At 47.7% G+C, this 112,301-nt stretch overlaps 3 protein-coding genes and 1 long non-coding RNA gene across 9 annotated transcripts; 1 reads left to right on the top strand and 3 right to left on the bottom strand.

Annotated features, from left to right (window-relative positions):
* Window positions 1-2,681: 2,681 nt before the first annotated feature.
* GPI (glucose-6-phosphate isomerase) lies at window positions 2,682-26,710 on the bottom strand. Its single transcript, XM_075992987.1, has 18 exons — window positions 26,495-26,710; window positions 25,418-25,508; window positions 24,673-24,741; window positions 23,135-23,254; window positions 19,876-19,959; window positions 19,562-19,708; window positions 18,041-18,112; window positions 17,529-17,573; window positions 16,187-16,240; window positions 7,206-7,266; window positions 6,776-6,819; window positions 6,490-6,642; window positions 5,411-5,540; window positions 5,184-5,260; window positions 3,566-3,694; window positions 3,366-3,441; window positions 3,214-3,280; window positions 2,682-3,104 (listed from the first exon to the last, which is right to left on the bottom strand). The coding sequence occupies exons 1-18, from the start codon at window positions 26,617-26,619 to the stop codon at window positions 2,972-2,974; spliced, it is 1,677 nt and encodes a 558-aa protein (XP_075849102.1). The 5' UTR covers window positions 26,620-26,710; the 3' UTR covers window positions 2,682-2,971.
* A 6,326-nt stretch (window positions 26,711-33,036) lies between these two features.
* GARRE1 (granule associated Rac and RHOG effector 1) lies at window positions 33,037-97,375 on the bottom strand. 5 transcript variants are annotated; one of them, XM_075992984.1, is made up of 15 exons: window positions 97,299-97,356; window positions 79,879-79,933; window positions 76,255-77,549; window positions 60,586-60,795; window positions 55,037-55,177; window positions 54,725-54,820; window positions 54,440-54,601; window positions 53,000-53,158; window positions 50,960-51,057; window positions 44,278-44,403; window positions 42,984-44,017; window positions 40,089-40,254; window positions 39,149-39,286; window positions 36,063-36,141; window positions 33,037-35,629 (listed from the first exon to the last, which is right to left on the bottom strand). In XM_075992984.1, the coding sequence occupies exons 3-15, from the start codon at window positions 76,747-76,749 to the stop codon at window positions 35,321-35,323; spliced, it is 3,213 nt and encodes a 1,070-aa protein (XP_075849099.1). In that variant the 5' UTR covers window positions 76,750-77,549; window positions 79,879-79,933; window positions 97,299-97,356; the 3' UTR covers window positions 33,037-35,320. The 5 variants fall into 5 exon arrangements, with proteins under 5 accessions (XP_075849099.1, XP_012630580.1, XP_075849100.1 ...); XM_012775126.2 differs by lacking the exon at window positions 97,299-97,356 and adding an exon at window positions 87,459-96,741; XM_075992985.1 differs by lacking the exon at window positions 97,299-97,356 and adding an exon at window positions 85,737-87,452.
* Window positions 69,937-76,248, bottom strand: LOC142861079 (uncharacterized). Its single transcript, XR_012912445.1, has 3 exons — window positions 75,518-76,248; window positions 72,707-75,440; window positions 69,937-72,376 (listed from the first exon to the last, which is right to left on the bottom strand). It is a non-coding gene; the product is annotated as an uncharacterized LOC142861079 (long non-coding RNA).
* Window positions 97,376-97,567: 192 nt separating the features above from the next.
* On the top strand, window positions 97,568-110,896 carry LOC105876971 (Golgi-associated plant pathogenesis-related protein 1-like). Of its 2 annotated transcripts, none has more exons than XM_075992986.1 (2): window positions 97,568-97,722; window positions 109,639-110,896. In XM_075992986.1, exons 1-2 carry the CDS (start codon window positions 97,689-97,691, stop codon window positions 110,142-110,144), a joined length of 540 nt encoding a protein of 179 aa, XP_075849101.1. In that variant the 5' UTR covers window positions 97,568-97,688; the 3' UTR covers window positions 110,145-110,896. The 2 variants fall into 2 exon arrangements, with proteins under 2 accessions (XP_075849101.1, XP_012630587.1); XM_012775133.3 differs by having other exon boundaries at window positions 97,568-97,901.
* Window positions 110,897-112,301: the final 1,405 nt, after the last annotated feature.

Raw genomic sequence — 112,301 nt, 5'->3', positions numbered from 1 at the left:
CAATAGTATTATCCCTCATTAGCAAGAAGAAAAAAATAAGGAAGCTCTTAATTTTTAGAGATACACTCAAATACTTATAGATGAAATGATATCTGGGATTTGCTACAACATAATTGGGAGAAGGGATGTAGAGACAATAAGATTGGCCATGTGTTGATAATTGGTGAAATTTGGAGCAAGGTACATGAAGCTTTGTTATACTATTAAATTTTCATATGTATAAGATTTTTCCACAATAAAGATTTTTAAATGCCTGCAGCACAGTATGGGTGAAATTCTAATGCATTGTGCTAAGAAGCCAGACGCAAAAGGCTATGCTCTGGTAAAGCAAAAACTTTGGAGAAAGAAACCAGATCAGTGGTTGCCAGGGGTTAGGTTCAGAGAGTAAGGGTAATCCACAAAAAGGCGTCACGGACTTTCTAGGGTGAAGAAAATGCTGTATATCTCAATTGTGATGGTTACACACCTGTATACATTTGTTACCACTAAAGACAGGTGAACTTTATTATTTGTAAATTATACCCCAGTAAAATCTGACTTTTTAGATATGCACATTGCAGCTGGTCTCAAGGTAGTGGGTTACCTCGATTGTTCACAATTACAGATCAAACTCTTTGTTTTACTCTTTCACCCCTTCTCACTACTGCATTTGACTAGTCTAACAAAAAGAGCATGTTGTGGCCGGGTGCGGTGGCTCACGCCTGTAATCCTAGCACTCGGGGAGGCCGAGGCAGGTGGATCACTCAAGGTCAGGAGTTCAAAACCAGCCTGAGCAAGAGCGAGACCCCCTCATCTCTACTATAAATAGAAAGAAATTAATTGGCCAACTAAAAATATATAGAAAAAATTAGCTGGGCGTGGTGGTGCATGCCTGTAGTCCCAGCTACTTGGGAGGCTGAGGCAGGAGTATTGCTTGAGCCCAGGAGTTTGAGGTTGCTGTGAGCTAGGCTGATGCCACACCACTCTAGCCAGGGCAACAGAGTGAGACTCTGTCTCAAAAAAAAAAAAAAAAGTTAAAAAAAAAAGCATGTTGTAGGCCAGGTGCAGTGGCTCAGGCCTGTAATCCTAGCACTCTAGGAGGCCGAGATGGGTGGATCATTTGAGCTCAGCCTGAGCAAGAGTGAGACCCCGTCTCTACCAAAAATAGAAAGACATTAATCAACCAACTAAAAATACATAGAAAAAATTAGCTGGGCATGGTGGTGCATGCCTGTAGTCCCAGCTACTCGAGAGGCTGAGGCAGGAGGATCGCTTGAGCCCAGGAGCTGGAGGTTGCTGTGAGCTAGGCTGACACCACGGCACTCACTCTAGCCCGGGCAACAAAGTGAGACTCTCTCTCAAAAAAAAAAAAAAAAATTAAAAAAAAAAAAGTATGTTGCAAAAGCACTATCTTAGGATTACAAAGGGTACAAAGGAAATGTATCTCTCCAAGGACCTACACCTCAAAGGAGGAGGCACCAGCCTTGGAATGTTTGGCTCCAGTTCCAGGGAAAACCTAAGATGAAACCACTTTATTCCTGGTTTATCACTCTGCCAACCCGACTAGCTCTGAAAGGCTCTGTGAAGTCTGACCTTGATGTACATGTCAGGCCTAGCAAAAGACACTGGATGACGTGGCAGATATATGTTATTTTACCTAATGTTCCCCAAGATATTTTTAATTATTGCAAGGAATAGACTCCAAAATTCTTATTCTTGCTGACATAGCAAGACACCCCCAACAGTTGCTCACCTCTCCCCAACATCAACCGTCTGTTTCCCTCATCATACAAGGAGGCTGGTTGTTTAAGGCAAATTTTCAGATGTTAATTATTGTTACCAAAGGGAATCATATACAAACAACTCTGGAATTCCAGAGGCAATTTAATGTCAAACTTGCCACTGATATTAATGTGGAGTCTTGGAACAATGTAACCAAAGACTGATTACAGGTGTGAAGTGTCTGATTTAACTCACTTTGGACTTCCTGACAAACTTGCACGAAGCAGCAAGTTGTGATACAATTTGTATTTAAGAAAGTACGGAAGGAAGATGTTGAAAGCTGCTTTAGTCTCCCACTGAAGACCTACCTGTTCAAGACTTACAACTGGTAGCCATGGGACAAGTGGAAATTGCAATTAATGACAGCGGCAGTGATGAGGGGCAGAACAAGTCAGGGCCAAGGGACACGTGGCAAGGGACATTTGGCAATTGACATGTGCCAGTTCCTTCTGCATCACAAAAGACATGGGACCTGGCAGCTGGCCTTCAAAAGCACAGTAGTCCCACTGCAGATCCTTCACATGAAGCCAAGTTAGCTTGAGAGGGTTTCCTCTTGCTGTAGACGTGTTTTTTTTTTGTGCTGGCTCCTTTGTCATAGAGGAAGTGCTTCCGACAAGATAAGGCTCCACTTTTCATCAGTTGCATTAAGAAAGAGGGTGGGTCAATAGTGGCCTCAGCAGAGCTTGCCAGCCAAAGAACAACTTCCCACTCAAGTCTTGGGATTTGATTCCATAGGTCAAGTCACCCTCCTGACTTTGGGGGCCCCACTCTTTTCTGAAGGGACCGCTCTCCACTCTAGAGCTGCTCACGCACCAGTTGTAGTCAAGAGTCGCCAACTCATAGCATTCCTCCCACTGCACACTCCGACTAGCTACACAAAGCACCATCACAGGAAAAAAACAAGAAGCTGAGCCTACCAGTCTCCTTTATGGCATCTTTATTTTTCCACCCGGGATGTGAACAATGTGAACATGGGTCAGAAAAATCAGCTGCACCGAAACACTTCAGCCAGTTGTAAACCACTGGGAGAACAGATGGACATAGAGGCAGCAAGGGTGACAATTCCAGACCAGCATCCCCGAAAGGGCCTGTGGTCCAAACCCACAACCAGAGCTCTGGGCAGGGAAGGGCAGGACCATGCAGTGCAGGTTCTGGCAAGGAGGGACAGGAAGGACCAGGGACCACAGAGGCTGCAGCTGAGATGAGTTTATTAGATTCTGGCCTCGCGATGCTGCTTGATGAAGCTGATCAGCCCATTGGTGGAAGAATCGTGAGAGGTCACCGGCGCATTGCCATCGAGCTCGGGCTCAATTTTCTTAGCCAGCTGCTTCCCCAGCTCCACTCTGCCATGAAGATGAGGATGAAGGATATGAGGAAGGTTCCAATGGTGCTAGTGAAATCCTTCACCCAACCCAAAGGCTTTCACCACCCGCTCCTGAGCCGGCAACTCACCCCCACTGGTCAAAGCTGTTGATGTCCCAGATGATGCCCTGGACAAAGATCTTGTGCTCGTACATGGCTGCAGAGGGGCAGACAGGGCACATCAGGGCTGCCCCGGCCCAGCACAACCTATGCCATGCCAGCACCTTCCCCTACTCACTCACCAATCAAGGCTCCAAGAATGAAGGGTGTGAGCTTGGTGAACATAATAGAGTTGGTTGGCCGATTTCCTTCAAAGACCTTTAGAAAACACCAAGACCTTTAGAAAACACCAAAACACTGCCCTCAAGTCAGTCCTAATCCCCAAACTCCCAGAAGAGAAGCACATCTTGCCCCAGGGGCCGAGATCAGGAGAAGTGCTGACCTTGTGCGGCAACAGCTTCTCTAACTCCTCTGGACTCTTTCCTGCAACATGGAGCTCCTTCCGGGCCTCCTCCACAGATTTCCCCTTCATCAGGGCTTCTGTCTGGGCCAAGAAGTTGGCCAGGAGGATCTGACAAGAGACACATTATGCTTGAAAACACCATCCAGGGCTTCGGGCAAAGAGTCAAGACCACATGGTACTCCTCAGTTGAGGTTAGTCCCAGCCAGGCTCCGTCACTGCGTAGCTCAGTTGGAGCGAGGATGGACAGCGGGTGGGGGCACAGCGGATGACATCAGAAGGTAACAATGCTAACTATTGTTTTTTCTTTTTTTGAGACAGAGTCTCACTCTGTCACCTCAACTAGAGTGCAGCCGTGTGATTATAACTCACTGCAACCTCAAACTCCTGGGCTCAACTGATCCTCCTGCCTCAGCCTCCCAAGTAGCTGGGACTACAGGCGTGCGCTATCATACTTGGCTAATTTTTTTCTATTTTTAGTAGAGACGGGGTCTCAATCTTACTCAGACTGGTCTCGAACTCATGAGTTTAAACGATCCTCCTGCCTCAGCCTCCCAGAGTGTTAGGATTAGAGGCATGAGCCACAATGCTAACTACTCTTTAAAGACTATGTACTACTTGCAAAGAGTCCTGCTAACAATCTTCCCAACATCTGTCTTTTAAGATCCTGAGGAGAGACGTCACCTCTCTTTTCTAGCTGAGCTTCAGTTTCCTCAGGTCAACCGTGGTGGATCACAGAACCACAGAGGGGAAGAATCAGAATTCAATCCCAGGTCACTGACTCCAAAGCCTGCGTGTGCCACAGTAATCCTGTGCTCTCTTGCACAACCAAGACAAGGCACAATAAATTCTCTCTGAAGACTCTGTTAGGCTGTGAACTGGATGGCTTTCCCGTGTGCTGTGCTGTGACAGGCAAGATCTCGGCTCCGTGATCTCTGCTCCCTGCTGTTCTGCCTGAGTATGTTACACTACACACAAAAAAGGTTTTACAGATGGAATTAAGGTTATGAACTTTGCAAAAGGGGTTGTTTTCCTGGATTGCCCAGTGGGCCCAATCTAATCCCATGAGCCATTAAAAATAGACGGGGAAGGTAGAAGAGGAAGGCAGGCAACTCAGCCAGAGAGATGCCACAGAAGTGGCAGGAGAAATGCAAAGCCTGAGAAAGATTCAATCAGCAATTCATTGCTGGCTCTGTGACAAGGCCACGAGCCAGGGACCTCTAGAGAACTGAAGATGATCTGCCGCCGGCAGCAAGGAAACCAGACCTTGGTCCTACGACCACATGGAAGTGAGTTCTGCCGACAAGAAGACTGGGCAAGGAAAAGGGTTTTCTCCCAGAGTCTCCAGAAGGGGACACAGTCCTGCCAACATCTCGATTTCACCCGTGAGGCTCGATGCAGATGCACGGCAGCCCTGCTGGACTTCTGAGCCACAGACACTCTTAACTGAGTATTATGTGAAGACACTACGTTTGTGGTAATTTGTGAGGGCAGGAATAGAAAACGAACGTAACTGCTGCCCAGCGCGTCAGAGCGGAGGAGGTCTGGGTGCAACGCGAGCCTGAGGAACTGCGAGGCGGGTCTGGATGGGGGCTCTTACCTTGTGATGCAAACCCTTCCGTATTGGGTGCTGGGTCTGGACCGGGATGAGAAAGTCACAGGGGATCATCTTGGTGCCTGTGAAGGACACTGCGGTCACCCACATGACCCTAGCCCAAGGGAGCTGCCCCTGTGGCCCAGAGGAGAGCACTGACTTAAGTGAGAAGACCCTGCTGGCAAGATCCTTCCTCGCCCAGAACCATCCCTGTCCATACCAGACGGCCCTACCTTGGTGGATGAGCTGGTAGAAGGCATGCTGGCCATTGGTCCCTGGCTCCCCCCACACGATGGGGCCCGTCTGGTGGTCCACACGGATGCCGGACTTGGTGATGTACTTCCCATTGGACTCCATGTCGCCCTGGAGTGGGGACAGAAACCCAGCCCTCTACCTGCAAGTCTCGCTCCTTTACACATTGTGCACAAGTCCTGCCTCGGACGCTCCGGGCATGCCTGTCCTGCCCTGGCCCTGTGACAACCTGCACCTGTGCATCCACAGGCATGACCCTCGGCCTCCCTGCACCATAGGGACACAGCCTCCCAAGCTTTCTGGATTGCACCATCTGCAGGAAGGACCCATGACCAAGAAAAGGTGGGTCTGGACGTCAGGTGAGGACCTCCCTGGAAACAAAACTGGTCTTCAGGAAAACAAATCTTCAACTCATATTTCTTAAGGGAGAGACATGCTGGGGTCCCGAGTGTATAGCCACTGAGGGCTGTCACTTCAACTGTACTCGAGGCACTCGGTACCAACCCAGACCCTGGTCATGGCAACCCTCACCCAGGCAGCTGGGACTTGGGGAGCCTCGGCCCCTCCTTCAATCATAGATTCACCTCCAGGGGCTGGTGAAAGTCAGCTATACCTGCCCAAAGGAGCTCAAGGGATGCAGTGCTACAACCCAGGTTTGTTGTAAACAAAAGCGGGGATAGATGTGGACAGGCTTCTGGAAACAGAATCTGACCAGGAGAGGGGCTGCCCAGTCTCCAGGGCCCTGGAGACTCCCAGGGGGCAGAGGGCTGTGTAGCCCATAGAGGCACCACAGACTGGATGCGGACTTGCTTTGCTGAAGGGACTGAGGCAGAGCAGGCTGTAAGGGGACCTGGCTCACAGCCCGACCCTGGGGCAGGCATGCAGAGTGACGCCCAAGGAAGAAGGGACCCAGCTGAGACACATTCCCTGAGTCAAGGCAGGACCCGACCGGCTTGATAACCAGTCACGTTCCACTCCGGAGGAGCTGGCCCTGGGCCCCCTGACCTCCCAGGCCCCCACAGGCCCTGCTGACGCCACAGCAGGGCCGGGCAGCTGGTACCTGCTGGAAGTAAGCAGCGAAGCGGTGCATGTACTGGTCGTAGGGCAGCATGGCATGCGTCTCGCACCCGAAGAAGTTGATGTACCAGATGCCCAGCAGGGCCAGCAGGACAGGGGCATTCTTCTCCAGCGGGGCTGTGCGGAAGTGCTGGTCCTGCAACAGGAGCAGGTGGGTGGGAGCTGAGCGGCTGCCGGGGAGGGAGGGACAGCGGGGAGAAAGGGAGGCGGCAGGACCAACACGCGTCTCTGGCCAGCACTTGGCGGAGAAGAGGAGCCTCTGCACTCACCATCCAGTGAGCCCCCGAGAGCAGCTGCTCGAAGTTGTCAAAACCTGCGACACAAGAGCAGAGTCAGCAGAAACAGCCACGCCCTGCGTTCTCCAGGCAGTGCTTCTTAAGGGCCCGGGGAAGGCCGCACAGAGGGCCAGAAGACATGGCGCGGAGGACTCGCGCCTGCAGACAGCCTCTCTAGGCAGAGCTGGCTCTGAGCACGGGGACCCAGCTTGCCAAGGACGGGAACAGACAGGACCGCAGCTGCGAGGGGCAGGAGGGCCAGTCTGCAAACTCCGCAGAAAACCCAGACCTTCCTTGTGGGCCTGGAAGGGCAGAGGGGCCGGCAGCTGTGGGGCAGACGGTGTTCGGGGACACGGGCTCCCTCCCCAACCGCAGGCCGCCTCCCACGGGGGCTGCAGGACGCAAGGACACACGGCACACTCACCCACGTGCAGGGCGATGGAGAGTCCGATGGCCGACCAGAGGGAGTAGCGTCCTCCTACCCACTAGGAGAGACGGGAGAAGGTGCTGAGGGGAGGCCGGGACACCCGCCCCCCGCCCACCTGCCACCAACTCCTCTTCGGGGAGCACGGCTTTTCCACAGGTGCAGCTCAGAGCGCCGGGGCCCGACCCACGTCGGGGCAGCGAGACAGCAGGCCAGGCGCGGGCAACTCTCTGGGCTGACCACCAGGCAGACAGCACGCGACGGACAGAGCCACAGACTTGCTGAAGACCTTACCATGGCTTCTCTGACAGGCCTGGGCATGGCCCCTCAGACCCAGGGCCTCATACCTGTGCCCTGCCCACCTTCCGACGCTGACAGACCCAGGGCCTCACACCTGTGCCCTGCCTACCTTCCAATGCTGACAGAACCAGGGCCTCGCACCTGTGCCCTGCCTACCTTCCGACGCTGACAGACCCAGGGCCTCACACCTGTGCCCTGTCCACCTTCAGACAATGACAGAACCAGGACCTCGCACCTGTGCCCTGCCCACCTTCCGACGCTGATAGAACCAGGGCCTGACACCTGTGCCCTGCCCACCTTCTGACACTGACAGAACCAGGGCCCCACACCTGTGCCCTGCCCACCTTCCGACGCTGACAGAACCAGGGCCTCACACCTGTGCCCTGCCCACCTTCCGACGCTGATAGAAACCAGGGCCTCACACCTGTGCCCTGCCCACCTTCCGACGCCGACAGACCCAGGGCCCTATACCTGTGCCCTGTCCACCTTCAGACAATGACAGAACCAGGGCCTCGCACCTGTGCCCTGCCCACCTTCTGACGCTGACAGACCCAGGGCCTCACACCTGTGCCCTGCCCACCTTCCGACGCTGAACAGAACCAGGGCCTCGCACCTGTGCCCTGCCCACCTTCTGATGCTGACAGAAACCAGGGTCTCACACCTGTGCCCTGCCCACCTTCCGACGCTGACAGAAACCAGGGCCTTACACCTGTGCCCTGCCCACCTTCCGACGCTGACAGAACCAGGGCCTCACACCTGTGCCCTGCCCACCTTCCGACGCTGACAGAAACCAGGGCCTCACACCTGTGCCCTGCCCACCTTCCGACGCTGATAGAAACCAGGGCCTCACACCTGTGCCCTGCCCACCTTCCGACGCCGACAGACCCAGGGCCCTATACCTGTGCCCTGTCCACCTTCAGACAATGACAGAACCAGGGCCTCACACCTGTGCCCTGCCCACCTTCTGACGCTGACAGACCCAGGGCCTCACACCTGTGCCCTGCCCACCTTCCGACGCTGACAGAAACCAGGGCCCTATACCTGTGCCCTGTCCACCTTCAGACAATGACAGAACCAGGGCCTCACACCTGTGCCCTGCCCACCTTCTGACGCTGACAGAACCAGGGCCTCGCACCTGTGCCCTGCCCACCTTCTGATGCTGACAGAAACCAGGGTCTCACACCTGTGCCCTGCCCACCTTCCGACGCTGACAGAAACCAGGGCCTTACACCTGTGCCCTGCCCACCTTCCGACGCTGACAGAAACCAGGGCCTCACACCTGTGCCCTGCCCACCTTCCGACACTAACAGAACCAGGGTCTCACATCTGTGCTCTTCCCACCTCCTCAGATACCTGTAGACTCAGGGCCTCACACCTGTGCCTTGCCGACCTCCTCAGATACTGGCAGACCCAGAATCTCGTACCTGTGCCCTTCCCACCTTCCGACGCTGACAGAACCAGGGCCTCACACCTGTGCCCTGCCCACTTGCTCAGACACTGGCAGACCTAGCACCTCATACCTGTGCCTTCTCCACCTCCTCAGGTATGGACAGTCCCAGAACCTCATACCTGTGCCTTGCTGACCTCCACAGACACCTGGCAGACCCAAGTCCCATACCTGTGCCTTGCTGACCTCCTCAGACACTGGCAGACCCAAGTCCCATACCTGTGCCTTGCTGACCTCCTCAGACACTGGAAGACCCAAGTCCCATACCTGTGCCTTGCTGACATCCGCAGACACCTGGCAGACCCAAGCCCCATACCTGTGCCTTGCTGACCTCCGCAGACACCTGGCAGACCCAAGCCCCATACCTGTGCCTTGCTGACCTCCACAGACACGGGCAGACCCAGGCCTCATACCTGTGTCCTGCCCACCTCCTCAGACATTGGAAGACCCAGAGCCCCATACCTGTGCCTTGCCCACCTCCTCAGACACTGGAAGACCCAGCCTCATACCTGTGCCTTGCTGACATCCTCAGACACCTGGCAGACCCAGAACCTCATACCTGTGGCCTTGCTGACCTCCTCAGACACCTGGCAGACCCAGAACCTCATACCTGTACCCAGGCACACCTCCTTGGATAATGAAAGACTGAGCACCTCTCACCTGTGCCTGGTCCTGCCTCCTTCAACACAAGACAGCCCTCCACCTCCTACCTGGTCCTGGCTGGGCCTTTTCATACAAAGACCCACAAGTCTGTTCCCCAGCCCACCTCCTTGAACACAGACCCAGGGCCCCATACCTGTGCCAGGCCCACCTCCTCAGACTAAGAGGCCCAGAGCCTCATGCTTGTTCCACGCACTCTTGCTTAGACAATGAAAGACCCAGCAACTCCTACCTGTGCCTAGTCCTGCCTCTTGAGACACTGACAGACCCCAAGCCTCATACCTTAGTGCAGCCACGCCCCCCGTTCTGACGGTGACAGGCCGAGCACCTTACCCCACACGCCCTGGGACACTGACAGTGGCCCATACTTGGGCGTGACCGACCTCAGCCTCACCCCAAGACACGCCTAGGCCTACCGCTCGCACTGCGCCTTCTCGACTGCACGCTGTGCCCCTAACCACCATTTCTGGAGCACCTACCACGGTCCACGCACAGGAAACGAACGCCGCCAAGCGGGGGAGAGCGGTGGAAACGCAGTAATCACGCTGGCACGTGTGACACTGAGAATCAGGTGCTCAGGAGAAGGGGAGCACGGTGCCGAGACCAACTGCAAAAAGAATCTGAGGGGCGCTCAGCCTGGACAGGAACCGTGGGGGGCACCCCAGAGAGCGGGGAGGGAGAGGCATTCCGGCAGCCGCGACGGCACAGGCCGAGGTCCCACGGCAAGAGCAGCCTCTCTTACAAGAAAATGAAGCCCCAGAGGAAATAATTTGAGCAACTTGACTTTTCAATTCAAGCCAAGCATGGCCCAAGACTAGGACCCTTCTAGGTACAAGGAGAGGTGTTAACTTATAACACCTAATAAATGCCTTGCGGTATTGGGGCTTAATTCTCTCCTGGTAGCCTGCTTAGATAGGCTGGGCAGGAAGAAGCATGGCGCATTCTACAAGATACAGGAAGGGGTGAGCATCAGAGAGCCAAAGCCAAGAGCTGAAGGAGGAGCACCAGGAGTCTGTGGGCGAGGTGAGAAGTCCAGGTGGTCACCTGGAGAATGACGCCACTCTGGCCGAGGGAGCAGAGCACTGAATCAGGGAGCCACCAAGCGTGCCCCAGAGCTTTCTGGCTTGGCAACGAGATGAACCGCGGGGCCCCTCACTTGGAAAGGGTCCAGGCTTGGGGAAACCTAAGCTGACAGACACAGTACCATAAAGTAACCACGCCTGGCACAGGCTCTCGGACCTCACCTCACCGACTCAGCCCTAGAAACTGGACCTGAGCAGACGGCCAGCCCTGAGACCGACAGATTCCAGGCTATGACCTTGGCTGAGACCAGGGCCTCGGATATCAAGGGAGAGCCCCGCAAAGCCGAACGGCGTCTGATTTGAGCCTCTGGGATCTCAATCTGCAGACACGAGTCTCTAGACCTCACCTTTACCTGCAGCGGGCCTTGCAGAACATACCTTAAAAAGGCAACTCCTCCATTTGATGTTCTGTGCCTCACTTACCCCAGACCTCAGGCCTCACCCAATCGAACCAGGTATAATCCTACCTTTTTCCTCCCTTGGGCAACTCCACCCTGGACTGGTTGCAGATAGATGCTCAGCCTTCAGCAATGCCCTGAGCTCTGCCTATCACACCTGATCAGGTGCTGAGAACAGGCAGCTGACCTGGCTCAGGGCATTCTATCTGTCCTACCTGATCCTTACAGCTCCCCAAAGATGTCCAGGCAGACCCAGGTGCACACACCTATGACGACTATGGCTTTCCCTTAGTAAGAGCTCACACTACCCACCTACCTGTGCCTGATCCCAACGCCAAGGGGCCCACCTGTGTCTGAGCCACCTTTCCTCAGGCCTAGCCAGCCACAGTGACCATGCATTCCTGAGCTAGACCCTGCCTCACCCTCTTCACCTAACACGCCCAGGAATACTTCTGTGCCTGAACCTGGGTGGCAAGAAGCCACCTAAGACCACGTTTATACACCTCTGCCACACTGAGACGGCCGGATGAACACACCAGCCCTGAGCACGGATGCAATGGCTTCACCTGGGAGACCTAGCTCTGCCCACCTGTGTCCAACTCCAGTGCCCCGCACCGCGGGTTAGACACCTGTCAGAGACACGTTCCAGACATCTCGGCGGAGGGCCCAGGCTTCACATGCCTGTCTATGCCTAACCCCTCACGCCTCAACTGACAGACGCGGGTCTACTTCCCTGAGCCCGGCCGGCTGCTCACACCTTCCTGGGATCTAGCCCTACTTCCCTGAGCCAGACCTCAGCAGTCTATACCCCGTGTCTCGCTCAGCTTTTCCCGACTCAGACAGATCCGATGCCATCAACCTCTGCCCGACTCCAGCACTGACCACCTCAGGGAGGAGCCTCAGACCTCATCGACTGGGGACACCTCTGCACACCTGTGCTCCACACACCTCACCTGAAAGATGTGCTTCCACCAACTTGTGACTAACCCATTCTCCCCGGCCTCGCACCAGGATCAACATACCTGAGCCAGAGCCTCAATGCCTTCACCTGCAAGACCACAGTTATAAATACCTCCAGCTCCAAAGTGCTTGCCTGAGAGAGACACATCTTCCTACCGACGTCTAACTTAGGGCCACAGACCTCCTAGGAAACCCAGCATTCTACCTACCTGTACAGACCCCAGCACTGTGGGCCTGACCCAAGAAGCCGCTCTACTCACCTCAGCTTAACCTGGCTCTTCAGGCTTCACCACAAAGATCCAGAAGTACACACCTTCGCCCAAATCCAGCTCCTGAAAGAGCCCACTCTACCCACCTGTGTGCAGCCCGAACTCCTCAGGCCTACACATGAGACTACACCTGGCAGACCGATTTTGCCTACCTGCCTCGGACCCTGGCTCCCCAGACAACACCAGGCAGGCCAGGCCTACCTACCTGTGCTTCTCCCTGGCTCCTTACGTTGCACCTGGTGGGCCAGCTCTGCCTACCTGTGCTTGACCTTGGCGCCTCAAACCACACCTAGTGAGCCAGGTCTACTTACCGGTGCTTGACCCTGGCTCTTCAGACCATACCTGCAGGCCAGCTTGACCTACCTGTACATGACCCTGGCTCTTCAGACCATACCTGGCGGGCCAGTTCTACCTACCTGAGCCTGACCCAGGGTCCTCACACTGCACCTGGCGGGCCAGCTCTGCCTACCTGCGTTTGATGCTGCTCCTGAGACTGCACCTAATGGGCCAGCATTCCCTACCTGTATCTCACACCTCAGCTTCTCATACCTCCTCCAACACAACTGGTTCCTCTTACCTGGGCTCAACTATGACTTTTCATATCTCACTGGACCATACTCATTTTTGTGAACCTGCCCTGGTCCTGGTTCCACAGACCTTACCTGACAAACCCTGCCCTGCACATCTGTACTTAACTCATGTTCTTCAGCACTGACAGACAGAAAGATACTAACCTGTGCCACATACAGACTCCACAGACCTTACCCAAGAAGCTCCCTTCCATGTCCCTGTGCCAAGGGACTCCAAGCTCACCCAAGAAGTTCCACCTGCCTGTCTTGACCCCACCTGCAAAACCCAGATCTCAGCCTCTCAGAGCTCACCTGAGAGACCTACTCCAGTCACCTGATGGGCCTAACTCGGGTTCCTCAGGCCTCACCTGGCACAGCTGCTCTACGTACCTGTGCCTAACGTCAACTGCAGGACAGAGATTAACAAATCTGACCATTGCTCTTCAGGTCAACTACCTCTTCTTGTCCTTGGTGTCACAGAAGTTACCTGACAAAGTCTACCTGCCGTGCTGGACCCAACTTCTCAGACTTCGGTACAAATAAGGGCCTGAGCTCAGCAGCTCACACCTTACCTGTGAGACCCAAAAGTACCAACCTGTGTCTCACCTGAACCCCTCAAACCTCACCTGCCAGACCTGCCCTATATACCTGTGTCAGACCCAGGCTTCATGAACCTTCCAGATGGATGCAGTTCTCCATCCCTTCGCCTGACTCCACCTTTTCAGCCTTTTCCCAGAGGACCCAGGACCACACTGCTCCTCCTTCACCCCCGCCCCCAAGCCCTGTGCATCATCAGAGCTGCTCAGACGTCACCTGAGGACATAGTTCCAACCCGGACCCAGTCACGGATTTCTGCCCTCATTTGTCGTACCCAACTCTACCTGGCTACCTTCAGCTCCAGTGTCCTCACCTGACCAGTTCTACCTACACGTACAAGAAACCCAGCCGTACGCACCTTGTCTGATGCCAGCTCCCGAGACCCCAGACACACACGCTCCACGGACTGTGCCGGAAAGACGCCACCACACACCTCACCTGAACACACGCTTCCCTCACGCCCGACAGACCCCGGCTGCTTCCCTCGGCCTGAAGCGAGGCTGGTGAGAGTTGTGCTGCCAAACACTGACGGGCTAGGGCCATGGAAACCTCGCCCCGCAGATGGGGGACTCTAGATCGGTACCTGCCACGAGCTGTTGGATCGAGCCTCACGACAGAGCTCCCCAGTCCTCACCGCCTACTGTAACCAGGTACGTCCTACCTCCTCGTCACCTGGGCTCCTAAGACCCCACCCCAGCCAGACCCCGATGCCACAGGCCACGCCTTGGACCTGCTCCGGATTCTCAGAGGCCTCTGTGACACCCTGAGCTCTGCCCATCACACCTGGTCAGGATGCTGAGAACCATGGCTCACCTGAGTTTACCTGAGTCCTGTACACTTAGTCTGAGCAATCGGCCACCCGTTACCTGACTCTCACTTTTCAGAACCGGCCAGAGAGACCCCCGCGTCCCATGCCACAGAGCCTTGAATAGCTGAGCCGGACTTTGGCTGTTCAGCCCTCACTTGATGGAACCATCTCTACATACCTGTGTCTCCTCTAGAATCGCAGACCTCACCTGTATCATATCGTTCCCTGTCCTGGCTCCTCCTCACAACTCACCTGTACCTGTCCTGGCTCCATTTTGGACCCCACCAGCCAAAATGAGCTCTCCAAGGTGGGCTGTCAAGGCTGCCCCATGACTGGCTCTGGCAGACCGAGTTTCACCACCTACACACACCTCCACCAGCCCGGACTCTTCCCCTCCTCTCAGAGCCCTACTGCATCCCTGCGCCTGACCTGATGCCTCTATCTTGCCTGAGGGACCCTAGGTAGGGCCAGAAACCTCACCTGTTCCTGTCCCTGGGTTCTCCAGACACCACCTTCTTGACTCAGCCATATACACTCTAGTGACTCCGGCAGGTGCCTCCTCCAGCCACCGTGGTAATGTCCAGCCTGGCTCAGGAGGCCCCCGCTGTGCCCGCTCCAGCCACTCAGGCCTCACCCCTGCCCCTTGTTCCTGTGCCCACCTGTCATTCCTGGGCCTTACCTGCGAGACCCCTCCTCTCTCCCTAAGCCATACCCCACCGCATCTCTGCTGGCGGGGTGGACGTGGGCAATGACACCCCTGCTCTGCCGGGCTCCTTGCCTAGCGAGGGTGCCCGCATGTCCCTGCCCACCGCCCGCTCAGGCTCCGGGTCCCGGGGAGGAGGTGGACGGTGCCCCCTCCTTAGCAGGCATGCAACATCTGTTAGCAGCTGCACAGTCTCGCTCGACTGGGGCTCCTCATCTGCGCCCCCGGACGCAGCACATGATCTGAGTGACTCTTCTCAGTTCTTCCAAGGATGGTACATAACTAGTCCCATTCTAGAAAGAGGTTAGCTCGTTATACAGAGTGAATGGCTTGGGGCATTATTAGGGCTTCATTCTCTCCCAGACCCCAGGAGAGAAGGGCCTTTAGAACATTCAGAGTGATGAGGTCACATCTGTGGATGCTGCCACCAAGCAAACAGCCTCCAGTCCAAAGGCCTGGAAACAGCCCCAGTGGGAAGGAAAACCCCGACACGGGCACTGCCTGGGTTAGAGCACCACACCAACACGGCAGCCCTGCGGCCGAGCCTTTCCAGCCAGCGCCTGCAAGCTCGCAGCCCTCTCTCGCGGCCGCCAAACTCAGGCAAGCCCGCAAGGAAAGCTGCATTGCTCGGCTCCAGCGCAGGTGAGTCCATGTGCCCACCTGTCGCAGCTCTGCCACTGAAGGCAAGGTTTGCTCTGCGACCTGGCCGGCATGGCTCCACCCAGGCCCCTGCCCGGCCCTCGTCTCCACCCTGCCAGCTGCTCCCTCGGCCCCTTCCAGGCCTTCTCCGTCGCACCTCCCGCCTCACCCTGCCCCTTGGCCTTTAAAGACTGTGGCTGCAGTTCAGAGAAAGGTCATCACTGAGAATAACTCATAACCTGAGCTCCCTGAGGGGGGCGGGGGTGACTCTGGTTACCCCACAGCGGTGCTGCTGGCAGGCACCCAGGGAGTATCAGGGAGGCCTTGCGAGCCGTGCCCTGGGGCAGAAGTGGAACTCTCGTCCTCACTGGGCTGTTCTTGCCCTGCAAGTCTCTGAGGGCCTCTCTGCCTTCCCCAGCGCTAGGTATGTAGCAGGTGCTCGATAAATGCTAACCTGACCTCACGGGCCCCTCATCTGCAGCTGGCTCAGCAGTCAGGACTTGGCAAAGGACACATCATTCACCCAGGGCAGGAGGCGCCTGTACTTACATCCCAGAACTCGAACATGTTCTGAGGGTCAATTCCAAACTCCTTCACTTTGGTCTAAAAAGGGCAAAAGGGAGCATTTGTTAGTAGAACAGGCAGGAGCTTCAGGAGAGGAGTTGTGCAGTGCAGGGTGCACGACCCCCCTCAGCGTCCCCAGAGCCCCAGGCAGGGCTGAAGCTGTGTGGAGGAGTCGAGGGTGGGGTCCGGGATCCGCCCACCCAGCACTGCACCCCAGGCCAGCTCACCCGCAGCACCCCAGTGTACCTGCAGATCCTCCTGCTGAGGGGGGCTCCACACCCCGTGTGAGGACCTGGCCCACACACTGCCCTGCAAGGGCTGTCACCTGGGCTTGTCCAAGATGCCAAGGGATGACCCTTCAGGACCTCTGGGAACCTGAGCCCAGGGCCGGAATCCGAGCACAGGCAGGGGCTACCCTCCAGGCCAGGCCACATACAGCCTGGACAGCTGCCCAGCCCTTCCCATATCTGGGAACACCGTGATTCTGCCCCAGGAGGCCTTAAGGAAAGGACCAGTCCTGCTCTTCAGGTACTCTAGTCCCCTGGGCAGGTGGGGCCAGCAGCCCCTTACCTACTCCCCGCAGGAGGAGAAGCCCCACTGGTGGCCTGAGCTCTGCCTGTGGGAGGCAGGCCACGGTGCTGTGGGTAGCCAGCCTTAAGATATCCTGTGTTGGGCAGGTCAAGGTCGGGGGGGAAAGAAGTGGCTGGGATGACCTTGGTGTGGTCCCTGGCTCTGACACAGCTTAGCACGGTACCTGCCACACAGCAGGCACCAGGCGACATCGACTGCTTCTGTTATTCCTGGAGCACACCCCTGCTCTGTCCTGCTGAGCCTCCCCCCTCCGACCCTGCACAACCTCACAGCCAGGTGACCCGGTTCTAACCCCAGCGTCACTAACTCACACCATCACTAAGGGGGGGTGAGGGGGGGCAAAAAGTCACACCCCCTCACTGGGGCTTCATGTCCCTAGGTGAGAAACAGGATGCATCCCTGACCCCTGCCCAGCATGTCCCAGCTGGGGAGAGGCTGGGGCCAGAGGCCAAGGCAGGTCACATGTACGGAGTGATCCGGGTACCAGTCAGGCTGGGAGACAGACTGGGTTATCACGGTCCCACGGTCTGCAAGCCCCAACTCAGGGCTGCAGAGACAGAAGGGCAGAATGGGGAAAAGGCAAGGATGGCCTGCAGCCCCCAAGCACCCAACCTTCCACCCCTTCGGCCCCGCCGAGAGCCCCAGACCTGCGAACCCCATCTCGGCTCCTGTGTTCTAACAGGCCGAGATCCGATGGGGCCGGTGCCCTCCCACGGGAGGCCATGCCAGCACTTACCGTGTTGGTGGACAGGGCAACAAAGTGCTTCGCGACTGCAGAAGGCTGCGGGAGACAGAGCCGAGTTTCACCAAACCCTCCCCAGAGGGTCACCTAAGGGGAGTGATCCTCCCACGCTAGAGAATCCAGGGTTCTGCGTGGGGGCTGACTATTCTCAATTCTTGATTCTGAGGCTGTTCGAGGAGGCCCACATCAAGGTGAAGAAGGCAGAAGTCACAGGCCAGCGTGCCCATCCCCCCCCACACAAGCATACGAGGCCCAAGGATGTCCCTCCCCTATAAAGTGGGTGTGGCTAGGAGCAGAAAGGATCCCGCAGGGCCACAAAAGGGCTCTCAGCCAGTTAGAGCAGGTGCCATCGTGTCTGGCGTGTCCAGGGCTGGCAAAGCCAGAGATGAACAAAGGCAGGCCTCAGAGGGAGGCCACCTCCTGCCCCCAACTTTGGGAGCAACAGGGCTCTTTCCAGCCCACAAGCTGCCCACCCTGCCCCGAGGGAGGCCCTGCCGCCCACTCACATCCTTGGCCGACAGGAGAAACCACTCCTTCGCCGTCTCTGCGTTCGTGATGGTCTCCTGCGTGGTAAAGGTCTGCAAGCAGAGAGCACAGCGGTTGGCCCCAGAGCGGGGTGGGCGGTGGCCTCCAGCCAGCGCTCAGCAGCACAAGCCACACTGGTGCGCAGGTGTCAAAATGAGCAGCGTTTGGGGTCAGTGACAGCTATTCCCCAGAACCTCTGGCCCACATGTACACTCGGCCACGGGGAAGTTGCAGCATTGTCTTCAGATTCCACACCTCGTAACCAAAGAAACGGGGACCAGGGTAAAAGCCACACCCATCCCCCCAATCCTGCAGGTCTGGCAGACGCCAGGGCATCTCCCTGCAGCTTTCTGCAGCCCAGGCTGGGCTGGGTCTCAGAATCCAGATGGAATTCTTTTCTTTTCTTTTCTTTTTTTTTTTTTTTTTGAGACAGAATCTCACTTTGTTGCCCGGGCTAGAGTGAGTGCCGTGGCGTCAGCCTAGCTCACAGCAACTTCAAACTCATGGGCTCAAGCGATCCTCCTGCCTCAGCCTCCTGAGTAGCTGGGACTACAGGCATGTAACACCATACCCGGCTAAGTTTTTCTATATATTTTTAGTTGGCCAATTAATTTCTTTCTATTTTTAGTAGAAACGGGGTCTCGCTCTTGCTCAGGCTGGTTTTGAACTCCTGACCTTGAGCGATCCTCCTGCCTCGGCCTCCCAGAGTGCTAGGATTACAGGTGTGAGCCACCTCGCCCGGCCCAGATGGAATTCTTAATATTTTATGTGATTACTGTGAGTAAATGGAGCATAGATGACAACAAACAAAGACCCCATATTGTCAAGGCATGGCTCTGGGAAAGAGCAAACGTAAAGAGCTGTGAGAGGCCAGGCGTGGTGGCTCATACCTGTAATCCTAGCACTCTGGAAGGCCGAGGCGGGCAGATTGCTCAAGGTCAGGAGTTCAAAACCAGCCTGAGCAAAAGCGAGACCCTGTCTCTACTATAAATATAAAGAAATTCATTGGCCAACTAATATATATAGAAAAAATTAGCGGGGCATGGTGGCGCATGCCTGTAGTCCCAGCTACTCGGGAGGCTGAGGCAGGAGAATTGCGTGAGCCCAGGAGTTTGGGGTTGCTGTGAGCTAGGCTGATGCCACGGCACTCACTCTAGCCTGAGCAACAAAGAGAGACTCTGTCTCAAAAAAAAAGAAAGAAAGAAAGAAAGACAAAAAGAGAGCTGTGAGAACGCAGAGAACAGTCTGAGCTGAGCAGAGCCCCCACAGAATGAGTAGGTGTGGCATGAAGACAAAGGTGGACTCATTCGGGCTTTCCTCTGGCCAACAGCATTTGCTGTCAGAGAAGGGGACGGTGTGAGCGCAGCTGCGCTGACCCGATCCACAAAGCACGTTCCCCCAGAGCTGGTCAAGAGGGCCCGGTGCCCAGGGCAAGGGCAAAGCATCCGCCCTGCCTGCCCCGACATGCACCGGCTGGGACCGTCCGCACCCAGGGCCCGTACCTTGGAGGCGATGATGAACAAGGAGGACTCAGGGTTCAGGTTGGTCAGGGTTTTGGCAATGTGGGTCCCATCGATGTTGGAGACAAACCAGACCCGGGGACCTCCTGAGGAGTACGGCTTCAGGGCTTCGGTCACCATGAGGGGTCCCTGCGGGGAGGGGGAGGGGGGGACGCAGCATCAGAGACCAGGACTCCAGGGCGCACGAGAGGTGTAGACAGCCAGGTCCCCTCACTGGGACACACCCACAGCCCCGGGGAGGACCGACGGCTCCCGGCCCCTCAGCCCACCCCAAGGCAGTCCCCTCCCCTCCTCACCAGGTCAGAGCCACCGATGCCGATGTTGATGACGTCCGTGATGGCCTTGCCAGTGTATCCCTTCCAGTCACCGCTCCGCACACGCTGGCACAGGGCACAGAGATGCAATCAGCCCGAACACACGTCATCACTTCTGCGTCCTTACGCCTCAGTCCCAACTTTCAGGCCCTTGCAGGGGTCTCTCCAGACCACAGTGGTAGATCCCTGCCACCCTCACCACCAACTGGTCTCTACTTCCTCATTATAAAAGCGCAGTGGCTCACGCCTGTAATCCTTGCACTCTGGGAGGCCGAGGCGGGAGGATCGCTCAAGGTCAGGAGTTTGCAACCAGCCTGAGCAAGAGCGAGACCCCATCTCTACTATGAATAGAAAGAAATTAATTGGCCAACTAAAAGTATATAGACAAAATTAGCCGGGCGTGGTGGCGCATGCCTGTAGTCCCAGCTACTCGGGAGGCTGAGGCAGGAGGATCGCTTGAGCCCAGGAGTTGGAGGTTGCTGTGAGCTAGGCTGAAGCCACAGCACTCACTCTAGCCTGGGCAACAAAGCGAGACTGTCTAAAAAAAAAAGGACATGTCGGGGTGAAGACAAGAGCCTGGAAGGCTCATTCCTGGGCCTTGAGTCCTAACCAAGCAATTGCCAATGTGCGTCCTGCTGAATTTCAGAACTACTACTGCCTGCCTTTCATTCCCACCCCCCCTTTTTGTTTTTTTGTTGTTTTTTTTTTCTAAAAACCATGTCTGCTGGGAACCCCCCCTTTTTGAAAAGTAATTATCTTGGCTGGGTGCCGTAGCTCATGCCTGTAATCCTAGCACTCTGGGAGGCTGAAGTGGGAGGACTGCTTGAGGCCAGGAGTTTAAGATCAGCCTGAGCAAGAGCGACACCCCATCTCTACAAAAAATAGAAAAAATTAGCCGGGCATGGTGGCGCATGCCTATAGTCCCAGCGACTCGGGAGGCTGAGGCAGGAGGATCGCTCGAGCCCAGGAGTTTGTGGTGGCAGTGAGCTATATGCCCTTCCCCAAACCAACAAGACCCAGTAACTTTTATTGTTAATTTAAACAATAAAGTAACCAACTGTCATGAGAAAATTTCCGTCAATACAGACAGAAATAAAATAAGCTGCTCATTCAGTCTCAATTATCTCCTTGTGATTAAAAAAATAATAATATAAGATTATAAATTTAAGTAAAAAAAAAATAAGCTGCTCAGCTTCTCAACCCTTAATCTCACCAATCAAGGGTTATAATAAAGCATTCCAGAGGGGAAAATGTGTTTATTTTTATTATAACTACACATACCCTTTGCTTGACCAGGTGAGGTTTTACAATGCCCACCAAGTCTGTAACTTCTGTTTTTAACTTCCAGGTATATCCTGAACAGCAGAGCAGGGCAATCCAACCGTAGCTCCCTAATCCCTCAGTGTGCCCAAGGACTACAATATATGAATATACTGTTTTTGCTAGCAAGTCCTCTGACCAACGAGTACAGGTTGGTTTCAGGTGTTGCCACTTACAATCAAGTCCCAGTGACCATCTTCACCCAATCTTGGCAAACCTGCCTGAGCACAGCCATGGGGAATGCTCCTCACCACGGAGTTGCTGCTGTTCAGCAACTTGTTTGGAACTACAAACACCCCATCTGTCTGAGTCAGGTACTGCAGTGGCCAGCTTTTGGGGGGGGCCTTCCTGGAAACAGGACCCCAGATGGTCATTGTCCACGTGGCACGCCTGAGCACACACAGACTGATCAAACAGAGCACCAAGCTGCTGGTATCAGTTGTGCCACTCGCAGGACATGGCAGGAAATGCCCTTTCCCCCCACCTAAAGCCCCTCTCAAGGACCGACCACCTTGAGGGACATTCTGGAATCCAGGCTCCCAGCAGGATCCCAAGCCTTCCTTGCCCAGGGAAGTCACACTTAGGTGGCTGCCAGGCCTTTAGGATTGATGCCAAGATCACCTCCTATTGCCAGCATCATCTTCAGGTCTAAAGGTGGCTCTTGGCCAAAGCAACCAGACTTTGACCAGCCACGCACGGGGCCACTACTCTTACAGACAAGCAGCGAACGTTCACAGCAGAGGAGCTCGGATGATCACCCACAGAGCACGCATAGCCCATACGGACAGACATGCACACGCTCACAAAGACACACAAGCCCCTTGTACTCTAGGCCTGCGGATGTCTCCTGACCCTTGCAGAATCACCCCTGCATAGCAACTGAGGCAACAGGGGTTGACATGGGGAAACTGGGCTAGTTTCTGAGGCAACCCCGACCCCTGCCTGACACACACACAGGAAAAAGAGGAAGCACGGTTACATGCATGACGCTGACACATGGACATTTCTCACACATTTCTAAGTAGAAGTGAACTGCAAAAGAGTAGGCAGAAAACAACCTGTGGGTGCATGCATGTACATATATGTGTTTCAAACAGGAGACAACAGATGTGTGCATTATTACATGCAAAAGAACATTTTTGAAAGATTTCATGGGAAACTTTTTATTTATTCATTCATTCATTCTGAGACAGGGTCTTGCTCTGTGGCCCAGGCTGGAGTACAGTGGCACGATCAATCATGCCTCACAGCAACCTCGAACTCCTGGGTTCAAGTGACACTCCTGCCTCAGCCTTCTGAATAGCTGCGACTACAGGCATGCGCCACCATGCCCAGCTAACTTTTTTTTTTTTCTTTAGAGACGGGGTCTCACTGTGTGGTCCAGCCTGGGGTCACATTCCTGACCTCAAGCCATCTTCCCGCCTCAGCCTGCCAATGCACTGAGATTACAGGCGTGAGCCCAGCACGGGAAGCTTTGCAAAGGCTGCCTCTGGAGACAGAGCTGGGAGTGGGGTTGAGGCGTTTTTACAACATGGACTTTGAGTCTAGACTAGGCAGTGAGTGCATGTGACTAAAGAGGTTAGAAAATGCGAGTCTCCCCCACTATCCTGTCTCTCGGGGGCCTTCACTTCTCATTTCAGGCTTCTGCCCCTGGCCAGCTTGTCACCGTGAGCCCACCGGTGCCTGCAGTTCGGGAAAGAGACTACACCCACTGCTGCCAGCCACGGAGCAGGGCCAGGGGAAGTCGGGCCTCAGCAGGGGTCCCAGGGTGAGCAATCACACAGGCCACCCCTACCCGAGGCTGCAGGGAGGGCCCGAGTCCTGCCTCCAAGGGGAGCGGAGGAGCCGCCCATTAGGGCTCCCAGATTCCCAGATACGTGCACACACAGCCAGGGGCCAGCCCAGCCCAGCAGACGCTTACCTGGCAGAAAGTTTTCATCTTGTCCAGAACCCTGTTCACCTCCGGCATCACATCCTTGCCATCCACCACGATGGGTGTGTTCGACCGGTTCCGCAGGGCCACGTGCAGCACTGCCCGGTTCTGGGGGCAAGGGACAGTGCGTGAAGACCACCCCCTCACCCCGGGGCAGCCACGCTCCCAGCTGGGAATGGTGCCACGTGGTCCCGAGAGCCGGCTCAGCCCTCTGCCCACTAGCCAGGCAAGCCCTGAGGCCTCTGTGAGTGCCACGGTCTGGTACCAGGAACCCACCATATGCTTATGGAAGTAGGAGCCACCCCAGGACTCTGGGGAAAGCAAAGCATGTGCCACCCCACTATGTGCTGCAGACAGAAGGGGACTGGGGGGGGGGGAGGGACCTGAACATGCCTCGGATAAGCCCCGAGGGGCCACCATAGGTGCTCAAGGCACCAACAGTCAGAGGCAAGAACAATGAGCAAAGGCAGAGAATGGTGGCAACACATGTCAAAAAAGTGCCTCCAGGGGACCAGAGCTCATTAAGCCCGAAGTAACCTCATCCTCCTCAGGAGAGTACATGGTGTCTGCCGGCGTGTCCTTAGCCCCTTGGACGTGGAGCAAGGCAGGCAACTCAAGCTCCTCTCACCAAACAGCTGCATCGCTACCAACTGCTGGAAAGCAAACCTGAAGTCTGTGACAGGTACCAGGCAGCCGGCCTGGTCTCATGCGTCAAATGGCCCCAACCCAGCTGCAACCAGCAGAGATGGTGAGGGAAGGTCAAAAGACCCCAGGTGGGCAGGAGGCCAGTCCTGGGATTCCAGCCTGGTGAGAGGCCAAGGTGGAGGGCTTTGTGCCACCCTGCCCGACCCCACTCCTGCCCTGCATTCCACAGGCAGATGCACCCCTCCAAGAAGCAATCCCCGACGCCAGCCTCTCTCGGCCTAGCCCAGCAGCGCACGACAGGCTGCCTGTGCCTCTGACACCTGTCACGTCTGGGATAAGTGACTTGACCTCTGAGTCTCAGATTCCTCACACGTAAAAGGAGCAAAATGCCATCATGAGGACAGAGACTCTGAGTGCTCAGCACAGCAAGTCAGGAACAGGCCCACAGGCCTGGCCTTCCCACTGCGTCCCTCCAACTCCTCCGGCTGAGCAGGTTGAGATCTTCTGTGACATTAAGATTCTCCTTGTCACTAATATAATTTGCAGCAAGGATATATCGGAGTTAAGTTCTCCAAGAAAATGTCTGAGCAAGCCTTAAGAAACCCTCTTCCTTCGGGTTTGAGACGTGCTCCTCCCTGGCCAGACACTGGGAGCCATTCCAGGGAGCTCTCCAAGCCCAGACTGCCAGTCTTGGGGAAGACACGCCCCCAGCCCTGCAACCAGCCCGAGGAAAAAGGCATCCGGCCCCCATTAAGCAAAAGCATTGCCTAAGAGAAGGGGTGAAGACACAGGGTGATGCCGCTAACAGTCAAATAAACCCCAAAGGGAAGGAAGAGGCCCCAGCGTGTATGCGGAACCCTGTGTCCACCAAGCCTGCTTACCTCCGTGTGGTTGATCTTCTCGCCATTGAACATGTTCTCCCGGGCGGCCTCCACACCCCTGGACTTGGCCTAGGAAGAAAAGACACTGAGGCCTGGTCTCACCCACATTAGCCACCACCAGTCTAAGTCCCCAAGCACAAGGCTTGGTGCTGCCCCCAGCTGACAGGTGGCTGCAGCCTGGCTCCTTCTCCCACTATCTGGGAAGAGTCTTGCTCAGACATCAGGAACTGGGGTTGTTAGGATGCTGCTTAGAACCTGAGCCAGGGACAGGTGCTCAAAGCCCTCCATTAGCACAGAGGTGGTCCAATGAGAGAAGGAATTTTTTTTTTTTTGAGACAGAGTCTTGCTTTGTTGCCCCGGCCAGAGTGAGTGCCGTGGGTCAGCCTAGCTCACAGCAACCTCAAACTCCTGGGCTCAAGCGATCCTTCTGCCTCAGCCTCCCGAGTAGCTGGGACTACAGGCATGCGCCACCATGCCCAGCTAATTTTTTGTTTCATTTTTAGTTGACTGGCTAATTTTTTCCATTTTTAGTAGAGACGGGTCTCACTCTTGCTCAGGCTGTTCTCAAATTCCTAAGCTTGAGCAATCCTCCCACCTCGGCCTCCCAGAGGTAGGATTACAGGCATGAGCCACCGCATCCAGCCCCGAGAGAAGGAATTTAAGATGCTCAAGGCCCTGAGCCAGGAGCCCAGCTCGCTGGCCACACTGTGGGTCACAGGTCAAGCCTCCAGAAGCAGAACATTACCAGGTCCACCAGCATCTTCATCACATCCTCCGTCACAAGGTTCTTGGAGTAATCCACCAGGATATGCCCATGGTTGGTGTCGAGGGTCAAGCTGCAGAAAGATGCAGAAGCTGCCGACCACACCCATGTCCGCGTAGCCTGCCCCCTGACCAGAGCAGCAGCAGCAGTGGGAGCTGCTTCTAGAAGAAACACCATCCCTGTGCCACACCCTAAAAGGGCAGCACAGCGGTGGTGTCTGTCCCACCAGGCTGAGCTGCAGCAGCACAGTTAAAGAGGCCGTTCTCAAAGAACCCAGACGCAGCAGAAATGATGCATCCTTATCTCAGATGAGGAGCTGGGGTGCAGCTGCCCCCACGAGCCCAGGGAGTGACCATCTCCTCCTAGAGCTTCCACTCTCTGCTCCAACTTACTGAGGCATCCATCCGGATGGCACGACTGGCCAACGAAGGCTTCTGGGCCACAGACCCTCCTCCCGCCACCCCTAGCATCAGAGACCCGAGCGTGCTTGGACGCATCTCCGCCCAAGATTTCCTCCACGCTCCTTCTTCTCATTTCCTGGTGGGTCACAGGTCCGTGGCCCTAGCCTCTTCGGCGGGAACCACGCCCCAACATCTCCACCTTTCCACCGCGGCCCCCAGCAAGTCTCCGGGCCTGCCCCCACCCCCACCCCGGGCAGTCGGTCCAAGCCCGTCTGGTCAGAAGCGGGAGGAAGGGGCAGACCTCTGCGTCGGCGGAGCCTCTCCTCACAGCTGCGGGCGGAGAGCTCGCTCCAAGGGCCGGCTGCGGCGGGGGCGAGGGAGGGGACCCCCACGCAGGGGCCGCCGCTCCTCGTGACTAAGCAACCCGGCCCCGAGACCCGCGGCGAGCCGCGCGCCCCCGGAACCTGCCCCAAGGAGACTTCAAGGACGAAGTGCGGCCTCGGCCTGGGCCCCCGTCAGTGGCCCCGGCTCCCCGGAACCGCCGCCCTGGGACCCCGGCCCAGCCTCCGGGCCTCGCGGCCTCCCAGCCGCCCGGCCTCCCGGCCCCGCGGGCCCGGCCCCGCCCGCACGGCGCGCCCCCGCCGCCCGCCGCGCGCACCTGAAGCGCTGGAAGCGCTCCCTGTTGGCCTCAAACAGGCCGCGCAGGTTGATGTCGGGGCCGCGCTCGCGGTACCACTGCTGCAGCTTCTGGAACTGCGCGTCCCGGGAGAACGCGGTGGCCATGGCGGGACTGCAACGGCGGAGCGGCCGCGGAGAGCGCGGGGCAGGAAGGAGGAGCGGGCGCGGGCGCCCGCGGAGGCGCGCGGCGGCCTTTATGGCGCAGGCCCCGGCCCCGCCTCTTCCCACGCCACGCCCCTTCCCGCGCGCCCCGCCCCGCCAAGCCACGCCACGCCCCTCGCCACGCCCCTCGCTACCCAGTGCCCGCTGGGCGACCTTGCCCGCGGCCCCTGCTCTGGGGCCTCGGCTTGTCAGTCAGGGCGGCCTGAGGGGCCGGGGCGAGCTCCCCCGCGCCCTGGTCCGCTTCAGTCATTCATTCATTCGACAAAACTCCACCCACACCTTCCGTGTTCACCGGTAGCGTTCCAGGGGCTGTGGACACTAAGTGCCAAATATCAAGTAAAATTTATGATACCTCACATGCTGGTAGTGCCACCGAGGAAGAGCAAGCAGAAAAGGATGCTGACAGTAAGGGTTGCAATTTTACATACAATGGTCAAAAAAAAAAAAAAAACACCTCACTGGCAAAGTGACATCTGAGCAAAAGCCTGACCGTGAGGGAGAGAGCCAACTGGCCATCTGAGAGGAGGAAAAGTGTTCGGGCACAGGGAACAGCAGCTGCAAAGTGCCTGCGACAACAGCATACTCAGAATGTTCCAGAAACAGAAGGAGGCAAGTGTGGCTGGGGTGGAGTGGATGAGGGGAAAAAGAAAGAAGATGAGGTCAGAGAGGGAAGGGAAGGCAACAGGATCACATAGGACCTGTTAAGTCGTCGTAAGAACCTTGGTGTTTGTTCTGATAGAGATGGGGAGCCACTGAAGGGCTCTAAGCAGAAGACGGACATTATGTCACATGTCACATGTTTTACAGAGGATCAGACTGACACGGCAGGAATAGAAGGAAGGACATCAGAAAGGCAGCTACTGCAATAACGCAGGCCAGGGAGGTCGAGGTAGGGGGAGTGCATGGGGGCATGGTAGTAGTCCAAATATATTACGATGAGTGAAGAATTAACACTTTCCTGGTGAGAGAAAGGTCAGGATGACATCTAACATTTGACCTGAGTTCCTAGAAAAATGGAATTGTCATCAACTGAAGTGAGGAAGACTAGGAAAGGTGCAAGTTTTGGGGGAAAGACCATGATCTGCTTTGTAAACATGCTAAGTTTTCAAATCCTGTTGGACATCTAAGTGGAGGTGTTGACTGGGTATTCATGTCTGGAGTACAGGGGAAGAGAAGGTCCGAGCTGCAGGAGAAACTTGGGAGTATCAGTGAACAGATGGCATTGGAAGTCGTGAGCCTGGATGAGGGGTTACAAATGCAATCAGAGACAACAAGTCCAGCTCTTATATTGAGCTTCTCCATCACACGGTTCCCCAGAAAGGCCAGCCAACCACGGAGTGTGTCCTGTCCCCCCGAAGGCCCAGGTCTAGGTCTTCCTCCCACCCACCTCCCAACTCCATGCAGTGGCTGCCACCTCTGGCCTCCACAAATGGCTTTCTCCTCTTCCTGTCCAGGATGATTTGGGGTCCTAAAGATGAAAAAGGAAACTAGGAAGGGACTGGAAACTGAAGAAACGAGAAGTCGCAGTACTTTCCAGAGAATAGTCCTGTCCACAAGGCCCTTCTCTAAGAACCGGCAACTCTTAAGATTTAACGGAGCTTCCACTGAAGGGCGTGGTGGCCTGTACCCGTAGTCCCCGCCTCTCGGGAGGCTGATCCAGGAGGATTGCTTAAGCCCCGGAGTTCGAGGTTTCAGTGAGCTGTGGTATTGCCAGTGTACTCCAGCCTGGGTGACAGAGCAAGACCCTGTCTCTAAAACCAAAACAACATGACTGAGCTTCCACACCCAGCATTGCCCTGACATTGCAGAGCAGTATCTGCTGTACTGGAGTTCTGAGAAAGACTCCAGCCAGAGTTTCCCATCCAAGCCATTTACTTATCTGCACAGAACAGCGCTGGCACCCAAAATCCTGTGTTTCAGAACAGAACCTCACCCAGGAGGAAAGCCAGTCTCAGTAGCTACTGACTCCATTTTTCTAGTAGGTTATTTTGGGTGACTGTGGTGGATAACTGTTGTCTTTGTCCTAAACCATGACCTCCTGCCCTGTGTTTCTTCCAGGGCCTGACTGCTTTGGTGATGAGCACATGACCTAAGCCAGCCAGATAGGGTCCTTTCCTAGGACCCTACGCCCAGCAGGAGAGAGTCTCTGCCTTTTGTGGCATTAAGCAAGCGGCATGTCTGAATCTACAGGCCTGATGAGGTTCAGCCCCTGTGGTCTCAAGGAAGACAATGGAGAGAATGACCCCTAGAGAGATAACAAGAGTGAACCTCACAGTGTCCAGATTCCTGGGGCCAGGCTACCCCTGCTTGCTGCTGGAATGGAAATCAATGCTTCCCCCTAGTGTTTACGTTGTCACTTACAACTCCAAGTCTTTCCAAGGATTTTATGGGTGTTCACCTGCCCACAGCCACACTGCCTTCTGCAAAGTCCTCTCCCAGCCACCTAAACCCCACAGGAGCAGCTCTGGGTATTAGAGAAGAGGCAGGAGGTAAAGTTTTTTCAATTCTATTCTAAGCAAAGAGATGTGCTTTTTAAAAAAATGTTTTATTTGAGACAGAGTCTCTCTCTGTTGCCTGGGCTAGAGTGCAATGCCATCATAACAGCTCACTGCAACCTCAATCTCCTGGGCTCAAGCGATCCTCCTGCCTCAGCCTCTCGAGTAGCTGGGACCACAGGCGCTGGGACAACAGGCGCGCACCACCACGCCTGGCTAATTTTTCTATTTTATTTTATTATTATTTTTTTTAACCTTCCTCTTCTACTGGAAGAATTTTTCTATTTTTAAAGACGAGGTCTCGCTCTTGCTCAGGCTGGTCTCGAACTCCTGAGCTCAAACGATCCTCCCGCCTCCCGGTTCTCAGAGTGCTAGAATTACAGGCGTGAGCCATCGCGCCCCGCCACGCCAACAGACTTTCCAGAACTGTTACGGGGAGGCGCGCCCAGCGGGGACGCTGAGTCACGGTGACCCGGCGAAGGTGAGAAGACCGCGCGTCCCGGGCTCGGTGCAGCTCCAAGCGCGGGCGCCCTCCGGAGGGCTCGTGCACACGCGTGCACACGCGGGAAAGGCAGGGCCGAGCGCAGGCACTCCTGGGGGAAGGGTGCGCACGCATCTGCGTGTGGGTTAGCACGTCCGGGATGGGCGGCGGCGCGCGTGTGCGCATGTCCCCGTGCAGGCTCTGGAGCTGGGTTGCAGGGAGGGAAACGTGCAAACCCCTGTGTCCGCACGTCTCGGATGGAGGTGGCGCGCGCATGTGCGCATGCGCTGCATTGGTGGGGGCGGACTGCGCATGCGCAGGCTAGGAGCGCTGCGTGGTTTAGGGGAAGCTACTTTCCACACCCGGGGAGGCTAGGAGCTTGTCCCTTGTCGCGTCGTAACTTGATCTCCAGATTTTCCCTGTGAACCCATGGCTCGGTCTTTAAAAAAAATGTCTCCCACCATATATAGGTGTGGTTTCCATGAGAACAGGAAGCTATGTTTTTATTAAAGGTCTACATAGTCCTGTCCATAGCGCCTAATGTTGATCCCGGTACAAACTCTGGTGATTATGTATTTTTCTTTTAGTCTAATGTGAGAGCCTTTTTTGTCCTGTTCTTTTTTTTTTTTTTTTTTGAGACAAAGTCTCGCTTTGTTGCCCAGGCTAGAGTGAGTGCCCTGGCGTCAGCCTAGCTCACAGCAACCTCAAACTCCTGGGCTCAAGCAATCCTTCTGCCTCAGCCTCCCGAGTAGCTGGGACTACAGGCATGCGCCACCACGCCCGGCTAATTTTGTCTATATACTTTTAGTTGGCCAATTAATTTCTTTCCATTTATAGTAGAGACAGGGTCTTGCTCTTGCTCAGGCTGGTTTCGAACTCATAACCTCGAGCAATCCGCCCGCCTCAACCTCCCAGAGTGCTAGGATTACAGGCGTGAGCCACGGCGCCCGGCCTATTTTTTTTGTTTTTTAAGAGACATGTCGCTGTGTCACCCAGACCAGAGTGCAATGGCACAATCATAAATCGCCGTAGCCTCTTAACTCCTTGGCTCAAGCGATCCTTCTGTTTCAGCCTCCAGAGTTGCTGTGACTACCAGTAGCTAGGACTACCAGTAGCTAGGACTACCACGCATGCGACTGCACCTGGCTAATTTTATCTTTTGTAGAGGGGGTCTGTCTAGCTAAATTGCCCAAGCCAACTCCAACTCCTGGCCTTATGCAATCCTGATCCTCCCGTCTTGGCCTCCCAAAATGTTGGAATTACAGATGTGAGATGCCCAGTTTCTAGTTCTATTTTTGCTCTGTATTAGAAAGTTCGGGCCCCAAAACACCTCTTGTCATCTGTCTCAATTTGCTTTGTGGTGGTCCCAGGCGCTGCCTTGCACCTTGGGGACATGTGACCATGATCAAGACTTGCTCCTTGCTCCCAGGGGACCTTGGTTATAGTGAGGGACAAATGCAAACACACAAGATCCCAGGGGAGTGCTAAGTACTATAATGTGAAACAAAGCCAAGTTGGAGTATGGGCTCTGGCCCTAGAGCAGCCTCAGGTTGGAGGGCACAGGGAAGGCCACATGGAAGTGTGGGGTCTGTGCATGGGAAACTCTTAGGCTGTAGAGGGAAAGGCAGGAGCCTCAGGTGGATGGCAGAGATGTAAGAATATAGTGGCATTTGAGTGTGCGTGGAAATATAGGACTTGAATGAGGAGAGTGAAGGAAAGAAGAACCAAGAGTATCTTACAGGACAGCAGACAGAGCAACTGGGTGGATAGATGGTGGCATTCTTACCAAAGATGGGGGTGTCTCCCTTAAAAGAATTTCAAGGGCAGGGACTGCATCATCTTCGCACTCCTGGCTCTTAGCAAGGGCCTGGCCTCTAGGTGATGTTAGTAAATGTTGAAATGAGGTGACACACCTGAAACAATTCTTCTCCCCCACCTAGGCCTACATACCCAACTCAGCCTCCCAACACAACTCACATCCAGTCCCCTCACAGAGATGCAGAGGCCTGGGCCCGGCCAGACTACCCCTGCAATATAAGGCTCGGTGTATGTGTTCCTTTCAGGAGCCCGCCCTGGAGGTTACATATCGCTAGGAGGCAGCCAGCCATGCTGTCCACGTATGTGGCTATTTAGCAGCTGAGGAGCTGACCGCTGGGAAAGGTTTATTTCCTTTGTCTCCAGATCAGGATGGTCACAGCAGTGGCCACACAATGCGCAGAAGGCCACCAGCGCATGGTTGGCATGCAGCATTTCAGCTACACCCCATCTCCATGCTGGCAGCCCCACTCTCAAGGAGTCCCCAGGTAGGAAAGTCAAGTCTCAAGCCTGCCGACTGCCTGTGTGTCCTCCATTTGTCAGATGGGGCCTAGGCCTCCAAGGACCCTCTAGGAGCACAAATCTAACATCTGTTCTGCTTCCACCCCACCCATCCGGTTTCACAGCCAGGGAGACAGGACTCCACTTCTGTCTGCACCACTGCTGTGAATCAAAGCCAGGGACGAGCACTGGGTGCTTGTGTTAAATGGGAACACACTTGAATAAAATACGTACTGTTTCCTGCTAGCATCTTAATATAAACTTGCAGTGTATTCCTTAGCACATTCATGCAACATGGCTGTTACTAAGCAACCTTGTCCTGAGGTACATTTGGAAGGTTCTGGAACTTGGTCCCCATGCTCACCCTCAAGGCATCTCAGCAGAAAGAAGCTGTAAGTAGTACTTATACTCTCAGGCTATATATTAATGCTCACATGACTCCATTTTCCTAAGTTCATGAAAAAAAGTTCCAATGAAGTGCTTTCTTTCTGTCAATGAGTTGAAATTCCCGTGTAACCCACCCTCCCTTTGTGGTTCTCATGATATGGTCCTCCTCCTGCTAAGCAGGCTGGCATCATCCAGTGAGACAGGTCCTTCTTATGCCTGTGAGGCAGGGTCTTTCTGCCAGATTGGGTCCCTGGTGTGGGGAGAGGGTGAAACAAGTTCTCATTCCTGGGTCTGCTTCTTGGACAGGCTGGCTGGGCAGGCCACAGCACCCAGGGTTGGTGGGTGTGGGTGTTGGCAGACCCCAACCAAAGAGAGAGCTTGCATCCTTCCAGGAGACAGTCCCTTTTCCACTGTATTGGCTCCACTTGTGCAGAGGCTGACACCATCTGTGTCCTTCGGGAAGCCAAGAGGGCAGGTGTGGCTGGTGGCTCTGCTTCCTGCCCATTCCATTCCATTCCATTCTAGCTCACCTTAATATTCCAAGTGACCTTCCCTCTTGCTCAGTCTCAGAATCAGGGAACAAGCTGACCTAAAAACCAACTCGTGCAGCTTTTCAAAGTAATGGGTCAGGACACTCTGACACAATGTCTGCTGCAGTTCATTTTAAACAAAGATACAAAGTATTATTAAATGTATATTTTTAATAAAGCCAATAGTTATTTTACTTATAGGAGCTTTAAAAGATACAAAATGTAGAGTTCCAGTTTGGAAGCATTGTAACTATTCACACGATGTCCTGCTGATGCCCGAGCAAGGCAGCCACGCCCGGCCATGCGAAGGACACACATATTCACACACGCACACACATGCGCTTTGGCGAGACCCCTCTGCCGAGCGCAGCACCTGGAATTACCAGTGTTCAGAGCAAGGTGGTGCTGGGAACGCAGCACCTACATAGAGACCACACAGACAGCTTCACACAGTCTCACTGCCATGGAGATGCAATTAAAAAATGTCTTCCTTAATAGAGAAGAACAAACTGGAAAGTGACAATTAACAATGTCAACTGCGCTGGGGGCATCAAGGACCGACCTCTGTCCAAGGTGAGGTCTTTGGGGAGGCACTATTAAAACAAGAGTACGTCAGTATAATAGAACTCGAAATACAGGGTACTGTGGACACGTTACCGAAGGAAATAGAAAACTATCTTACAAGGAAAACAGCCACAAACAACTTTAACAGAGATTAGTGTGCACACTGTGACAGCTAACACAGACGAGAGCCACACGGGGTTGGTGCAAAGCACGTGCCTGAAAAGGTCTATATACAAAATAGTTCTCTGTAAACATGGTGAGGTGAATGTCAGAACCACGGTGAAGATCATAAATACAGGCAGCAATGGCATCCCCACACAGCACAAAAGACAACACCCAAGGCCTGGAAACAGCCCGACGACACAGTACTAAAAATTCAGGTGGCTGGGCTCAGACACCCTCAGGGTCCTCTATAATTAGTGTGTATGTGTGTGTGTGCGCGTGTGTGTGTACATACATATATATATATATTTATTCTTTTTGGTATTTTTAAATATAAATTTACTTATATCTGTAGAAAAATGAGAACATAAATGTGTTATTACAATCTTTGCTGGAAAAGCTTATATGGAGCTAGAAAGAATAAACCATTTATTAGTAGTTAACATATATTAAAATGGTTTAATGACTTAAGAAAATATAAAAAAAAATATTAATACTGTCAAACTTTCATACCAGAAAATATTATGGATTTTTCTCAATTAGAATTTTTCAAAGATGAAATATGAAAAATTTAAATAAGTTTTATATAAAGAACTTTCTGTAACCTCAATTAATATACAGTGGGATATGTCTACTCTATATAGAGATATTTATTATTATTTCTCAATTTAAGCACCATTCAATTCTTCTGGATCCATTCTGGCTGGAAAATACTCCTAAATCCACAGGATGTTATCTATTTTAATGGCACATGTTAACTGAAAATGAGGTGGATTGTTTTTTTTTTAAGAAAAGACTTTAAATTAATTTCTATCTACATCTTAATTGGTTTGTCTTCTGAGCCAGCTCACAATGTTACTGCAGTTTCGAGTGCAGGCATCTCTGTGCAGCCCCTGACCACACTTTATGCTCTGAGGACGTAGCCTGCGCTCTATCCTGCGCAGACGGCAGCAGCCGGCTCACCTCCACGCGCCTGCGGCAGTACGCCTCCTACATTAGTTTTACAACCCTGCTGTTGCGAATCTGGTAAAGGCTGCACTCCCCCGGGTGCTGCTGGGGCAGCAAGGGGCTGCCCACCCACAGTAAACCCCGGTGGCTGCTTCTGCTCACAAATACTCTACACTCTGCCCATTTTATATAAGCTTAAATAAAGATAGTGTTGAACAAACCTCCAGCCAGTATATCTGTTACCTTAAAATATTCAATGCGTGTTAGGCAGGAGATGTTTTAACTAAAAACCTACGTGAAAAAATAGCTATAAAATACAGTGATTGGTGTGGTCATCACTCAAGGTGTGAAGGGAGGAGGAGGAGGTGAGGGTTTCAGAAGAATGGTCAGTTTTGCTCTAAGCCTTCAGGCCTGATGCCTTCCCAACACACAGCAGGACTAAAAACCCACGAGCTGTGTTTCTCAAAGTGTGGCCGCTGGCTGCCTGCATCAGAACCCTGTGAGGTGCTTACTAAGCATGCAGACTCCCCAGCATCCTGAGGGAGAAACCTCTGTCTACAGCTGGCTCTCCAGGGGTCTGATGCCTCCAAATTTGGAACCCAGGCTTCAAAGGCTTGGAGCTGCCAACCACCCTGTCCCCAAGGAATTCTCCCTGGGACAGGGGTACACTGGTCCTCTAGGGGGCTGGTGTCAGCTAGTTGGCCCTAGGGCGGGGACACTCACCCCAGCAGCTCTGGGCACGCAAGCAGGCTGGCCCTGGATCAGTACTGGGGCAGGTAAGCTGGCCTGCGCTCGGCCTTCCCGGGGAAAGCCTTGAAGCCCTTGGGCACTGCCTTGTGCGCAGGTGGGGGTGGGGGCTGTGGTGGGGGCTGCACGTAGGAGAAGGAGGCGGCACTGCACTCGCTGGCCGCAGCCCACACTGGAGACTGCAGCATCTGCATGGTGTCGTTCCACTGGCTGCCGGGGCTGGCGACGGCATAGAGTGGCGTGCTTGGGCTGGGCAGTGTGCTGGGCATCGGGGACGGGTGTTGCCAGGGTGCTTTGGGTGGCCACGTTTTGGTTTTGTTATCCTGAGAAACAGAAAAGAGTCCTTAGTGGCATTCCTGGTGATATATCTTTTCCCACCTCCCCAGACCTCTGGCCCTTAGTCCCACCTAGAAGACAAGGCGAGAGCATCACCCCCCCCCAGGCCTGTCCGACAGACTTCCTGCAGTGACAGCAATGTTCTCTGCCTGCACTGTCCAATACTAAAGTTTTATTTGTATTTCATTTAAATTTATTTAGCCACAGGTGGTAAATGGCTATCATAGTGGACAGCACAGCCCTCGAGCTTCCTCCACATGTGGTTCTGAGTCAGCTGAGCTAGCTAGTCATTTAGAAAAAAATCATGAGAAAAACAAGTTATTCACCACAAAGTGGACCCCTCATTACTCCGAGGCCCCCTTAAAGCTGGAGCTGTGGAAACTGGCCCGTGGTCTGCGCCCACAAGCCAGCCTGCAGTACCTGGTTCACGTCCTCTATCGTAGTAAGGAGAGGCGGCGAGGGCAGCGTACCAGTCTCCTGCTCTCCGCTGCTGTGTTTCCTGAAAGAACCGAGGGCTCAGAGCAGTGACCACCCAGCTTCCTGCCCAGCCCACCTGCAGGGGACACCCTCGCTGCTTGGCTCTGGTGTCTCTGGGCCCTGGTTCTAGGCGGGGAGACCCTGGGTCCAGGGGAGTCGGCATTGAACGGTGCACTCCCAAAAAGCCAGCACAGGCAGGTGTGGCAGGGGTGGGCGGCACGCATAAAGACAGACTTTTCTCAGTTGCTCTGAGTCCACCACCCTTAGCCTTCTGTTAATTTATTCAACAAACACTGGCTGTTCAGCATGTACTGGCAATATGTGACTTAAAAACAAAAGCCCAGGCCAGCTGCGGTGGCTCACACCTGTAATCCTAGCACTCTGGGAGGCTGAGGCAGGAGGATCACTTGAGGTCAGGAGTTTGAGACCAGCCTGAGTGAAAACAAGATGTTGTCTCCACTAAAAACAGAAAAAATTACCCGGCCAACTGAAAATAGAAAAAATTAGCCAGGTGTGGTGGCAAGTGTCTGTAGTCTCAGTTACTCAGGAGGCTGAGGAAAAAGTATCACTTAAGCCTAGGAGTTTGAGGTTGCTGTGAGCTAGAAGCTGATGCCACGGCACTCTAGCCCAAGTGACAGAGTGAGACTCTAAAAAAAAAAAAAGAAAAGAAAAGAAAAAAGGGAAAACAACCCCAGAAGCCCATTAGTTTTACTACTATAACAACATGAACATTGAATAAAAAAGGCAGGGTGTAGCGGGATCAGAGCCAGCATTCCTGTGGGCAGATGGCGGTCTCTGCGCAAGTGGGGCTAGAGGCGACTTCTCAGATGTCTAATCAACCGCGTGTCTAAACCAGAAGTCTTAAACTCTATCCCGACTCAAACGTGCTCCTCCTGCGGTCCCCCATCTCAGTTCCCAGCACCCCTACACCCAGCAGCTCAGGCTGAACACCTGCGTGTCATCCTCTCGCACCTCCCCCCCCCACACCACTCTTCGGCCAGTCGCTCCTCACTGTGCTCAGCTCTCTGCTCATCGGGCGCCTCCTTGGCTACCCTTCTGAAACCAGAAAATCCACCTGTTCCCTACGTTTTCCTCCCTCACACCTTACTGTATTTTTTGTCATAGCACCCAACCCAACCTATTTAATGTTTGTTTTTGTTTTTGTTTTTAATCTGCCTTCTCTCACTAGAATATGAATTCCAAGAAGGAGACTTTGTTTTGTTTGTGCCTATACCACCAGCGCCTGGTACATGACAGGTGCTACTCAATGAAAGAATGAATGAATTTAACTTCTCTGAGCCTCAGTTTCCTCACCTATTAATTGGGGATAAAGTAGGACTTACAAGGTGGTTGTTATGGGTTGAATAGTGTACTCCCAAAATTCATATGTTGAAGTCCTAACCCTCTGTACTCCAGAATGTGACTGTATTTGAAGACTGGGCCTTTAAAGAGGAAACTAAGTTAAAATGAGGTCCTTAGGCAAGGCCCTAATCCAGTATGATTTATAAGAACACTAGGACGCAGCGATGCTGAGGGAAGGCCATGTTCAGACACAGGGAGAAGTGGCCATGACAAGTCAAGGAGACAGACCTCAGAAGAAACCAACCCTGCCAACATCTTGATCTTACACTTTTAGCTTCCATAACTGTGAGAAAATAAATACCTACTGTTTAAGCCACCCAGTCTGTGTAATGTTATGCAGATGTAGCAAGTAAATAGAGTGGTTGTGAGAATTAAGTGGAAAAAATGTATGTAGGCCGGGCGCGGTGGCTCACGCCTGTAATCCTAGCACTCTGGGAGGCCGAGGCGGGCGGATTGCTCAAGGTCAGGAGTTCAAAACCAGCCTGAGCGAGACCTCGTCTCTACCATAAAAATAGAAAGAAATTAATTGGCCAACTAATATATATAATATAAAAATCAGCCGGGCATGGTGGCTCGTGCCTGTAGTCCCAGCTACTCGGGAGGCTGAGGCAGGAGGATTGCTTGAGCCCAGGAGTTTGAGGTTGCTGTGAGCCAGGCTGACGCCACGGCACTCACTCTAGCCTAGGCAAGAAAGCGAGACTCTGTCTCAAAAAAAAAAAAAAAAAAAAAATGTATGTAAAGTGCCTAGGCCAGGGCCTGGCCTACAGAGAGCACCCTAACTCGGGCCAGTGGTCAATTGCAGTCATCACTCCTTTATTACTCTGTGTACCTCAACTCAGGGACCCTTCCATCTGTATGCACCTGCGCCCTACTGCCCATCCAGTGAAGATTGACCCTGGCACACGCAGCTGTGCACTGCGCTTCCCTTCCCACTCCACGGCATGACTTCTGCTGCCTGGGGAGCCCGGTGTGCTCTCCATGCCTGCCTGTGTCCCTTACTCTGCCACCTCTGGACTTGGCTTCCTCACATTCACAGCAGTCTGTCTGCTTCTTTCTAGCCAAACTCTTCTCTTAGTTCAGAGCTCATTTTAACTTTTGTGACTACTTTTGAAACCTTCTTAGATCTGAATATGCTATATTACTCCTTTTTTCAACTTCAGAATACCATTCAGAGGTCATTTTATCCAGTACCACCTATGACAAAAAATCTGAGGGTCAGAGAGGGCCAGGCTCTAGTCTGGGGTTCCAGAGCCTACTGGTGAGTCCAAGTGAGAACTTGGTTGTCCTGGCCCTGCTCCTCCCAAGAAAGGGCTGCCTCCTGCAAGGCACAGGCCAGCACCGGCAGACCCTGTCTCCTGAACCCTCCCTCACCCATCATGCTGGTGTTTTGGGCTACGGTAAGGCTGTTATGCCAGCAAAAACTCAACCCAATGTTGAGTCATCTGGGCTGCAAGCCTTCGTGGTGGCCCCACAGAGGCCTCAGAAAATGAGGCCAGCTCTTCCTCGTGGACAACCCTTCGGCCAGGTAGTACGGAAGAGCTCCTCTTACCTCTAGGACACGAGGCAGACTGGGAGCGACTGGGTTCCTGACTTTCCCAGAGGAGTAAACAATAGGTCACATTCACACTCCCTTCTGTCCTCCCCTTGGTTTAGAAATCTCTTCTTACCTTCTCTGCTTGACAGCAGCAACGAGATCAGGCCCTGAAAACATGGAGAACAAGCTGTCTCCATTGGCCGAGGACGTCTCATCGCTCGAGCTGGCGGAGTCTCCCTGAGCACCTGACCAGCCGCCGTGCAGGCCATCCCTGAAAGGCAAAGAGAGAAGCTGGTCCAGGGCCTCCCACAGCCAGCCTGGCCACTGGCTGGACAGACGCGAGGCCAGCCCCAACCCTCCACCCCAGCCCTAAAAGAGCAGTCCTTACCTTGTCCTCATCTCATACCCAAACAGTGGTCTGTCTCTCCCTTCTAAAAACTTAAGGTTTTCTTCCTTTCCCTTATTTCAAAAGCAATACATATTCATCACTTCCCTTTATTCCTCTAAGAAGCCTGTAGTTTGTATATAAAATTTACTTTAGAGAAAACAAAAAGTTGAGATGGTCTTTAAGTTATCCAGATTTATTAACCAGGTAGCAATATAAGATGTGAAAAATTCCCAGTTTTGTTTATGATAAAAATCCATAATTCTCCCAATATACTGGAATCTGAACCATAAACCTTTGCTTTTTGTAGGGTACCCTGATAGCATCCCATAAATCACATGGGTTTCACAGCCACACTCATTTCAATATAAAGACTATGTTAAACATACAATTACTTTACAAACACCATCAAATAATATCCTTGTCTAGCGCTGAAGAATCTGTCTTGGAAATTACGAATTTATACCAATGGTGTGTCCACAGGGACACATCACGCCACCTGGCATCTTACAGTCAGTCACAGAACTCTGATCCCCTGCAGACTTACGTGTCACTCTCTCACGTGGGGGCTTGAAACTGAACTGCCTAACAAGAATGCACAAACGCCAAGGAGCCTCTCTGCTCGTAAGGCCCCATGGGGGACACCCAAGTCCCACTCTCGGCCTCCCTGCTGGACCCCAGCACTCACCCTTCTGTAAAGAACTCCGGGAAAGGCCAGGTCCGGTGGGCGTCGTCCATGGGTGGCCAGTTGCCCCGGGGGTTGCCTGGACGGCGACCGGTTTGGGTCTGCCGCTTCTGCTGCATTGCCTGGCTCACTCCTGCCACGTAGCGTGCGAACTCCGGGTCTGAACCCACTGCGTTGAGACAAAGGAACAAACAGGGTTTGGGGCCAAATTGGCCTCTTGGTTCCTTCCCTACCCGCCGAGAAAGTGCTGGTCACACATAGAGTGGAAGTGGGAAGGAGCGGCCAGGCCTGCGGCCCACAGAGGTGGTGCAGGCTTTGCCCAGCACCCTGCTACAGTGAGATAGGGCTTTCAGCAGCACAGCGGTCTGAAGCTGGGGCGTGGTATGTGCTCCTGACAGGGCTGTCAGGAAACGTTATGCCCAGGACAGAGGCAGGCTGAGTATGAAAGACAGAAAAATGATTTGATTTATCCATGACCAGATTTTAAAGACAAATGCTAGTTACTTTAAAATTATCCAGTGTCTTGGTGCTATGCACCTAGAGTTATTAGGTAACAACTCAGAAGATTAGATGATGACTTTGGCTAACTGACAACTGAAAGCTATCAAAGCATCAGCACCAGCCGGATAGCGGATATATACTGTTCCTACTTGAGCCAAGCTGCTTTTTTTTTTTTAATTGAGACTGAGTCTCGTTCTATCACCCTGGTTAGAGTGCAGCAGCATGATCATAGCTCACTGCAACCTCAAACTCTTGGGCTCAAATGATCCTCCTGCCTCTCAGAGTTTTAGGATTATAAGCATGAGCCATCATGCCCAGCCCTGAGCCAAGCTTTGATCGAGTATTTTCCTTGATATTGGACAGGAGACTTGCTCATTCTGTCTGAAGATAGTAAGACCAGCAAAGAATGAGATGAGATTTCAGAATGCTTTAAGAGGTGGCTGGACATATACTGGACAGAGCTGAGTAAGGATGTGCAGGGCAGTACAAGGGGGAGAAAAGGAGCACAGGTGGCATTTAGAGAAAATGTCAAACAAAAAGATATGGGAGGAAAGCATCTATGGATCACCAATCAAATAGGACTCAGTAGTGCCTACTTTTTAGCTTCAAATTGGGAAGGATACTAGGGCGCAATCCCATTATCATCTTGTTCTTAGGGCACTGTCACAGGACCATGGCTATGTCCTTTGTGCACTGCACAAAGATGCCCAGACCAGGGGAGAGCACATGGGCTGAAGTCAAGGGCTTGATACCAGTTAGTCAGGCCACGCCCCCAGTCTGCCTGCTCAGAGGGGGCACTAGAGGGCGCCTTCGCTAATTCACCTGCCCAGAGGAGCACAAAGGACTGTGCAGGTCTTGTGCTCTTGTGAGGGGCGGGGGGCAGGAGTCTATATTAGGCTACATCAAGGACTTGGGGGTCAGAAAAAGGATTTGTAGGCTAAAGACATAAGAGTTGTCAGGGTCTCGACAGAGGTCAAGTATGGTGAAATTCTGCCAAACACTGTTTATACTCTGGATTTAGTAACATGATTATCCAAAAATGTACACACCATTTATCACCAATTGAGAAAACGTGCCATGCCTCCCCCAGTTGGTGGCAGCCAGGGGGGCTTGCTCTTTCGTAGCAGGGCAGAACTGTTTACCCTTCTTGTGGCCCAGGGGTCCAGGTACAAGGTTTTCTACACCCACCCACCCAAGGTGAGCAAGAACTGGAAAGTAGGAGCAGCAGCATGAGGAATTTTTAGAAGACATAATTTTTAGAAGACATATCCTTCCTTTAAAAGTTAATGCTGGGGTGTTTTAGCAAGGAATTTCCTCTTCTGGTGGGATTAGCTTATAAAAATATTTGTTATACTTATTTACAATATTTCACTGTATTCTCCCATAAATGGAATATATTTTCGACTTCTGCATGCCTTCTGCTAAATTAGATAAAAGAGTTTGCGTCTACCTACCTTATCAGATTCTCTTACTAATTCTGGAAGTTTTTTCAATTCTATTATAAGCAAAGAGATGAGCCTTTTTTTTTTTTTTTTTTTGAGACAGAGTCTTACTCTGTTGCCCAGGCTAGAGTGCCATGGTGTCAGCCTAGTTCACAGCAACCTCAAACTCCTGACCTCAAACGATCCTCCTGCCTAAGCCTCCCAAATTGCTAGGATTATAGACATGAGCCACCATGCACTCTCTTAAATTGCTTTTAATTCCTATATTTGTAGTTATTTCTCCTATTTCCTAATTTGCTTTCTCTTAATCATGCTCATAATAAACTGATTTATCTATATCACTGGTCTTTCAAAGACCTTCCTTTTAGACTATTAATTTCTACTGTATTTTTCTTTTTAATTTATTTAACTTGGGCTTTTTCCCCTAATTCCTCTTCCTAGTTTATTGTTTTGTTTCTAAATTCTTTCTCTGATTTCTTAAGATGACCCTGGTGGTATCTTGACACTGTCTAAGCCAGGAGAAGGTATATTTCATGAGGCAGGAGGGTCTCTACCACCTTTCACAGGTCCTACAGTTTAGGCAAAAATAAAAATAAATAAATAAAAGAATCAAGAGAACAGATTATTTCGTCAGGGAAAAAGTGCCCCACAGCTCCCAAGAATAGGAGGGCCCAGAGGGGAGCCCACTTGAACTATGGGACGTTGAGCCATTCCGGAACTTCTGTTCTCTAAAACATGGGAAAAACAGTAGCACTTACATTCTCAGGCTCTTTCTCCTCACTGCTTCCCACTCTTGCTAGACCTGCCCACATTTGTCTCACAGTGCGAAAGGGTCTTAAAGAGGGGTTAGTTATTTAACCTTCTCAGGTAAGACTGTGGCAGACAGGCCCTACAAAGTCCTGAGCAATTATAATTCGTGGTGAAGTGGTTAAAGGGGCGAGGAGGCCTCACATACCTGCAGGATCAAAAGGCAGGATCTCTCCCAACATTCCAAAGACTCCGTCGCTTTGGTCACGGTTTGGCCAGGTATTATTTCTAGGTCCCTGCGGCTTCTGTCCCAAAACCTCCGACATCACGTTGTCCATATAGCTGCTCACCAGACCCAAGCTGTACAAGTCAGAACTGAGATCCGATATGCCAGGCCACTGACCAAGATGAGACAGACCTGCCCCAACGGTCTGTGCCGGCTGCTGGGATGAGCCATGTCCCCACTTCCCGGGTGCCCGAGGCTGGGGTGGGGGCTGCTGCGATCCAATGGGTTGGAGTAGGTGTTGGTAGTATTGGACCTGGGGTTGCTGTTGCTTTGGGGACTGCTGCTGAGGTGCCAGGCCCGGCTGGGGTGTCAGAGGTGTGTGTGCCCCCGCCTGGGGTGGCCGTGGTGGTGGGGGCACTGACAGCGGCGGCTGCTGCGGCTGCATGGCTCCTGCCTTCTGCTCAGTCCCCATGGCTGTGGCAGCAGAATTACGCCTTGTCACCAACGGAGAGCCCTGATGTGACTGGCCCATGTTAAAGCCTGAGAGAAAATCTATTACCTCTTGCATTTCCTGATCTGTTGGTAAGTTCATACCCTTCTCGTCCTTGCCATCGTCCCCGTGCAGGAAGGTCTCACGTCTCTCCATGAGAAAACCATTGGCCATTGGATTACTGGAATTCTGAGCTGACTGGGAAAGGTCTGTAGTCCTAGGGAAATTACCAATATTCAAAATGTTTTGTAACCTTGCGTCAATGTTACCGGGCATTTTGGCCTTCTCTTCTGAACACCCAGCTATGAAGATGCTTTTGGAAGGGGTACTTTGGATGGAATAATTGGTGCTGCTGCTAGAGCTGGTACACGAAGCTTTCTTGGTGAACCGGGAGGTCAGTTTGGAGAATGTCTTCTGCAGGCCACCCGAAGATTTGTTTCCATTTCCAGAAGGCAGGTCAGCCTGATTCCCAAAGTCACAGATCTCCCTTTGAAGCTGGATCTGTATGCAGGGTAAAGCTTGTTCCCTATTTAAATAGAAATTTTATTTATTTTAAAAAAAGGACAAACATACAAATTGGAGAATAAAATGGACATCTTTCTATTTAAGAAAGACTTTGAAAACGAGACAGACCTCTCTAGTTGGTATCAGGTTCTCTTACTTTATAGATAAATAAACGAATACCCAAGGGTTTGAGAACGTGCACTCTGTACCATCGTCCCTGGGTATGGACCTAAGTGCAAACCGCTCACACGACCCACGCAAGGGACCGGCACAGACACCGACCTCCCTGCTCTCCAGCGGCTGAGGTCCAGCACAGCAGTGTAGAGCACATCCACCAGGCCCAGGGTCTTCTCAGGATCAAGGCTTCTCTGCAGGAGCGACATGGTAGCAGGATCTTCTTTCAGGCACCTAGGCACAAACCAGGCTGCGTTTGTTTTGGCTGCACTTCTCTGCAAAGGTGTTTCAAGCAGGCCTCACAGAGAAGGCTGCAACTTTTATGTACTTTTGGCACCCAATAAAAATTCAATAATTATAAGAACATCTAGAGATTAACAGGGCTAACGTTGGAACTCATTGTTCTGCAAGAGGAGGAGGAAGCAATAGGGCCTAGGATAGGGCAATAGGGCCTTTCTTGTGACATAAGAAATATCTATTTGGTCTCTGTGTCCAGTTCCTGTCACAGAGCTCCTAAAACCTTTGGATTTCTGGGGTGACAGGAATGTTTTGTTCCCTAATGCAATGACTTTTGATGGGCTCCTGGGTAGCTTAAGGATGGGAGCTGGTCACCAGAAACACCAAGCCATCATGAGAAGCTTTGGATTTTCAGCCTCATCCTCCCCATCCTCCAGGGAGGGGAGAGGGGAGAGCCCGAGATTGAGTTAATTATCAATCACGCCTACATGATGAAGCCTCCATAAGAATCCTTAAACTACAGGGTCCTCAGAACTTCCAGACTGGTGAACAAATCAAGCTGCTGGGAGTGTGACACACCAGGAGGGGGCACATGAGCTCTGTGCCCTTTCCACATACTCTACCTTATGCACCTCTTCATCTGGCTATTCATTTGTATCTGCTGTAATGTCCTTCGTATTACAATAAACCAGTAAATGTAAGTAAATGTTACCCTGAGTTCGGGGGGCCTTTATAGCAAACTATCAAACCTGAGCAGGCGGTTACGGGAACCCCCCAATTTATAGATGGTTGGTCAGAAATCAGGTGACAACCTAAGACTTGTTATTGGCATCTAAAGTGGGAAGCAGTCTTCTAAGACTGGCCCTTAACCTGTGGGGTCTGTACTAACTCTGGGTAGTTAGTATCAGAATTAGATTGTAGGATACCCAGTGTCCACAGAAAATTGGAGAACTGCTTGGTGTGGAAAACCCACATTTGGTGTCAGAAGTATCATGTGAGTGCAGGAAAATGGTTTTGGTTTCCATCTAGAGTCTAGTAGGGAGAGAAAGACTCAGTGAAGGGGCTGCCTTCCGGGGGCCCTAGTGCCCTGTCCCTGTCCAACACCAGAACTCCGCCCTGCTGTGATTCCATGGTCTGGGGCATCTACTCCTTCCCTCCTTTCCTCTACAGCACTTCACACCTACACCTAAGAAACTGCGAGTCAGTAGAGGGAAAAAAAACTCTCATGGTCTGCGATCTGGACTCACCAAAACTTTCAGGCAAGCAACGAACATGGGCTTCCCATAAACTGATTTTACTCCTTTCCAAGATGAAGATTTCACCTCTCATCCTCAAGGGTCTGATATCCCTGTCACATCTTCGATTCTTTCCTATCTCAACTCTCACTGAACTCAGAAAATGCACGCGAGCAGATGACAGCTATTTCATCTCCCCTCACCACTAATTCCACCGGTTCACCTGCATCTGTGTCTGCATATCCTGCTGCACTCCCGTCCTAACGCAAGACGTGCCCCGTTCTTGCCGCAGGCTGGCACCTGAGCCCTGGGCGCTATGTGCCCTCTGCCCTCCCAAGCATCTGGGATCACCCATCTCTCCCGTTATCCCTCTGGCAAACGAACCAGGCTGACAATCACCCTCTCTTAGCCCCACATCCCCCTCCAGATGCTGCCCCACTTCTCTACTCCCCACTTTAGCCAGACACGCTGTCTCCTCCTTCTCCTCCCCCCACTCTGATCAGGCTTTCATCCCCTAACGCCGCTAAAATAGCTTTTATCCACCTTAGATCTTACCAAAATCACAGGTCAGTTACCTCTGTCCACCTTACTCAACCTGTCAGCAACAGTCTACAATGTTTCTTTCTTCCTGGAAACACCGTCTTCTTTAGATCTGATGGCCCCACACCTGCTCAATTTCCTCCCACCTCCCTGGCACCTCCCTTTTGGTCCCCTCTGCCAAGGCCTCTGTTCTCTCTCCCTGGAGTACTGCTGCTCTACAGACCTCCCTACACTACTGAATTCCTTCGCCAGCCGAGACCTTACCCTGAGCTCCAGTCTCCATCAAGAGGCCTTTCCCGAGCCACAGAACTGTCTGAACAGCACAGGCCCACCAGGAAGATGTTTGCCACTTCCTGGGCACTCTGGGCATTAAATGGCGGAATCAACGCTTGTGAAGTCACCCTGAAGAGGCAGCAGTACTACCCAACGTGACTCTGGTTGAGAGGAAATATGTCTGAGGATGAGATGAGAGCTGGCCAGTCTCAGAAGCACAGGATAAGGTGAGCGACAAGACAAGCTCTGTCAGTGCCCAATCAGACCCTGGACACCTAGGAGGGGCTCTTGGCCGCCGAACCTAGCTCAGGCTCAGCGCCCACAGTTCTCTCAGCCTGAATCCCTGATTATAGGACACAGTTGTTCTGTGCTCACAAGCCGACTTCTGGTTGTAAGATGGCTTGTCACGTGTTTGCCCACTAGAAAAGCATTGCTGGTCATGCAGAAAGCAGTAGTATACTATCTGATGACAGATTCCCTTTCTGGAAAACCAATTTATTGGCATTTTTATTTTGTTCATCAGTCTCGAGAGCTGATCAATAAAATGCCCTTGAAGAGACTACACCCATTCTGTTGACAAATCACCAAGACTAGCTTTAAACTCTCTACCTCTTCTTAAGATAAAAACCCAGTTCCCTCAAGGCCCTGCATGTTTTGACTTCTCCGACTCCCCGCGTTCTCAGCACCCACCACACCTACAGCCAGCCAGCCCCTCCCCAGGCCTGGCGCCTGCTGCTCCTTCTGCCTGGAACACTTTCCCCGCCTTCCCTCTGCACGGCAAGCTCCTCTCAGATCAGAGGGCTCCTCCTGACTGGCCTCCCCATCTCAGCCCTAATTGTTCTCTGTCACATACTGTCACTCTGTTCTTATTTCCTTCACAGGCTTGCCGGCGTCTGGACTCATCTCTTACACTCATCAGCTGCCCCGCCCCCCTCTCCATTGTGGAGACAGCCCTGCCAGGGGCAGGGACCCTTTCCTGTTGTGCTCATGATTAACTTCCCAGAGTCCAGAACAGCGTCCGGCCCACTGTGGGTATTCAGCAAATAGTTGTTGAAGGAAAGAATGGATAAATAGCTTAAATACAAAAAATATGACAGTTTAAACAAGTAAGGTATTACTGTTTGGGGAAAAAAACATATCTGGCAGCTAGACACTAAAAGCAAAGCACATAATAAATTCTTGACTTGCTTTGCTAACTATCATTTTTCTGAAGGTGGAGTAAAGCAATCACTTCTGTTTGAGTTCTTCCCAATAAGCACATACAGTATTCTGTAATTTGTTTTTTGTGTTTTTTTTTTTGAGACAGAGTCTCACTTTGTTGCCCAGGCTAAAGTGAGTGCCGGTGGCATCAGCCTAGCTCACAGCAACCTCAAACTCCTGGGCTCAAGCGATCCTATTGCCTCAGCCTCCTGAGTAGCTGGGACTACAGGCATGCACCACCATGCCCGGCTAATTTTTCCATATATATTAGTTGGCCAATTAATTTCTTTCTAATTTTAGTACAGACGGGATCTCACTCTTGCTCATGCTGGTCTTGAACTCCTGACCTCGAGCAATCCGCCCGCCTGGGCCTCCCAGAGTGCTAGGATTACAGGCGTGAGCCACCGCGCCCGGCCTGTAATGTGTTTTGTTTTGTTTTTCTTTACTTGGCAGCGTATCCCAAGTGTTTTGTAATTTGAAAGAAACAAAAAACTAAACTTTTGCAGGCCAGTCACGGTGGCTCACGCCTGTAATCCTAGCACTTGGAGAGGCTGAGGCTGGAGGATCACTTTTAGGCAGGAGTTCAAGACCAGCCTGGACAACAGCAAGACCCTGTCCTTACAAAAAATAAAAAGAAATTGCCCGGCACAGTGGTGTGCGCCTACAGTTCCACCTTCTCAGGAGACTGAGGCAGGAGAATCACTTGAGCCCAGGACTTTGAGGTTGTAAGTGAGCTATGATCTCATCACTATACTCTAGCCCAGATGACAGAGTGAGACCCTGTCTCACAAACACACACACACCCACAAAAACAAAACAAGACACTAAAATTTTACATTGTTACCAAAAGCAGCCAGCAGAGGGAGCCTCTGCAAGGAATGAGTCTACAAGGTCTTTTTCTCAGAGGTGCAATGAATTACTAAGGAAATCACCACAGGGTGAGTTTTGGAAGTAAACTGAAATGTTAACCGTTTTAGTACTAGCTGTTTATATTTATTCAGCTAGCCAAAAGTTCAAACTGCTTGCTTCAAAATGAGAATCCTAAGTAAGTTTAATATTTTTCAATGAAAACTTGAATTGGAAAAACAACTTAAGAATTTAGGAACACAAAAATCTTACAGAAAAGTGAGCTTTTGTTTAACTATTTGACAGAAATGAATACTTATAAATTACCATTAATTTCGGGACACAATATACCATCCCAACAATAAATTAAAATCTTGGTTGGGTAGCCGGGCATGGTGGCGAATGCCTGTAGTCCCAGCTACTTGGGAGGCTGAGGCAGGAGGATCGCTTGAGCCCAGGAGATTGAGGTTGCTGTGAGCTAGGCTGACGCCACGGCACTCACTCTAGCCTGGGCAACAAAGCGAGACTCTGTCTCCAAAAAAAAAAAAAAAAAAAAAAAAATCTTGGTTGGGGAGTACTCACAGAAGGCAGGCTTGGGAACACAAAGTGAACTGCCATTCTTACTTAATACATCAACAGGGTCTAAACACCTTCAGCAGAATTGTATTCTCATGTTTAAAGAATAAGTGGTTTAAATACAGCCTGTTACTCACCCACTATTTTAGTCCCTGTAGGTACCAAGTGTCTCTCTTTCTTACATCTCTACCTATTCTTCATGATTTAAATATTTTCTCTATAATAACTTACCTAGATTACAATTTTAATAGGAAATGTCTTCCAATGTATGTTTACTATTTCCCATTTATTTTATTTTTTAGAGACAGGCTTTCACTCTGTTGCCTGGGCTTGAGTGCAATGTCCCAATCATAGCTCAATGCACCCTCAAACTCCTGGGCTCAAGCGATCCTCCTGCCTCAGCCTCCCAAGTAGCTGGGACTACAGGTGTGTGCCACTACAGCCCACTGACTTTTTTTTTTTTTTTTTTTGAGACAGAGTCTCACTTTGTTGCCCAGGCTAGAGTGAGTGCCATGGCGTCAGCCTAGCTCACAGCAACCTCAAACTCCTGGGCTCGAGTGATCCTTCTGCCTCAGCCTCCCGGGTAGCTGGGACTACAGGCATGCGCCACCATGCCCGGCTAATTTTTTATATATATATCAGTTGGCCAATTAATTTCTTTCTATTTATAGTAGAGACGGGGTCTCGCTCTTGCTCAGGCTGGTTTTGAACTCCTGACCTTGAGCAATCCGCCCGCCTCGGCCTCCCAAGAGCTAGGATTACAGGCGTGAGCCACAGCGCCCGGCCTTCTTTTTGAATTTTTTTGTAGAGTGAGGTCTCGCTGTGTTCCCCAAGCTGGTTTCAAACTCCTGTTCTCAAGCGATACTCCTGTCTCAGCTTCCCAAAGTGCTGGGATTACAGGCTTGAGCCACCATGCCCAGCCATTTACTGCTTATTAATAAAGCTATGGTGCTGATCCTTATAGCTGAATCTGTAACATCATAAGGACAAAGCCTTAGAGGTGAAATTATGCAATTGCTGAGGTTATATCCCTTATTTTAGGCTTCTGATATAATAAACTATCCTCCAGAAAGGCTGTATTTATTCTCTATTCAATAACCTATTTGCCTGTTTTTACAGTCTGACCCAAACCAGTATTGTCATAGTATATAGTATTCTTATTCTAAAACAATTTAACACTATTTTGGGCTATGGTATCATATAGTTCCTTTAGTTTGTTTTTCTTTAATTATTAGGTGAAGTTACACATTTTCTTCATGTATTTGTTGATCATATGTCTTCTTTTCTGACTTACCTGTTCATGTCCCTTGCCCATTTTCTTACTGATTTATAGGAGCTTCTTAAAAAAATATAAATGAAAAATAATCCTTTCTCTAATACAAGTGTTACAAATATAAATAACTAAAAATGGCTCAGTTCATCCCAAATTCGCAGACCCTGGTGCGACACATGAGCTCAAGATCATCAAGGCTGTAGTTGGAACAGAGGAGGAGAAGGAATTCTACGTTCTATACACACCTTTAAAGAAACACTGGGTAACTTAGAAAAATGATACACTATGTTTAAAAGCTGTAGACCTTAGCTTATAAAAACAAACAGGAAAAAAAAAAAGAGCTGTAGACTTAGTAATAAAGATAATGCTGCTTGTAATGATCCAAGAGTATGTAATATTTTTAGTTGCATCATGGTTAAAAAGACTGTTTTTCAGACATCTCAGCTTCCTCATCGTGGACCAATAATCATGACACATGCCAGTAACATACACTGCTGCCTATAAACCTGCACGTGTAGCATGTGGTTTGTTTTTTCAAAAAGCAATCATTTCAAAGATGTGAAAACTTCAACCAGAGCTTAAGCTTCTGTTAAAGTAAGAGTCACGTTACCATGTGGACGGGACTTGAACCACGATTCTGGAGCCTTCTAAACTGATCTGGGGGGCGTAGGCTTCTTTATTTTCAATCTGTGCTGTGTCGACTACCACCTAACAGAAAAACAACAACCAGCATTCAGAGAAGAAAATGGATCACAAACAAACCCAATACCTAACTAAGCCTATCAATGCTGAGGACTTAAGCAAGAATGATTCCCCTGGCAGAACAGTTATGGTAAGCAGGGCCAGTCAGGGGCCCCAAAAGATAACAGCAATTAATAAAGATGACTGGATACAATAATGCTTCAGAGCTAGATCCCATCTTAAAAAATAAAACAAAACAAAACAAACAAGGCCGGGCGCTGTGGCTCACGCCTATAATCCTAGCTCTTGGGAGGCCGAGGCGGGCAGATTGCTCAAGGTCAGGAGTTCAAAACCAGCCTGAGCAAGAGCGAGACCCCGTCTCTACTATAAATAGAAAGAAATTAATTGGCCAACTGATATATATATAAAAAAAAAAATTAGCCGGGCATGGTGGCACATGCCTGTAGTCCCAGCTACTCGGGAGGCTGAGGCAGGAGGATCGCTTGAGCCCAGGAGTTTGAGGTTGCTGTGAGCTAGGCTGACGCCACGGCACTCACTCTAGCCTGGACAACAAAAGTGAGACTCTGTCTCAAAAAAAAAACAAACAAACAAACAAAAAAACCCAAAAACACTTCAGTCAAGAGAAACCAAACTCTGGGTATGAGATTTACTGAACTTTGCAATGTAGCACTTTTCCAAAACTATAAATATTATTTAGGAATTACTTTGCTTCCTTTGTTTTAGTATTTTTCACTCTATGCACTTAAAAGAAGTAAAAATGTCATTAAAAGTCAAACCAATGCTTCAGAAAAACCTCTTGTAATGTATAAGCCAGTAGTAGATGAAACTTTTTTAAAGATTTTTTTATCCTCAACCATCAATGAAAACTGAACTACTTCAGGACAGAGGAAGAACCAATTCTTCTTTCAATGATTTCCTCTTATTTTCAGGAAAAGTCCTTAATACTACACAGATGACATAGTATGCTAGGTAATCTAAAAAGTCTGACAAAGTGATAAATATATTTTCAAATAACTAAGAGAATTTCAAAAAAATTATAAAATACTTTAAAACTAAATCTTTAATATTTCAGAAGGGGTAAAGCCATGCAGAGTCATTTATCATGATTCCAAATTCAGACTCTGATGGAGCTGATCTCTACTCCTGTAAACAAGAGTTCCCACAGCTGGTCTGCCATGACCTTCAGAGAAATCTTCCTGTCCAAGGAATAGCCATTGTTGGACCAGACAGGTGTTTCCTCTCTCTTCCTAGCCCCAGAACCATAACCTCTAATGATTCTTTGTCAGTCACACACAAAGGTGCCCTGCAATCAACAAGTAGGGAACTAGGAAGAAGTTTTTGTTCTCAGAATAACATGGAACTTTTTTTAAACCTACAGTGTTTCCTCAAAACAGCCTAGGTGTCCATCTGCCTTATTTTGCAAACTCCTTTCTGGAGAACTCACTGGCACGGTTCTTCTAAGTTCCCGCTAAATGGTGTTAGGGAATAGGGATCAATCTCCTAAAGGCAGTGGGCTTTTCATAGGTTCTAAGGATTAAGAAAAAAAAAAAGGGTTGTGGGCTCATCCACATTTTAGCAGGGCATCTGTGGTTTATCACTTCTCTTGGAAGTTCCTACACTGAGGAACAAATCCTAAAGGAAATGTAACGTACCACTGTGGGCAGGCCTTCATCCAACCCTGTCAAATCATTACTAATGTAAATGTTCCTTAAAATGAAAAAGGCCTACAATACCACTTTGCAACTAAGTTCCCTGGAAATACGTATTATCAACCTGTAAAAGAAAACAAAAAGATTTTTAAAATGCTGCTCTTCTTTTACCTTTCCTATCTGGTCTGAATTCTGTAGCACTGAAAATCTTTTAAAATTATTCAGAATTTTCACACAGGTGCCTGCACCACACCCTCGCCTGCTTGGAACGTGTCTATTCTCCACACATGCTCACTCACCAGTCCGGCCTGGCCAAACAGCAGCTGCACAGCGGTCTTGCAGGCCCCCCGCCACGTGGATGGGCACACCTGGTTCAGGACTTCAGTCACTGGAAAATCGTCCCTGGATGTGATTCCATTACAGCAGCCGGCTTCCTTCATCAGCTGTAACATCGTATGCTACAGATTGACAAGAAGAGAGCTCACACCTCAAGACAAAGCCACACGCAAGGTTCTAAAATTTGTAGAAATGCATTGACACAATAATCCTCAAGAGAAAACCTTTTGACACCCTAATCATGTCCTTTTTTTTTTTTTGAGACAAGGTCTCACTCTGTCACCTAGGCTGGAGTCACAACGCAACCTCGAACTCTGGGGTTCAAGGGATCCTCCTACCTCAGACTCTAAAGTAGCTGTGACTACAGGCATGTGCTACCACACCTGGCTAATTTTTTATTTATTATTTTATTTTTCATAGAGACATGGTCTTGCTATGTTGCCCAGGCTGGTCTTGGAACTCCTGGCCTTAAAGAGCTTGCCTCAGCCCTGCAAAGTGCAGGACTCAACAGGCGTGAGCCACTGTGCTAGACCTGAATTTATTTAGTAATTATCATGAGTCACCCTCAGAGATTTCCTCAACCCAGTGAAGTAAATGGCCAGATACAGACACACATGCAAGATAATATGCACATGTGATTTCTGTACTAGCACACAATACAGAATATTTAGCATTCTAATGGTGCCAGTCAGTTGAGAAATTTTGAAATTCCAAATCACTCCAAGTAAGGAAACAAAATCATCTGGTAAAAGTAAATACCAATCAAAACCTCAACTTTATTTTGCACAACCAAGTGGTCAGGTATGCGGGCTCTAGAAACAGACAGCAAAAGCTCAAATTCCAGCTTTACTAGTTTCTAGTTGTATGACCTTAGGCCTTAGTTCCCCTATTTGTCAAATGCCAAAAGGGGGCTATAGTTGCACACCACTGTGCCCAGCTTCTGTTTTTTGGGTTTTTTTTTTTTTTTGGTTGTCAAGGGCTACTTTACTTGGATTTTTAGTAATGTTTTTTGGGTTTTTTGAGATAGGGTCTCACTCTGTCACCTGGGCAAGAATGCAATGGCATCATCACAGCTCACTGCAACCTCAAACTCCTGGACTCAAGTAATTCTCCTGCCTCAGCCTCCTGAGTAGCTGAGAGTACAGACATGTGCCACCACACCCCACTAATTTTTCTACTTTCTGTAGAGATGGGGTCTCCATCTTGCTCAGGCTGGTCTCGAACTCCTGGCCTCAAGCAATCCTTCCGTCTCAGCCTCCCAAAATACTAGGATTATAGGCATGAGGCACTGCACCTGGCCCTGTTTTGTTTTTTAATCAACATTCCTTATAAGCCCTTAAGTTTCCCTTAACAACTTTATTTTCAAGTTCATGCTTGGCTGCTGGAACCCCATGGAAAGCTACCGTCTTTAGTTTCAGATTGTCGGCGGCCGACTCATTAAAGGAGACACCCTTCAGGAAGTGCGATCCTATCTGCACGGGGACGGTGGGAAGCTCACACTGCATGGGCTGCGGGGGTGTCTGCCTTCGCCCCGTCTGCTGGGCTTCCGCCTCGCTGCAGCAGCCCTGGAAAAGGTTTGGATGGGAGAGGAAAGGTGACCCACGGCTCATCTGTCAAAACACTTCATTAATGCTAACTGTGCAACTGGCTCCCACAGGTCCCAAGAGCTACCAGAAAGAAAAGCGTACCTGCAAACTTGCTTCAATTGCCTTTGGATTCAGGTGGAAGCCAGCTTTCATTGCATATTCACAGTGGCCTAAGCTTTCCAGAGCTATTTTATATGCCTGTAAATGAATTATTTCCAAGAATTAAGACTGTATAGCAGATTGTAACATGACAAAGTCCAATGGAACCAGAAATTTAAAATTTCTATAGTTATTAAAAGATTTGAGACCAATGACTATTTTATTATCTTTTCTAATTGGTTCAACATCACAATTTTAACTCTTCCTCTTGTTTCTATTCCTTGGATATCAGTATGTCAGTTCTGAAAAACTTACCTGCAAAGCACTATCAATTTTTATGTTCAGTTCTTTTAGCTGGTGCTCAGGAATTGCTGCACTTTGAGAACAAAAAAGCTGCTGAACTTCAATTCCTGCCAGGCGACCATCGCAGCCTCTTTCTCTTAGTCTAGATGTTGCCTGCAACAAAAACAGTGACCGGTAGGTAAAAAGAGGACGCTAGAGTTGCCAGCAAAATTTAAACAGCAGCAGCAAAAAGCCCCATACCTAGAGGAGTCCCATCTGGGGAAAAAAAAACCCACACCTAAAATATAGCAAGAAACCATTTAAGCATTAGATATAAACCACAGGTCCTGGACTGTTTGTATTACAAGGTGAGCAGCCCAAAATTTTGAACACCTAAATTAACTGTCTTGAAGAGAATGCACAACCTGATATAGTACTATTTTATTTTAGGAATTCTGGAAAAAAGACTTACCTGCTTGTTATTTGTTTTCTAATAGATAAAACGTTTACACATTTTTAATTTCTCTGCTTTAAAAAGACAGATAATCTAGAATATTGGCACTTGGAGTTTCCAGAATAAAAAGGAAGAACCATACATGGTTGAGTGTTCCCCTACACCAAAGTAAAGAGCCACACTAATATAGAACACAAAAAACATACATAGGAACACTAATGAAAAACAGAGTTTTTGAAATCTGTACAGAAAAATTAAATCTTTATTGTTCAGTCAATAAATAATGTTTATGAAGAATACATAAGATAGAAAAATAAGGCAAAACTAATCTGGATCATGTTATAGTAAAATGCAAAAGACATATACATGGGTCGAGACTAGAAAAGAATACAAAAAAACATATTTCATTTATTAAATAGGTGGAGGAATTCAGGATGAACTATCTTTCAATTTCTACTTTTGTTGCAATAATATTCATGAAACAAATAATATTTTTTAACAGTTAATTTTTTTCTTCTAGGCCAGTATAAGAGCTGTAATATTTATAACATTTACAGACTACAGGAAAATAACTAGCATCTAAAATACTGTAAATTTCCAAAGCTCTGATTTCACAAATTATATATAAATCCCATTCCAACCATTCCCTGAACCCTGACAGTCTCACAATTTATAGTAGTTTGATTCTTTCTAACAATTTTTCCATCAAATATTTAGTCCACAAGGTGCTGTTAGGTACTGCCAGATACCTACTAGAACACAAAACCTGGTCCTTGCCCTCCTGGAGCTGACAGCTTCATGAAGAAAAAGGAAGGTAGACAAATAAGCCGAATTAAAAACAGAGAAAAACACGCTGAAGGAAACAAGTACTCTAACAGGGAGTGCCCTAGATGCTGAGAAAACAGCGTTTAGGCTGAGATTAAAGGAGGAGAAGGTGGTGGATGGAAGAGAGAGAGAGAGAGAGAGAGAAAGAGAGAGAGAGAGAGAGAGAGAGAGAGAGAGTGAGAGTGTGTGTATGTGTGTGTGAAGTGCCACGACGGCCCTTGACACAGGCTGAGGGCCCACAGCAGCAAAGAGCGAGGAGAAAGCAGCCACAGATAAGGCTAGTGGTCAAGGCAGAAGCCAGACTAGGCAGGACTAGGCAGGTCACGTGAAGGGTCCACACATCACCCTAAAGAAATGAGCAGCAACATCACCCGATTTTAAAATGAAGGACAGCAGGACAGGGAGGGGAGAACAGAATCTAGGCGAGAAGTAACGATCCTCTGAACGAGGGTAGTGACAAAGGACGTGGAAAGAAGTGGACAGATTTGGGATAGTATCTGAGAGGTGGGGCCTGCAGGGTTTGTTTTCTGAAGGACTGGAACAGATGTAGACATGATAGAAACACTAAAGGAAAAACCCCAGGTTTCTCAAATGAACAACCCGTGATGTAGGATGGCAGCACTTGCTAGCTAGGGCAAGACCTGGAGAGGAACAGGTGAGTGGGGAGAAGCTAGGCCTGCGCTACCTGGGAGGCCTGAGGCAGGCGGCAGCAGAATTCAGGGGCCTGGAGCTCACAGGGAGTGGGTTGGCACACATATTTGAGGACCCCACCCCCAGGACACAGGTGGTGTTTTAGGTCCCAAGACTGGATGGAGACTCCCAAGGGAGAAGGGCACTTGCAACTGAGCCCGGAGAAACTCACATTTAGAAGTTGTGTTGAGGAAGAGAAGCTAGTAGAGGAAGAAAGCACGGCCCAAGAGGAAAGCAAGCCTGGTTATTTATTATTTTATTTTATTTTAATTTTATTTTGAGACAGAGTCTCGCTTTGTTGCGTGGCATCAGCCTACCTCACAGCAACCTCACATTCCTGGGCTCAAGCAATCCTTCTGCCTCAGCCTTCCCGGTAGCTGAGACTACAGGTATGCGCCACCATGCTGGGCTAATTTTTTCTATATATATATTAGTTGGCCAATGAATTTCTTTCTATTTATAGTAGAGATGGGGTCTTGCTCTTGCTCAGGCTGGTTTCGAACTCCTGACCTCGAGTAATCTGCCTGCCTCGGCCTCCCAGAGTGCTAGGATGACAGGCGTGAGCCACCGCACCCGGCCCAAGCCTGGTTCTTGGACGCCACAAGAAGAGAGTATTTCTCTCTTCTTGTGGGGAAAACACTCTGTTGCTCTGAGCTGATGAATGGAGTCAAAAAGGTTCTCTGGATTTGACAGCGCAGAAGGCAGTCGTCAATGACACTGACAAGAGAAGGCATGTTCTTGTGTAGTAGCGGAAGCCAGATTTCAGTGAGCTGAATGATGCTATTTATACAAAGTTTCAAACTGTGTAAAATCATACCTTATATTATGTATGTATGACACATGCATATATAGTAAAAATATTAAAATATACACAGGAGTCAGAAACTCCAAATTTGAAAGAGGCTATCTCTAGAGAGGAAGGGATGTGAATGACAGTGCAGAGGTATAAAAGGGATTCAACTTCATTTGTAATATATTCCTGTTAAAAATATGTAAAAAGCATGAAGCAAATTGTGGCAAAAAGATTTGACAAAGCTAAAAGGAAGATACACAGATGTGTGTGATAGTTTCTATATGCTTGAAATGCTTCATAATAATAATTTTCTAGAATGAATGAAAGCTGAGAAAAAGGTAGACTACTCTAAGAAGCTGGCTCTGAAAAGAGCAGAGAAACAGGGCAGGGCAGAGTGGCTTTTTCTGTTGGCAGCATCTTTGTGTACTGATGGGAACAGGCTGAGGACAAGGGAAAGAAAACACAGGGTGCCACCACAGAAGCTGGGCCTTTGAGGATGGGGCGGGATGGGGACAGGGCAACCCTGGACAGGAGAAGAGGGCACCTCCTCTGCCGTCATGAGAGGGAAGAAAAGACGGGCGTGAAGTGGGGCACGGGGCGTGCGGCGGTGTTTCAGTGATGTGAGGAAGACGGCTGATGTCAGGGGGTTCTGTTTTCTGCGCAGTGTGTTTCTGTGTTTTCTGTGCAGTGTGAGGTGGTGTCACTGGCCAGAAGCGAAGGGAGTGTAAGGAGGGCAGAAAGGCCTGGACAGACTGGAGTGGGCAGAGGAAAAGGTGAAGGTGAAGAGGTCAAGGGGGCACCAGGAGGCCTCTTGCTGGTGGGTTCTCAGCATGAGTGATGCAAGCTGGCCAAGTGGAGAAGCCTGAGCCAGGCGTCAGAGTTTGTAAGCGTGAGCTGAAGCATCGGGAGACTGGGAGCCCAGCAGCCAGAGGGCTGCAAAGCCAGATGACCAGACACGAGTCTGGGGCCCATGGCCCAGCCACCAACAATGAAGCAAATAGGTTCAACTCCGATATACAACTTCCAATTAGCATTTCAGGGAGTTTAACATGAAAGAGAAACCAAAACAAATAAACAAGCAGGAAAAAAAAAAAAAACTGAACAGAAATGACAACAATGCAGCAGAACAGCATCAAATTGAAATAATAAGAAAATTAGAGATACAATATTAAAACATGATTAAAGGAGGTTACTAAATAATAAAATGAAATACTGTGCCAAATTAAATATGGAATGATTCAAAGTAGACATTATATAATGAATCAATATACTATTCATAAACTATAAACACTCTTTTATTCTGTAAAATGGAGCAGTAAGTACTAGTTAAAGTCTCAACTTTGAAGGTTTATTTTTTTACTTCTTCTTACTGGAAACAGAGGAGTATTAAAATGCCTACAATAAATGTGTTGCCATTGATTACAGGAGAAGTCTCCTTAAGAGAGGCTTTTTTAGAGCTGTTCTTGACTGGCTTATGTTTACGTTTAAATTCTTCTGGTCATGGCAAAGGAATAGCAAGGGCCACACCAGCGACTGGAAAAGGAATCCCATGCTCGGCTGGAATTTCCCAGTGGAGAGGCTCAGGGAGTGCCTTCGGCTCACCACTGCGGCAGGTCCCTGTCACCACAAGAGAAGAATCTTCACGACTCTCCCCATGGCTGCTCCCCCAGCTCCGATCGTGACGCCGTACCATCCCACACCAATGCCACCTCTACCCGCCAGGGAGCCAACCTCTTGGTCCGGCTCTTGCTGATGGTGGCTGGATTTTATAAACATATCTGCTGTGCTGGGAAATAGCCAATCTTCCAAAATATGAAAGACTTCACGAAGTCAAAGTAATAGTGGAGAACTGCTCAAATCAAATGCAGAGCAACTGAAAAAATGAGGATCTAGACAGAGTCTGACCAGTTAAAAATCTTAAAGAATTTAAAAAGCTACAAAGATGCCAAGCATTTCTAAAGTGAATGATCTGGCTATCAAAAAACAGACAAAATTCCCAGTGTTCACTGAGTTTCACTCTGGTGTGGTTGTGGCTCTGGAGCCTGCCGTTCCTTCCATGTGCCAAGCACTGCTGCCTGCCTGCTGAGCTGCCTGGCTGCCCACCTACCCTCCCAGACAGCTCCACCCTGTCCTTCCTGACTTGGGCGCCAGCCTTTCCCCCTGGTCCTTCTTCCTGGAAGCTTTCTTGCATTCAGAGACACGCCTGTCCTCTGGCTCCTGCCCTTCTCCATCACAGCCCCGTACCGTGTTTTGTAAGCCCACTCACCCAGTAGGCTGTGAGTGGAGGCTGTCATCCTAATGCCTGGCACGTGCCTGGAACACAGTGGCCATTCACAGAGATATTCACCTTTGAATGAACAACCTAATGGTAACAGTTTAAAACTTAAATTCCTATCCTAGCACTCTGGGAGGTCCAGGTGGGCGGATTGCTCGAGGTCAGGAGTTCAAAACCAGCCTGAGCAAGAGTGAGACCCCATCTCTACTAAAAAGAGAAAGAAATTGATTGGCCAACTAAAATATATATGGAAAAAATTAGCCGGGCATGGTGGCACATGCCTGTAGTCCCAGCTACTCGGGAGGCTGAGGCAGCAGGATCGCTTGAGCCCAGGAGTTAGAGGTTGCTGTGAGCTAGGCTGACGCCACGGCACTCGCTCTAGCCTGGGCAACAAAAGTGAGACTCTGTCTCAAAAAAAAAACAAAAAAAAAAACAAAACTTAAATTCCTAAATAAAAAGGCTCTTTTGAGAACCCACAGGCAAAGGCCCTCGGGATCCTCTTCTATTTGAACACAAGGCACTAACTTCCCCAAAGCCAGGGTTACCTCGGCAGCACCCCGCCAGGATCGCACAGCTTCCTCCAGTTCAGGTGTGTGTCCCGTGCCAGATAAGCTGCCTCCACTGCTGCTGCTCTTTTTTTCTGGCATAACCACTTCGGCAAAGCAATAGTGAGCCACTGGCTGGACCTTCTGTAATGCGTGAGTCAAGAACTGGAAATGGACCTGCACCACTGTCAAGAAGCATCGCCCCAACACCTGTGGAAACAAGAGAGCCAGGGAGTTTTAGGTTGTCTGTTGCTGCTGGATTAGCACAATACATTTTCAACTATCAACTTCAATAGAAGGCAACCACTGGCTGGGCGCGGTGGCTCATGCCTGTAGTTCTAGCACTCTGGGAGGCCAAGATGGGAGGATCACTTGAGGTCGGGAGTTCGAGACTAGCCTGAGCAGGAGGGAGACCCCGTCTCTACTAAAAATAGAAAAAATTAGCCAGGAGTGGTGGCACATGCCTGTAGTCCCAGCTACTCTCAGGAGGCTGAGGCAGGAGGACTACTTGAGCCTAGGAGTTTGCGGTTGCTGCAAGCTAGGCTGACACCACAGCACTCTAGTCCAGGTGACAGAGTGAGACTCTGTCAAAAAAAGAAAAAGGAGGCAACAATTCACTAGAAATCTGAAATCATACAAAGTTAAAAGGTCACCATGCTTTAGAAGGATCTACCTTTGTTTTCATGTCTGGACCTTATTGCATAATGCCTAGAAAGTCAAAACATTTCCATCAAATAGTGAGACCCAAGGTCTTCCAAATTCCCATCCACTCTTCCCCAATCCCGTTCTCCACTCCCTCATGTGGACTCTAGCTCATACCAATTCTCGTTGTCTTTGAGCTCCCTCTGAACCAGAGCAATCTACCAGTCCAGTTATGTCCACAGAGTACTCAGAAGGCAAAGTAAAACCATGTGATTAAAAATCTGAAAGATCAGGCCGGGCGTGGTGGCTCACGCCTGTAATCCTAGCACTCTAGGAGGCCGAGGTGGGCGGATTGCTCGAGGCCAGGAGTTCAAAACCAGCATGAGCAAGAGTGAGACCCCATCTCTACTATACGTAGAAAGAAACTGGCCAACCAATAATATATATAGAAAAAATCAGCCAGGCATGGTGGCGCGTGCCGGTGGTCCCAGCTACTCGGGAGGCTGAGGCAGCAGGATTGCTTGAACCCAGGAGTTTGAGGTTGCTGTGAGCTAGGCTGATGCCACAGCACTCACTCTAGCCTGGGCAACAAAGCGAGACTCTGTCTCAAAAAAAAAAAAAAAAAAAGAAAATGGAATCTGAAGATACTGGTTATTTCAGTAATAGTGTTAACACAGTTATTAACATAGTTGTATGTTACATTTCCAATCTTACAAAACAAAGCTGACAGACCAGTCTTGTAGGAGTCAACAAAACATAATGAATAACTTCATTCATTGGTACAGCATAAACCCACTAACAAGATACAATTAATAGTTGATTGGTTAATAGTTCAAGTTGGAAATTCATCTTCAAAATATTATATACATAATACTATATTATCATGTAGTATCAACATGTAATGATAATAATATGTATGCTAAAAATACTATGTACCACAAACCTTTTGAGATACAGATATGCATTTATCTGGCAACCTTTTGGCTCCAGCTAAAGCTCTTCTGACAGCTTGTTTGCTGCTCCCTCTTTCGTTTCTTGCATAAACCACAGCTACAATGTGTTTTCTATGATTTCCTATTTCTTGTAAAGAACTTGTCACTTACAAAGTAACTTGATCACAAACCTTCCAGATCACTGACATTTTTTCCAAATCTCTTACAGTTGTTTTACCCACATCGAATTTGGCAATAGTATCAACAAAAAACTTTTGCAATTCTTTTATTACGTTCCATAATGCTCAAATCTTTGGGGGGAAGGTATTCTATATTTCATTGGCTTGCACAGTAGATCACTTACAAAAGAATTACTCTGTGTTTGCAATTCATCCAACTGAGTAGGAGCAGACCTGAGAGGACCCACTCGCTTCCAGTGATCAGTGCACTGTCTTCGGGAAGTGTTGAGGGCTGGGAAACTGTTTCCACTGCCATTTATAAGAAATCAAAATCCAACACAGTGCCCATGTTCCAGCCCAGTCCTGTCCCTTGGAGCAGCACAAAATAAGACTCAACCTTGGACCCCTCTCCTCCCAGCACACATGTCAGGGTTTGCCCTTTACCATACCCCTTCTAAATCTCCACTGGTCAGAGCTGTTTCCTGGAGAAACAGGGACAGGCCAGATCCCAGCATGACACTAATTCCCTCTGAATATTTTTCCGTGGTGGAAATCACTGGGACCAAACTAAAGCAAACAAGTAAGCCAACAAACAAGAAAAACCTCACACAAATCTCACATCAAAGTTTCCTCCCTCCGTAGTGAACAATCAAAATTACAGGCTGAAGCCCCAGCCCAAACCTCTTGGGTTTCCACTCACACCTCCCTCAAAGCTCCTCCGCATCGATGATCTGTGCTAGCTTGGGCAGGGTGAGGGACACAGAGGTAGCAGGACTACGAACCCAGTAGGAGATATGTGACATCAACAGGCAGCATTTATTTAGTACTGTACGTAATAACAGCCAGCCTTAATCAAGCATGTGTTTGATCTAATTTTCTCATTTCCATGGAGGAGGTTTCCTGGACTATGGCGTTCAGTACAGTTGCAGAACAGATGTGATAAGCTGGAGGACTGAAGAATGGTCAAAGATAGATATTTAAGTTTAAAATGCCAGTGAAGCTCTATCCATAGCTACCATCTATTGAGTATTTATCCCATACCAAGTACTTTACAGGCAGTGTACAAGACCCTGTGGAGTCTGAGCAATTCACCCACTTTACAGATGACAACACTGAGGCTTAGAGAGGTAAAGAAACTTGCTTAATGTCCAGCAAGTAGTAAGTGGAGATCTGATACCAGGCGTGTTTGACTCTAAGAGCTGTGTTCCCAACTAGTAATTCTAGGCTACTGTGTCTGCCTGTGACAAGATCCAGGATGCAGCCACTGCAGTGGATGGCTACTAAGGACAGAAGGAACTATGGGTTACAAACAACCACCAGGGATCTGCTGAAAGAGAAGCCTGTTTTCTGGGAAGCCCTGATGATACCAGGGAAGTGTACATCTTCACCTTCACTTTCCCTTCTATATGCAGCACATCTGCTGCTAAGATGCTGTGTTCATGGATAAAACTAGAATATCTTTTCTTCTTGATGCTTTTTATATTTTGTTCAGATTATAAAAGATTTTAATTTAAGATCATCCTATTTTGAGCATCAAAAGACCCCCATGCCTGAGTGCAGTAGCTCACGCCTATAATCCCAGCACTTTGGAAGGCTGAGGCAGGAGGATCACTGGAGTCCAGGAGTTTGAGACGAACCTGGGCTACAAAGCAACACCCCATCTCTACAAAAGTAAGAAAAATTAACCAGGCCTGCTGGCATGCCCCTGATAGATACTTGTGAGGCTGAGGTGGGAGGATCGCTTGAGCCCAGGAGTTTGAGGTTGCAGTGAGCTATGATCGTGCCACTGCACTTCAGCCTGGGTGACAGAGTGAGATCCCATCTCTTAAAAAAAAGAAAAAAAAAAAAAGAAAGAAAGAAAAAAGACCACCCTTTCTACACCAGCATAGTTGCTACAGATTAACCTACATGCAAACTCTACCTTCCCAGAATATTGCAAAATTTAGTTTTAGTTATTCCTCTTCTGATTCAGCCCTGAATACCTGCGTGTGATTGAAATGATGGCGTGCCCACATCCACACCCCATTTCCTGAAACACCTTGTGATTTTTTTTTAAATTTTTTAAATTTTTTTCTTTTTGAGATAAGGTCTCCCATGTTGTCCAGGATGCTCTCAAACTCCTGGGCTCAAGCGATCCTCCTGCCTCAGCCTCCTGAGGACCTGAGACTCCAGGTGTAAACCACTGTGCCTGGCTTTCTTTTTAAATTTTTCACCTTATGATTTTCGCATCAAGGCAAATAATTTCTCACTAAATTCACTGTTCTGCTCAACTACACTCAACAGTTCATCTTTTTCATATCCCTGCAGAGTGAATAACAGGTAAAACTGACATGCATACATTTATTTCTGATGAGTTTAAAAGTCTAGAGTGAGTGACACACTTGAAGCTCTGACTGGGTGGGTCAAAGGCAATATGTAACCTAAACATTTGTATACCTGTAATATGCTGAAATAAAAAAATCTAAAAATAAAAAAGTCGAGAGTGAGTGAAATGATGTCAATACATATAGTCTGCTTATGTTAGAAATTCCAAAACCATTCAATCAGTTTTCTCTTCAATACTTACTTACACCTTAAATACTACACTTGGTTCCAAGTGTCCATAACCTTGTTCTTAATGAGGCGTCTTTTGTTCTTATGGTAATTCCAAAGTCATTACATAACAACCTAACCAACAGACCAGAATGTGATACAAAGACCTAAATGTGTCCCCCGAGAAATAGAGAATGCAGTAAGACAGACCTTCCCTGGACTCTGGAAAGTACTTATGAAGAGTATACTACAGCATAAAAATGTAAAAAACAGGCTCACTGAAATGAACAAGTAAAAAACTAACAAAATAACAACCAAACCTTTTTGCAATCAGCATTAACCTAGAACACAGGCAAGCTGTCACGCTACGTATAATAGAAAGAACAAGAGAAGGAAAGAAAACTAGCACACGCTCAAGGGGGCAGAGCCAACACCAAATGCTAATATTTCAGGTAAGATTATATTCTCAGCTCGTAATTCATGAAGGAAGCACTGTGGCACCCAAAACCTTTTATTTATTTATTTATTTTTTATTCTAAGAGAAAACAGAACACCAAAACCTTTTTTATCAGTGATACATACTCATTGTCAATAAATTGGGGCAGGAGATCAACTAAATAAACAAACAGTACTAAATATTCCTAAATAACCATAACCACTGAATTTACATTTCCTATACAGTCCAGATTCTACCTATAGATTTTTTTGTTTTGTTTTGTTGTTGTTGTTGTTGAAAAAGAGTCTCGCTTTGTTGCCCAGGCTAGAGTGAGTGCCGTAGCATCAGCCTAGCTCACAGCAACCTCAAATTCCTGGGCTCAAGCAATCCTTCTGCCTCAGTCTCCTGAGTAGCTGGGACTACAGGCATGCGCTACCATGCCTGGCTAATTTTTTCTATATATATTAGTTGGTCAATTAATTTCTTTCTATGTATAGTAGAGACGAGGTCTCGATCTTGCTCAGGCTGGTTTCAAACTCCTGACCTCGAGCAATCCTCCCGCCTTGGCCTCGCCTTGGCCTCCCAGAGTGCTAGGATTACAGGTGTAAGCCACTGCACCCGGCCGATTTTTTTTTTTTTTTTGCAAAAACTACATATTATGTTGTTTTATAGTTTGCTTTCCAAAATAAAATATATCAAAAATTTATTGCCATGTCAACACACATAGGAAGTTTCATATTTCAACTACATTGATATAAATCTTAACTAATAAGAATTATATTATCTGGGGAATAAGTGAAAGGCCACTCAAGGTAACTAAGTCCAACCAACAGACCACTATAAATTATAGCAGACAAAGATCTGTGTTCTCGGCCGGGCGCTGTGGCTCACGCCTGTAATCCTAGCTCTTGGGAGGCCGAGGCGGGCGGATTGCTCAAGGTCAGAAGTTCAAAACCAGCCTGAGCAAGAGCGAGACCCCGTCTCTACTATAAACAGAAAGAAATTAATTGGCCAACTGATATATATATATAAAATTAGCCGGGCATGGTGGCGCATGCCTGTAGTCCCAGCTACTCGGGAGGCTGAGGCAGAAGGATCACTCAAGCCCAGGAGTTTGAGGTTGCTGTGAGCTAGGCTGACGCCACGGCACTCACTCTAGCCTGGACAACAAAGTGAGACTCTGTCTCAAAAAAAAAAAAAAACAAAACAAACAAACAAAAAAAAGATCTGTGTTCTTGAGTTATTTTTCCCATTCAAAATACAAGGTTTCCCAATAAACAAACAGATTTATATTGTGGGTTTATATAAGGCAAAAACTCCATATGGCCTAGAAGCCCATCAGAGTGCAGGAAATTCTGTTGATGTGAGTGTATTTTTTATTAAACAATTGTCACTTCTATCAAGAATACTAAAATATCTTAACTGATAAACTGATTACAAAGATAAATAGGGAATTCACAAGTAGAAACTGGTCCCCATAAACATTATCCTGATTATGACACACTGTACCAGATGCCTCACATGTTACCTGAGACACGGATCACCATCCCCATGTGACAGGGACACTCCCAGCCAGTTTTATCCACACAGCGTCCCGGACAATCAGTGATAACCATGGCAAGTCTTGCAATGAGGTAGGGAGGCCTCACCTCCTCTCAGCAGCATCTCCCTCCTCCTTTTTAAATTTATTTTTAAAATTGATTTTATTTTTTTTTTCTCTCTCTCTTTCTTCCAAAATCTCTTCTGGAATCCCTCCTCCTTGAAACCCTGCTTTGCTTGGTGTCCAGGACATATATTTGCTTCGCTTTCGTCCTAGCTCTCCAGCTGCTCCCATCTCAGACTCCCTGACCACTTCGCATCTATCTCCTGACCTCTACATGCTGGAGTGCCCAGGGCTCACTCGTTCTCCAACACACTACTTCCTTGATGACCTGTCCAGCTGTCTGGCTTTAAATACCATCCACTGATTGATGGTCTCCAAGCTCTGGACTTCAACCCTGAATTTCAAATTTGTGTATCCAGCTATCTACTCAAAATCACCCCTTGGATATCTAACAGGCATCACAGACCTGTTATCCTAGCTTACTTTCCCCCACTGCTCCCCATCGCAGTAAATAGAGCTACCAGTGGGTGACCCGGGTGCTCATGTCATAAGTCCTGGAATCATCTTTAACACTCCTCTCTCTCACACACACGCACAGTGCAAAATACAACTACATGCAAAACACAACTGCTGAAATCTTAATCAGCCTCAAAAAAGAAGCAAATTCTCATATATGCTACAATATGGATGGGCCTTAAAGACATTATGCTAAGTGAAATAAGCCCATCACCAAAGGGCAAATATTCTATGATTCCATTTGTCTGCAGTTCCTAGAGTAATCCAATTCAGAAAAGGAGATAGAATGGTGGTTGCCAGGGGCTGGCAGGAGAAGGGAACTGAGTGTTATTGTTTAACAGGTGCAAAGTTTCAGTTTGGGAAGATGAAAAAGTTCTAGAGATGGATGATTATGATGGATACATGACAACGTGAGTGCACTTAATGCTACTGAACCATATACTTAATAATGGTTAAAATGGTGAATTTTAAGTTATGCATATTTTACCACAATAAAAAATATATAAAACTGCTTCTAGGCCGGGCGCTGTGGCTCACGCCTGTAATCCTAGCTCTTGGGAGGCCGAGGCGGGCGGATTGCTCAAGGTCAGGAGTTCAAAACCAGCCTGAGCAAGAGCGAGACCCCGTCTCTACTATAAAAATAGAAAGAAATTAATTGGCCAACTGATATATATATAAAAAATTAGCCGGGCATGGTGGCGCATGCCTGTAGTCCCAGCTACCCGGGAGGCTGAGGCAGAAGGATCACTCGAGCCCAGGAGTTTGAGGTTGCTGTGAGCTAGGCTGACGCCACGGCACTCACTCTAGCCTGGGCAACAAAGCGAGACTCTGTCTCAAAAAAAAAAAAAAAAAAAAAACTGCTTCTAGTCACCTATTCTGCCGCCATGCCATTCTAAACTATTATCATCTCTTGCTGGGTTTACTCCAGTAGCCTCTTAACTGGTCTTCCTGCTTCTACTTAATTAGGATCAGGTTTACCTACACATAATAAAACAAAAACAAACAACAAAAATGATGTTTATTATTTTCTAAGATAAACCCAGGGACAGGCAGTGCAGAGCTGGAGTGGAGATGCCAAGGCATGACAAGGAACCGAGTGCTCATCTTTCTGTTCTGCATTCTCAAGCAAGGCTTCCATTATGTTACTTCAGAGTTCTGAATGGCTAAATGACCTTCAGCCCTTCTGCCTGCATTCTAGACAGTATAAAATTGGGGAAAAAAGGAGCACCCCTTTCACTTTAAGGAGACTTCCCAGTAGTCTCAACCAGTACTTCTAGTTACATCTTCATGGACCAGATGTTATTCAAGTGATGACTGGTAGCTATAAGGGAGAATGGGAAGTGTAATCCCTATTCCAGGCACATTATGCCTGAAAAACAAAATCAGAGCTTGTTACTAAGAAAAAAGGGGAGACTGGCCAATGGGAGGTAACTGCCAGTGTCTCCCCACTCTTCCCAGGACCTACAAGGCCTGTGCCCTGCCCCACTCCAATCTTCTTCCAGGTTAGGTAGGAGGCTCTGGTATGGGGCTGGCCCTGTCACAGTGAGCTAGGGGGCGGTGGGGAGGAGCAGCTGAAAGCCACACAGAATCCACAGTCAGGCTGGAGGCTATTTTCCATCTGCATCGCAGCCTCATCACACCTAGTGCCACCGTCTATTTATTTATCTGTCTGGCCTACCAGACCTGGAGCGGTTTTTATTGTCCTCATCATCTTTGCCACGCTTGCAGCCAGCTCATGTGTATTTCATCAAGGAGGTTGGTGGCACAGCGCATGAAGAGGGAAGCAGGCCAGGGAGCCGGGCCTACTCAGGAATGGTCCTGGAGCAAGCAAGGGCTCACAGGGGTTCCGCCACATCAGGATATTTCTGCATTCCTGCCTCTGGACATCTCAGCCTTAGTGAAGGGGGCAGAAAGCCTGGTCCCACGGCGGGATGGACTCTGCCTACAAGCCCCCTGCAGACTGCACTGGCCTGGGGCAGCAGAGAGGTACTAGACACACGGGACACAAACCTCTGTGTGTGCGGGTCCCAGAATGATTTTAGGCAAATGCCATTTTACAGACACTCAGATTCCTGATTTGTGAAGATGAGGGAAGCTCCAGAACAGGCTGTTTTCCAAGCCTGTGAAATCTCACAGGCTGACCAGCAACCGCAAAAATCAACCCAGGAAAGGCCGGGCGCGGTGGCTCACACCTGTAATCCTAGCTCTCTGGGAGGCCGAGGCGGGCGGATTGCTCGAGGTCGGGAGTTCAAAACCAGCCTGAGCAAGAGCGAGACCCCGTCTCTACTATAAATAGAAAGAAACTAATTGGCCAACTAATATATATAGAAAAAATTAGCCGGGCATGGTGGCGCATGCCTGTAGTCCCAGCTACTTGGGAGGCTGAGACAGAAGGATCACTTGAGCCCAGGAGTCTGAGGTTGCTGTGAACTAGGCTGACGCCACGGCACTCACTCTAGCCTAGGCAACAAAGTGAGACTCTGTCTCAAAAAAAAAAAAAAAAAAAAAAAAAAAAAAAAATCAACCCAGGAAAGGCAGTTCTACCTAAAATTACACTCCACAAACTCTTCTATTTCTGTTTCCTTCTGATTTGCCCACCAAACCTAATTTTTCCCTTATATTCACTAAGCCTTTTTAGCAAGTCTGAAATTTTAAGTTGTATTCTCCTAAAAGAAACCCACATTGCCATTCAATCACGGGTCACCAAAATTCGGAACGTCTTTTTTTCCTTGACTGCTACCTGCTGTTGGGGTCCTGCCTTCAGAAAGTGCTTTCTCTCTCTTCCCATTTTCTCCTTTGATTCACTTTTATTCTCTTCATGTTTCTGAAGAGCCACCTGCTTTTCTCTTCACCCCTACACCTTGGGAGTTCTAAATACTCAATACACCCTTTTCTGTTAGACCACTGCATCTGCAAACACAATGGACTCATTCATTGCATACTCTGATACATTCCTCCTATTAGCCAGTCATAAGTTTCTCTCTCCCTTTTTATAAATTTGGGAAATATCCAAACATATACAAAAGCACAGCATAACAAACCCCACACACCCCACCAAAAAGCTTCAATCTCATTAATATTTGCCATGTTTTTTCCATCTGTCCTTCGCCCCTTCCCCATTTTTTTTTGTTTGTTTCTCAAGTAAATCCCAATGAACCAAGACCCAGTTCATGTTGAAAGTTCAAAAATAATCTTTTTACATTTGGTTTGAATTTCAACCCCCAAAAGGCAATTTGGCTGTTTATTTGGTAAGATTACCAAAAAGGTATTTTATTTGGCTGTTAAACTCTCTTTTAATCGAGAACCTAATTTTCTTTCATGCTACTAACTTATTGAACAAATCAGGTCAACTGACTAGAATATGCCACATTCTGAATTTGTCCTATCACTTTTTTGTGATGTTGCATAATTTGTTTCACCATACTCAGTATCTCCTGTAGACTGGAAACTCATTCTAGAAGCTTGATTAGATTATTTAAGGGTTTTTGTTTTCCCTGAGACTGATCAATGGGATTGGGTGGGGATGGCCTGGTCTCTTTCACATGCAGTTCCCCAGCACCTTTCATCACATGGTTTTCATCTTCCATGGCTAACCACTGAGTCACTGGCTTCATCATGGTCTACAAAATGGTGACTTTCCTAATTATATCATCCCTTCTATGCAGAAGAATTTTGAGATTCTTCTACATAGACGTTTCTCTCATCCATTAGGGCTATTTGGTTACCATGAATGGCAGTCTATATTGGAGAAGCAGGAAATTTGCTTAATTCTTTACTTTTCTCCTATTGGTTAATAATTTTCAGTATAACAACTTGGTCGCACACACGTCTTGACAAAATCAAAAGGTCCAGCCCTGGCCAGGCACGGTGGCTCAAACTCCTGTCCATAAGCAATCTTCCTGTCTCTACCTCCCAAAATGCTAGAATCACAGACATGAGCCACCATGCCTGGCTATCTGTACTTTCTCAATATGAAGTACATGTTTTAACTGCAAATGATCCTTAATTAGGGGAAGAGATTTCCAGAACAAATGAAACTAAGGTAGATAAAATCAAAGAAAAATTAGCTAACTCAATTCAGTCAGCTTGGCATGTTAATTCCAGAAACACTAGAATAAACACAATCACAAAACCACCAGTGAAGAACGGGCATGATGGCTCACATCTACAATCTCAGCACTTTGGGAGGCCAAAGCAGGAGGACTGGTTAAGGCCAAGAGCTTGAGACCAGCTTAGGAAACACTATGAGACTCCCCATCTCTACAAAAAATTTTTAAAAAATTAGCTGGGGTGGCGGCACACACCCGCAGTCCTGACTACTCAGGAGGCTGAGGCCAGAAGATCTTTTGAGCCCAGGAGTTCAAAGCTGCACCACGCTATGACTGGGCCACTATACTCCAGCCTGGTGACAGAGTGCGATCCTATTTCTAAAAAAACAAAAAACAAACAAAAAAACCACCAGCAGAGACACTCCTAGACTCAAAAAGAAAAGATACAAGCTTGGTACAGAGAATAATTTCAATATGGGGAACCATATTTTTCCTGAATTCACATTTTGGCTGGACTGACAGTTTGAGACATATACAAAGGAATTCCATGAAGCACCTGCTGAGAATGTTTTTCATTTTAGACAAAATTCTAGTTCATATTCAATATAAACTATAAATTTTCTATAAATCTAGAGGAGAAAAATCCTACCTAAACTGTCAATTGGCTTACCCATGGTTCCTTGCTACTACTGCAAGTGCACTCAATGGACACCCTTCCTGTCCACTTTCTTCCCCATGTCCCATTCTCAGTGCAAGGCAGTTAACTATTGGTGGAAGATGTTCTCTTAGGCTTTTATGATGAAAAGGTCCTGGCAGTTCTGTCATCAGGCAGGTAATACTGCTGCTGCCTTAGGACACCCAAGAGAACACGAATGGGAAAGGAAAGTACCTACCTCAAGAACCTGGTAAGACTGTAATCCTAGCTCTCTGGGAGGCCGAGGCGGGAGGATTGCTCGAGGTCAGGAGTTCAAAACCAGCCTGAGCAAGAGCGAGACCCCGTCTCTACTATAAATAGAAAGAAATTAATTGGCCAACTGATATGTATATAAAAAATTAGCCGGGCATGGTGGCGCATGCCTGTAGTCCCAGCTACTCGGGAGGCTGAGGCAGAAGGATCGCTCAAGCCCAGGAGTTTGAGGTTGCTGTGAGCTAGCCTGACGCCACGGCACTCACTCTAGCCTGGACAACAAAGCGAGACTCTGTCTCAAAAAAAAAAAAAAAAAAAAAAGAACCTGGTAAGAAAGGGCAGGGACAAGTATTCTGGGACTGTCCCAGTGACCCTGTTTCCACCTAAAAGTGTTCCAATCAGAGGAATAACTTGCTGCATATTTCTCTCTGATGTCAGCTTCATACATTATTGTCCTCTGCACTTCAGAGAAGAGCTAATAGTACCTTTCAAGCCACGATGGAAACAATAATAGTGATGATGATGACAACAACTACCTGAGGCACAGTGCTAATCACACACACACTAATAATCACTTCTGATCTTCATAAGAACTCTGGAAGGTGGGTGGAAAGTCCATTTTATAGATGGGCAAATTGAGGCTCAGAAATGTTAAAAGATTTGCTCAGGGCCATACAGGCAGTAAGTAGGGTCACCTTCTAAACCTACATCTTCTAACTCTGTGCCCCATAATTTACTTCCGGGCTGACATACAAGACAAACACTATGGCAGGCACTAGTCAACTAGTGAAACATCATAGCTACAACTCATTACCCTAACAGCAGACTGTGAGGGGATGCACCCCGGCTAAGGGGCAAAGTCACTGATGAGTACAGACTGGACAGACTCCTGCCTGTTCCAGAGCAGAGTGGCAGAGCACACAGTTGGCAACCACAGCTCCCGGGCATCAGTATCTGCCAATTAATAAGTAAACCCCAAACCTGGCTGTAAATCAGAATCACCTGGGGAGCAATAGACGCATGCACTGGCCACCTTCGGGGGTAGGAGGGGGATCCATACGTTGTCCTAGGTTTGCAATGGTCAAGCATTTGAATACTCCCGAATTCAGGGCTTTCTTCACCCACAGTCCTGGGCTGAGCTCCTGAGTAGAGGCCTTGCCTAGCCAGTCAAGTTCAGCAACATAAGGCCACAGATTCCATTCCCCAGGAATGAATGTTAAAGAGCCTTTTGGGGGCCTTACTTATAAAACCCTAAAAAAATAACAACAGGAAAAAAATCCAAATGCCTGGCCATTTCATCTGAGTTAGTGAACATTCTAAGAGAAACCCTCACTGGCCTACAGCTAAATCCCCTGGCAGCACATATCTGGGGAAAAAGGAAAATGTTAAGTCTGTGGGCTGACAACTGGCAATCGCATGTTGAAATTCATTTGTAAGTCAGCTGTTTGAAACTTAGAATAGATACAATAGATTCTAAAACCCACCAAGAGCACTTAGTTTCCAGATTAGTCTTAGAAAATTTGGGCGATTATGTACAAAAAACATGGTAGTATTCCAGCTATCCTAATCAGCATTTCAATAGTGAGAGCCAAGTCAAATTCCAAACTACAACAAATTTTCCCCCATTCCTGGCTTCAGCGGTCCATGCTGGTCCCAGGAAATCTGAAAAAACAAAGTACTGCCGTACCCCAGTAGCTTACTAGGAACCTACTCCTTTCTCAGGGTTGGTTATCTTCTCTAATTGTCCTGACCTGAGGCACAAAGGGCCATGCAGGTCTAGCGCTGTCTCCTCCAATACCTGGAACATGGCGTGAAGAAGAGCTCAATAATGTTCAGGTTAAAATAATAGCCTTTGACCTTATTTTTCAAACCACTCTTGCCTGAAGTCCTAAATAAAGCTAAAAGTGCTTATGTCATCATGGCGTAGACAGTCAGGGTCTGACATTGTTCAACACTTTCCAAAAGAGGGCAAAGTGTCCCTAGCTGTTCTCTTGCCACATCTCGGTCAAGCACTGACCGGGCACACCGGTGGCTGGACAACGTGGTTCTTTATGTAAAACAAACAGAAGCCACAAAAGCTACTTTTGTGTGTGCACAAATATGTACCTGTGCATGTACAGACAATAGTCTGGAATGGCATACACCAACCAGTCAACAGTGGTCATGTCAAGGGAAAGGAATGGGATGGGAGAGGAAAGAAGTTTTATGTTTCGTTGCACGAATTTCTTTTGAGAAGTACAGACCTGCTTTATCTATATAACTTTAAAAATACTTTACACTATGACAAGCCATTCTATAAACACTTTCAAAATAATAATTTCTCTCAATATAAAATGACCCAAGAAGGTTACTACATGTTTATACCAACAGGTGCAGCAAACTATAGTCCATAGGCCAAATACAGTTAATGGAATAGACAGGGCCACAAGGTAAAATTGATATTTACCTTTTTTTTTTTTTTTTAATTGAGTCAGGGTCTCACTATGTTGCTGAGGCTGGCCTAAATAAATCCTCCTGCTTTGACCTCCCAAAGTGCTGGGATTATAGGCATCAACCACCAGGCCCAGCATTTTTTTTTTTTTAAAGAGACAGGGTCTCCTTAAATTGCCCAAGCTGGCCTTGAACTCCTGGGTTCTGGTGATCCTCCCACCTCAGCAGCGACTACAGGTGCACACCACCACATCTAACTTTACTTTTATAATTTTAAAGGGTTGTTTAAAAAAATAGTGTCAGAGACCACATGTGGCCCATGAAGCCTAAAATTTCCTATCTGCCCTTTACAAAAAAAGTTTGATAATCTCTGATTTACACCAATGATGCTATTTCTTAAAAAATAATTCTAAGTCCCTCTTACAAATCTCTTCAAAATCACTTTTAAATAGAATAAAAATTAGTCATATTACTTAATAGTCTACCTCTTTTTTTTACAAAACCCAAAGCAGTGTTAGCTCATTCAGCCACCTTAATTATCAGATTTGACTTAAAAGCCTGGTGATTTCAGCCCAAGGATAAGGAAAGGGACATTCTCCCTCCTAGCACTTCATATCCAAGAACTTCACCTCTCACAGCTTAAACTACCTTCCAAAAAAGAAAAAAAAAAAAAAAAAAAAAAAAAAAAAAAAAAAAAGAACTTCACCTAGACATGTAAGGACACATGGAAAAATCAATCTCAAATTAACACTCTGAACAACTAAAAATAATTTTTTAAATCTACTGAACTAACATAAGCAATCAAAGTTTAATAAAACATTTCCTAAACAAGGTCAATGAAAAAGGTCATCTTTATTCTGAATGAAACTTATATTCTAATCTTACATTTTAATCTAGAGCCCTGAAAAACAAGAATATTTCATTGTAAGTATCAATGACCTCAAGATAGACTGTGAGTTCTGCACGGGAAAAAAATAAAAGACCCCAATAAATGTGTTGACTAAGACTCAAATGCATCTGAATGTGAACAGCTGTGAGTTTAGAACTGAAAAAACAATTTATCCTATAAACATATGTAACTTTCTACAAATCAATCCCACATAATGAAAATCCACAAATAAAGCTCTTAATCATATTTAGAATTCCCAATACCCACTAAGAACTTTTTAACAATGTGTTACTTGGAAATCAGGATCCAATTTGAAAATTTAAAGGACAACAACATAAAATATAGGCTCGTTTGTTTAACAGTCTTTTAACCTACTTAATTTGAAATGAAAGCAATTCAGAACGTGGCACACACAAATTTTTTACAAGGAGAGAGTACCAACAGAAAGAGGGCAACGGCTACCATTCCAATGATTTGGAAAAAACTAAGACCATATCTTCACTTACCTCTGGAATATATTTTGCTACCTAAGTATGACACAGAAGATACTCTACCTCAATGTCCTGCAGACTGAATTCCTTCTGATCGGTAAAGTTTGCAGCCCCAGCACTGAGTTCCATCAGCATTTTGGCGATCTCAGGCTTTATGGCCGAGGTCAGCCGACTGGCTGCTTCCATGACGTGCTCCTGCACGTCTTTGAGCTGCATGGCCGCCTTTGAGTAGTGAGAGTTCCTGAACACAGTGCTGAAAAGATCTGTGAGGAAAGTACTGGCACGGCAGAAGACGTTGAGGGCATCCAGGTACTTAGAGATGCCCTGCTGGATGTCGGCGATGGGAGTGGAGTGGGGCATGGCGTGGTGGCAGCTGCCTGCAGCGGTCAGACTGCCCAGGGGGGCAGTGGTGGCTGTAGATGCCAGGGGAGCACTCAGTGCTCGGCCCAGCTCGGGCATCGGGTACTGCTGGTGCTGCTGCACCTTCTGCTTGGACCCGCCAAGCAAGAAGCGCCGCTTGTAGTCCATTTTACTGTCCTGGGCACTGCAGCAATACATACGGGAGAGAGACTGTCCCAGTGACCCTGAGTAGGTCAGGGTTCTGATTCTTTTTTTTTCCCAAAGTGGTAGCTAGGTATAAAAATAGTGGAGTTCTGCAAATCTAAGTTTTAAAAAAGGCATTTCCATGAGGCAGGTGACGTGATCCAATGTAGATGTGAGAAGGACAACAGGTTTATATAACTAATATTTTCAGTGTAGGCAGGACCTCTGACAAAAAATAAAAGTGTGTCCAAAATGCTACATAAGAACTGTTTAGCATTCCACTCTCTCAATAAAAAGATATGCTTGCTGAGAAAAATGTTTACTTATAATTGCTTTGCAAGAATATTTCCATATTTGTATTTACAATGGCAGAAAAATAACTTAACCTTTAAAAATGTAATATAATGTAATACAATGTATCTTCAACATACCAAAAAGTTAGAACCCAAAAACCCACAAGCTGATCAACAGCAATTTAAAAAGCAGTACGGAATTACTTTAAACAAAGTCCTTAGGAAGGAAGATCAAACCTCTGCAGAATTTTGACAGAGCCTGCCTGTCAAATCCATTTACCTGTAAAGCTTTGTCTCTGCAATGCAAAAAATTTCCAAATTTCCTCTAATGTTTTCTGAAAACAAACTTTTTTTAAAAATGGCATTTGTTATTATAAGTCTTCTCCTCCTTTCCTTTTGTTTGCTGAGGTAGCGGTTTCCTTGTAACATTAATAAGAGGTGCTTCCAGACTGGACTGGCCCTCAATTGTGAAGTCTGAAGCAAGAATGCACAGATGTATTTGTAAGGCCTCTAAGTCATTTCCTGTAAGGGGAAAAATAAAATAAAGTTAGGAAGGCTATAAGACAAGGAGTAATTCTGGAACATTAACTTCTGCAATGCTATTATTCACAAAGGTGGGCTACAAATTAATAAGAAATCATATGATAACCTTACAGAAGCAGAGCTGAACTATGAGATGATTGTTAGAAAATCCCTGAAGATACAGCATAAAAATAATGCTACAAAAGTATGATTCCACAGCAAACGTGGCCTGGATCTGTATTCAGCACTCCCTTATTTCCCCCTGGAAGGCGTCACAGTCTGCAAGAGGACAGGATGAGGACTCATGTCATAGTGAGGGCTGCTGACAAGTCTGGGAGATCAGACTTTATTGGGGGATCAGCAAAGGGAGGGATGATCAAAGAACAAGAGAAATCAGGAAGTTGTTTGAAAAAAAAATCATTCTGAGGTAGGCCTGGATCGTAGGATAGGTTTTCAACAAGTACAAAAGGGACAGGCGGGGCTCACCAAGTGAAAGGACTTCCACAGCAGAGGTCCTCAAGCAGGACCGCACAGGTCTGCTCAGGATACCTGGCTGGCCTAAAGCACAGGCTACATGAGTCGGGTTCCTATCAGCCTCTGGTCACAACATTTTCATACAGCAATCAATACGTAAACTTGTTTTATGTGTGTTCTGTTTAAAGATACCTTATCTAACATATACTGTTGATTCATTCATCCATTGATACTGAACTCACAGCCAACAGAGCTGTAACTCATGCCTAAATGAGGCTCATCTAACACACAGTTTCTCCATAAGGCACATCACAGCCCTCTGGAGCTTAGGAACACTAGACAGCACTTCAGCATTATGTTTAGGGGCCATTTGAAATAATGAAATTGCCAACAAAAAGCAGAAAAATGCAGAAAGTATGACATCAAATAGATGATGAAGAGGACACTGTTTACAGTCTGAGAGCTAAAACACGAAGGCAGAGCATGCCTTATTTGATTTCAGCTGGGGATGTGCGTGTTGGGAGACTCAAATTTTTCGCACTCTGTGCATGTTCTGAAAATGATTACAAAAGCCCTAAGTACTGATCTTGGGTTACAAATAAAGTTTACCAAGTAGGCAAATACTTGTAAATACAGAATCCACAAAAAAATGAGGATCAACTATATATCTAACACTAATACCACTTGAAATATTTATATTCCCAACATAATGGGTTACTCCTTAAAAGTCTAAAATACAAAAATATCAACCTATGAAACAAATAATCAGAGGGTTCCTGAACATCTTAAAAAATACCCAGAAGACCCTTTAGGTAGTGAATCTTGCGTATATTTAGTATAGTACTGTGACAATTCCACTTCACACAGCCTTTCAGGATTTCATACAATTTTTTGTCTATTGGTTTGAAACAGTCTTGCTCTGTTGCCCTAGCTTGAGTGCAACAGCATCATCATGGCTCACTGCAACCTCAAACTCCTGGCCTCAAGTGATCCTCCTGCCTCAGCCTCCCAAGTAGCTGGGACTAAGGTGTGCGCGACACCCCACTAACATACCGTTGGAAGTCAAGTGATGGGTGCATGAGGTTCATCATATCATTTGCTCTAATAGTATATATTACTGGACATTTCTGAAACAAAATGTTTAAAATGCACACAAACATGTACATACACATGCACATAAGCACCTGGATTTTATTTTTATTTTTTAAAAGTTAAATTCTTCCAAATGCTGTCTCAATGTTTTTCAAATGCTTTCCTACCATATTATGCTGCCTGAAAGGCTAAAATATGTTCAATCCATTTAAGGGCATTTCTTTTCCTTATTTTCTTAAAAAGAATTTTCACTGGAAAAACATTCTCCATTTATGAATCCACTATTCATGCTGCATGGAAATAAATACGAATTAGGAAAGACCTCAGAAGTTAGTGTAGCCAAGACTTGTAAGATTTAAGTAATGTATTCAAAAGTTTTAATGCTACTTAAAATTCTCAAACACATAGCAAAAAAAGCATTTTTAGTAGTTAAGTCACATCTTTTCCACACAATAATTTGCAAAGGTTCTCAATAAATTAAAATGCAACTCGGACATGATTACATCATTTAAAACATTCATTTCTGCAATCAGAGTCATCAGCAATTTCTATTTCAAACAGTAAAGAACATGCCTAAAACCAGATCAAGATTTAGTATAAGAGGGTTTTCTTATACCCATAATTGGCAAGATACGAAAAGTGGTCAGTCGTCCTGGGAAAATCTCCTGAAGCACTTCCCTTCAGAGAGGCAGATACCGAAGTGAATACAAGAGGTGTCTTGGGAGCCTGCCTAACTCTGTGAGATCCTGGCTCTGCCACTTACCAGCTATGTGACCTTGAGCAAGTTCCTTAACCTCTCTCTGCCTCAGTTTCATTGTCTGTAAAATAGGGATAATAACAGTAATTACTTCCCATATAGTCTAGCAGTTAGGAAAATAGAAAGAAAACTTTAGAAAAAGAAAACAAAACAAAAAACGCAGTAATTACTGTTATTGAGTTAAATGCGTTCATTCACATAAAGCACTTAGAATAATATCTGGCATATATTAGGTACTAAATGCTTGATGTTGTTATCATCATCCCCACAAAACAAGCAAAAGTAAACAGGCCTTGTTATTTCTGTTTGTCTGGAAAAAAGTTAGAGAAAGAAGAAAGATGCTGTAAAGTTAGGCAACCCCTGAACCCAACACAAACCTATCTATCCCAGGGTAGGAAGCATCAAGTGCTTCAGTGATGTCTAACTTCTTCTTAAAATGGACCTAGTAGCTACAAGGAGAAATTTAATCCCTGAATTAACTAAAATTTTCCTATTTGACTAAAGATTGACAGCTAGGATTTGTGAATACAGACAACAATTGTAAACCCATTCAGTCATTAAGCCAACAGAGAAAAGGGAGTAGCAAGCAGTCCTCGTGTCAGCAATGGTATGGCATGAAGGAGCTTCCTTTCAAGATGACAGGCTAAAAATAGGCATATGCACTTACCTCCCCATCCTCCCCAAATCCCAGTGATATAACAGTACAGACATTCATTCATGAGGGAATCACAGCATAATAGTAATGAAAAGGTCTGAGGGCCACAGTCTATTTAAATACTGGCCATTTTCTAGACGGCAGAGAGAAAGCGGAGGAAATTGTATTACAAGACAGACCAGAGCAAAGCTGGCCACTTCCTAGGACATGCAAGGCCAAAGGAGTGCAGAGAGGCAGAGCCCTTTTCCCTGCAGGCACTGGAGAAATGCCCAGCTTTGAGTCAGCAGGTAAAAAAATCAGGAGTGGGAAACAGAGTAATCAACCTGATCTCATTTGTACTTTCCACTCCCAATCACTCAATCAGCCAACTCCTAGCAAGAGGACTGCTGGAACAACAGAAGGACCTCATGCCAATTACCAACATAAAGAGGATACCAGGCCAGGCCTGGTGGCTCACGCATGTAATCCTAGCACTCTGGGAGGCCTGAGGTCAGAAGTTTGAAACCAGCCTGAGCAAGAGCGAGACCCCGTCTCTACTATACATAGAAAGAAATTAATTGGCCAACTGATATATATAGAAAAAAGTAGCCGGGCATGGTGTCGTGTGCCTGTAGTCCCAGCTACTTGGGAGGCTGAGGCAGCAGGATTGCTTGAGCCCAGGAGTTTGAGGTTGCTGTGAGCTAGGCTGATGCCACAGCACTCACTCTAGCTTAGGCAACAAAGTGACACTCTGTCTCAAAAAAAAAAAAAAGAGGATACCAGACAGTGAAGGAAAACCAAGAGCACAAAAAAGGACAACTAAGAAGAAAAGCTGACCAAACCAAAGAAAAAAGATATATTTTAGGTCCCAGAAAAACACCTGGAAAGAATTCTGACTGGTATCCTCAGAGGGATTTGAAAAGATAGTGCATCCTTTATATTTTCTTTTTTTTTTAAATGGTCTTGCTCTGTCTCCTGGGCTGGAGTGCAGTGGTGTCATAATAGCTCACTCCAACCTCAAACTCCTGGGCTCAAGCCATCCTTCTGCCTCAGCCTTCCAAGTAGCTGGGACTACAGGTGTGCACAACCACACCTGGCAAAGATAGTGTATCCTTAAAACAAAGGCAAGTAAATCATTATGGAAGCCAAAATCCAGAAAATTCTTGGAAGTAAGAAATATAATTGCCAAGATGAAAAACAAAGGAAGAAATAAAATAGGAATGGAGTAAGGTATAGTGGACAAAAACATACACACTTTTATTTTTTAAAACAAGCAATGGAAGAATAAACCAAAAACCAATAAAAATGTTTACCTATTAGGTACAGAGAACACCAGAAAGGAGGAAAGCCAGACTTCTTTCAATTTATCTGACTTTATAGTATCTTTAAACCTTGTAAATATTTTATATAATTACAAAACAAATATAAATAAAAAAGAAAAATATCCCTAAAAATTAAAAAAAGACAGATAGACCTAAATTATCAAATTAGTGGCATAACCACACAGAGAAGAATTACTTCAAGTTTAAAGCCCTGTTTTGATTGTACCTCTCTGGTGTTACTGTCAGCAAATGAGAAGAGACAAATATAAAATCAAAGATATAAAAATTTTTAAATCCTTTATCTGAATTGGAAATATCAGTCTGAAATCATAGTTTATCCTTTTCTTTCTAAAAAGCATGTATTCCCTAACTTTACTGAAAAAAAAAAAAAAAACAACTAAAAGACTTCACATCCCAGTTGCAATGAATGACCCTAATATCACTTCCTACTAAAAAGAATCAGAGCTCTTTAAGGAAATGGCTTTAAGGAAATTTCTGGGGTCAGAAACCAAAAAGATAAGTCCCAGACTTCTTGTTGGGCCAGAAAACAGGGGACTCATGTCAAAAGGACCCAGAGTTAACCTGAAGAATAATAAGCTCTATTAATGGCCAATAATGGGACAATTTAAGTATCAAAAGAAAAAATAACCATGTGAGAGTAAAAATCATTAAATACATAAAAATTAATGAGTTCAGACTGGGCAATTATTTCTTGGATATAACACCAACAGCACAGGCAACAAAAGAAAAAAAACAAATAAACCTGGCTTCTTCAAAATCAAAACTTTTGTATATCAAAAGACATTATGAATAGAGCAAAAAGGCAATGCACAGAAAAAGAGAAAATATTTGTAAATCATATATCTGAAAAGTAATTAATATCCAGAATATATAAAGAACTCTCACAACTCAATAAAAAAATCCAATTTATTTTTAATCATCCTGCTCAAAATGTCACAAACAATCCAATTTTTAAAATGTGTAAAGGACCTGAATAGATTTTTATCCCAAGATATCTACAAATGGCAGTAAGCATATGAAATGCTCAACAAAACTAATCATTAGGTAAATGCAGATCAAAAGCACTATGAGACACCACTTCATAACCATTAGGATGGGTATAATTAAAAAAAAAAGAAAACAGAAAATAAGTGTTGGCAAGGACATGGAGAAACTGGAACTCCGCATATTGCTGGCAGAAATATAAAATGGTACAGCCACTATGGAAAACAGTATAGTGGCTCCTTAAAATATTAAACATATGGCCAGGCACAGTGGCTCATGCCTGTAATTCCAGCACTTTGGGAAGCAGAGGGGGGAAGATCACTTGAGGCCAGGAGTTCGAGACCCGCCTGGGTAAAATGGCAAGACCTCATCTCCACAAAAAATACAAAATAGGTGGAGGTGGGGGAGGATGGCATCTGCCTGTAGTCCTAGCTACTCGGGAGGCTGAGCCAGGAGAATCACTTGAGCCCAGGAGCTGGAGGCTGCAATGAGCTATTATGCTACTGCACTCTAGCCTGGATGACAGAGCAAGACCCTGTGTTAAAAAAACAAACAAAAAAGGGTAATTATATGGTATGTGAATTATATTTCAATAAAGCTGTTACACAAAATAAAAAGATGAATCACTCCATAAACAAGTCCCTCTTCAGAGAAAAAAAAAAAAAACACAGAAAATGTTCTATCCTTTCCAATCCACAAAAATGTAAACCCAAATATTTACCCTTGATAAAGTGGAGACACTACAGGAAATTCTTTAGGCAGATTAGTGAAGTTATTGTCTATGAAGTTCAAAGCCCAACCATTTCCATGTTTTGAGTCAGTTCAGACTGACACAAACCATATTTAGAAATGCACACCAGAAAAATGCTTTGAAGAATTTTATTCTCAACATCCATAAATTTAAAATATCTACCCAGGCAAGAGAAAATGCCTCAAAGATTCAGTCCTCTGTTCTTCCCTCCTTAGAACTCTACTTTTTTGCCTCCCTTTATCAGTTACCACATTAAAAAGTGAAGCAACTCTATAGGTTGCTACTATGAAAAGATGCTAGTCCTCCTAGCTCTCCTACTTCTGACCATTCTTAGTTGCTCCTTTGAGCCACTCCTCCTCTGACAGACCATAAGTGCCGTGGTTCCTCAGAGTTCTATGCTGTGCCCTCTGTTTCCAAGAGCAACATATTTTCCCTGGGAGGATTCCCAAACCCATCTTTCTAGCTAGACCAGATCTTTCTCCTGTGCTCCAGAACCCAACAACTGCCTTATTGGAAAGGTCCCCAAATCAAGTGTCCAAAGCCAAGTCTCAAGTCTTTCAGTGTTCCTTCCCTAAGAGAAAAGTATCACCATCTGCCTACTTGAACAATGCAGGAACCTAAGAGCTACCCTTCACTCCTCACTCTCCTTCACATCCAATCCATCATTAAGTCTTATCCTTCCTGCCTTCTTAGTATCTCTCAAGTCCTTTCCCTTCTACCTTCGCTGCCATACCAAAGCTCAGACCATCTTTACCTCTTGCCTGAATTACAGAGGCACATCCTGAGTGATCTTCCAAATGCCTGCACTGCTCCCCTCTGGTTGGCGTGTGACCATTCTAGAGCCAACGTGATCACGCCACTCTCCTGCTTAAAATCCACTATGGTGGTTCACTACCCTTCCCAACTTTCTCACACCATCCCCCCCACCCACTTCTTACCTGTGCCATGTTCCCTCTTACCACCTGTCTATATGTTCCATTCTCTCTGTCTAGAAAGTTCTCTTGATTTACCCTCATTCTCCCTGGATATCTAACTTGGACGTCACTTCTTCCTTTTTTTTTTTCATCTTCAAAAGTACCGGGAAGAGACGTCACTTTTCTGAGAAGCCATTTTGACAAAGACTTTGACAAGAACCTAGGGTCCTTCTGTGTGCCACTGTAACACCATTTTTAGGCCCATCTTTTCTTTTTAGAGGCAGGTCTCCCTCTGTCACCAAGGCTGGAGAGATCAAAGCTCACTGCAGCCTTGACCTCCTGTTTAGCCCCATCTTAACATTAGCTTCGCTGTACTGTAACATACTGCATCACAACTGCCAGTTTCCTCTGCATTTCCCTCCTACCACCAAGCCCCAGGGTCACTGAGCTCATTCAAGATAATCAAGAGCGCTAAGCACACTGCAAACATTCAATAGATAATGTTGAATGACTAGCTCATCCTCTGTATTTATTTAGTGGTATCTCTGCACAGCATAAGCAGTCACCCTTACAATCCACAGAGGTAGTAATTAAGTGTTAGAAATAAGGTTCTGCTTAAAAAAATAAATAAATAAGCTACTGAAGATATGCCACATTCACACAAGTACTCAAAACAGGGCACACCTGTCATCCTAGCACTCTGGGAGGCCGAGTCGGGCAGATTGCTCAAGGTCAGGAGTTCGACACCAGCCTGAGCAAGAGCAAGACCCTGTCTCTACTATAAATAGAAATAAATTAATTGGCCAACTAATATATATAGGAAAACATTAGCCGGGCATGGTGGCGCATGCCTGTAGTCCCAGCTACTCGGGAGGCTGAGGCAGTAGGATCGCTTGAGCCCAGGAGTTTGAGGTTGCTGTGAGCTAGGCTGACGCCATGGCACTCTCTCTAGCCTGGGCAACAAAGCGAGACTCTGTCTCAAAATTAAAAAAAAAAAAAACAGACCACTCACCAAGTGGCTACATGTCAAGCATTATACTTGGAGCTTTAGATATATAATCTCATTTAAGCCTCTCTAGAACTCTAAAACAAAAAGAGCTGACATTAACTGAATGTGTACTAATTTCCAGGCACTGCAAATTAGGTAACTTTACACATTATCTGATTTAATTCTCACAATGACCCTGTGAGGTAGGTGAGGCATATAAAGAGGTTAAGTGAGTTCTTCAGGTTCTTACCACGTGGGTAAGGCAGTAGTCATCCACAGAGCTGGATGTGGGCCTGGCAGTCTTCTGCCAGAGGCTGAGCCATCACGGCACCTGTCAAATACCTAGAATATGACATTCAGTTTCACTCTTAGGAGACAATTTAAAGCTCTAGGGTTCCTGGAATTGACAGAAAGTTGAATCAAAACAAGGAAAAGTAAAATGATCTCTCTTCAGAAGATCATCCGCCATACCCATTGCTAATGATTTCCAAATTCAACTCTCCAATCTAGACCCTCCTCAGACTAGACCCATGAGACATCTCCTCAAGCTCTTCAAATTTTACCTTGTCACCCTTCTATTCCCTGCTCCCCCTGCTGTATTTACTGCCTTGCTTGGTTTAAGACATTGCCGACCTTTAGCCTAAACCTAAGGTGTTACCCTAGATGGTCCCTGTCCTGTTCCCTCACCTTTCCACCCTGTACTTTTGATCCTGCCTATCTTGTTCACCACCATGTCTGTTCTGCAGCGACTGCTCCATAAGTATTAGCTACAGTTACCACTACATCCTGAACCTCTCATTCCCTCCTTTATACCCTCTCTGTCCAGCTTCCAAGATACTAGCCTTCCAGAGCATGCAAGATCAAGGCACAGAGCTGAGAGAAAGGCCTTCTGAGGACTAGAAGCCAGCCTGCCAGGTGCTCAGGCCCTACCTCTCTCAATGCAAGCACACAGAAGATGCACCTGAACATCAACTGAAAGGGCACAGCATAACCTAAGCAGCAAACTAAGAACATATGAGAATGTCAGATACTGAAACAGTAACAAAGGTCTCCAATCCCAGGGAACCAAACATTCTATTTTATTCCATTTTACAAAATTAGCAATTCAGCAGTCAATCCTTTAACACAGTGGTTTTCAATAAGTGGGGAAGAGGATGGCTTTGCCCCCTACCCTCTACCCCATACCCCTGACATTTGGCATTTGGAGACATTCTGGCTGTCAGGACTGGGAAGTGCTAGTGGCATCTAGTGAGTAGAGTTCAGAAATGCTGCTACACATCCCACGACGCACAGGACAGCCCCTAGAACAAAGACTCACCCACCCTAACATGTCAACACTGCCACATTCAAGTTATCTAGTGTATAAAAAGCTACCTCTCTCTGGGGAGATAAAGTCCCCCTACAAATTAAGCTATAACAGGTCCAAATACAGTAAAAGGTCACTGGAAAAGAGATGGGTAAATGCTAAATAAGATGTTTAAAAAGCAAATGCCAGGCCTCACGCCTGTAATCCTAGCTCTCTGGGAGGCCGAGGCAGGCGGATCGCTCGAGGTCAGGAGTTGGAAACCAGCCTGAGCAAGAGTGAGACCCCGTCTCTACTATAAATAGAAAGAAATTAATTGGCCAAATAATATATAGAGAAAAAATTAGCCGGGCATGGTGGCGCATGCCTGTAGTCCCAGCCACTTGGGAGGCTGAGGCAGAAGGATTGCTTGAGCCCAGGAGTTTGAGGTTGCTGTGAGCTAGGCTGATGCCACGGCACTCACTCGAGCCTAGGCAACAAAGCGAGACTCTGTCTCAAAAAAAAAAAAAAAAAAAAAAAGCAAATGCCATAAGTTCAGAGGAGAGGGAGTGCCACAGAGGCTGAGGCCCTGGTTAAGGATTTGAGAGAGCAGACTGGGCTCCCGAGACCACTGCAAGCTTCAGTCAAGGCCCTCTAGAAAGTAGCCAGAATCCACCTCCCCAGCCTTACCTGCAACAGGTCCCACACCTTCAACCTAGTCTCTGCTCCTGCCACGCTGTTCACCCAGGACAACAGCTGGGCCACAGGGCCGGGACATCCCACCCTACAGTTACAGCTGCCCTCACCTACTTCACAAAAATGCTGCCCTCCAGCTGAGCTGCAACCCCTACCCCATCCCCTAGGCTGAAGAGGATATGACATCATCTCAACCCAATCACAAAATTGTTTTCCTATGACTCCTAGAGGAAAAGGTAGTAAAAAGACAAAGGTGGAGAATGTTTTAAGTGGCTCAGACCCTAAAGCCTTGTCCTCTGCCACCTAGTATCATAGCTTAGCAGCAGCCAGCCAGGAACCACCTCATTTCCTGTGCAACTGTGGTAAAAATAGGAAGTGGGGGAGGAAGTTCACAAAGCAGAAACAAAAGTAATCACTGCCTTGCTTCCTTTACACAAATCCCTGCGTAGGGAGGGTATCATTAAAACATCAAAACGGAAAGGCAGGCACTGGGAGCCAAGGCCAGGGGAAAGGAAGCAACACTTGTGGGCCCACCAAGCCCGGACTGTTTCTGTGTCTGGGAGACCGCTCTGAAAGAGAAACTGGACACAGCCTACTACACAGAAATGGCTTCCAAGGAATTCATACAAAAGTATCTTCATTTGAAGATTCATGTAAAAACTCCTGAAATGTTAACGCTATATCAGAGAAAAAAGTATCAATGAAGGCCGGGCACAGTGGCTCACAACTGTAGTCCCAGCTAGTCGGGAGGTAGAGGCAGGAGGATCACTTTAGCCCAGGAGTTGGAGGTTGCTGTGAGCTAGGCTGAGGCCATGGCACTCTAGCCCAGGCAACAGAGTGAAACTCTGTCTCAAAAAAAAGAAAAGAAAAAGAAATCAATTAAAAAGTTTTAAGGAGGCCAAGATTAAACTATCTGTCAAGAAGTGGCTACTAGAAACAAAACAAAGAGCTACTATATATATTGATTGGTTGACAAAACCCAAAGTGCAGGTTTTCCTACATTGAGCTATGAAAACTCAGGTAGGTAAGAAAAAAACTTAATAACTCTTACCTACTCAGGTAGGTAAGAAAAAAACAAAATAAAAACTCCAATCAGTGCTAGATTCTATCATAGTTAAAATATAGATGCTTCTAAATCCATCCCCAACCAACATGGGTAAAGCCAGTGAGTTGCGCCTGAGCTCCAGGCACCCGGGACGCTGGAAAGTGAGACAGACCCAACCCTGCTCTCAAGGAGCTCCTGGTCTCATCGGAGAACCACCTGCCTCCATGCGGTGATCCTGAACTGCCTCTGGTGCTGACATTTGTCCCATAACAACTTATCACCGCAAACTACAGCATTCCTCTACACAACCAGAGCAAGTTATCATTTGTGGTTCTGAACAGCTTTTATATTTGGTAATCTACAAACAACTGATAATTTCATTTAAGCAGAAGAAAAACTTTTCTAACCACAAGGTCAACAGAGCTGAAATTCACTTTCAAAATAACACAGGTTTAAAAAAAAAAAATAGGCCAAACATGTTAAATAGTCATATAGACGAAGGACAGGCTTAATTTTGTTTAAACTGAAGGGTTTGGGGTTTTTTTTGGTGGAGGAAGAATGGGAAAAAACTAGGAATAAAGCCTAGCTTATTTTTAAAATAGTCACCACATTAATCAGTAGAAAAGTAAATGAAATAAATCTAATCACCACATATTCAATTTCATACAAAGAAAATTAGTAAACATTTAATGAAAAAAAAATCCCGTATCACTTGGTCCTGTTGAGCACAGACCTCACTATCTGCCTGATCAGAAAATCATAATAAATAAACTGAAGATTGGTGCTTTAGTCCTCTTTCAAAAGGCTAATTCTCAAAACCTGCTGCTGCGGTAACAAAACAAAACTAGTATTAGAACTTCTGAAAGAATTTTACTGGAGGAACACTGAGCCAAAAAAATCTTTGTTAAACAGACTTTCAAAAAAAAAAAAAAAAAAAAAAAAAAAGCAAATCCTTGCCAAGAAAAGTTTTGTCTACAATCACACACAAACTATCACACATCACCAAAAGATGAACAAAGTTGGCTCTTAAACTTCTAAAAAAAAACTTGTTCAGGGAAAACAAAGGTTTTATGTACAAACTAAAATGGTCCTGCCAGGTTCAGTGGCTTGTGCCTGTCATCCCAGCACTCAGGGGGGGGGCAAAGCAGGAGGATGGCTTGAGCTCAGGAGTTCAAGACCAGCCTGAACAAGAGTGAGACCCCATCTCTAAAAAAATAAATAAAATAAAATGGTCCTGGACCATTAAAAATTTTCACAACAAATGTACTCAAGAACTAGGAAAACATTTGTGAAAACAAATTGTGCTGCTGATGGAAATTCAAGTGTAAATCAGGGAATGAGAATAACTTACTTTTAAAATAAATCATTTGTTAAAAATCACAAAGCACTGATGTAATTTCTTCAAACCCAATTTGTTGAAAAAAATTCAATCTGTATCTATTAAAAACTAGCAGTTTTATTTTTGTTACAGGTGGTATGGTATGAGAAAAAAAGTTACCCAAAAATGGTTTTCAAACTTGTAAAAGAAAGTTGAACTTGTGAAAACTAATTGTATCTATTAGAAAGTTATTTAAGAAAACTTAAACTTCTATACTGCTATTTATTCTTAGTAACTTTACAGTATGAAACCTATCCAAATTTAACCTTGAATGGTGAAAAACAAGTATTTGTCCGGAAGCTTCTATACAAATAGGTAAATTAAGCTATAATTAAAAAATTATTTTTCACTGTGGAGAGGGATGATATAAATTTTAGATAAACTTCAGATTCAGTACCATTTCTGGAAATGTAAGGTACCCATAATAAATTTCATCATTAGGTAATTGCAGTAGCTCTCTCCTCTAAGTGGGGTACATCAACTCCAATTTCGAGGACCCAGCAAGCCCTCTCATCCTTCAAACAGACCAGCAAGCCAGAGTCATGGGTAGGGAACACACTCTTCCCCATAAATGTTTCAGCAGGTTAAACACTGAGAAACGAGGCAATTCTAGGTGCCTCCTCATCACCCACTCCATGGCAGGGAAGGCAGGCCAGAGAGCAGGCCTGCAGCAATCCACCTCCAGACCGGTCTCCAGCTCCACCACTTATCTGTGCCTTGAGCCTTCACGTACCCAAACATTCAGTGAGGTCCTACTATGCACACTGCACTGCTTCAGGCACTGGGGGTGCAGCGAAGAGACAGATACAAAATACCTACTCTCAAGGAGCTTACCATCTAATAGGAAAAAAACCCTTACTTTTATGTGGATGCTCCAATACAAAGAAACATCATGGAAACCAGGCACTGCCAAAATAGTCATTGGTAAGGGTAAGGAAATCAGACCGACCTAGAGGTGAATGCCTGCTCTTAGTAAATATCAGCTGAATGAATGGCACTTACTGACTCTATGACCTTAAGCAAGGCACCTGAACTCTTGCGCGTCAGTTTCTTCAGTACTATGGTGAAGATTAAATCCATAAAGCACAGCTTGAGCCTCAATAAATGGAAGCCACTGCTCTAAAAGAGGCCACGGACTAGTCAGAGGGTAGCATTTTATCTTAAGAATGCAATTCCTCATTCTGGTCTACTACTGGCCAGAAACAAACTCCCCCCTCCAGCCCTCAAAATACTGCATAGTTTTAACAACTTTCAGAAATATCACTGACCTGTCTGTAGCTCTGGCCCCAACTCCCAAAGTCCAAGCAACAACTAAAAGAAGTGATGTCCCGTGTACTCAAGGGGAAGGAGGTCATGGCTGCTCCCATTTCCCTGCCCACCATTCCCTTCCCTTTTAGCCCCAAGCCAGAGGGAAGAACAGAATGGACATAGCTGAGGAAGTGATCACCTCAAATTACAAAGTACATGGCAGAGTGATCTAAGCACAGGATGTAGTACATTCTTTCCCCCTTTGAGACCCAGGGGCTGCATAGGCCCTTGTAAGCGGGTGAGAGGATCCACTTTTGCCTCTCCCTGCTTAGGCACCCAAGTCTGGGAACCAAGCCAGCTTTCCTCTGCTTCTGTTCCCATGTGCATACATCCACTTCTGGGACCTGGGTGTGGGTCTGGGAAGACTCAGGTGTTCCCAGGTTCCCAGGCCATAATTACCATCTCACTAGTACCTAATGCCTAAATCATTGTTAATAAGAATATTAGACTTTTTCAGGTAGTAGGCAGCTCCAATCCCACATTCGAAAACCTTCTCATTATGCCAAGCACAGTGGCACATGCCTGTAATCCCAGCTACTCAGGAGGCTGAAGCAGGAGGACTGCTTGAGCCCAGGAGTTAAGACCAGCCTGGGCAATGTAGCGAGACTCACATCTCAAAAAGGGAAGAAAAAACACCTTTCCATTATAATTCTTTGCAACTGCCAATTTGAAAAAGCACTTATCTGACAGTGACCCAAACACAAGGAACATAGTCAAAATGGTTAAAAAAAAAAAAAAGTAATATTGTATGTAGAAATGAATCCTAGAAATAGACTCACAGTAAACGTAGAGGCCTACATCAAGAACACTCACAGGCAGCACTGTCTACAAGCAACAACATGGATGGAAGCCACATGTCCTACATTAAGGGGTTTATTAAATAAATTACACAGGAACACCTCACAGTCATTTCAAAGATCAAGGTAAAGCCACCACATTTCAATGAGTCTAAGATGTCATCATTTATAAATCATATTATTATCTTATATATGCTAAGGAAAACTCTGCCATACAATGACATGCCATCACACGACACAGCCCAATTTTAGGCCCTCTGAAAGCTCTTTCCTGTTTCTGATTCCTCTGTCCAACGTTGTCAGGACACACCCCCTTGGAACAAGTCCTTTTATGCTCATATCGCTTTTCCTAGAAGTTACCCATATTTAATACCCACTGTTTCAATGTAACCACCTCCAGCCATTTCAGTTCCCATGGAGCCTTTCCTGAGCTTCAGCCTCTGCTGCCTCTGGCTGTTAGCTTAGTTTGCCTTCCCTTCCCAAATAAACAGCAAGCACCGGAGACAGGCCGCACACAGCTTCACACCTGCTGTAGCGCGCCGTACAGGGCCACAGCAACATGGACAACAAAAACACAGGAATTGTTCTAAGGACTTTACAAATATAAACTCATTAGAGCCCTACTATAACCCCAGAGGTATTACCCTCCCTGATTTCAGATGACACAAACTTGAACTCAAGCAGTCTAGATAGTCCTTGCTCTTTAACCACTATGCTATGTTCACCTCTACATGACTGCCATGTACACATTTAAGATTCATTAATTGTTAAATTGAAAACATTATATACACAGTGAAGAAAATTCACACCATACAAAATGGTATGCAAGAAAAAGCTAAGTCAGTCTAACAGCCTGGTTTTCTGCAGCCTCATTCCAAAGGCAACCATTGTTCCTTTTCTATCCTTCCAGAAATTTCTTCTGCACTTATAAACCTATTTCATTTATACCTTTTTTTTTTTTTTTTTTTTTTTTGAGTCAGAGTCTCACTCTGTTGCCCGGCCTACAGTGCCGTGGCGTCAGACTAGCTCACAGCAACCTCAAACTCCTGGGCTCAAGCGATCCTTCTGCCTCAGCCTCTCAAGTTGCTGGGACTACAGGCATGTACCACCATGCCCGGCTAATATTTTATATATATATATAATTTTTTTTTTTTTTTTTAGTTGACCAATCAGGAAGTCTTCCCTGAGAACTACACAGTCGATTCCCTGGATGAGCAGTTTGGGAAAAGCTTATCTGTCATAATTTCCCACCCTCCGGTTATCAGCTTTGTCAGTTCACTCAAGAGCAGGCAGGTTCAAGGGGAATGATCCAGGCTATCCAAGCTCAAAGATGACCGATGTATTAACCAGAAGGCCAGTTACTAGTTTATAAATACCAAGGAGAGCTAACACCATGTACCAGGTCCCAGGTGGCGTGCTCAGAGCCCTCACTGCAACACTAAGAGAAACGTGCTACTCTTATCCCCATTCTACGTATGGAAAAACCGAAATATTAGCCAGCATCCCAAGACCAGGATCTCATCCAAGCAGTCTAGATGTGAGCTCTCAACCACTCACATTCTCTCCTTGGCAAAAAATCTCCATGGAAAGCCATGTTCTAATCAGAGCGTAGTAGGATGAGGAAAGCTGAGAAAGGGAAAGACCCTCACAGCGAGAGGTGTCAATAGGGACATACCCATCGGCTTGGTGGTACATGAGCCTTGTGGAGGACTGCACACAGCTCCCCTGGTCACGGCCCCCAGACGGTGCCACCAAATTCCTCTCTTGGACCTACCACCCCATTTCCACAGACACCAGCCTGATCCTCTCCTAGAAATACTAGTCTTTGCTCTGAGGATACAAACTTAAATTCCAGTTTTCTGGCTACAAACACATTCCAATCATGCCTTCCTGGGGTTACAGCTGGGTCAATTTGGTTGAATTTAAAGTTTTCCCTAAAATTCTTCATATTACATTTACAAAACATCTCTTGGCTTATATCTTTTCTATAGATAGCTGATTTGTGTACCATTTATTCTGATTTCATTTTCAGATGATCATTCATTCATTCAACAAATACTTAAATCATTTCTGGAACACTGCGTTCCAGACCCTGGAGCCCAAAGCAGTTAATAAGACAGGCAAGATCCCTGAAAGCTGGCAGAGCTCCTTTGGTGTCTCCCCTCCTAGGCACTTATGATACTTTATGGCAATGGCTTAAATGGTGCTTATTTGGCTTTCTTCCCAGGCGGTGCCATTCAGAAATTCTGTATTCTGGCCTGTACTGTAAGGACACCACAAATGTGAGCTCAATTCATGACTAAATTCACTGGGTCTCCTCTTTCTCATCGAGAGTAGGACCAGATTAAGTCTGAAGTCCCTTAACAACAACAACAAAAAAGGTACAAAGTCTAAATCAACACGTAGGATGGAAAGCAAATGGCGAATATAATCCAAATCAAGAAAAAAGATGAGACGTATCAGCTGGTAAGAACCTTAAAAGTCATGACAGACCACCTTGAGAAGCGATGAAGGGTTTCATCACCGGGAGAAAGTATGGCCTCAGGAACATGTCCAGGGGTCAGTCAGAGGGAGATAAAGAAATGATTTGCAGAAGTCTGAATTGGAGGTCACTAAATGAAGGCAGGAGTGAGGGATTGAGGTGGTTCTCTACCCAGGACTCACATACTAGAGTGAGAAGGAGCGAGCATGTTTTGGGGGAGAGGGTAAGAGGCATGAAGCTAGGGTTTAGAAAATCCCCTCAGGCAGATGTAGGAGGAATGGCAATGACAAACGAAAAAGTAAAGTCTCTTACTAAAAGTACAGTCATTTAATAAAGTGACCACAATAGTTCCAAGTCAAGAAGACCAAGTAAGGGCTGGACACTGTGGCTCACGCCTGTAATCCTAGCATTCTGGAAGGCTGAGGTGGGAGGATCATTTGACCTCAGGAGTTCGAGACCAGCCTGAGCAAGAGTGAGACCCCGTCTCTACTAAAAATAGAAAGAAATTAGCTGGACAATTAATTTTAAAATAAAAAACAAAGAAGGCCAACTAAGGAGATTCATGCAGGTAAGAAAGAATAGCTCACCACAGCAAATATCTACACTTTAAGTCAAAGGACATTTGCAATGGCCACTGCATCTATCAATTAGGCGACCCTCAAGAGCTCAGTTAAAAGTTGTTTGAAACACAACCCCTGACACACTCAGGTTCTCTGTGAACTTATACTAAGAGAACATGGCAACCTGGTTTCAATAGCTCCAAAACAAATCAATTCCTTATTCAAACCAACATTCTTGTCCATGTAAGAAAGTTGTCATTTTTCACTAAGGACAAAGTCACTGGAGGGAAAAGGAGAGAGGAAACACCCAGCCCATGATGCCCCAGCCTGCTAGCTCTCAGAGACAATTATTTTCCTATGGATTTGGAAGACCCACTTTATACATAGCTCCTGGTATGTTAGGCCTCAGGTTTTCAACAACATAAATGTTTAGTAAAATTTTCACAGAATCACGTGCAACTTGTTCTTAAAAAAAAAAAAAAAAGATGCTTAAAACATGGTGTCTTCCAAAAATCCAGAGATAATTTTAGATTGAAAAAATCTAGGCTTGCCAAGGGAATCTGAGAGCTTTTCTATCTTGGTCTCCAATGCTAACCTACGTATTTGTGTGCAAAAATAGAGGAAGATTAGAATCTCAAATGCCAGACTGAAAAGTTGCCACAACAAACCTGAACTCTTCATATGGAGTTTGTTATCTTGTCAGCAAGAAGGCAAATGAGACAGCAATAAACTAAACTTTTTGCTTTAAAAGATGAAAAGAAAAAATGTCAAATATGAAATATTCCCTGGACTTGTAAATGGAAAGGATTTTCAAAAAAACCAGAGACTATTGTGAAGATACTGTGAAAAGAAAATACTGTGATATTTTCATGAAACTTGAAAACACCTAAACATACACAAAATCCAAATATGAAATTTGTTAAGTAGCCGTTACAGGACATAATTAGAACTTTAGGTCTAAGATATGATAAAATGATAAAGTTATAGCTTATTCAATAAATTGGAACAGTGACTAGCCATTTGGAAGATAGTTCATATCTTAAACCAAAAATGAATTTTAAGTGGATTAAATACCTAAAAGCAAAAAAAGAAAAAAAACTATGAAATGATGAGAAGCAAACATGGATGGAATTTTTTTGTAACACTGGGACACAGAAAAATTTTCTAAACATGTCAACAAAGGGAAAAAATACCATGCATTTTTAAAAATGAATGTTATCTTTGACCCCATTTGTAAATTTATCCTAAAAAAAAAAAAAAAAAAAAAAAACCAGACGAATCCTCTTGGTAGAACTGTTTATCTTGTGACAAACTGGAACTAATCTAAACGTTCATCAGTAGAGCTTGGTTAAATTATATAAAGTCCATAAAAGTGACAACACATAGCTGCATTTATTATCACCAAAATGTTCACAGCGGTTGTCACTAAGTTGTAAACTGACAGACGACTGTCATTTTCTTGCTTACACTTTTTATGTTGTCTTGAGTGTTTTAGAAGCAGAGGAGAGAGAACTGCTTTTGTAATGGGGATGGGAGGCTATTTTCAAGAGGGGGCCCCCCCTGAGACGGAGTCTTTATCTGGCAAATTTTGTAAAAAGTATGAACCAAATTCTTATCACGCCAACCAGGCACGCTCCCTTCCTCGCGCGGCGCGGAGCAGAGAGACTCACACCTGACCCTGCGCTCGCCCCATGGGCGCCGGTTCTTCCCCGCGGCCCGGCCCTCCCCGGTCCCCGCGGACCCTCCTCGGCCCCACGGCGCCAGCGGGCTCGGCAGGGCTGGGAACCGCGTCCCCGGCAGCCCGGCTCCGCGGGGAAGGTGAGGGCCGCCGCCCCGCCAGCCCCGGCGGACCCCGCCGCCAACCGCCCACAGGCCGCCGTCCCCCGCGGGCTTCCGGGAGCGGGTCCCGGCGCCGGCGCGACCCCGGGGCCCCTGCGGTCCGAGGGAGCGCCCCCGCCCCGCGCCCCACCGGTGCCGACCCGCCCCTCTCGCCCTGCGTCCGCGGGGCCCCCGCCGCCGCCGCGCCCCCCAGTCCCCGGCACGCGCCAGAAGGCCCCTCCGGGCTTCCGTCCGCCCGGCCAGCGCCCGCGGAGCCCGGCGTCCTCCACAGCGGGCGGGCAAGGGGCGGGAGCCCGGGGCCCCGCACCCGGCGGGCGGTCCCCGAGCCGAGCGGCGCCGCGCCAGCCCGCCCCGCCGCCAACCCCGGCCGCGCCCCGCCGCCCCCCGCCCGCCTCCGGCCGCCCGCGCCCGCGCCCGCTCCTCACCTGCGATGCGCCCCGGCCGCCAGCGCACCGCCCTGGACCGGCTGTGTACACCGGAAGTGACGTCTCGCGGCCGGCCCCGCCCCCGCCCCGGGCGGACGCCGGGCGGCTGCGGGTCCCGTGGTCTGAGTGGGCCCTCCCCTCGCCGAAGCGGGGCTGGGGCGCCCCAAGGCGTCTTCCTCTGGGGACCCAGGACCTCCACGCGAGGTGGCCGGAGCCCGCGGGACCACGGGGCCTCCACTAGGACTTGGCTGCGTCCTCACGGATTCGTTATTGAGGTTGCTTACTGAGATACTGGGCGCCGGTGGATGCCAGGCCCTGACGGGCGCTGCAGTTGCCGGCCCGCTCACAGGTTTATTCTCCGGCGGTTGAAACACAGTACAGTTGTCACCAATGCGTGACACCGCCGTGCCCATTGTGACAAGTGGTAGGAGGGGAAAGGGTAAACAGGGAGGGAGGGAGCCCCCTGGCCTAGTGAAGGAGGGTGAGCAGGGAACTCCTTCCCCCAGGAAAAGAGCAGGAGCTGAGGGGCTGAGGTCCCCAAGAGGAGAAGGGAAACAAAACTGGAGAAGGAAGGGAAAGGAATGGCAGCGGAAGGAACGGCAGGTATTTTCAACTGTCTTGGGTTCAACAAATCAGGCTGGTGAGAAGTTAGATCCGACCTGAGAGTGTTGCAAAACTATTTTAAGCAAGAGGTGATTTGACCATACTCCTGGCTTTAAAGGGATTATCCTGGCTGCAATTGTGGGTAAGGACTGGGGAGGACAGGCAAGAGTGGGTTTATACACCCACGTTCACAGCTGCATTATTCGTGATAGTCAAAAGGTGGAAGCAACCGATGTCCACCCCGCAGATGAACGGGTAAACACAATGTTGTATGTCCATACAATGGAATATTATTCAGCCTTAAACAGGAAGGAAATTTCTGACACATGCTACAAATGAATGAGCCTTGAAGACCTTATGCCAAATGAAAAAAAAAAAAAAAGCTGGTCAGAAAGACAAGTGTTCTGTGGATTACACTTACAGAAAGTGGAAAGTACCCAAAGTGGTCAAAAACACAGAGACAGAAAGTAGAATGGTAGTTGCCAGGGACTAGAAGAAGGGAAGAATAGATAATTAGTGTTTATTGGGTACAGTTTCACTTGGGGAAGATGAAAGGTTCTGGTGATGGTTGTGTAACAATGTGAATATACTTAAGGCCACCTTTAGAAATGTTAAAGTGGGTTGGGTGTGGTGGCTCACACCTGTAATCCCAGCACTTGGGAAGGCCAAGGCAGGAGAATCACTGGAGCCCAGGAGTTCAACACCTGCCTGGGTGACAGAATGAGACCCAAGAAAGAGACTAAAATACAGGAGAGAGAGGATCTGGTTCATCGTGTGAGGTTCTGAAGAGGCTGGAGGGATGAGACCTAAAATGCTTGATGGTGGGTTTACCTCTGACTGCAGCAAAGAGTGAAGGGAGTTTGGGGATGGAAGTATGAGGAGAGTGGGAGAAGTCTGAAAGCAAAAAGGTGAGTGGGCAGGAGAAATGTGGTAGAATTTCCCAGCAGTCCTGAGGATTCATTGCAGGTTGACAACCATCAAATCAGAGCAGACCCCTCTCTACTATTAAGTGACTTGCCCCTGTAGCTTCTAGGTAAAAGTGAAGAAGGTGGAGCAAAGATTCATGGGGTGGGGCAGGGCACAGTGGCCCACACCTTGGGCTCACACCAAGGTGGGAGGACCCCTTGAGGTCAGGAGTTTGAGACCAGCCTGGACAACATAGCAAGATCCCATCTCTAAAAAAAAAACAAAAAACTAAAACTAGCTGGGTGTGGTGGCATGCACCTGTAGTCCCAGCTACTCAGGATTGCACGAGCCCAGGAGTTTGAGGCTGCAGAGAGCTATGATGATACCACTGCACTCTAACCTTGGCAACGGAACAAGATTCTGTCTCAAAAAAAAAAGGGACTCATCAGGATAGAATAAGAGAGAGAGGGGCAAGAGTGTCACTGATACCATCGGCTGTGGATCCCAAGCTATAGAAGAAAGGATGCGAAGTAGAGGACGACAGCTGGCTTGGAGGAAGTGTCCCTGGGTGGGCTGGTGTCATCTTGCCTATGTAGGCTGGAAAGGCGGCCAGCGATAATGGTGACAGGCTTTTGAGTGGGCCAACTGTGGCTCCTACAGTCTCAGAACAAGCCCATCTCTTACTCAGAGGCCCTCTTAGCTCTTGCTAAAGGCCACAGAATCCTCCAGTGACCACACCCGGAGGCACCTGGTAAATACCAGATGGGACTTCGATGTGGCCTTTTTCCCATGTGACAGCCTCCAACCCACCTACCTAACCAGTGCTGTTCACTTCACTCCAAACCTCATGGTCCCAGAGTAATACACTGGGCACTGCTTGTGCCCACACCATTTGGGCCCCTTCTGTTTGCTTCAGGCCAGGGCCGGGAGATCCTGGAGACCCGCTCAGCCATCCACACCGTCCTGAGCTCAGTGTGAACATTATCAAACTTGGGGTCCCTTTGGTAGCCTCCGTGGCATTCTGGGCACCAGACTGTGTTGCATCTCTCAGGCTTACCTGAGAACATTTTGTATTGTGGACATATCAAGTCTTGTTTTGAGTCCATCTGCAGGTATTACACTCAAGCCCCATAGGTGCAAATTATTAATGTTTCTTTTCATTCATCAAACACATACATATATGGAGAAGGAGGGAAAAAGCACCCATGTACCCATCACGTAGGTTTGAGACATTTGTCACTTCATGTTACCTCTTTATTCTAAGCTCTTTGCATCATAGTGCTAAGAAAAATCGATGGAGCCTGCAGGGCTAGAGATGGGGGCCAGGCCCGGCGGAGTCTCATCTTCAGGGACAGAAGCTTCAATCTCCCAGCTCTGCAGAGAGGTCTGTGAATTGGAGCCTCAGCGTGCACACAGGGATGGGACGGTGCCTCAGAGGCCACCACACCTCGATTTGCTATTTAAGAGGCCACGAAGGTCAAGGCCAGGGAACAGGGTCTCTCCCTGAATCCACTGGGCCCCTGCGTATCTGCTTAGAGGCAGATCCCGTGGAAGGGGTGGAAGCCTCCAAGGTTGCTGCCTGTGACGAATAAGGATAAAGAAAAGGAAGCTTCGGGAGCAGCTCAGTGACTGAAGAGCCCGAGTGAACAAGTCCTGCACCAGCGAGCTGTGCCACAGCGATGCACCTTGACCTTGGCGAGCAGAAAAGCAGATTTGCCGTGGCTGGCTTTTCTGACGGCTTCGCGTTCCTGACGTCAGCAAAGCTGCAGGATCAGAACATCCACCCCTTAGAGGGGCTCCCAAGAGATTGCAGAACTGATTTTCTTAAGCAGCCAGAGTTATTACCGTTGGCTCGTGCGCTCTCACGGCAGCAAAAGCCGGGGCTTCCAGCCTGGGCTTCTACGTGTTAGTTTCAGTGGAATGTGTGAAAGAAGAGCCTTCAGGGAAGGGGCTTCCACAGCCCAGAGTTCTCCGAGATGGGGTTGAGCCTGGACAGAGTCACCTTGCTACTTGACCTTATTGGTCTGCTTTGGGCGGGAGGTGAAGGCTGCAAGACGCACTGTGACCCCCCGGGGAAGGGCAGCTGCGTTCCTGAGTCCACAGGACGTGGGAGCCGGTCTGGAGAGGGCTGCTCAGACACTCCTGGGTCTATTTGCAACTGGTTGCATCTGCTGGGTATGGAGAGGCTGGGGCCAGGCCAGTGGCTTAGGGGCCATAGCCCAGGCAGGAACGGGGCTGAGGGCAGTGTGGATTATGTACAGAAGGGGAATCTACTCCCTCAATCTCCAGATTGCTTCCCTGAGGAAGAAGCCACCCCCTTCCCCTCCTTTCCCTTGTGCGTAACTATCTGAGTGTCCCGTTGTCATCTCCACCCCACCCCCCATTGGCTGGAAACAGCTGTGCTGTAGCCAAGAGGCCCTTGTGAGGCAGAGTCATCTGCTTTTGTCTCACCCCCACCTCTAGGATCCCAGGTCACCTTGCACTGTTCTGAGGGTCTGTAGCTGTCCAGGAGCCTGGGAGATGCACGATGGGTGGGCTGGACCCCAGGAGTCCTTCCCCTGCAGCCAGGACAAGAGCCCTGGTACTACTCTGTTGATTTCTCTGTCTATGAGGTCCAGAGTAACAGAGTTTAGGGGTAGCATTGGAAAAACCTAAGATACAAGCAGGAGGAGCTACTGTGGGGCTCCCAGAAGGCTCTCAAGAGCTTGGTGAAGCAAAGGTATGTGGGTGTATGTGTGTGTGAAGGGTGACCAGCCGGAAGGACTAGGGACCACCCCGAGGCTGTGCCCACCACACTCATCATTGGGCTTTGGTCCGGCAAGATGTGTCTCCCAAGCATCGTTAGAGGATAGTTTGCAGAGTTGATTCCATGGCCTTGTAAAGAATTCAGGATTGAACACTTTTTGGAGTTCTGAGCAATTAAACTTATGAGCATCCCTTTAGATTCACAAACCCACCAGGAGCCAATGCTAAGAGGCATGAGAATTCTTCTTGGGTCTCTTTGCCTGAAGAAATTAGAACTCTGTCCCTTTTGCTGGGTGTGGTTGGACTGTCCTTTTGGTTATCAAAATGTAATAACCCCAACTCCTTGTCACTGAAACAAGAGGGGGTTTATTAGCCCTAACAAAAAGGGCACTGTGGCCACCAGAATGGCTGTCCTTGGCAGCGGTCCTGATGCTCGGGAGTAGCTCGCAGACTGTCCCCCTGCAGCTCATCTGTCCCCTCTGAGCACGGTGGGAGGAGGACCTGCAGGGTTGAGTCTCATTCCTTCTACACGCAGTGCGGCTTCCTCCTAACTGACTCTGAAGCTGCCACATGGCTCCACTCGGAGATTTGTTTTGCACGTGCTACTCTTAGCACAGGCTAGTCTTGGCATCTCCGTTCAATCTTCAGTTGCGAGCAAGCTGAGATAACAAAGCTGCCACTGGCTGAGTTTCCGGTGGCGATGTGACCAGCCATGTGTGCAACCTAGGGAACGGGTCACAGCCTGGACTCCCTTCCAAGCGGCCTGGGGACACCTAGCTCCTGTTTGATGCAGGTACCAGATGGCAGGACCACACACGACAGACTCCCCTTCCCCAGACAGCTGGCTGCCTCTGTGTGGAACCCAGGTGTCCCAGCCAGGCCAGAGAGCAGTGTGTGAGTGGTGCGCAGTGACAGGAGTGTCTGCTCCCTGCTCACTCCACGGGGAAAGAGCAAGCCAAGGCCCAAACCCCCAGCCCTCTGACACTGCCTGACACTGCTGTGTCCAACCTTAACCCTAACCCAAGCAGCTGCCAAGTACTCGTGCCTTCCATGTAGGGACAAAGCCGAGCTGAACCAAATAACATTTTTAAGCTAAGTGACCAGAAATATTTTGGGAAAGGCTAAGTTTGTAAACTAAAAAAATGTGGCTTTTTTTTTTTTTTGAGACAGAGTCTCTCTCTGTTGCCCAGGCTAGAGTGAGTGCCGTGGCATCAGCCTAGCTCACAGCAACCTCAAACTCCTGGGCTCAGGCAATCCTTCTGCCTCAGCCTCCCAAGTAGCTGGGACTACAGGCATGCGCCACCATGCCCGGCTAATTTTTTTTCTATGTATATTTTTAGTTGGCCAATTAATTTCTTTCTATTTTTAGTAGAGACGGGGTCTCGCTCTTGCTCAGGAAGGTTTCGAAGTCCCGACCTGGAGCGATTCACCTGCCTCAAGCCTCCCAGAGTGCTAGGATTACAGGTCCTCTAAAAAGGTTAACTATTTTAATCTCTCTCACCAAAGATTAGTTTTGCCTGTTTTGAGTTTCACATGAATGGAATCCTACGGCATACGCCCTTTGTGTGTCTGGCTTCTTTGAATCCTCATGATGTCTGTGATTCATTTATGTTGTGCAAAGCAAGTTTTTACTTGTTTTTATTGTATTCCATTGATAAATATACCACTATCGATTCTACCGTTGTTGGGCATTTGAGTTATTTCCAGGTTTTGGCCATTATGATTTACAACTATAAACATTTTTGTAGATGTCTTTTGGTGGACATATGGCAATCATTCTATTCGGTATATACCCACGAGCGGGACTGCTGGTTTATAGGGCGTATGTGTGTTTAGCTTTGGTAGAGCTGGCCAATTAGTTTTCCCAACTGCTTGTACCCATTTACACTCCCACCATTAAAAGGTAGAAGTTCCAGTTCTTCCACTTCCTCACCAACACTTGACCTCATGGTCTTTCCAGTTTCAGTCATTTTTGTGGGGGTGGAGTGATATCCCACTGTGGTTTTTTAAATTTGCATTTCTCTAATGACAAAAAGTATCAAGAACCTTTTACATGCTTGTTAAGGTATCTGAATGTCCTCACTTATTGTCTACTCAAGATTTAAAAAACTGAGTCATTGGTCCTTTTTTCATTTTGTTTTTCCTTCCTGGCAGTATCAACCAGGTACCGTTCTTTGTGTATTCTAGATACAAAACCTTCCTTTGATGGCTAATACTAGATATGGTAATTATCTTTGCCCAATCTGTGGCCTCCACTTTTACTATCTTGATGTCTTTTGATAAACAAATTATTAGTTTTAATGAAGTGCAGTCTATCAATATTTTCTCCTTTCTTTTATGAAGTTACCACCTTTTGCATCCTCTGTGCCCACGCCAAGGTCTTAAAGATATGCTCTTTTCTCAGCGATATTTTATATTTTTCAGCGTTGAGGTCTGTACATCTTCCATTAGATTGCTAGGGATTTGGGTTTTTAGTGGGGTATTATTGTAATGGTAATGTTTTAACTTTTCATTTTCCTTTCTCTTTTTTTTTTTTTTTTGAGACAGAGTCTCACTATGTTGCCCGGGCTAGAGTGCCATGGCATCAGCCTAGCTCATAGCAACCTCAAACTTCTGGGCTCAAGTAATCCTTCTGCCTCAGCAGCCTCCCAAGTAGCTGGGACTATAGGCATGCGCCACCATGCCCGGCTAATTTTTTCTATATATTTTTAGTTGGCCAATTAATTTCTATTTTTTTAGTAGAGACAGGAGTCTTGCTCTTGCTCAGGCTGGTTTTGAACTCCTGACCTTGAACAATCTGCCCACCTTGGCCTCCCAGAGTGCTAGGATTACAGGTGTGAGCCATCTTGCCTGGCCATTTTTCTTTTTTTTTCACGAAACAGGGTCTAGCTCTGTCGCTTAGACTGGAATGCAGTGGCGTGATCACAGCTCATTGCAGTCTCTAATGTTGGGTCTCAAGTGATCCTCCTGCCTCAGCCTCTAAAGTAGTTGGGATTACAGGTACGCACCACCACACCTGGCTGGGTTTTTTTGTTTTTTAATTTTTTTGTTGAGATGGGGTCTCATTATGTTGCCTCATTAGGCTGGTCTTGAACTCCTGGCCTCAAGCAATCCTCCTGCTTTGGCCTCCCAAAGTGCTAGGTTTACAGGTGTGAGTCATCTGCCAGGCCTTAACTTTTCATTTTCTAATTACTTGTTTTTATATATAGAAACAATTGATTTGTGTATATTTTGATAATGCACTTAATTGGGTAGTAGTTTGAAGATAGGTTTGGATTTTATACATACCTAATCATGTTATCTATTAAAAACGGGTTTTCTTTTTTCCCAATCTTTATTTCCTGTTTATGCCTTTTTGTCCTAGCTGGGACCACAAAGACAGTACTGAGTACAAGTGGTGATCGTTGATACGCTTTTCTTGTTCTCAATCTCAAGGGGAAAGAGTTCTGTATCTCATTATTACATGCAATGTTAGCTCTAAGTGTCCTGTAAATATCCTTTATGAGATTAAGAAAGTTATCATCTATTTCTAGTTTGCTGAGAGTTTTTTTTTGTTTGTTTTTTTTTTTGAGGCAGAGTCTCGCTTTGTTGTCCAGGCTAGAGTGAGTGCCGTGGCGTCAGCCTAGCTCACAGCAACCTCAAACTCCTGGGCTCGAGTGATCCTTCTGCCTCAGCCTCCCGAGTAGCTGGGACTACAGGCATGCGCCACCATGCCCGGCTAATTTTTTATATATATATATATCAGTTGGCCAATTAATTTCTTTCTATTTATAGTAGAGACGGGGTCTCGCTCTTGCTCAGGCTGGTTTTGAACTCCTGACCTTGAGCAATCCGCCCGCCTCGGCCTCCCAAGAGCTAGGATTACAGTGTGAGCCACAGCGCCTGGCCTTGCTGAGAGTTTTTACCTTTCTTTCTGAAAGGCTAAAAGAACCATACACACCCAGTTTGTACATGGGACACTGAGGTGGGGATCAAATGCGAAGGATGTTAGCCTGGTCCAGGAGGCCCCTGAGGCCGATGTTAGCAATTGTTCAGTTATTGTCAACCTTCCCACCAACAGTCCCTATGGGCCCATCATTGCCAGGTTATCTGTAGCAAGCTGTCTTTTTCTGGTAGGTGACTGTAACAGACATTATACTTGTGCTCACTAATATTTGGTTCTAAATGTCCCTGCCTCCTTAAGTTAGGTGGGAACAGGGCAAGTTCAAATTGAGACAAAAAGCACCTCCTTCCGGCTGTGCTAGAGAGAGACACTGGGACAGTGGCCTATCTCGGCTCAGTGGAGGTCTGAAGACTGCAGGGTTTCCAGATTTAAACAAAGTAGCAGCTGGGGCCAGGTGCAGTGGTGACTCACATCTCTGTGATCCTAGCACTGTGGGAGACCGAGGTGTGAGGATCACTTGAGGCCAGGAGTTGAAGACCAGCCTGGGCCAGATGCTAGGTGTGTTTTAAGTACAAGTTGTGACCTGGGTTGATGAAAGCTGCAGAGGAAGCCTGTTGACAGTTGGAAGGCCTCTGATTCAGAGACACATTCAGGAAGAGGTTATAGTGTGGGCGAGCCTGGGCTTGCTTGGTCTGTCAAGAAGGCCGTTAGAAGGAGCAGTAGCTGTGCTGGACATTGGGACTCCCTGCTGCTGACCACTGGCTCGCCACAGAGCAGAGGTGTAGAGCCTGCTGCTAGCTTACAGCCCCGTGACCTATTTTTAAATGGGTGACTCAGAGGCCTATACAAGTACCGAGACCTTGGGGAGAGAAGTCTTTGCTCGGGCTGGCTTCTGTGGCATGGGTCTGTTTGACTCTGTGATCACATTTATTTATTTTTTTTGAGACAGAGTCTCACTCTGTTGCCTGGGCTACAGTGCTGTGGCATCAGCCTAGCTCACAGCAACCTCAAACTCCTGGGCTCAGGCGATCCTCCTCCCTCAGCCTCCCGAGTAGCTGGGACTACAGGCATGCACCACCATGGCTGGCTAATTTTTTATATATATATTTCAGTTGGCCAATTAATTTCTTTCTATTTTTAGTAGAGACGGAGGTCTCGATCTTGCTCAGGTTGGTTTTGAACTCCTGAGCTTGAGCGATCCACCCACCTCGGCCTCCCAGAGTGCTAGGATTACAGGCATGAGCCTGTACAGGCATGAGCCCAGCCTGTGATCACATTTATATCAGACCACAATTACAGTGATACGATTTCCAGGAGTGCACAGTTTATTGAGGCCTCCATATTATTAAAAGAAGCAGTCTCTAAGACATGTGATATAATTTGACAATCAGATCTGTGTTCCCAGAAGTTCATGTTGGCTGCTGCATAGAAAATAAAGTGGAAAAATGCGGTATGGATGGAGAATGACCAGTGAGGAGGTTATCGAAGTAGTCCGGGCAAGAGTTGAAGGTGCTTTTGAACCAGAGTAGAGGCAGACAGATTTTCTGCTTCAAGGTGGTAAACCAAGCAAACATCTACCTTCTTTTCCTTTAAGACTGCATTAACATGTCAATAAATGAATAACATGACGTTTATAAATAGAATTCTGAAGTAGGGTGACTGAGGGCAGAGCACAGGGTGCTGCCGTGCAGCCCATGATCAGGGGGTGCCGATGTCCAGGAGGGACCGCTTGCCTGGACCTGTGAAAGCCTTCAGCCTCGGAGCTGGCAGGTGCCGCTGGCAGGTGCCACCGGCAGCAGGGGTCAGAAGGAGGCTTGAAGACAGGAAAACTAATCTAGGATCTGCACAAGAATCCTGTTTCTCACTGCTGTGGTCAGAATGACTTAAAATAATCAGGTAACATACTCCTAGGAAAATCAAACAAGGTAAAGGAGGATTCCTCTCTGTAGATATCTGTGGGATCTGGAGATACCACTGGTACCCTCAAACAAAGGCCCCTGGAATTCAGAGATCGCAAGGATAAAGATCACCGCCTTGAAGCAAGCACTGCAAGTTGACAAATCCTGGTCACACAAAGAGCTCCAGGGCAACGTTTCTGCCTCTTTCTAATGACAGACAACCAAGAATCCTCAGGTATTTTAATAAAGTGTACTGCAGGAAAGAGGCCCGGGCGGTGGCTCACGCCTGTAATCCTAGCACTCTGGGAGGACGAGGCGGGAGGATCGCTCAAGGTCAGGAGTTCAAAACCAGCCTGAGCAAGAGTGAGACCCCGTCTCTACTAAAAAAAAAAAAACAGAAAGAAATTAATTGGCCAACTAAAAATATATATAGAAAAAATTAGCCGGGCATGGTGGCGCATGCCTGTAGTCCCAGCTACTTGGGAGGCTGAGGCAGGAGGATTGCTTGAGCCCAGGAGTCTGAGGTTGCTGTGAGCTAGGCTGACGCCACGGCACTCACTCTAGCCTGGGTAACAAAGAGAGACTCTGTCTCAAAAAAAATAAAGTGTACTGCAGGGAAGAGATCAAGATAAATAATAAGATAAGGAAGAAAATACAGGAAAAAAAACCTAAGAGACACAGAGGACTGAATCAACCTCTTATACCTGAGTAAGAAGGAGTTCTAGTAAAAGAATGGGAGGATGGCATTAAATAAATTATCTGGGCCTGGTGCAGTGGCTCATGCCTATAATCCTAACATGCTGGGAGGCTGAGGTGGGAGGCTTGCTTCATGTCAGGAGTTCGAGACCAGCCTGAGCAAGAGCAAGACCCCATCTCTACAAAAAATAAAAAAAAATTTGCTGGGCATGGTGGCATACACCTGTAATCCCAGCTACTTGGGAGGCTCAGGTGAGAGGTTCGACCGCTTGAGCCCAGGAGTGAGCTATGATGGTGCTACTACACTCCAGCCTGGGTGACACAGACCCCATCTCAAAAAAAAAAAAAGGCCGGGCGCTGTGGCTCACGCCTGTAATCCTAGCTCTTGGGAGGCCGAGGCGGGCGGATTGCTCAAGGTCAGGAGTTCAAAACCAGCCTGAGCAAGAGCGAGACCCCGTCTCTACTATAAATAGAAAGAAATTAATTGGCCAACTGATATATATATAAAAAATTAGCTGGGCATGGTGGCGCATGCCTGTAGTCCCAGCTACTCGGGAAGCTGAGGCAGAAGGATCACTCAAGCCCAGGAGTTTGAGGTTGCTGTGAGCTAGGCTGACGCCACGGCACTCACTCTAGCCTGGACAACAAAGTGAGACTCTGTCTCAAAAAAACAAAAAAAAAAAAGGAAGTATTAATACTAATAACTTATACATGAAAAAACATTCAATCTCACTCAAAGAGAAACGCATGGGGTAGTGAGAATCCTTTTTTTTTTTTTTTTGAGACTGAGTCTCGCTTTGTTGCCCAGGCTAGAGTGAGTGCCATGGCATCAGCCTAGCTCACAGCAACCTCAAACTCCTGGGCTCAAGCGATCCTCCTGCCTCAGCCTCCCGAGTAGCTGGGACTACAGGCATGCGCCACCATGCCCGGCTAATTTTTTCTATATATATTAGTTGGCCAATTAATTTCTTTCTATTTATAGTAGAGACGGGGGCTGGGCACAGTGGCTCACGCCAGTAATCCTAGCACTCTGGGAGGCGGAGGCAAGCGGATTGCTCGAGGTCACGAGTTCGAAACCAGCCTGAGCAAGAGCCAGACCCCGTCTCTACTATAAATAGAAAGAAATTAATCGTTTTTTTTAATTTGTTGTTTTTTTTTTTTTTTTTTTTTTTTGAGACAGAGTCTCTCTTTGTTGCCCAGGCTAGAGTGAGTGCCATGGCATTAGCCTAGCTCACAGCAACCTCAAACTCCTGGGCTCAAGCGATCCTCCTGCCTCAGCCTCCCGAGTAGCTGGGACTACAGGCACGCGCCACCATGCCCGGCTAATTTTTTCTATATATATATTAGTTGGCCAATTACTTTCTTTCTATTTATAGTAGAGACGGGGTCTCGCTCTTGCTCAGGCTGGTTTCAAACTCCTGACCTCAAGCGACCTTCCTGCCTTGGCCTCCCAGAGTGCTAGGATTACAGGTGTGAGCCACCGCGCCCGGCCTTATAGTGTCTTTTTTAACATACGGCATATTTGACTTATTCAGTCTCCTCCCAGCAAAATATAAGCCCCAATGAGCACTGGGTTTGTCTTGTTCACTGCCGCTTCCTCTGCAATTAGAACTGATGCCCATGGGGAGCGAGCAGCGCGCGCAGCCGGCCAGGGGCAAGTCAGCTTCCAGACAGTTTCAGAACGAGGTCCTGAAGGCCCACAATGAGTACCGGCGGCAGCACGGCGTGCCCCCACTGAAGCTGTCCAAGCAGCTCAACCGGGAGGCTCAGCAGTATTCCGAGGCCCTGGCCAGCACGAGGGTCCTCGAGCACAGCCGGCAGTCCAGCCGCGGCCGGTGTGGGGAGAACCTCGCGTGGGCATCCTACGATCAGACAGGGAAGGAGGTGGCTGCTAGATGGTACGGCGAGATCAAGAACTACAACTTCCAGCAGCCCGGCTTCACCTCGGGGACCGGACACTTCACGGCCATGGTGTGGAAGAACACAAAGAAGATGGGCGTGGGGAAAGCGGCCGCGAGTGACGGCTCCTCCTTCGTGGTGGCCAGGTACTACCCAGCGGGGAATGTCGTCAACCAGGGCTTCTTTGAAGAAAACGTCCTGCCTCCGAAGAAGTAACTTGTCCAAAGCAATGGGAAGGTGGCAGACTTAAGAATGTGGGTACAAAGTGCCTAGAACAACCAAAACCCAGCTGTGTGTCCGTCCCTGTGGATGCATGTGCTTGTGTGTATGATGTGCGTGGGCGTCTCTTGTACACACGCTTGCACATACGGTGCGGCGGGAGCGCGTGCGTATTAAAGGGACGAGCGTAGGAAGCATTTGCTCTGGTGGTTACCTACACCGCAATTGTTTGGATTTGGGGGAGAAGTCAATTTTTTTGCTAAATTTGGTGTTTCTAAGCAAACTTCTTTTGTACCTTTTCTTACTTCTAATAGCCATCCCTGGACTTTCTGTATTCAAAATATTTGTTATCTGTGATGCTGAGAAGTGAAGTTCATTTTATGTTGATCTTCATGCACTGTAATCTACTTTTGGTAGATATTTAAGAGTGTTAAACCCTCATTTAAATGTGACATAAAATACAGCTTTAGGCCGGGCGCTGTGGCTCACGCCTGTAATCCTAGCTCTTGGGAGGCCGAGGCGGGCGGATTGCTCAAGGTCAGGAGTTCGAAACCAGCCTGAGCAAGAGCGAGACCCCGTCTCTACTATAAATAGAAAGAAATTAATTGGCCAACTGATATATATATAAAAAAAAATTAGCCGGGCATGGTGGCGCATGCCTGTAGTCCCAGCTACCCGGGAGGCTGAGGCAGAAGGATCACTCGAGCCCAGGAGTTTGAGGTTGCTGTGAGCTAGGCTGACGCCACGGCACTCACTCTAGCCTGGGCAACAAAGCGAGACTCTGTCTCAAAAAAAAAAATAAATAAAATAAAATACAGCTTTAAACATATAAAGCAGCTTCCACTGGAAACATGCAGCAGGCAGGGCTCCATTTTATAGAATCACTGAGATTCGTCAGTTGTAAAATGTGACTGTCTCCTGCACGCCTAATGGGATTGCCAAAGAACAAACAGGGAGAAAAGCTTTACTTCCTTGCATTTTTCTACCTTTAAATAGCAAAATACCACTACCACCACCGCCTCTCTCCCCCCACCCCACTCCTCCCACTTTTTATTAAACTTTTCCGGTGTTTCAGAAAGAAAAGAAAAAAGAACTGAAGCCTGCTCCAGGCAGGCACGGTGGTGTGTGTCTGTAGTCCCAGCTACTTGGGAGGCCAGCCTGGGCAACACAGTGAGACCCCAATTCTTATCCCCCGCCCCCCAAAAATAAAGCCACCATACATGTTCCACAGTAGGAGCTCAATAAATATTTGTTGAATAAATGCTTTCTCCTTTTCCATAGAAAAATCAGTGAATAGAAGTAAACAGTAAAAGTAAAAACCAGAAGAGTAGGGGTAGAAAGGAATAAAACTGTTAGCGTGTCTGCTGCTTTCATTACAAGGCCTTTTGTGGGAGTCAAATGGAAACACACATAGCTCTTAAGCAAGTAATTTTTTTTAAATAAAAAAAGAGGTATTATATTTAGGAAGTAGAATACATATAACTTTGCAAAGGATGTGAAGCTAGTACAGAAATGAAGGAAATGAGGCCAGGCGCGGTGGCTCACGCCTGTAATCCTAGCACTCTGGGAGGCCGAGGCGGGAGGATCGCTCAATGTCAGGAGTTCGAAACCAGCCTGAGCAAGAGCGAGACCCCGTCTCTACTAAAAATAGAAAGAAATTAATTGGCCAACTAAAAAACAATATATATATATATATATAAAATAGCCGGGCATGGTGGCGCATGCTTGTAGTCCCAGCTACTCAGGAGGCTGAGGCAGGAGGATCACTTGAGCCCAGGGCTAGGCTGACCCCACAGCACTCTAGCCTGGGCAACAGAGTGAGACTCTGTCTCAAAAAACAAACAAACCAACAAAAAAAACACCTGGACAAGTAACAGAAACGAGGGTGTGAGACAGTGTGCAGAAGAGGTAACACAGAAATGAAGGAAATGGAGGGTGTCCAATACGATTTCCAGGTTTCTGGGAAACTCAGGTCCACACTGGCAGTCACTAAGGGGGCGGGTGGGGCCACTGCTGAGCAAGCCAGCTGGAAGATCGAGTGTGGGGCACCCAACTCTGTGATTCAGGAGTTGCAGTTGAGGTTGACGGACAAGGTCCGGGTGTGTCCACAGCGTCAGGTGGGAGATGAGAGGAAAAGGTCACTGGACGAGGAAC

The sequence above is a fragment of the Microcebus murinus genome, chromosome 16, assembly GCF_040939455.1.
Source record: "Microcebus murinus isolate Inina chromosome 16, M.murinus_Inina_mat1.0, whole genome shotgun sequence".
Lineage (NCBI taxonomy): Eukaryota > Metazoa > Chordata > Mammalia > Primates > Cheirogaleidae > Microcebus > Microcebus murinus.
Note: the sequence above shows the minus strand (reverse complement) of the source record. Positions and strands in the feature narration are given on the sequence as shown.

Excerpts from the sequence above, each read along its gene's own strand:
- GPI (XM_075992987.1), bottom strand. The coding sequence starts at position 26,619 with ATGGCCACCGCGTTCTCCCGGGACGCGCAGTTCCAGAAGCTGCAGCAG. Across the intron at positions 6,643-6,775 it reads TCTCGGGGGCTCACTGGATG|GACCAGCACTTCCGCACAGC; the intron begins GTGAGTGCAGAG and ends CTCCTGTTGCAG. Across the intron at positions 3,105-3,213 it reads AACAGCTTTGACCAGTGGGG|AGTGGAGCTGGGGAAGCAGC; the intron begins GTGAGTTGCCGG and ends TCTTCATGGCAG.
- GARRE1 (XM_012775125.3), bottom strand. The coding sequence starts at position 76,749 with ATGTATTGCTGCAGTGCCCAGGACAGTAAAATGGACTACAAGCGGCGC. Across the intron at positions 51,058-52,999 it reads TGTTTGGCCAGGCCGGACTG|GTGGTAGTCGACACAGCACA; the intron begins GTGAGTGAGCAT and ends TTTTTCTGTTAG. Across the intron at positions 39,287-40,088 it reads CCGGAGTTCTTTACAGAAGG|GGATGGCCTGCACGGCGGCT; the intron begins GTGAGTGCTGGG and ends TTTGCCTTTCAG.
- LOC105876971 (XM_075992986.1), top strand. The coding sequence starts at position 97,689 with ATGCGTGACACCGCCGTGCCCATTGTGACAAGTG. Across the intron at positions 97,723-109,638 it reads CGTGCCCATTGTGACAAGTG|AACTGATGCCCATGGGGAGC; the intron begins GTAGGAGGGGAA and ends CTCTGCAATTAG.